A 116,187-nucleotide genomic window follows, 5' to 3' on the forward strand; every position below is an offset into this window, starting at 1 on the left:
CAACAACGATGAGTCAGCCTACAGGGAGGAGGTCCAGCATCTCGTGAAGTGGTGCGCCGATAACAACCTGGCCCTTAACATCAAGAAAACCAAAGAAATCATTGTGGACTTCAGGAAGTCTAAAGGCGGAAGTCACACCCCCATCCACATCCATGGAGCTGTGGTGGAAAGGGTGGACAGCTTTAAGTTCCTCGGAGTCCACATCACGGAAGACCTCTCCTGGTCCCTCAATACCCCCTCTCTGGTGAAGAAGGCCCAGCAGCGCCTATATTTCCTAAGGAGGCTGAAGGGATGTAACCTGTCACCCCTGATCCTCTCAAACTTTTACCGCTGCACAATAGAGAGCATCCTGACGAACTGTATCACAGTATGGTATGGCAGCTGTAGCTACTATGACCGGAAAGCCCTGCAGCGGGTAGTCAAAACTGCCCAACGCATTACCGGCACCCGGCTACCGACCATGGAGCACATATACCAGAAACGCTGTTTACGGAGGTCACGGACCATCATCAAAGACCCTACCCACCCCAGCCACAGTCTGTTCGCCCTCCTGCCATCTGGGAGACGCTACAGATGCATTCGCACCCGTACGACCAGATTTAGGAACAGCTTCTTTCCCAGGGCTGTCATCCTACTGAACTCCACAAATAAACTCTAAAGCCTGCACATCTGCCAATGCACTTTATTATGGTTATGTTTATGTTAATGTATTACAAGCCAAATGAATGTAGAATGTTTAAATGTCTTAATCTATATGTACACTCTCGGGAGCCGCAAGCCTACATTTCGTTGTACTGCACTTGTGCACTAACAATGACCATAAAAGTTGATTATGATTATCATGGAGGGATTTGAAAACAAGGTTGAGAATTTTTAAAGCGAGCCGTTGCTTAACCAGTTTCAACGGATGTTCAATCATCAACTCTCTGGATGAAATCTCCAGAGTTTGTGAATTTCGAACTAGAGTACTCAAAAAGTTGAGGGCAATTTTAACATTGGCGTCAGTGGAAAGTAAAATCGCCATTTACATAGTTAATTTTAATGGGAGGAATATCTTGGGCTTGGCTTAACAATTTTGTGATATACACTCACAACATGTACTGGAGCACAGAGATCGGTTTTCTCCCCAATATTAACATCTAAGAACACTACGTGGAGAATATACCCGTCAGACCTCCTGAAAAATCAGAGCTGAAAATGTCTGTTACATCTGCACCTGACTGACTCCAATATAATTTTCGAAAGGCATTATAATATCGCGAGTGAACAGGTAAAGAACGTACCAATCAACAAGTAATAAACATGAATATTAACGAGTTAACAAACACCTACCAATAAAAATGGAACGAGGGAGCCAGTCAACCAATGAAAATGGTTTTGCGCGCCAGCTTGTTCCCTCACAAACTCTGGATCTTTCTGGAGAAAATAAAGGTTCTGGCCTAATATGGACAAGCAGAGTTACAAAATTCACAAGAAAATGATTAAACTTAGTGGCACAGTTACCTTTTGTGCTGTTGTGTCTTGAACAATATTTTCTGTTGAGGGACCTTCCACTTTCCATGAAGCCTGGGGCTTTGGTTCAAGCAACAGAAACAGGCGCTGCTGGCAAAAGGGCAGCTGCTCAGTTTTGTACTTGTGAATAGAGAATACAGCTCAGTGACTCGTGCTTGAGCTAATGGCTTTTCCTGTCGGGACCACTCTGCCAGTTAAATAGAGAGACTCGAATGAGCATAAGAACATAAGAAATAGGAGCAGGAGTAGGCCAATCGGCCCCTCGAGCCTGCTCCGCCATTCAATAAGATCATGGCTGATCTGATCCTAACCGCCAATCCACTATCACAGAACCATCTCCTGAATCTAACAGAATTAGACACACGAAATAGGAGCAGGATCAGGCTACACGGCCCCTGGGCCCGCTCCGCTACCCACAGGGCCATGACCGATCCGAACCTAGACTCATGTCCAAATTCCTGCCCGCTCCCCGTAACCCTTAATTCCCTTTACTTCTAGGAAACTGTCTATTTCTGTTTTAAATTTATGTAATGATGTAGCTTCTACAGCTTTTTGGGGCAGCATATTCCATGGACCTACCACCCTCTGAGTGAAGTAGTTCCCCCTCATCTCAGTTTTGAAAGAGCAGCCCCTTATTCTAAGACTATGCCCCCTAGTTCTAGTTTCACCCATCATCAGGAACATCCTCCCCGCATCCACCCGATCCAACCCCTTCACAATCTTATATGTTTCAATAAGATCGCCTCTCATTCTTCTGAACTCCAATGAGTAGAGTCCCAATCTACTCAACCTGTCCTCATATGTCCATCCCCTCATCCCCGGGATTAACCGAGTGAACCTTCTTTGTACTGACTCGAGAGCAAGTATGTCTTTTCTTAAGTATGGACACCAAAACTGTATGCAGTATTCCAGGTGCGGTCTCACCAATACCTTGTACAACTGAAGCAATACCTCCCTATTTTTATATTCTATCCCCCTAGCAATGAAAGCCAACATTCCATTGGCCAGACGACTGGGCTGAAATTGGTCTTGGGCGGTAAAAGGAAAGAAAATAAAACTGGGCGGAGTGTAAACTGGGCTACTGATTTACTATCGCCCGATTTGCGTTACTGCCCAAGACCAATTTTCGCCCCTAACACTCCCAGTGTGCATCAATGTTACTCTATTAAAGGACGTCAGTGTTCTCGCTCAGGCCAACATTCCCAGCATCGAAGCTCTGACCGCGCTCGATCAGCTCCGGTGGACGGGTCACATTGTCCGCATGCCCGATACGAGACTCCCAAAACAAGCGCTCTACTCGGAGCTCCGGCGTGGCAAGAGAGCCCCAGGAGGGCAGAGGAAACGCTTCAAGGACACCCTCAAAGCCTCCTTGAAAGAGTACAACATCCCCACCGACACCTGGGAATCCCTGGCCCAAGACCGCACAAAGTGGAGGAGAAGCATCCGGGAAGGCGCCGAACACCTCAAGTCTCTTCGCCGGGAGCAAGCGGAAGCCAAGCGCAGGCAGTGCAAGGAGTGCACGTCAACCCAAGCACCCCACCCACCTGCCCCTTCAATCACCGTCTGCCCCACCTGTGACAGAGACTGTAGGTCCCGCATTGGACTAATCAGTCACCTGCGAGCTCATTTTTAATGTGGAAGCAAGTCATCCTCGGTTCCCGAGGGACTGCCTAAGAAGAAGATTAAAGGACACAGTGGACAAAAGTTTCAGAATGCACCACTTTCGCTCTGTACAAGTGACCTGTGCAATACCCACCTAGGAATGTCACCTACCATTGTCTTCTTTCTGGCTCTAATGAAAAACACCATGGAGGGGGAATTTTCACTTTTACCACCAGCCCAAAAATGGGCCGTACCGGTTTGGTGCCAGGTTTACACACCGCCAGATTTTCCCTTCTATTGACTGCAATATAGAGTAAAATCCGGCGGGGTGCAAGATGGATTTTCGACCTGATCCTCTTAGTTTCTCACTAGGGTCTTGAGAGAAGTGGCGGTAGGGATTGTGGATGCATTGGTGATTATTTTCCAGAACTCCCTGGACTCAGGAAAGGTCCCAGCAGATTGGAAAACTGCTAATGTAACACCCTTATTTAAGAAGGGAAGTAGACAAAAAGCTGGAAACTATAGACCAGTTAGCCTAACATCTGTGGTTGGCAAAATGTTGGAGTCCATTATTAAGGAAACAGTAACAGAGCATTTGGATAAACATAATTTAATAGGACAGAGTCAGCATGGTTTTACGAAGGGGAAGTCATGTTTGACAAATTTGCTCTAATTCTTTGAGGATGTAACATACAGGGTGGATAAAGGGGAACCAGTGGATGTAGTGTATTTGGACTTCCAAAAGGCATTTGACAAGGTTCCACACAAAAGATTACTGATCAAGATAAAAAATCACGGCATGGGTGGAAGATTCGCTATTTAACAGAAAACAAAGGGTTAGGATAAATGGTTCGTTCTCAGGCTGGCAATCAGTAACTAGTGGTGTTCCGCAGGGGTCAGTGCTGGGACCCCAACTCTTTACAATCTATATTAACGATTTGGAGGAAGGGACCGAGTGCAACATATCCAAGTTTGCCGACGATACAAAGATGGGAGGGAAAGCAGTGAGTGAGGAGGACATAAAAAACCTGCAAAAGGACATAGACAGGCTAAGTGAGTGGGCAGAGATTTGGCAGATGCAATATAATGTTGGAAAGTGTGAGGTTATGCACTTTGGCAGAAAAAATCAAAGAGCAAGTTATTATCTAAATGGAGAGAAACTGCAAAGTGCTACAGTACAAAGGGATCTGGGGGTCCTGGTGCATGAAACACAAAAAGTTAGTATGCAGGTGCAGCAGGTGATCAGGAAGGCCAATGGAATCTTGGCTTTTATTGCAAGGGGGATGGAGTATAAAAACAGGGAAGTCTTGCTGCAGTTATACAGGGTATTGGTGAGGCCACACCTGGAATACTGTGTGCAGTTTTGGTTTCCATATTTAAGAAAAGATATACTTGCTCTCGAGGCGGTTCAGAAAAGGTTCACTCGGTTGATTCCAGAGATGAGGGGGTTGACGTATGAGGAAAGGTTGAGTAGGTTGGGATTCTACTCATTGGAGTTCAGAAGAATGAGAGGCGATCTTATCGAAACATATAAGATTGTGAGGGGGCTTGAGCGGGTGGATGCGGTGAGGATGCTTCCACTGATGGGTGAGATTAGAACTAGAGGGCATAATCTTAGAATAAGGGGCTGCCCTTTCAAAACTGAGATGAGGAGAAACTTCTTCACTCAGAGGGTAGTAAATCTATGGAATTTGCTACCCCAGAGAGCTGTGGAAGCTGCAACATTAACTAAATTTAAAATGGAGATAGACATTTTCCTAGCAGATAAGGGAATTAGGGGTTACGGGGAGAGGGCAGGGAAGTGGACGTGAGTCTAGATTCAGATCAGCCATGATCCTATTGAATGGCGGAGCAGGCCCGAGGGGCCGTATGGCCTACTCCTGCTCCTACTTCTTATGTTCTTATGTTCTTATGTAGACGGCTTGACGTAATAAAACTCACTACGCACTTAGTTTGAGAATAAAGCAAGGCTTTAATCAACTTGTTTCAGAACATGGAGGTCTAGTTGTACTTCACTAGTTCCTTGTCTTACAAAATGTCCCTGGAAAGCTGGGCCCACGCCCGAGTATTTATACTCCTTGGACGGCGCCACCAGCTGGCCGTCCAGCGTTATTTCATGAGTAGTTTCTTGATGATGATAAGATTTATAACACGGGTTATGTTAAAATTACCACAAGATAGAACATAAACATTTGAACCTGCCCGAAGTAACTTTGACAGAAGAAAAATGATGCAAGTCACTATAATCAAGGGGTCGATTATTTATGCAACTATATCCACAGATTTAGTTAGTTAAGTGTTGTGTATGTACCTTTAAGAGAGAACTGCTTTTATGCTGTAGTACCGGCAGTGACCACACCTGTATATAAAGCTGTAGCAGGCTTCTGCACTTTCAGTTCCAGCATACTCTCTGTGCAGTAAACATCTCTTATTATCGTTCTCCTGCAGTCCGTGTGTTATTAATGCGCGGACACTACAGTGGCGACGAGCAGGTTCGAACTCACCTGCACTACTGCATCACCTCACGGGGCTCCATCCCTGAGTTAATAAAATTGATGTGCCTCAATGAATCCGAGACGCGACGTTAACGGAGCAAAGCAAGGCTTTTATTAACTCAGAAAGTAATACACATTGGAGAAGTGTCTCTCATCCAGAGATCTGCTGTATTGCTGTGAGACACGCTGGGGCTTGCTTAAGTAGGGGCCAGGTATGGGCGGAGCCCTACACACAATACAATACAGGTAAGGAAATGAAACTGAAACTAAACTAAACACAGGGAATACAGTGCCTGATGAATGGCATATTTCATCACACCTGGGAAGAAGCTTCTTGGAGGTTGAAGCCAGAGCAACGGGCGTCGACCGGGGGCAACCGCCCAGTGATCCATCGGAGTCCAGAGAGTTGCAGGGGAAGCTGTGGAGAGCTGGGCCTGGTTCTCCAATCAAGGTGTCCCAGCAAATCGGGCTGGTAGCAGGTAGTGCGCTGACCCTCCCCGGACTGCGGCGGGCTAGAACTCGGGCAAGCGGCTCTGTAAGGGGCCGAGCAGCGTCGTCGGGAAGACAAAGAGAGAGAGAGGGTGGAGCGCACAGGGCACGGCCGGTGCTCAAGAGTCGGGCAGCATTGAACAAGAGACGCGCAGAAAGCTGCGGGGCACCGCCATTACCTGTTAGAACGCGAGGAGCAGCATTGGCAGCAAGGGGAAGAAGGAAAAGCGCGGGAGGCGCCATTTTAATCCTTTGGGGAAGAAGGAAAAGCGCGGGAGGTGCCATTTTAAACCACCCAAGATGCCAAAGAGTGGCAGCATCACTGTTTTCGATAACGAAATAGAAGACTGGACCATGTATGTGGAAAGAATTGAAGTGTACTGCAGGGCAAATGAGGTGGCCGCTGAAAAGAAGGCGTCGATATTATTAAATTTGATGGGCGTGAGAACGTACGAAATTTAATTACCAATGGAGAAAAATTTTGAAGAGATTGTCAATATCTTACAGGAACATCTAAACCCTACACCACTGCTGATAGCAGAAAGATTCAAGTTCCATAAACGAAATCAGCACAAAGACGCGAGTAATGCTGACTATCTTACGGAACTACGCAAGTTATCGACACACTGCCAGTTCGGAACAGGACTGGCAGATACCTTAAGGGATAAGTTTGTCTGCAGGCTCCAGAGTGAAGGAACCCAGAAATGACTACTTTCAGAAAAGGACCTTACGCTAGAAAAGGCTTTCAGCATTGCAGTATCCTATGAAGCAGCAGCACGGGGAGCTGCGGAAATACAACAGAAACCGCAAGAATATAGCACTAATGAAATGGCATATGGAGCAGAAAAGTGCTATCGCTGCGGCAGAACAACCCATGACCAGAAGGATTGCTGGGCTAAGGACAAAGTGTGCAGGCAATGTGGAAAAATGGGACACATAGCACGAGTCTGCAGGTCGGGAAAGAAAACCAACACTAAAAGAACTACTAAGGAAAAGTACAAGAAAGTAAAAAAGATGACGGACAGTAGTTCAGAAGACCAGAGTAGTGACAATGACTCCGGGAGCAGGGGACTAAGTTGTCTAAAGCTAGACAATGTGATCGCAAAGGAGGATCACCGAACCATTTGGGTCACCCTCGTGATAGCAGGGTCCCAAGTAAAGATGGAATTGGACACAGGATCAGCCCTAACAGTCATGAATCGATGAGACTACGAATGGCTATTCTCACACATTCCTTTGAAGGATACGTCCATTGTCTTGAAGACATATACGGGGCAAAAAGTCTACCCCAGAGGAAAAATAAGGGTGCCCGTTAAATACAACGGCAAGGAAACACAGGAACTGTATCTATATATACTGCAAGATGGAGGACCACCATTATTGGGACGTGAATGGATCCGAAAAATACAATTGGATTGGCATTCCATTCAGGCACTAACTGTGGCTGACAAAAAAGATGACGACGCCACACCTGGACAACTGTCAAAAATTCTAACTGACGTGAAAGAGGTGTTCCAGCAAGGACTTGGGACTCTAAAAGGCGTAACAGCAATGGTAAAAATTGAAGATAACGCAAACCCAAAATTTTTTAAGGCCAGACCGGTACCGTATGCGATCCGCCCAGCCGTTGAAGCAGAGCTGGAGAGTCTGGAGCGTTCGGGTGTGCTGTCCAAGGTGGACTGGAGCGAGTGGGCCACACCCATCATCCCTGTAATGAAGAAATCATTGAGCAGCACACCTGGGGAACCGAAGAAGGTTCGCATCCATGGGGACTTTAAGGTTACTGTGAACCCAGTCCTTCACATGGTACAATATCCACTTCCGCGGATAGAAGATATTTTCACCTCACTATCTGGGGGGAAACACTTTACGAAGATTGATCTGGCCCAAGCGTATCTACAAATGGAGGTAGATGAATCATCTAGAAAATACCTCACGATAAACACTCACAAAGGTCTTTATCAGTACAATCGACTGGTATTCGGGGTAGCATCAGCTCCGGCTATTTGGCAGAGGGCGATGGAACAAGTCCTGCAAGGGATCTCGGGGACCCAGTGTTATTTGGACGACATCCTGGTTACGGGCGGAAATGACAGTGAACACCTTGCCAACCTGGAGCAGGTGCTCACTAGATTACAAGAATATGGACTACGAGCCAACCGCCCCAAATGTGAGTTTTTCAGGAAACAAATCTCGTATTGTGGCCACGTGATTGATGAAGAGGGGTTGCAAAAGTCCCCAGACAAGATTGAGGCAGTAGTCAAGGCTTCAGCACCGGAAAATGTGTCACAACTGAGGTCGTTCCTCGGGTTGGTGAACTACTACCATAAGTTCTTGCCAAATTTGTCTACAATTCTGCACCCGCTGAACGCCCTGCTGCAAACTGGAGTAGCATGGATGTGGAGTGATGAGTGTAAGCATGCCTTTCAGAAATGTAAATGCCTAATCACTTCAAAAGAAGTATTGGCTCACTACAATCCATCACTACCGATTCGGTTGGCATGTGATGCGTCTCCCTACGGCATTGGAGCGGTGCTGTCGCACAAATTCCTTGACGGTTCAGAGAGGCCAATAGCCTTTGCGTCACGCTCGTTAACATCAGCCGAGCGTAACTACGCCCAGATTGACAGGTGATGTATATAGTACAAAGAAAATTGTAATTGTAATTAGTTATTATTCAATTGTTAAATGAATGTTATGTACTGGTTATCTAAAAGGGGAGGAATTGTTGTGTATGTACCTTTAAGAGAGAACTGCTTTTATGCTGTAGTACCGGCAGTGACCACACCTGTATATAAAGCAGTAGCAGGCTTCTGTACTTTCAGTTCCAGTATACTCTCTGTGCAGTAAACATCTCTTATTATCGTTCTCCTGCAGTCCGTGTGTTATTAATGCGCGGACACTCCATTAAGCATCATGTGAAAGGGTGTCAGCTGTGGCTCAGTGGGTAGCACCCTCGCCTCTGAGTCAGAAGGTTGTGAGTTCAAGCGCACTAAATCTAGGCTGACTCTCCCAGTGCAGTACTGAGGGAATGCTGCATTGTCGGTGGTGCTGTTATTTGGATCAGATGTTAAACCGAGGCCCCGTCTGCTCTCTCAGTTGGATGTAAACGATCCCATGGCACTATTTCGAAGAAGAGCAGGGGAGTTCTCCCCGGTGCCCTGGTCAATAATTCTCCCTCAAACAACATCACTAAAAAGAGATGAGCTGGTCATTGTCACATTGCTGTTTGTGGGAGCTTGCTGTGCGCATATTTGCTGTCACGTTTCCCACATTACAACAGTGACTGCACTTCAAAAAGTACTTCATTGGCTGTAAAGCACTTTGGGACGTCCGGTGGTCGTGTAAGGCGCTATATAAATGCAAGGCTTTCTTTCTTTTTTTAAATATATGTCTTTATTTATCACCTACTTATATATGTTTCAGAGACCAATCAACAAATGCTTACTTCACTATCCTCACACATTTTCTCACAGATCCTTTTGTTTCCCATGCCCAGGCATAAAGCGGGCATTGCCGATAGGACATCCATGATTGAAACTGCGCGATTTTCGTTTGAAAATTGGGTGGTTTATATCGGAGGGGAGAGGGCGGATCGGCTATGCCAATTTTACACGCGAACGGCAATTTGAAAATCTACCCCAATGGGTTGAGGGAAGATTAAATATGCTTACTGTTGCCAGGAATATTCATAGGGATTTTCCCCCAACGCCACTGTAACTTCAGCGGAAGATCAGCGAAAACCCCGTTGACAACAGAACATCTTAAACATAAAGGAGAAGATTCTCCACCATCACAGACAGCATTCCTGCCTCTGGTTCAGAAAGTCCATGCCTCATCCTGAGGAGATGACTTTCAAATTGACTGAAATTGCTCGGTTTTGAATTCCATTAACAGTGTCTATAATGGGCGGCAAATCCGCAACGCCAGTTTTATGCTGGGCGGCAACTTGAAAATCTACACCCAGGACTTCAGAACATCTCGGCTAAAACTGCAGTGCAACCCTGAAGAATTGCTGCTTAGTCGAAGGTGATTTCTATTGGACAAGGCCCCTTCTACCTGGTCGTCAGGTGGTTCAGGTGGATATTTAAGATGCAGTTGCATTATGTAATATGAACAAGGAATTTGTCCAGTCTCCTAGTCAACACGTCCTTTTCCAACCAAGACCCAAGCAGATTCATTCATCATTCATCCCATTACTGGATATGGATATTACTGCTGGTAAAACGCTTGCCATATTTACCTACATAACAATTGTCACTCCCCTTTAAAAAGGACCCTGAAGTGCTTAGATACGTTTTGGAGAGACGTGATGCCGTGCAATTGATAATGTTTCTTTCCGCTCTAACGAAATTGTAATGATATTCCTCCGTTATCTGCGGGAGGATGTTCTTGCCATGGAAGGAGTGCAGCGAAGATTCACCAGGCTGACACCTGGGATGGCAGGAATGACGTATGAGGAGAGATTGGGTCAATTGGGCTTGTACTCGCTGGAGTCTAGGAGAATGAGAGGGGATCTCATAAAATTCTAACAGGACTAGACAGACTAGATGTTGGAAGGATGTTCCCGATGGTCGGGGAGTCCAGAACCAGGGGTCACAGTCTAAGGATAAGGGGTAGGCCATTTAGGACAGAGATGAGGAGGAATTTCTTCACCCAGAGAGTGGTGAACCTGTGGAATTCTCTACCACAGAGGGCAGTGGAGGCCAATTCATTAAATATATTCAAGAAGGAGTTGGATATATTTCTTAAGGCTAAAGGGATCAAGGGATATGGGGAGAAAGCAGGGACAGGGTACTGAATTTGGATGATCAGCCATGATCTCATTGAATGGCGGAGCAGGCTCGAGGGGCTGAATGGCCTACTCCTGCTCCTATCTTCTATGTTTCTATTTTTCTATCTCGGGCAGGAAGCCTAAGAAGAGGGTGCTTGTGGCTGCTTAGCGGGAAGTTGCAGGAACTTTCATGGATGTAATTTTAACCCAACCTTCCTGGCGATAAACTGACGATGTCGGATCGACCGCCGGTTTAACAATTGATTTCAATGGCGAGTAAAATCTGGTGAGGTGTAAAACTGCTATTCACAATATATATTAATGATCTAGATGAGGGAACTAATATCTCCAAGTTTGCAGACGACACAAAGCTGGGTGGGCGTGTGTGCTGTGAGGAGGATGCCGTGAAACTCCAGTATGATTAGGACAGGTTAGGTGAATGGGCAAATGCAGTATAACGCGGATAAATGCGAGGTTATCCACTTTGGTGGCAAAAACAGGAAGGCAGGTTATTGTCTGAATGGCAATAGATTGAGAGAAGGGGAAGTGTAACGAGACCTGGGTGTCCTTGTGCACCAGTCGCTGAAGGTAAGCATGCAGGTGCAGCAGGCGGTTAAGAAGGCAAATGGTATGTTGGCCTTTGTAGCGAGAGGGTTCGAGTACAGGAACAAGGATGTGTTGCTGCAGTTGTACAGGGCCTTGGTGAGACCGCACCTTGAGTATTGTGTGCAGTTTTGGTCACCTTATCTGAGGAAGGATGTTCTTGCCATGGAGGGAGTGCAGCGAAGATTCACCAGGCTGATACCTGGGATGGCAAGAATGACGTATGAGGAGAGATTGGGTCGATTGGGCTTATATTCGCTAGAGTTTAGAAGAATGAGAGGGGATCTCATTGAAACTTATAAAATTCTAACAGGACTGGACAGAATAGATGCAGGAAGGATGTTCCCGATGGTCGGGGAGTCCAGAACCAGGGATCACAGTCTAAGGATAAGGGGTAAACCATTTAGGACAGAGATGAGGAGGAATTTCTTCACCCAGAGAGTGGTGAACCTGTGGAATTCTCTACCACAGAAGGCAGTTGAGGCCAATTCATTAAATATATTCAAGAAGGAGTTGGATATATTTCTTAAGGCTAAAGGGATCAAGGGATATGGGGAGAAGGCAGGGACAGGGTACTGATTTTGGATGATCAGCCACGATCACATTGAATGGTGGAGCAGGCTCGAGGGGCCGAATCACAGAATCACAGAAACCCCACAGTGCAGATAGAGGCCATTTCGGCCCATCGAGCCTGCACCGACACATATCCCACCCAATCCCCGTAACCCCTACACCAACACATATCCCACCCTATCCCTGTAACCCCACGTATTTAATCCCCCTAACACTAAGGGTCAATTTATCATAGCCAATCAACCTAACCCGCACATCTTTGGACTGTGGGAGGAAACCGGAGCACCCGGAGAAAACCCACGCAAACACGGGGAGAATGTGCAAACTCCACACAGACAGTCACCCGGGTTTCTGGCGCTGTGAGGCAACAGTGCTAACCACTATGCCACCGTGCCGCCATGGTCTACTCCTGCTCCTATCTTCTATGTTTCTATGCATTGCAGAAGGTTTTTTCACGAAATGCAGAATATCCTGTTTCTTCAAACAGCGGCAATGAATCTGTTTTCCTCAAGGCCCCTCTACTGTCTACATCGAAAAGATCTTCAGACATGGGTTCAGCACCCGTGACACTGCCAGAGGAAGGCTGCTGGAAGCTAGTTCCCCTGAGACGTCCTTCACTGAGAAGAGAGTCACCCCAAACTTTTACGGTTCCAATGGAACTATCCTAACTCCCCACCATCTAAACTCATCTCACTTAGGGAGCACCTCATAGAAGTTGTAGACTAGGATCTAGAGCAATTAACTGAATTGGCACAAGGGATGAACTCGGTGTTACGAAGTAGTTGTAGATAGGGTGAATGGTTGACTTTCCACCTCTGGGTGAATGTTGTTTTTCTAATTAACATGACTTGATCACATAGAGTTATTAGCGCTTTTCCGTGTGTGTTTGCCACCTCTAGCCATTGTATGATGGCAGAAGACTGCAAAATACTGTCTTATGAGGGGGATAGACAGAAATTGTTGACAGTGAGGGATTTCTGCAGATTTGGAGGGAGAGCAGGAAGGTGTGAAGTGACCTTATTGGTGTGTCAACTGTTATTGATTGAAAATCCTGGGCTGAGAGTCTTGTTCTTTCTCCAGGTGCTGACTGTCCTGTTTCGCATCCTTCCCCTTCCTGCAAAGCCTTCTCATGTTGTGGGGATGGATGTCCTCCCTTCCTCCCATCATTAGCACACTTTCATCTTCACGAAGCAGCAAGCCTATCTTCATTGTGGTGTTATGTAGTATCCATCAATCTACAATGGCCCAGAAATTCGGGTCGGGGGCTTCACACGGGTGCAAGCCCCCGACCTGCACTTACCTAGCGCGCCGGCCGTTGAGCTGCGGGCCCCCGTGGAATTCCGATCCTGGGCCTGCTCCAGCTGCCGGCGCGCAGTGCTTGCGTATCCCAGGGGCGCAGTTAGTTCGATGCCTCCCCTGGGATCACGTGGGCCATGGAGAGCCAGGGAATGCTCCATTCATAAGTTTGACAGGAAGAGCTGTCAAAACTTAGAAATACTACGGGCCCCAAAACATCACTAAATCTTCAAGTAAATTTTTTTTTAAATCACATTTTTTAAATAAACTATAAATTACACGAAATAACTATTTTAAACAATAATTTAAATTAACGGGGGTAAAAATAAACTTACCTTTCTTTAAAGTATTTAAAAATAATAAACCTGTGGAAAAAATGTTTTAATTTTAATTAATTCACCACTTACCTTGTAAAAAGCAGGTCTTATGCCTGCTTTTTAAATGTCTAACTTCTGGAGACTTACCCTCCTGGGAAAACCTGCAAAAAAAACGTAAGTTCGATGCGCATGCGCTGCCTCTCCCGTGCACGCGTTCGACCTCTGAACCCCTTCGTTCAGGGGAACGGAAGTGCCGGTTTCCCACACATGCGCAGTGCATGCACGAAACCAACACTTCCATTGGGCCTACGGGTGAGTACCCCGTGCGTACTCACCCGTGGAGACCCGAAGTTCTGGGCCAATATTAATGACTCTGAAGACCTTCTCTGGACTGTCTCTCAGGGCTTTACCAGGAACCTCGAAGGATATTTCAGAATTCCTAAAGCGGCTGAAAACTAAACGATATGTAGGTGAAGTAAAATTAACCCTCTGGTGTAGCAACATTTCCTCTTCAATTCGTTATACATCTATATAGTGACGGTAATAATTTGACTCTGGTTTGGAGTGGGAGTTGAGTAAAATGGAGGGTGGAGGTTAGTGATGCATACTTGATTCATGTGAATGCTATGGGATGGCATAGGAGGAGGAGGAGTTGGATATATTTCTTAAGGCTAAAGGGATCAGGGGGTATGGGGAGAAAGCAGGGACAGGGTACTGAATTTGGATGATCAGCCATGATCGTATTGAATGGCGGAGCAGGCTCAAGGGGCCGAATGGCCTACTCCTGCTCCTATCTTCTATGTTTCTATAGCTGTGTGTGTTAAAGAGGAATAGCAATATTCCTGCCGGATTACGTGTTATAGGTCACGTGTTTATATTGGCTTAGTTTAAGCGGTAGCAAACTACCGCTCCATTGCACCCCAAAACCGCCTGCAAACAGGCGCTGAATCAAAGGAATATTCAGTCGAGTCGGCGTCTAATCTCAGCATTAGTGCTCTCATTTCAAAGGCTGTGTTGCGCCCATTTATTGGTTTAACTGCAAACAATGTGCCGCAGGGCCATCACATGACCGGAAAGAGGCACGCTGGGAACAAATGGTGGTTCTCCCGTCTTTCCGTTTGGGAAGCTGGTGGAAATTCAGCTCGGGATTCAACTTTCACCTTCGGCAGGAGCAGAAACATAGAAACACTCGCTGGAGTTTAGAAGAATGAAAGGGGATCTCATTGAAACTTATAAAATTCTGACAGGACTGGACAGACTAGATGCGGGAAGGATGTTCCCGATGGCGGGGGAGTCCAGAACCAGGGGTCACAGTCTAAGGATAAGGGGTAAGCCATTTAGGACTGAAATGAGGAGGAATTTCTTCACCCAGAGAGTGGTGAACCTGTGGAATTCTCTGCCACAGAGGGCGGTGGAGGCCAATTCATTAAATATATTCAAGAAGGAGTTGGATATATTTCTTAAGGCTAAAGGGATCAAGGGATATGGGGAGAAGGCAGGGACAGGGTACTGAATTTGGATGATCAGCCATGATCGCATTGAATGGCGGAGCAGGCTCGAGGGGCCGAATGGCCTACTCCTGCTCCTATCTTCTATGTTTCTATGTTTAAGCTTTTAATGTTGCCAACATATATAGACCAGAGAAATCTCCCCATCCCTTATCTGTAATATAAGTGGCCAAATACTAATGGCGGCGAGCTACATCTTACACATTGGGGGTTTAATCGGTCTACAGCAATAGGTCAAGATGGGTGATAGCGAATCAGCAGCACGTTTTACACCCCGTGGGGTAGAAGTTCTTCTGGGACGGCAATGCAAAGCGGGCAGTATTGTTTCGGCCAGCTGAACGTGCTGATCAGACTGAGTCCCATTGAAGCCAATGGATGGCCGAATCAATTCCGCCGGTTTTGCACTACTGGTCAATATAAATTTCTACCCCAGCCTTGGCATAAAATGGAAAACAAAATGGTGAGGAGTGCAAAACGGACGGGCGATTTGCTGTGTCCCATGTTGTGCTGTCGCCAATGATCAATTTCACCTCCTAACACTTGTACAATATAATTTATAATGAGCAAAAATGAAACTCGATTATTTTTTATTCGTAGGCTTTTTATTTTATACTTTTCTGTTACAAATTTCATAAATTGTACATAATTCAGTCACCAAGAAAATGCAAACATCAGTTTAAAAGGTTGAAGGGGCGACAGGTAACCCTTCAGTGACGGTCATCATTGTAGCACAAGCCAACCACAGAATCATGCTGGCTACAGGAACTGAAGGCTCAAAGATATTCCATACAACAGTTTACATTACTGATGTAATGGTTACATTGAAAACCAGGACCTCAAACCCAGCACTAAGCTCATGGTCTACAGAGCAGCAGTGATACTCGCCCTGCTGTATGCCTCAGAGACATGGACCATGTACAGCAGGCACCTCAAAGCACTGGAGAGGTACCACCAACGCTGCCTCCGCAAGATCCTGCTAATCCATTGGCCGGATAGGTGCACCAAAGTCAGTGTTCTTGCTCAGGCCAACATCCCCAGCATCGAAGCTTTGACCACGCTCCATCAGCTCCGATGGATGGGTCACATTGTCCGCATGCCCGATACAAGACTCCCAAAACAAGCGCTCTACTCGGAGCTCCGGCACGGCAAGAGAGCCCCAGGTGGTCAGAGGAAACACTTCAAGGACACCCTCAAAGCCTCCTTTAAAAAGTGTAACATCCCCACCGACACCTGGGAATCCCTGGCCCAAGACCGCACAAAGTGGAGGAGAAGCATCCGGGAAGGCGCCGAGCACCTCGAGTCTCTTCGCCGGGAGCAAGCGGAAGCCAAGCGCAGGCAACCCAAGCACCCCACCCACCCGCCCCTTCAACCACCGTCTGCCCCACCTGTGACAGAGACTGTAGGTCCTGCATTGGACTCATCAGTCACCTGCAAACTCATTTTTAATGTGGAAGCAAGTCATCCTCGGTTCCGAGGGACTGCCTAAGAGAGACATTACTGCTAGAAACTTGACTCTGAAGAAGTATTAGTGACTTTCCCCAATGACTCAGTGGTTAACGGCACCAAATGGTGCGTTACTATAGTACCCAGGCCAGCAATAACTCGATTTGTTCTGCACCCAGTAATCTCATCTACAAATGGTCTCCATTTGGAACAAAAAGTTATGGGTCCGAGTTCAGGCTGATTCCTATCCAGTCCCTCCCGCTAGAGAGTACATGTGTGAAGAGAGGATTGCCATTGGCTACAAATCTTCCCATTTCTCATAATCTGCCAAATGCCTGATAAAGAATGGCCACGTGTGCACAGTACTCTGGTGGACATTTGCCCGGTTGCAGAGAATATATACTAGAGCAGCGTTTCCTGGTCCTGCGCCTGGGGTTTTGGACCGATTGGACAGGAAAATCCAGCGCACACCCTTAAACGAACCTGTTCGATTCTCTGTCTGTTCATTTAAATGAAAATAAAATCGTACACTTCACTTATCAGCTTGCACACCTTCCCGTCCGCTTTTCCTGCGTTGAGGATGGTGCCGGAAGGATCCCAATGACACCCGGCGCAGTAAGGGCAAAATCTTGCCCCGTAGCCTGGAATGTTATGCCACCCCCAGGTGCCATCGGCGGGGCCTCGCAAGCAGCGGGCAGTTTATCAGAAAATTCAAGCAATTGCTTCTGCCCATTCTCATTAATCGCCGAAATTGCCACGCAAGGTACCAGCGAAACTCATGCCATCTATCTGCCGCGTGTGTGGCACGGCCCATGTCAAAGCGGTGTCGGAAACTTCCAACCATTGGAAATTGGGAAATTCTAATCCCGCGTGGTCTAAGAGAGGAGTCCTTTTCACACTTTCTTACCGGCCCTATTTCCAGGAAAGCGATTGAATATTGTGAAAATTTTAACAATAGTTTAACCCTAGTGTAAAGCGAATGGAGATGGGGCCTCAGAAACGCTCCCAAGTGCGTTTTTCTGCAGTGAGGTGTCATTCCAAGACTGCTGTGGCATCATCCTGCCCAAACTTATTGCTCATAAATAAGAAGCACCGGATATATACAAACATTCAATCAGTGGGTTAGAATATGGAGTGACAACTGGAAGCTGCCGAACTCGGGAGCTTGATTCTGTGCTGCAGTTAGGCGTCGATTAGAAACTGATTTACAATTGAACATATTTGTTGCTCAGGCGAGAAAAAAAAATAAAGTAGCAAAAGATAATCTGACCCCAAGAACGACAAATCTTGGAGAGAGAAAAAAAAGTTATTTTATTCTTCGTGACATCTGACTGGGAGGATTTTGAGTGGTTCCGAATTTTCCCCGTCGTCATTGATACCGGGGCTGAAGTAAGGGAAGAGTCTCTCGGTGAAAGTGTCAATGAAGGTGTAGAGATGGGACATGTTGTCCACATTGTAAAACGACACCTGTCCGCCCTCATAGTCCAGGTACACCCCGATGGCTTTGGGTTTCATCGTTACGTTCAGGCGGGTACGAGGTACGGTGGTGGCCTTGTACTCGTTCCCATTCCTCAGCCACACAATCCAGTATCCGGAGTCTGGCGTCGCTGTGGTGTGGCCTTTCCTGCTGATGGACTCTTTCACCACGCCCACGTCCCACTCAGTCTTGGTCCCTACTTGCACCTCCCAGTAGTGCTTCCCGGATATGAATGCCTCGGAGCCCAGGACACAGACGCAGGTGTCAAACCTCTCGGGGTTGTCCAGGACATCTTGCTTGACGTCCCCGTATTTCACAACAGTCAGGTCCTCGGAAAGCAAGAGTCGGGGATGAGCTGTTTTGGCATTCAGAGTCAGAAAGGCTGGAACTGACAAAGAGAGAAACAAAAACCAACATCAGAAAGCGTAAATAACAACAGAAAATGCTGGAAAAACTCAGCAGGCCAGGCAACATCCGTGGAGAGAAATTAGTCAACGTTTCGGGTCAAAACCCTTTGTCAAGACTAAAGAGGCACAGGGAATGAAATAGATTAAGAGGCCAGGCTGGGAGAGAACACAAGAGAAGAAGAGACATGAAGAGGTATTCAAAACCAGACGAGATGGTGATAGGACTAGTGGAGACAGATCAGAAAGTGGTCCATTTAATGACTGTACTTTGATTAATGTTTAGGACAGTTTTTTTTGCGGCAAGCGGCGAATTAACTGGAGTGAAAATCCTCCAAGATAAGTTTGAAAAACTATATAGATCCTTGTTATCTGTTCTATTACATTATATTATATCCATATATAATTTATTACATTTTCTTTTATTTTCTTCGGTGCTATTTATAAAGGAGCGTTTCCTTGGCACCTCTTCGCTCGCATCAGTTCGTGGAGTAGAGTTACTGGCTGGGTCAGTGCAGCCTGCATATTTATAATCTATAGAATAACGGAGCAAGAAAATAAAAATAATCATTTTGTTGCAAAGTATAATTCACGTTTCATCATTTTAATATAAGCGTTGCAAACACAACCAATCTTGGTTACAAATCTGATCAACATGGATTTCAAAAGGGAAAGACTTGCTTCACCAACCTTATTGAATGTTTCGAAGAGGGGACAGAGGAGACAATGGTAACGCAGTCGATGTAATTTATCTGTATTTTCAAAAGGCCTTCCATAAGGTAGCCCATAATAGACTGATGAACAAGGTCAGAGAATGCGGAGTCAGGGGAAAAGTAGCAGAATGGATTACTAGCTGGCTTCAAGACAGAAAGCAGAGAGAGTAGTGGTAAAGGGTAACGATTCACAACGGCAGAAGATGGATAGTGGTGTTCCACAAGGATCAGTGCTGGGACCACTGCTGTTTCACAATTTACATTAACGATTTAGACTTTGGAATCAAAAACACTATTTCTAATTTGCGGATGACACCAAATTGGGGTGGGGGGGATAGTCAATACTGAGGAAAAGTGCAACAAGTTACAGGAGGACATCAATAAACTTGCAGAATGGGTATATAATTGGCAAATGAAGTTCAACACAGATAAATGTGAGGTATTGCATTTGGGTAGGAAGAATAGGGAGGTCACTTATTACTTGGAGGGTGTGAGTCTAGGTGGGGTAGAGGAACAAAGGGATCTCGGAGTACAAATACACAAATCACTCAAAGTTGTGACACAAGTTAGCAAGGTCACAAAAAAGCAAACCAAGCACTAGGGTTTATTTCTAGATAATTGAATTCAAAAGTAGAGAAGTTATGCTAAACCTGTATCGAACCTTGGTTAGACCACACTGCGTACAGTTCTGGTCGCCATCTTATAAAAAAGGATATAGAGGCACTGGAGAGGGTGCAGAAAAAATTCACAAGGATGATACTAGATATGTGAGAGTATACATATCAGAAAAGGACAAACAGGCTGGGTCTCTTTTCTCTGGAAAAACGGCTGAGGGGTGACCTAATAGAGGTATTTAACATTATGAAAAAATGTGATGAAGTGGATACAAAGAAAATGTTTCCACTTGTGGGGAAGAGCATAACTAAAGGCCATTAATATATGATGATAGTCACCAAGAAATCCAATAGGGAATTCAGAATGAACATCTCTACCCAAAGAGTGGTGAGAATGTGGAACTCGCTACCAGAGGGACTGGTTGAAGCAAATAGTATAGAAGCATTTAAGGGAAAAGGGAATAGAGGGTTATGCTGATAGATTTAGATGAGGAAGGAGGGGAGGATGCTCGTGTGGAGCATAAACACCGGCATGGACTGGTTGGGCGGAATGGCCTGTTTCTGTGCCGTATATCCTACGTAATCCTGTGATTTTTTTTCTGGAAATGAGGCAAGCGGGTTCGCAGGGGTTTGTAGAGTGCGATGAAAAGTGGTGGACCAGAGTTATACTTCCAAGTGCGCTTCGCAAAAGGAGATGCGTGCTTTTGAATGCATGCTCAGTGCTCAGTCCCTGGAGCATGCTCAGAGCTCAGTCCCTGGAGCATGCTCAGAGCTCAGTCCCTGGAGCATGCTCAGAGCTCAGTCCCTGGGACATGCTCAGAGCTCAGTCCCTGGGACATGCTCAGAGCTCAGTCCCTGGAGCATGCTCAGAGCTCAGTCCCTGGAGCATGCTCAGAGCTCAGTCCCTGGGACATGCTCAGAGCTCAGTCCCTGGAGCATGCTCAGAGCTCAGTCCCTGGGACATGCTCAGAGCTCAGTCCCTGGGACATGCTCAGAGCTCAGTCCCTGGAGCATGCTCAGAGCTCAGTCCCTGGTGCATGCTCAGAGCTCAGTCCCTGGAGCATGCTCAGAGCTCAGTCCCTGGGACATGCTCAGAGCTCAGTCCCTGGAGCATGCTCAGAGCTCAGTACCTGGGACATGCTCAGAGCTCAGTCCCTGGAGCATGCTCAGAGCTCGGTCCCTGGAGCATGCTCAGTGCTCGGTCCCTGGGACATGCTCAGAGCTCAGTCCCTGGAGCATGCTCAGAGCTCAGTCCCTGGGACATGCTCAGAGCTCAGTCCCTGGAGCATGCTCAGAGCTCAGTCCCTGGGACATGCTCAGAGCTCAGTACCTGGGACATGCTCAGAGCTCAGTCCCTGGAGCATGCTCAGAGCTCAGTCCCTGGGACATGCTCAGAGCTCAGTCCCTGGGGCATGCTCAGAGCTCAGTACCTGGGACATGCTCAGAGCTCAGTCCCTGGGACATGCTCAGTGCTCAGTCCCTGGGGCATGCTCAGTGCTCAGTCCCTGGGACATGCTCAGAGCTCAGTCCCTGGGACATGCTCAGAGCTCAGTCCCTGGGACATGCTCAGAGCTCAGTCCCTGGGACATGCTCAGAGCTCAGTCCCTGGGACATGCTCAGAGCTCAGTACCTGGGACATGCTCAGAGCTCAGTCCCTGGAGCATGCTCAGAGCTCAGTCCCTGGGGCATGCTCAGAGCTCAGTCCCTGGAGCATGCTCAGAGCTAAGTCCCTGGGGCATGCTCAGTGCTCAGTCCCTGGGACATGCTCAGAGCTCAGTCCCTGGAGCATGCTCAGAGCTCAGTCCCTGGGACATGCTCAGAGCTCAGTCCCTGGAGCATGCTCAGAGCTCAGTACCAGGAGCATGCTCAGAGCTCAGTCCCTGGAGCATGCTCAGAGCTCAGTCCCTGGGACATGCTCAGAGCTCAGTCCCTGGAGCATGCTCAGAGCTCAGTCCCTGGGACATGCTCAGAGCTCAGTCCCTGGGACATGCTCAGAGCTCAGTCCCTGGGACATGCTCAGAGCTCAGTCCCTGGAGCATGCTCAGAGCTCAGTCCCTGGAGCATGCTCAGAGCTCAGTCCCTGGAGCATGCTCAGAGCTCAGTCCCTGGGACATGCTCAGAGCTCAGTCCCTGGGACATGCTCAGAGCTCAGTCCCTGGGACATGCTCAGAGCTCAGTCCCTGGTGCATTCTCAGAGCTCAGTCCCTGGAGCATGCTCAGAGCTCAGTCCCTGGGACATGCTCAGAGCTCAGTCCCTGGTGCATTCTCAGAGCTCAGTCCCTGGAGCATGCTCAGAGCTCAGTCCCTGGAGCATGCTCAGAGCTCAGTCCCTGGGACATGCTCAGAGCTCAGTCCCTGGAGCATGCTCAGAGCTCAGTACCAGGAGCATGCTCAGAGCTCAGTCCCTGGAGCATGCTCAGAGCTCAGTCCCTGGGGCATGCTCAGAGCTCAGTCCCTGGAGCATGCTCAGAGCTCAGTCCCTGGGACATGCTCAGAGCTCAGTCCCTGGGACATGCTCAGAGCTCAGTCCCTGGAGCATGCTCAGAGCTCAGTCCCTGGGACATGCTCAGAGCTCAGTACCTGGGACATGCTCAGAGCTCAGTCCCTGGGACATGCTCAGAGCTCAGTCCCTGGTGCATTCTCAGAGCTCAGTCCCTGGAGCATGCTCAGAGCTCAGTCCCTGGGACATGCTCAGAGCTCAGTCCCTGGTGCATTCTCAGAGCTCAGTCCCTGGAGCATGCTCAGAGCTCAGTCCCTGGAGCATGCTCAGAGCTCAGTCCCTGGGACATGCTCAGAGCTCAGTCCCTGGAGCATGCTCAGAGCTCAGTACCAGGAGCATGCTCAGAGCTCAGTCCCTGGGACATGCTCAGAGCTCAGTCCCTGGAGCATGCTCAGAGCTCAGTCCCTGGGACATGCTCAGAGCTCAGTCCCTGGAGCATGCTCAGAGCTCAGTCCCTGGGGCATGCTCAGAGCTCAGTCCCTGGAGCATTCTCTGAGCTCACTATCTGGCAGCTACTTTTTAATGCTAAATCGTGACCAGGAGCGCTAGTTTACTCCTAAAGTTTTTTTTTTATGGCTGTTAACTTTCCTGGATAGCCTGGGCACATAGAAACATAAAAAAGAAGATAGGAGCAGGAGTAGGCCATTCGGCCCCTCGAGCCTGCTCCGCCATTCAATGCGATCATGGCTGATCATCCAAATTCAGTACCCTGTCCCTGCCTTCTCCCCATATCCCTTGATCCCTTTAGCCTGAAGAAATATATCTAACTCCTTCTTGAATATATTTAACGAATTGGCCTCAACTGCCTTCTGTGGTAGAGAATTCCACAGGTTCACCACTCTCTGGGTGAAGAAATTCCTCCTCATCTCAGTCCTAAATGGCTTACCCCTTATCCTTAGACTGTGATCCCTGGTTCTGGACTCCCCCGCCATCAGGAATATTCTTCCTGCATCTAGTCTGTCTAGTCCTGTCAGAATTTTATAAGTTTCAATGAGATCCCCTCTCATTCTTCTAAACTCTAGTGAATATAAGCCCAATCGACCCAATCTCTCCTCCCAGGTATCAGTCTGGTGAATCTTCGCTGCACTCCCTCCATGGCAAGAACATCCTTCCTTAGATAAGGCGACCAAAACTGCACACAATACTCAAGGTGTGGTCTCACCAAGGCCCTGTACAACTGCAGCAAGACATCCTTGCTCCTGTACTCGAATCCTCTCGCTATGAAGGCCAACATACCATTTGCCTTCTTAACTGCCTGCTGCACCTGCATGCTTACCTTCAGTGACGGGTGCACAAGGACACCCAGGTCTCGTTGCACTTCCCCTTTTCCCAATCTATTGCCGTTCATTTAATAATCTGCCTTCCTATTTTTGCCACCAAAGTGGATAACCTCACATTTATCCACATTATACTGCATTTGCCATGCATCTGCCCAATCAACCAACCTGTCCAAATCATACTGGAGTTTCTCGGCATCCTCCTCACAGCACACATGCCCACCCAGCTTTGTGTCGTCTGCAAATTTGGAGATATTACATCTAGTTCCCTCGTCTAGATCATTAATATATATTGTGAATAGCTGGGGTCCTAGCACCGATCCCTGCGGTACCCCACTAGTCACTGCCTGCTACTCGGAAAAAGACCCATTTATTCCAACTTTTTGCTTCCTGTCTGCCAACCAGTTCTCTATCCAAGTCAGTACCTTGCCCCCAATCCCAGGTGCCTTAACTTTACACATTAATCTCTTATGCGGGACCTTATCAAAAGCCTTCTGAAAGTTCAAATACACCACATCCACTGCTTCTCCCTTATCTATTCTACCAGTTACATCCTCAAAAAATTCCAGTAGATTAGTCAAGCACGATTTACCTTTTTTAAATCCATGTTGACTTTGTCCGATCATGTCACTGTTTTCCAAGTGCTCTGCTATTACATCCTTTATAATGGACTCTAGCATTTTCCCCACTACCAATGTCAGGCTTACCGGTCTATAATTCCCTGTTTTCTTTCTACCACCTTTTTTGAATAGTGGGATAACATTAGCTACCCTCCAATCCATGGGAAATGTTCTAGAGTCTATAGAATTTTGGAAGATGACCAGCAATGCATCTACTATTTCTAGGGCCACTTCCTTAAGTACCCTAGGATGTAGATTATCAGGCCCTGGGGATTTATCGGCCTTCAATCCCGTCAATTTCCCTAACACCATTTCCCTACAAATACTGATTTCATTCAGTTCCTCCCTCTCATTAGACCCTATGTTCCCCGGCATCTCTGGGAGGTTATTTGTGTCCTCCTTATAAATTATCGGGCTTGTAGTTTTATTGTATAGGCAATGTGAATGGAGAGTGGGGCTGCTGGAGGTCGTAACGTCTCTTGCTTTATTCCCCTGGGGCATTAGATGGTGGACCTGTCGAATTATACAGGTGAAGGAATGTCCATCGGAAAATAGGGCATTGTGAAAGATTTACAACCATAACGACATTTCCTACATCCACAAGTTTCCCAGCACTAACTTGTAAAATGACATTTGCATTGATGTCTCACACTAGAAAAGAAGGGCTTGCATTCCTACAGCGTCAATGCCGACCGCTGGACGTCCCAAAGTGCAGCCAATTTGCACACAGCAAGCTCCCACAAACAGCAACGTGACAATGACCAGATCATCTGTTTTATTGTCATTGGTTGAGGGATAAACATTGGCCCAGGACACCGGGGAAAACTTCCCCTGGTCTTCTTCGAATTAGTGGCCATGGGATCTTTAACGTCCACCTGAGAGAGCAGACGGGGCCTCGGTTTAACGTCTCATCCGAAAGACGGCACCTCCGACAGTGCAGCACTTCCTCAGTACTGCACTGGGAGTGTCAGCCTAGATTTTTGCGCTCAAGTCTCTGGGGTGGGACTTGAACCCACAACCTTCTGACTCGGAAGCGAGGGTGCCGCCCACTGAGCCACGGCTTGACACTAGTACAAGTGTTGGAGCAGAACTGAAGCCTTAGGCTATCTGTGTATTACTTAAAGTAGATAAATAGACACACAGCTCACAACATTCTACATAAGGACGATCAATCTTACTGTGTGGAGGAGTGACAGATATTTCAAGGGTGAGACCATTGGTTCTTGTCACCATTACAGAATCAGGGTTTAGTAGCTTTCCGGAGGATGGGAAGCCAATGTGGAATGACACCCACCAAGGGAGCTGGAACTCAAATGTGAGACATGTGTAAACATATTTTGACACAGTTCTCATCCCTTCCTTTGGAAGTAGCAGCTGATGGACGGCTCCTCGGCCACTTGCGACTCCACCCAAGTTGTTTTTCCTTATCTATGAGCCCACAGCTATGTTCCGGTACTCACACAAACTCCACACTGGCGCTCTTCCATTGGGATCACTGGATAGCAAACAGCTGTGGGGACCCTAACCCTAACCCACCTCCATAGCCCAGTGGTATCAAAACTAATCGCAGCATCCCAAAATGAGCTAATGACCTAGATTCGGATATCCAGCCTGGGACTGCATGATTAATATCACATAGGACAACATATTTACTCACTGAGCCATCGAAAAATCTCTAACATGTTAAAATGGAACCAATTTGCTAATGCAGGTACAGATGACTAACAAAAGGACTTGGAGATCAAGAACTTTCAACATCATCGGGGTTGGAGAACAGGCGGTTTCGGAGCGCCGCACCATTACATCAACTGCAATGGAATTGAAAATCGAGCTGGGTGTAGAATGGGCAGCCTATCCGATACTGCCTGCCAGCAGGCTCGAGGGGCCGAATAGCCTACTCCTGCTCCTATTCTTAAGGCTAAAGGGATCAAGGGATATGGGGAGAAGGCAGGGACAGGGTACTGAATTTGGATGATCAGCCATGATCACATTGAATGGCGGAGCAGGCTCGAGGGGCCGAATGGCCTACTCCTGCTCCTATCTTCTATGTTTCTATGTTTCTGCTCCTGCCGAAGATGAAAGTTGAATCCCGAGCTGAATTTCCACCAGCTTCCCAAACGGAAAGACGGGAGAACCACCATTTGTTCCCAGCGTGCCTCTTTCCGGTCATGTGATGGCCCTGCGGCACATTGTTTGCAGTTAAACCAATAAATGGGCGCAACACAGCCTTTGAAATGAGAGCACTAATGCTGAGATTAGACGCCGACTCGACTGAATATTCCTTTGATTCAGCGCCTGTTTGCAGGCGGTTTTGGGGTGCAATGGAGCGGTAGTTTGCTACCGCTTAAACTAAGCCAATATAAACACGTGACCTATAACACGTAATCCGGCAGGAATATTGCTATTCCTCTTTAACACACACAGCTATAGAAACATAGAAGATAGGAGCAGGAGTAGGCCATTCGGCCCCTCGAGCCTGCTCCGCTATTCAATGCGATCATGGCTGATCATCCAAATTCAGTACCCTGTCCCTGCTTTCTCCCCATACCCCTTGATCCCTTTAGCCTTAAGAAATATATCCAACTCCTCCTCCTCCTATTCCATCCCATAGCATTCACATGAATCAAGTATGCATCACTAACCTCCACCCTCCATTTTACTCAACTCCCACTCCAAACCAGAGTCAAATTATTACCGTCACTATATAGATGTATAACGAATTGAAGAGGAAATGTTGCTACACCAGAGGGTTAATTTTACTTCACCTACATATCGTTTAGTTTTCAGCCGCTTTAGGAATTCTGAAATATCCTTCGAGGTTCCTGGTAAAGCCCTGAGAGACAGTCCAGAGAAGGTCTTCAGAGTCATTAATATTGGCCCAGAACTTCGGGTCTCCACGGGTGAGTACGCACGGGGTACTCACCCGTAGGCCCAATGGAAGTGTTGGTTTCGTGCATGCACTGCGCATGTGTGGGAAACCGGCACTTCCATTCCCCTGATCGAAGGGGTTCAGAGGTCGAACGCGTGCACGGGAGAGGCAGCGCGTGCGCATTGAACTTACGTTTTTTTTGCAGGTTTTCCCAGGAGGGTAAGTCTCCAGAAGTTAGACATTTAAAAAGCAGGCATAAGGCCTGCTTTTTACAAGGTAAGTGGTAAATTAATTAAAATTAAAACATTTTTTCCACAGGTTTATTATTTTTAAATACTTTAAAGAAAGGTAAGTTTATTTTTAGCCCCACTAATTTAAATTATTGTTTAAAATAGTTATTTCATGTAATTTAGTTTACTTAAAAAATGTGATTTAAAAAAAAAATTATTTGAAGATTTAGTGATGTTTTGGGGCCCGTAGTATTTCTAAGTTTTGACAGCTCTTCCTGTCAAACTTATGAATGGAGCATTCCCTGCTACGATTGGCTCTCCATGGCCCACATGATCCCAGGGGAGGCATCGAACTAACTGTGCCCCTGGGATACACAAGCACTGCGCGCCGGCAGCTGGAGCAGGCCCAGGATCGGAATTCCACGCGGGCCCACAGCTCAACGGCCGGCGCGCTAGGTAAGTGCAGGTCGGGGGCTTGCACCCGTGTGAAGCCCCCGACCCGAATTTCTGGGCCATTGTAGATTGATGGATACTACATAACACCACAATGAAGATAGGCTTGCTGCTTCGTGAAGATGAAAGTGTGCTAATGATGGGAGGAAGGGAGGACATCCATCCCCACAACATGAGAAGGCTTTGCAGGAAGGGGAAGGATGCGAAACAGGACAGTCAGCACCTGGAGAAAGAACAAGACTCTCAGCCCAGGATTTTCAATCAATAACAGTTGACACACCAAATAACGTCACTTCACACCTTCCTGCTCTCCCTCCAAATCTGCAGAAATCCCTCACTGTCAACAATTTCTGTCTATCCCCCTCATAAGACAGTATTTTGCAGTCTTCTGCCATCATACAATGGCTAGAGGTGGCAAACACACACGGAAAAGCGCTAATAACTCTATGTGATCAAGTCATGTTAATTAGAAAAACAACATTCACCCAGAGGTGGAAAGTCAACCATTCACCCTATCTACAACTACTTCGTAACACCGAGTTCATCCCTTGTGCCAATTCAGTTAATTGCTCTAGATCCTAGTCTACAACTTCTATGAGGTGCTCCCTAAGTGAGATGAGTTTAGATGGTGGGGAGTTAGGATAGTTCCATTGGAACCGTAAAAGTTTGGGGTGACTCTCTTCTCAGCGAAGGACTTGTCTCAGGGGAACTAGCTTCCAGCAGCCTTCCTCTGGCAGTGTCACGGGTGCTGAACCCATGTCTGAAGATCTTTTCAATGTAGACAGTAGAGGGGCCTTGAGGAAAACAGATTCATTGCCGCTGTTTGAAGAAACAGGATATTCTGCATTTCATGAAAAACCTTCTGCAATACATAGAAACATAGAAGATAGGAGCAGGAGTAGACCATTCGGCCCCTCGAGCCTGCTCCACCATTCAATGCGATCATGGCTGATCATCCAAACTCAGTACCCTGTCCCTGCCTTCTCCCCATATCCCTTGATCCCTTTAGCCTTAAAGAAATATATCCAACTCCTTCTTGAATATATTTAATGAACTGGCCTCCACCGCCCTCTGTGGCAGAGAATTCCACAGGTTTACCACTCTCTGGGTGAAGAAATTCCTCCTCATTTCTGTCCTAAATGGCTTACCCCTTATCCTTAGACTGTGACCCCTGGTTCTGGACTCCCCGACCATCGGGAACATCCTTCCTGCATCTAGTCTGTCCAGTCCTGTTAGAATTTTATAAGTTTCAATGAGATCCCCTCTCATTCTTCTAAACTCCAGCGAGTATAAGCCCAATCGACCCAATCTCTCCTCATATGTCATTCCTGCCATCCCAGGTATCAGCCTGGTGAATCTTCGCTGAACTCCTTCCATGGCAAGAACATCCTTCCTCAGGTAAGGCGACCAAAACTGCACACAATACTCAAGGTGCGGTCTCACCAAGGCCCTGTACAACTGCAGCAAGACATCCTTGTTCCTGTCCTCGAACCCTCTCGCTACGAAGGCCAACATACCATTTGCCTTCTTAACCGCCTGCTGCACCTGCATGCATGTGGTGGTCTCCTCCCACTCATCCATTATCTCATCCATAGGCATGGAAACTGTCTCTATTTCTTTACTGCCTCATATAAGATCTAGGTTTCCTAGTCATAGCTCTCTCCAAGACCGGACTCTTGCGATCTGGGTCCTTAGGCTCTTGAGCTGAGGTCTATATTCCCTTTGCTCTCTGTGAACCAAATTCAATCTGTTTCTCTTCCACGTCGAGGTCCACATTCTCACCAGTGCTCAGTGCTACATGAGTGAAACCCCCTCTGACTCACTAACTGCTTCCTCACAAATGGGGTCCGTGTACTGGTGCTTGCACGGTAAGATGCCATTGTGAGTTTGGTGATGAAGTGGCAGGGATTCTAGCTTTGGAAGTAACAGCAGCTGTAGCTCTGGCACTGCCTGGGTAGTCATTCAAATGGCCGGCCTCTTCTTCCAAGGCACCTCCCGTGACGAGAAACACAGAAGAGCTTGTTTAGATGTACACACAATAGTATTTCATCTTGAAGAACTAATGGTCGCATGTTAGACACTTCAAAACTTTGAGAAAACGTAGGAAGCGGACACTAGTTTTGATGAGCCTTGCCTTGCCTTTTGCTTCTGCTGCAACATCGCCTCCAACCTCAATCTCCCACAACCTCCCTCGTCTGTCTGCCTATCATTTGCAGAACTCCCTGTTCATGTGCACTCGTGTGGTTTTCAGCATTGATGCATCATCCTGATTGCATTGCTCTGTTGGTGGTTGGCCGTTTCCTTTGCGGGGAAAGAAGACAATGATAAAGGAACATGAGAAGGATGGCGACTAGGCCTGTTCCATATGAGTGCGTGCATCTCAATGATGATGATAGGTGCATGTGCCTTGTCGCTTTAAGTGAGATGCTCCTGGTGACTAGTGGTCACCCTTCAGGCAAGGCTGTATGAGTTCAGGTGCTGCTTGCGTGTTTACAGAGGTTGCCTTTTGCATAAGTGAGTTTTTCTGACATCCAGGTTATGACAGTGGAAGAGTATCAGAAGAAGGCCGGCGAGAGAAGCCTCCATCAATGGTACAAGGTATGGCACCAATGGATTGGCACCGCAGTCTAACTTACATTGGCCATCCTTTTGAGGCCATTACTCCTCTCCCTGCACTCTGCGGTAGTTCTTGGAGTGATAGTGGTTGCACTGAAAAGGGTAAGTTTAAAGTAACCGTGCCCCCTCCCCTCCAAATCCCGTGGGAAACTGACGGGATCGGGTCGAATACCATAGAAACATAGAAGATAGGAGCAAGAGTAGGCCATTCGGCCCCTCGAGCCTGCTCCGCCATTCAATGAGATCACGGCTGATCATCCAAATTCAGTACCCTGTCCCTGCCTTCTCCCCATGTCCCTTGATCCCCTTAGCCTTAAGAATAGAAACATAGAAGATAGGAGCAGGAGTAGGCTATTCGGCCCCTCGAGCCTGCTGGCAGGCAGCATCGGATAGGCTGCCCATTCGACACCCCGCTCGATTTTCAATTCCATTGCTGTTGATGTAATGGTGCGGCGCTCCGAAACCGCCTGTTCTCCAACCCCGATGAGGTTGAAAGTTCTTGATCTCCAAGTCCTTTTGTTAGTCAACTGTACCTGCATTAGCAAATTGGTTCCATTTTAACATGTTAGAGATTTTTCGATGGCTCAGTGAGTAAATATGTTGTCCTGTGTGATATTAATCATGCAGTCCCAGGCTGGATATCCGAATCTATGTCGTTAGCTCATTTTGGGATGCTGCGATTAGCTTTGATACCACTGGGCTATGGAGGTGGGTTAGGGTTAGGGTCCCCACAGCTGTTTGCTATCCAGTGATCCCAATGGAAGAGCGCCAGTGTGGAGTTTGTGTGAGTACCGGAACGTAGCTGTGGGCTCATAGATAAGGAAAAACAACTTGGGTGGCGTCCCAAGTGACCGAGGAGCCGTCCATCAGCTGCTACTTCCAAAGAAAGGACTCTGTTCCTGCTTTCTCCCCATATTCCTTGATCCCTTTAGCCTTGAGAAATATATCCAACTCCTTCTTGAATATATTTAATGAATTGGCCTCAACTGCCCTCTGTGGTAGAGAATTCCACAGGTTCACCACTCTCTGGGTGAAGAAATTCCTCCTCATCTCTGTCCTAAATTGCTTACCCCTTATCCTTAGACTGTGACCCCTGGTTCTGGACTCCCCGGCCATCGGGAACATCCTTCCTGCATCTAGTCTGTCTAGGCCTGTTAGAATTTTATACGTTTCAATGAGATCCCCTCTCATTCTTCTAAACTCCAGTACGTATAAGCCCAATCGACCTAATCTCTCCTCATACGTCATTCCTGCCATCCCAGGTATCAGGCTGGTGAATCTTCGCTGCACTCCCTCCATGGCAAGAACATCCTTCCTCAGATAAGGTGACCAAAACTGCACACAATACTCAAGGTGTGGTCTCACCAAGGCCCTGTACAACTGCAGCAAGACATCCTTGTTCCTGTACGCAAACCCTCTCGCTACGAAGGCCAACATACCATTTACCTTCTTAACCGCCTGCCGCACCTGCATGCTTACCTTCAGCAACTGGTGCACAAGGACACCCAGGTCTCGTTGCACTTCCCCTTCTCCCAATCTATTGCCGTTCAGATAATAATCTGCTTTCCTGTTTTTGCCACCAAAGTGGATAACCTCGCATTTATCCACATTATACTGCAGCTGCCATGCATCTGCCAATCACCCAACCTGTCCAAATCATACTGGAGTTTCTCGGCATCCTCCTCACAGCACACACGCCCACCCAGCTTTGTGTCATCTGCAAACTTGGAGATATTACATCTAGTTCCCTCGTCTAGATCATTAATAGATATTGTGAATAGCAGTTTTACACCTCACCAGATTTTACTCGCCATTGAAATCAATTGTTAAACCGGCGGTTGATCCGACATCGTCAGTTTATCGCCAGGAAGGTTGGGTTAAAATTACATCCATGAAAGTTCCTGCAACTTCCTGCTAAGCAGCCACAAGCACTCTCTTCTTAGGCTTCCTGCCCGAGATAGAAACATAGAAGATAGGAGCAGGAGTAGGCCATTCGGCCCCTCGAGCCTGCTCCACCATTCAATGAGATCATGGCTGATCATCCAAATTCAGTACCCTGTTCCTGCCTTCTCCCCATATCCCTTGATCCCTTTAGCCTTAAGAAATATATCCAACTCTTTCTTGAATATATTTAATGAATTGGCCTCTACTGCCTTCTTTGGTAGAGAATTCCACAGGTTCACCAATCTCTGGGTGAAGAAATTCCTCCTCATCTCTGTCCTAAATGGCTTACCCCTTATGCTTAGACTGTGACCCCTGGTTCTGGACTCCCCCGCCATCGTGAACATCCTTCCTGCATCTAGTCTGTCTAGTCCTGTTAGAATTTTATAAGTTTCAATGAGATCCCCTCCCATTCTTCTAAACGCCAGCGAGTACAAGCCCAATCGACCCAATCTCTCCTCATATGTCATTCCTGCCATCCCAGGTATCAGCCTGGTGAATCTTCGCTGCACTCCCTCCATGGCAAGAACATCCCAAGCGGCAACACTTGAACAGATGCTTTCGAGAATCTGGCAGCCTGTCCTGCTGACGACACTCCGCCCCTCCCGAATGCCACCATCCTTTCAATAGATCCTTGCAGTTGCACTTCCTGTCGGTCAGGAAGTGACCTGCCCCTTCAACCAGCTGCAGCCCTTTAAAAGGCTGCAGCAACGACCAATTTCATTCCGCCCCTGCAGCAGTAGCTCCAATGAGGGTGGAAACGAGCGTTCCCTCATCACCCTGCAAGGTTAATGAGGCCCTTGGGATCAAAGTTCAGCAGGTTAGTGGGTGGAGTTATGTGGCCGGGTGCTGGCCCCACCCAGCCGCTAACCTGCCACCGGGAGGAGAATTCAGCCCAGCAGGTCCTTCCGCGTCTGAAAAGAAAAAAAGATAGGTTAAAGTTTTGGTTAGAGACGGGAAGCTCGAAGATAAGTGAACCCCTCTAAGACTGATCAAATGTAACTGAGGAGGTGAGAACAACAGGTAAACATCACGAATCACAGTTCCTAGTTCCAATGGAAGAGGGGATTCCCGGGTTTAATAGCCTGTGAACGGGGTTCTCAGAACACCAGAGAGAGATGAAAAGTGCCACTTTCAAGCACTTCTTCCAGGGGCTTTCCTCACTGGGCTGGACCAGCGGAGGGTGAAATACAACTTCAGCGAGGGCGCAAAATGGCTGGTAGCAGTTCGGCCGCCTGTTATCCCAATTTCTCTGTCCATTGACTTTGTGTAGAACGGCTGGCCGAACTACTATCGCCCATCTTGTGCCCCTGCTGAAGTTGAATTTTACCATTATGGCCCTCTTCACTATTCCATGAGCCCTGTCCTCCGTTAGTCCTGGCACTTTTCAGAATCCCGTCCAATCAGCTCTTCCCACACCAGTATCAAGTGGCAAACAGCAATTTACCTTTACGCCGTCCAGTCTAATATATTGCATTGCCCGGTCATGGTACTGTTCCCTCCATTATACGGGCATGAATTGCAGATTGGAGGGGAAAATCTCAGCTTGCGCCAGCAGAAAATCAGCGGTGATGGGTCGACCAGCCCTTATACACCCGAGCTCTTTTTCCTTTCAATTAAATCAATGGGGTAGATTTTCAATTGCCTGCATGGTCGTAAAACTGATGCCCCGGAATAGAAACCGCTGGGTTTCCCTTTTCAGTAGTTTCAAGCAAAATGATAATCGGGCAGTTTCTGTAACAGGCAGCGACTTGGTAACCCCAGATTCACGACCCAGTGGGAAATTAAAAATGTATCTCAATGAAAAGGAAAATCAGGTTGGATGAATAACGTGCGGCGGGTCGGAAACCGACGCTAACGCTCAAACTGAAAATGGCCACTGATGACTACAGGCGCCTCCTGTGGAACCCAATTGGCTTTTCCTTCCAACATAATCCCAACCAACCTCAATGCAAACTTCATGAACAGTATTTCCCCAATGGCACTACACAGCCTTCTGATTCGCAATTTATCCTAGCAAATTCAGACCCGACTCTCTGCAATTTTCCTGCCCGTTTCTCCCGTGCACGTTTCACTACATTATCTTCCATTTTTTGGAGCTGTGTTCATGTCCTTTTCACCTTCCCTGTACATTTCGCTGTCTGACTCAGACACCAAGGGCGAAACTGGCCACAGGCCATAGCGCAAAATGGGCGACAGCGACTGGAAGTCAATGGAAAAGAAAATCGAGCAGGGTGAGAAACGGGCGGCCGATTCGCTATCGTCCATTTTCTGCTACCGCCAAAGGCCAACTTAACTCAATGGGGGAAAAATTCAGTTGGTTGCACCTCCCGTTAGTGCCTTAAGAGGGCGCTAACGGGACGCAAACCAACTAGCGCCTGGGCGCGGCACTGCCCGTGCCTCCCGCAAAATTCAGCGGGAGGTTAGTGGTGGCGCTAACCGGTAGTGCTGCGCCGCTGGTGATGACATCATTGGCGTGCACAGCGCCCCGCTCACAGTCTTCGGGAGCGCCCCCTGACTTACCGCCGGACGCTATGTCCGACGGGGTCAGGGGGGTGTACCTGCGGCCGGGGAGGCGCAATTTAAAGGCGAGGTGCGGGGCGGCCATTTTTGTTGCTGGCCGCCTGCCAGCACCTGCCTGCGCTCCCGTCCCAGACCTCCTGAAACGACCCCCCCCCAACCCCCGCCGCGGAGTGCCGGCTGCGCTCCAAGAGCCCGGCACTTCTCTTGAGTGCCGGGCTCTTTTGCCTGCACTCCCGATCCCCGGGGGCCCAGCTGGGCCCCAGGCCACGCTGCGCAAGGCCCCTCCCCTTTAAGAAGGGGAGGAAGGCACGGTGGCATAGTGGTTAGCACTGTTGCCTCACAGCGCCAGGGACCCGGGTTCGAATCCGGCCTCGGGTGACTGTCTGTGTGGAGTTTGCACATTCTCCCCGTGTTTGCGTGGGTTTCCTCCGGGTGCTCCGGTTTCCTCCCACAGTCCAAAGATGTGCGGGTTAGGTTGATTGGCTATGATAAATTGACCCTTAGTGTTAGGGGGATTAAATACGTGGGGTTACGGTGATAGGGTGGGATATGTGTTGGTGCAGGGGTTATGGGGATCGGGTGGGATATGTGTCGGTGCAGGCTCGATGGGCAGAAATGGCCTCTATCTGCACTGTGGAGTTTCTGTGATTTCTGTGAAGGCCTGCAATACCGCGGCGCGACGTGCCGCAGCGTGTGGTGCTGCGGCACATAACGCCGCAATATTGACTCACAGTGCCCCAAGAGGGATGCAGGGCGCTTCCAGTAGCGCCCCGCTTCCCTCTTGGGGCGCAACAACTCAATTTCCGGCGCGGGGAACGCTAATTTTTCCGGGGCACTACTTTTAGCGCCCCGGCGAAGTTAGTGCCCCAATGGGGCGCTACTCAATTTTTAGCTCAATAGGTTGTTTTTTTAGCCGACTAGTGCAATTTTCTAACCCGATAGCACTTATGCCACCCATTTTAACTGCCTCTTTGTGATAACTATTGGAAATCTGACTATTGACTTTTACCTATTGTCCCCTCCAATGTCCATGTTGTTCAGTCCTATGAAGGGGATGCTTATCTTCCACATTCCAGTTATGGGAAATGGTCTGTATCCAAAACACTGATCTATCATTTCTCTTTTCAAATACTGTCGTGCATTTGCAGCATTTTCCATTTTAATTGCAAATTTCCAAGACTTCCAACTTAAAAAAAAAACATATTGGTACCATTTTCCTGCTTAGTATAGTTTCCAATCGATCTTTGCCATTTTCGCCAGTTTTTTTGACAACTCTGCTAAAACCAGGGAGTGGCTGATGGCATCCGCTGCTTCACTGAAGAGGCCATTCTTCATGTGTGAACCAAGCCAGTGACTTTCCTGCTGCTTGGAACTAAACAACCAAACCCAGCACAGTCCATAAACGTGCACTGGGGAAGTCACTGGGTAATGGGTAGGAGCGGGAATTCTGATTAGTTCCCTTCTGCTCTCTCTCTCTCCCCCCCCAGAAAAAGAGGTAGAAATTCGCCTTGGTCAGTAGCGCAAAATGAGCGTTATTGCATGGGGCGCTCGTTACACGCCCCGCCCGATATCCTGTTCCATTGGTATAAGATAGAGGAAAAAAGATAAAAAGTGATAGTAACTACAGCTGACGGAGCTGGGAAAGAAGAGTTCAAACACAGAGCAAGAGAGAAAAAAATAGATTGGGATGAAGGGAAGCTAGCTGGGTAACAGTCACAAAGGGGAGAACTTTAATTAACCCGCCCATCAGGAAGCTGACAAGATCACGTGAAGCGCGAGTTTTACACTCCTTCCGATTTTACTCAACATTTGAGTAAATTGAGACCAATATTGGGCGGACTGTAAAATATCCACCCGATCCTGTGGGTTTCCCGCCTGGTATAAAATGGGCAATATCAGGCCAGAAATTTGGGTCCCCATGGGTGACTACGCGCTGGGTACTCATACGTAGGCCCAACAAAAGTGCCGGTTTTGTGCATGCACTGCGCATGCGCGGGAAACCGTAACTTCCGTTCCCTTGAAGGAAGGGGTTCACAGGTCGAACGCGTGCGCCGGAGAGGCAGCGCGTACGCCTGGAACTTCCGATTTTTTTTTTTACAGGTTTCTCCGGGAAGGTAAGTCTCCAGGAGCTACGCTTTTAAAAAGCAGTCGCAAGTCCTGCTTTTAACAAGGTAAGTGGTGAATTAAGTAAAATTTAATCATTTTTTCCACAGGTTTATTATTTTTAAATACTTTAAAGAAAGGTAAGTTTATTTTTAGCCCCGTTAAAAACTGTAATTCATTTTTTTTAAATTTAAATTATTGTTTAAAATAGTTATTTTATGTAATTTATAGTTATTTTAAAAATGTGATTTAAAAAAAAATTATTTGAAGTTTTAGTGATGTTTTGGGGCCGATCTTTATTTCTTCCTGTCAAATCTATGAATGAAGCATTCCCTGCTACGATTGGCTCTCCATGGCCCACGTGATCCCAGGGGACGCTTCGAACTAACTGCGCCCCTGGGATACGCAAGCACTGCGCGCCGGCAGTTAGAGGAAGCCCAGGATCGGAATCCCACGCGGGCCCACAGCTCAATGGCCGGCCCGCTAGGTAAGTGGTTGCATAGAGATAGGAACAGGAGTAGGCCATTCGGCCCTTCGAGCCTGCTCCGCCATTCAATGAGATCATGGCTGATCTTCGTCTGAGATCATAGCTGATCTTACCAGTTCAGTACCCCGTCCCCGCCTTTTCTCCGTAACCCTTAATCCCCTTAGCCTTCAGAAATATATCCAATTCTCTCTTGAAAATATTTATTGAATTAGCCTTCACAGCCCTCTGTGGCAGGGAATTCCACAGGCTCACCACTCTTTGAGTGAAGAAATTCTTCCTCATCTCTGTTTTAAATGATTTGCCCGCTATTTTTAGACTGTGGCCCCTGGTTCTGTGCTCCCTGGCCATTGGAAACATTCTCTCTGAATTCAGCCTGTCCAGGCCTGCCATAATTTTATATGTTTCGATGAGATCCCCTCTCAATCTTCTAAACTCCAGTGAGTACAAGCCCAAACTATTTAATCTCTCTTCGTAGGTCATTCCCGCCATTCCAGGTATCAGCCTGGTGAATCGCCGTTGCACTCTTTCCATGGCAAGAACATCCTTCCGCAGATGGGGCGACCAAAACTGTACACAATACTCCAGATGCGGTCTCACCAGCACCTTGTACAGCTGTAGTAAGGTATCCCTATTCCTATACTCGAACCCCCTTGATATGAAGGCCAACATACCATTTGCCTTCTTAATCGCCTGTTGCACCTGCATGCTCTCCTTCAGTGACTGGTGCACAAGAACACCCAGGTCCCTCTGCACTTCCCCATCTCCCAATCTATTGCCATTTAGATAATAATCTACCCTCCTGTTTTTACCCCCAAAGTGGATAACCTCGCATTTATCCACATTATAGTGCATCTGCCACGTATCCGCCCATTCCCCCAACCTGTCCAAATCGCACTGTAGCCTCCTGACATCCTCATCAGAGCCCACCCCTCCTCCTAGTTTAGTGTCGTCAGCGAATTTGGAAATATTGCATCCAATTCCCTGATCCAGATCATTTATATATATTGTGAACAGCTGGGGTCCCAGGACAGATCCTTGCGGCACCCCGCTGGTCACTGCCTGCCACTCTGAAAACGAGCCGTTTATTCCAACTCTCTGTTTTCTATCCGCCAGCCAGTTCTCTATCCACGTTAATACTTTGCCCCCAATCCCATGAGCCTTAATTTTGCATGACAATCTTTTGTGTGGAACCTTATCGAAGGCTTTCTGGAAGTCAAGGTACACCACATCCACTGGCTCTCCCCCATCTATTTTACCAGTTACTTCCTCAAAAAATTCCAGCAGATTAGTCAAACACGATTTACCCTTTGTAAATCCATGTTGACTCTGTCCGATCCTTTCCCCATTTGTCAAGTGCTCCGCTATTTTATCCTTAATAATGGACTCTAGCATTTTGCCCACAACCGATGTAAGGCTTACTGGTCTATAATTCCCTGCTTTCTCTCTACCCCCCTTTTTAAATATTGGGGTAACATTAGCTACCCTCCAATCCACGGGTACTGTTCCCGAGTCAATGGAGTTCCGGAAGATGATCCTTAGAGCATCTGCTATCTCCAGGGCCACCTCCTTAAGTACCCTAGGATGTAGTTTATCAGGCCCCGGGGATTTGTCGGCCTTCAGTCCCCTCAACTTACCCAACACCATATCCCTAGAGATACTAATTTCTGTCAGCTCCTCCCTCTCATTAGTCCCTATGTTTGCCGATATTCCTGGGAGGTTATTTGTGTCCTCCTTTGTGAATACAGAACCAAAGTATGAGTTTAATTGGTCTGCCATTTCCTTATTCTCCATTATATATTCTCCCGAATCGGACTGCAGGGGACCGACTTGGGATTTTACCAGTCTTTTCCTCCTGATATACCGATAAAAGCTTTTGCAGTCTGTCTTTATTTTTGCTGCAAGTTTACTTTCGTATTCTATTTTCCCCTTCCTGATTAATCCCTTTGTCCTCTTCTGCTGTATCCTGTACTGCCCCCAATCTTCCGGTCTGGTGCTTTTTTTGCCAGTTGATATGCCCTTTTTTTTGATTTTATGCTGTCCCTAATTTCCCTCGTTATCCACGGTTGAGTCACCTTTTTAGGTTTATTTTTATGCCAAACCGGTATAAACATGTTCTGGAATTCTTCCATTCTATCTTTGAATGCTTGCCATTGTCTATCCACTGTCAATCCCCCCAGAAACACCACCCAATCAATCTTACCCAATTCCCGTCTCATACCCTCGTAATTCCCTTTATTTAAGTTCTGGACCTTAGTCTCTGATTCAATTTCCTCACTCTCCATCTCGACTGAGAGCTCGATCATATTATGATCGCTCTGACCCAAGGGGCCTCGTACAAGAAGATTGGTGATAAGTCCCTTCTCATTGCACAATACCCAGTCTAAAATGGCCTGATCTCGAGTCGGCTCCTCGACATATTGGTCCAGATAACCGTCCCGAAAACATTCCAGGAATTCCTCCTCCTCAGTCGGGGGCTTCCTGCGGGTGCAGGTCGGGGGCTTGCACCCGCAGGAAGCCCCCGACCCGAATTTCTGGCCCATCAAATTAAACGCTCATTAACGTCAACAGAAAGGAGAATTGGATGTTGTGCCTGCTGGCATTTAATTCGATATCGCCTGATTGCACCATCGCCCAAACTTAAATTTACCCCGAGGGAGCGGAAGAGTGGCAGAATGAGTATTACTGCTTAACCCTGCTGGTAATAAAGTCATTTTAGGAGAGATGATTTGTTCTCACCGTTCCTTCTCTGTGGCTGCGAATAAAATAGAAAAGTACAATAATCTGGATCTCCCAGAACATCGGCATGAGGCAGGCTTAAGGCCTTTTTAAAGCTGGTTTCCCTTTCCCAGGGGTCTCCCGTTGAGGCTACGATTGGAACAGGGACAATCCTCTTGGAATTTCAAGGCCACAATTTAAGAATATAATAAAAACATAAGTAGGCCATTCGGCCCTTCGAGCCTGCTCCGTCATTTAATAAGATCATGGCTGATCTTCTACCTCATCTCCACTTTCCTGCACTATCCTCATATCCCTTGATTCCCTTAATATTCAAAAATCTATCGATCTCTGTCTTGAATATACTCAACGACTGAGCCTCCACAGCCCTCCGGGGGAGAGAATTCCAAAGATTCACCACCCTCTGAGTGAACATATTTCTCCACATCTCAGCCGACCCCTTATTCTGAGACTGTGACCCCTGGTCCTAGACTCCCGAGCCAGGAACATCCTCCCTGCATCTACCCTGTCAGCCCTGTAAGAATTTTATATGTTTCAATGAGATCACCTCTCATTCTTCTAAACTCTAGAGAATATAGGCCCAGTCTACTCAATCTGTCCTCATAGGACAATCCCCCCATCCCAGGAACCAGTCTGGTGAACCTTCGTTGCACGCCCTCTATGACAAGTATATCTTTCCTTAGGTAAGGAGACCAAAACTGTACACAATACTCCAGGTGTGGTCTCACCAGGGCCCTATATAATTGCAGTAAGTCGTCTTTACTCTTATACTCAAATCCTCTTGTAATAAAGGCCAACATACCATTTGCTTTCTTAATTTCAAACCAGAAATAAGAAACTGATGCTTCAGGCTGTTATTTTTCATTATTTTTTCCCAATGATCAATTCATTACAGCAGAACAAATAAGGTTCAAAGAGCCCACCACACAAATACTTTAACTTGTGCTGGATTGTTGATTGCGGGGTGGGGGGGGCGGGGGGGGGGGCCAGTGACAAACACACATGCTGCGGCCCAGAGGTTTTATCTCAAGGACCTCATGTCCATATCAGACTCGGACTCCTGCCTGATCCCGAACAGGAACCATTGCATGGCCTGTGGGCAGGAGCAGAAATTCATGTGGCAGGAGGCCGCCACTGGGGACCTGGTCCCCCCGGCACTCGGGTAAGCCCTGGTGAGGGGGGAATCTCGATCGAGGGTGGTGGAAGCCCAGGGCAAAGGATGCCCAATGTTTCCTTCTGGGCCTGGAGGAGCAGGAATGGTCCTCCGGACCCACAAGGAAACAGAATAAAATGAACAGATTGGGTGATTGGGCAGAAACATGGCAAATGCACTATAATGTGGATAAATGTGAGGTTATCCACTTTGGTGGCAAAAACAGGAAGGCAGATTATTATTTGAATGGCAATAGATTGGGAGAAGGGGAAGTGCAACGAGACCTGGGTGTCCTTGTGCACCAGTCGCTGAAGGTAAGCATGCAGGTGTAGCAGGCGGTTAAGAAGGCAAATGGTATGTTGGCCTTCGTAGCAAGAGGGTTCGAGTACAGGAACAAGGATGTCTTGCTACAGCTGTACGGGGCCTTGGTGAGACCGCACCTTGAGTATTGTGTGCAGTTTTGGTCGCCTTACCTGAGGAAGGACGTTCTTGCCATGGAAGGAGTGCAGCGAAGATTCACCAGGCTGATACCTGGGATGGCAGGAATGACGTATGAGGAGAGATTGTGTCGATTGGGATTATACTCACTGGCGTTTAGAAGATTGAGAGGGGATCTCATCGAAACCTATAAAATTCTCTCAGGCCTGGACAGACTAGATGCAGGAAGGATGTTTATGATGGCCGGGGGAGTCCAGAACCAGGGGTCATAGTCTAAGGATAAGGGGTAAGCCATTTAGGACTGAAATGAGGAGGAATTTCTTCACCCAGAGAGTGGTGAACCTGTGGAATTCTCTGCCACAGAGGGCGGTGGAGGCCAGTTCATTAAATATATTCAAGAAGGTGTTAGATATATTTCTTAAGGCTAAAGGGATCAAGGGATATGGGGAGAAGGCAGGGGCAGGGTACTGAATTTGGATGATCAGCCATGATCGCATTGAATGGTGGAGCAGGCTCGAAGGGCCGAATGGCCTACTCCTGCTCCTGTCTTCGATGTTTCTATGTTTCTATGAATATAAACTTAGCTTGCTGAGCCTCTTCGGCTCCTTGACTTGGATCCTGGCAGGCTTTGCCTGGCAGAGAAACCACCACTGCTACCCTGCTCAGGCCTTGGACTAAAATCACAGCCCGAGCCCGAGAACGTCACTGGGGCCTGATCTGCATATTTAAGGAGCACATCGCCAGCTTAGGACAGTTTTCCTTGGCACCTGCAATTTAAAATTGCAGTCGGTCAGAGTGGAGCGGAGAATAGTGAGTAAGTCCCCCACTCAGGGCGAGGGAGGGAGGAGGGGTTAAAATTTAAATTAAAGATCGGCGCTGACGTAAGAAAACAACTAGGCACTTAGTCTGAGTATTAAACAAGGCTTTAATCAACTGTTTTTCAACATGGAGATCTAGTTGTGTCCTTCACTAGTTCCTGTTAAAGAATGTCCTGAGCAAGCTGGGCCCATGCCCGAGTATTGATACTCTCCCTGGACAGCGCCACCAGCAGGCCGCCCAGTATCATTTCATAAGTCATTTCCACATGAATGACTAGATTCATGTCAGGCACGAACGCCTGTGAAACCACACAAACGATTTCTCCAGAGTTCTAACAGATATTTCGTCGAAGTTTCCGCAATACATTGGAAGAACCCTTGTAGGAAATTCCAGGTGCACGGAGCTGAAATTGGAACTCACACCAAGCAAACGCTTGCATGTTGTACAATCTTCACGAATGTGGCCTAGCATAACGACAGTGACCACTTGTGCATCGAATCATAGAAAGTTACAGCACGGAAGGAGGCCATTTCGGCCCATCGTGTCGACGCCGGCCGACAAGGAGCTATCCAGCTTAATCCCACTTCCCAGCTCTTGGTCCGTAGCCCTTTAGGTTACGGCACTTCAAGCGCACATCCAAGTAGTTTTTAAATGTGGTGAGGGTTCCTGCCTCTCCCACCCTTTCAGGCAGTGAGTTCCAGACCCCCACCACCCTCTGGGTGAAGAAATTTCCCCTCAAATCTGCTCTAAATCTCCAACCAATTACTTTAAATCTGTGCCCCCTGGTTTTTGACCCCTCTGCTAAGGGAAAGAGGTCCTCCCTCTCCACTCTATCTAGGCCCCTCATAATTTTATACACCTCAATTAGGTCTCCCCTCAGCCTCCTCTGTTCCAAAGAAAACAAACACAGCCTATCCAATCTTTCCTCATAGCTAAAATTCCCCAGCCCAGGCAACATCCTCGTAAATCTCCTCTGCACCCTCTCTAGTGCAATCACATCCTTCCTGTAATGTGGTGACCAGAACTGCACGCAGTACTCTAGCTGAGGCCTAACTAGTGTTTTATACAATTCAAGAATAACCTCCCTGCTCTTATATTCTATGCCTCAGCTAATAAAGGCAAGTATCCCGTACGCCTTCTTAACCACCTTATCTCCCTGTCCTGCTACCTTCAGGGATCTGTGGACCTGCACTCCAAAGTCCCTTTGTTCCTCTACACTTCTCAGTGTCCTACCATCTAATGATTAACGAATTCAAACCTATAAAAATGATCGTACAAGATAACGATTTTCACGCATGTCTTTGTATAGAGAATCTGGGGTCAAGAGTAAAGCTCCAGGGCTCAGAACATTATCAAGTTTGAAAAGAATAGGAGAGAGGAACAGGTAAATCACGAAGTGGTTCGTTTGTCCAATCTAGGAAGAAACATACATTTATTCTCATAGATGAGCAAACTGAACTTGCTTCATTACACTTACCCTGCCTACAGTTAGAATTACAGATGATCATAACCGCATCTGTTCTTCCAGTGTTCAACAATGTGATAAAAATAACAATCATGGGAAATCGCCCCACTATGATATTGTTGACAGAAGGCTTGCCTCCAAATGGCTTTTCGGGACAATTTATTGCGATTAACTTTTTGTGTAATGCATTACATGGTCTATGCTAAGGTTACGCTGGTAAATCAAATTTTAAAAGACAACGCTGATTTAAGAAACTACCTAGCAGACAATCATCACCCTTGTCTTCACTGCAAAGTTAAAAAGAAAAGGCTGCCCCAGAACTGTGGCATGTGCTTTGAGCCTCGAAGGCAAGAAGCAACATCTTCAGCACATTGTAGTCATTCCATTTGTGTCACAGTGTATCAAAGGAATCTGCTTTCAATCTGCAACCCAGCCAGGCCACATCTGAGGAGAAATTCCCTCACCCCCTATTTTATACATTCACTCGTCTCCCTTTCCTTCTACAGCGAGGCGGTTAAAATCTCAAGGTTGATGGCTTCTAGCCATTACTTCTTAAGTTACCTGCTCTTCTCTCGAACTTCAGGTCTCCACGGGTGAGTCCGCACGGGGTACTCACCCGTAAGCCCAATGGAAGTGCTGGGTTCCTGCATGCACTGCGGATGTGCAGGAAACCGGCACTTCCGTTCAGAAAGGGTTCAGAGATCGAACGCGCGCGCAGGAGAGGCTGCGCGTGCGCATCGAACTTCGTTTTTTTTTGCAGGTTTTCCCGGGAGGGTAAGTCTCCAGAATTTACACATTTAAAAAGCAGGCGTAAGGCCTGCTTTTTACAAGGTAAGTGGTGAATTAATTAAAATTAAAACATTTTTTCCACAGGTTTATTATTTTTAAATACTTTAAAGCAAGGTAAGTTTATTTGTAGCCCCGTTAGAAAATAAAATTATTTTTTTCAAAAATTTAAATTATTGTTTAAAATAGTTATTTCATGTAATTTATAGCTTATTTTAAAAATGCGATTTAAAAAAAAATTTATTTGAATATTTCGTGATTTTTGGGGCCCGCAGTATTTCTAAGTCTTGACAGCTCTTCCTGTCAAACTTATGAATGGAGCATTCCCTGCTCCGATTGGCTCCCCATGGCCCACGTGATCCCAGGGGACGCATCGAACTAACTGCGCCCCTGGGATACGCAAGCACTGCGTGCCGGCAGTTGGAGGAGGCCCAGGATGGGAATTCCACGCGGGCCCACAGCTCAACGGCCGGCGCGCTAGGTAAGTGCAGGTCGGGGGCTTGCACCCGCGGGAAGCTCCCGACCCGAATTTCTGGGCCACTCTTTACAATGTAAGTGGCTCTCTGCACTATTGGTCTCGACCTTTCATTTCGACATGTGCCAATTAAAAATTAAAGTCTGAACATTCTGGTCCTGAGCTCACCAAGTGCCTCCCACTGTAGCTTCAGTGTCAGACTGGCATAAACCCAAGAGAAACGGCCAAAATGACAGTTTTCGACCCTTTATGCCGTTTGTCTGGGGGTTTCAGCTGGTTTCCCGCGGATGTTAGGGTGGGAGACTGGTGGTAGGCCTACGGAATTTCAAAGCATGTTGAAAGTTTAGTGTCTCATATTGCTCAGATGATTATACTTACTCAGGATCCTTTGGGTATAAAAAGACTTCCTTACCAGGATTTATTATGTCTATTACTTGTTTCCAAACTCTATATTGGACGGGTCCTTGGAATATTCCGACAGGCAGATTGCCTTCTGCTATTGTAGGTTGATAATCGTCTTCACTAATGATGTAAATATAAAACAATTATTATAACATGAAAACAAGCATTTAAATGTGTTACTTAATTATTCTATGTTGCGTTTCTGTGAAGAAGGTTTCATACCTCTTGTCATCGAGCGGAGGGTCCTAAAACCAAACAAAAAAATGGAATTTGAGCTCACAGAAAATGGGTAAAGAGTTACAACAGACTGAAGAACACACACTAATATAATAGCAAAATACTGCGGATGCTGGAAATCGGAAATAACAACAGAAAATGCTGGAAATACTCAGCAGGCCAGGCAGCATCCGTGGAGAGGGAAACAGAGTTAACGTTTCAGGTCTGGGACCCTTCATCAGAAGAACACACAACCGTACAGCACATTCGAGCATCGAAGTCGATAGAAAAATGGCAAATACTCGCTAATCTCATTTAAAAAGCCCAGATATTTTGAAAGATCGGTATGTAAAATCTTATTTGTTTCTGTCCCTACACACTGGCCCAAACTCAGTCCCACTCTAAAAAAAAAGTCGCAATCATTCCCACGCCCACTTTACCTTGCACACACATTCAAAAGCCTGTAGAAATGGAACTAACTTGATGGCGTGCTGCATTAAAGGGGAATCATAATTGTTTGTCGAAGCTGGGGTTGTTTTCTTTGGAACAGAGGAGGCTGAGGGGGAGACTTGATTGAGGTGTATAAAATTATGAGGGGCCTAGATAGAGTGGAGAGGAAGGATCTATTTCCCTTAGCAGAGGGGTCGATAACCAGAGGGTACAGATTTAAAGTAATTGGTCAGAGGTTTAGAGGGGATTTGAGGGGAAATGTTTTCACTGAGGGTGGTGGGGGCCTGGAACTCACTGCCTGAAAGGGTGGGAGAGGCAGAAACTCTCACCACATTTAAAAAGTACTTGGATATGCACCTGAAGTGCCGTAACCTACAAGGTTAGGGAGCAAGAGCTGGAAAGTGGGATTAGGCTGGAGAGCTCTTTGTGGGCTGGCACAGACACGATGGGCCGAATGGCCTCCTTCTGTGCTGTAACTTTCTATGGTTCTATGCACAGATTCTAAACAATGGCCCAGAACTTGGTGTCGGGGGCTTGCCGCGCGTGCAAGCCCCCGATGTGCGCTCACCTGGCGCGCCGACATCTGAAACCTGGCCCGCAGTGGATTTCCTGTCAGTGGCCCGGTTCTGATGTCGGCGCGCTGTGCTAACCTGACCCAGCGGCGTAGTTAGTGCGATGTGCCGGCTGGGATCAAGTGAGCACTGTTCAGCCAATCAGGGGAGGGGAAACTTCATTCATAAGTTTGAAAGTAAGAACTGTCAAACTCATGAGAAGTACTGCACCCCAAAACACTACTTAAACTTTAAATAAAATTTTAAAAAAACATCCCAATCATTAAATTAAGTATAAATAAGTTTAAAAAAAAATTTAAACAATAATTTTTTTTTTGAAAAAAATAAATTTTTAATAAAAAGGGTCTAAAACTAAACTTACCTTATTGTAGATTCTTTAAAATAATAAAACTGTGGAAAAAAAAATTCTAATTTGCACTAAAACACCACTTACCTGTAAAAATAAATACTTACGTGTGCTTTTTACAAGCGTAAAGACCGGAGGCCTTTACACATGCACAAATCCCCCAAAACAGAGGAAATCCAAGATGCACGCGCTGCCCCCTACAGCGCACGTGCTAGCCTCTTCACCTCTTGGGTTAGAGGAGAGGAAATGCCGTTTTTCAGTGCATGCGCTGTGCATGCTGAAAACCGGCATTTCCTCCGGCCAGACGCGTGGGTACCCCTTCCGTACTCACACGTTTGGGGAGGAATTACTGCTCCATTTAAAAACTAAATGCCAGGGTGTTCCCACGTGAGTTGTAACAGTGTCTACGCATTGAGATATCCCGCAGAGGTTGGGACGAGATCAGACTTGCAATGAGTGATAGCATCATTCCCACAACCACAAGCACAATAAGGAATAAAGCCAGCGGACAGAAAAGAAATGGATGCAGACAATTCTCGGAACGATTCAACAGAGCCGTCAGCATTTGTAAGTGGAAAAGATAGGCGTGTTGCTTTTTCCCCAGTTTAGGCGGTTGGGTAGAACCGACTAACTTTCAGCTCTCTTCCAGATTCTGACTAACCTATTGTGTAGGTGCAGCGTGGGGCTGGAATTGACACACAACAAGCGGGATCACACTTGCCGGCCGTTATACGACACGCCCGATATTCAGTTGCACGTAGAACTGAATATCGGGCGTGTCGTCTTACCGTCCTTAAATGTGAACTGCTTGCTGTGTGTCCCTGTCCTTGTCTACCCCCACCCCCCCCACATGTTTAACACAGAAACATAGAAGATAGGAGCAGGAGTAGGCCATTCGGCCCCTCGAGCCTACTCCGCCATTCAGTGTGATCATGGCTGATCATCCAAATTCAGTACCCTGTCCCTGCCTTCTCCCCATATCTCTTGATCCCTTTAGCCTTAAGAAATATATCCAACTCCTTCTTGAATATATTTAATGAATTGGCCTCTACTGCCTTTTATGGTAGAGAATTCCACAGGCCCACCACTCTCTGGGTGAAGAAATTCCTCCTCATCTCAGTCCTAAATGGCTTACCCCTTATCCTTAGACTGTGACCCCTGGTTCTGGACTCCCCTGCCATCGGGAACATCCTTCCTGCATCTAGTCTGTCTAGTCCTGTTAGAATTTTATAAGTTTCAATGAGATCCCCTCTCATTCTTCTAAACTCCAGCGAGTATAAGCCCAATCGACTCAATCTCTCTTCATACGTCATTCCTGCCATCCCAGGTATCAGTCTGGTGAATCTTCACTGCACTCCCTTCATGGCAAGAACATCCTTCCTCAGATAAGGCGACCAAAACTGCACACAATACTCAAGGTGCAGTCTCACCAAGGCCCTGTACAACTGCAGCAAGACTTCCTTGTTCCTGTACTCGAACCCTCTCGCTACGAAGGCCAACATACCATTTGCCTTCTTAACCGCCTGCTGCACCTGCATGCTTACCTTCAGCGACTGGTGCGCAAGGACACCCAGGTCTCGTTGCACTTCCCCTTCTCCCAATCTATGTTCAGATAATAATCTACCTTCCTGTTTTTGCCACCAAAGTGGATAACCTCACATTTATCCACGTTATACTGCATCTGCCATGTTTCTGCCCAATCACCCAACCTGCCCAAATCCACAAATTTCTCCAAATTAAAAAAAAAACCTGTTTCTTCTTCACATGCTAAGAACGTTACTTTGCATTTGCCTTGTGTCTTATAATGAACGGATTTAATCGCCTTTACAAAAGTAAAGAAGTTAGCCTGGAAATTCCGCCCGGGTTCTTCCGGTCTGCCGAAGTTGTGGCGAGAGACCAGAAGAAATCCGGTGGAGTTAGCGGCCCCGCTGTGGGCAATGGTATCCCTGGGGTTGCTGGCGAATAACTGGCCGTAAAACAGGCCGAAGCAATCGGCTCACCTTCAACATGGAGTACACGTCTTGATGGTCTAATCGTTTCTGCACGCTTGCGAGCATTTGCTGAGTGCGATTTAAATTGTCTTGAATTTTTCGAAGGTTGGTCTCCATCCGGCTTAAAACGTCGGTTTCCTGCGAGGTGAGGTCGGCAAATAAATTGTGTTGCTTTTCGTCAAGGACGCTGCGCATTTTGGAAAACTGGGATGTGATGTGGGTCTGCAATTTGTTCGACTGGTCCTACAAAACACAAAACAATGCTCAATGTCACCCAATTCAAAGGATCCGACCTTAAGGACTGGACAGACTAGATGCAGGAAGGATGTTCCCGATGGTCGGGGAGTCCAGAACCAGGGGTCACAGTCTAAGGATAAGGGGTAAGCCATTTAGGACAGAGATGAGGAGGAATTTCTTCACCCAGAGAGTGGTGAACCTGTGGAATTCTCTACCACAGAAGGCAGTTGAGGCCAATTCATTAAATGTATTCAAGAAGGAGTTGGATATATTTCTTAAGGCTAAAGGGATCAAGGGGTATGGGGAGAAAGCAGGGACAGGGTACTGAATTTAGATGATCAGCCATGATCGCATTGAATGGCGGAGCAGGCTCAAGGGGCCGAATGGCCTACTCCTGCTCCTATCTTCTATGTTTCTATGTTTCTAACAGGACTAGACAGACTAGATGCAGGAAGGATGTTCCCGATGGTCGGGGGAGTCCAGAACCAGGGGTCACAGTCTAAGGATAAGGGGTAAGCCATTTAGGACAGAGATGAGGAGGAATTTCTTCACCCAGAGAGTGGTGAACCTGTGGAATTCTCTGCCACAGAGGGCGGTGGAGGCCAATTCATTAAATGTATTCAAGAAGGAGTTGGATATATTTCTTAAGGCTAAAGGGATCAAGGGATATGGGGAGAAAGCAGGGACAGGGTACTGAGTTTGGATGATCAGCCATGATCGCATTGAATGGCGGAGCGGGCTCGAGGGGCCGAATGGCCTACTCCTGCTCCTATCTTCTATGTTTCTATGTTTAAACCGACCCAGAGTCAAGCGACTCGACAAGTGAGAAGTTACCTTGATTTCTGTGATTTTTTCCTGTTGTTTAAGTTCGAACTCTTGGTAATAGGATTTCTTCTGCTTCAGCGAATTGAGGCTCATCTTCATTTTGCCCTGTAATTGAAGTCGAAAGTCAGAGCGGATTTTATGTTTTAAGTGATGCAACCTAAAAGTCAACCCCTGCCCCAAAGTTCGCGCGTTGCCGCCTCACCTTGTAGATCTCAACCGCTTCGTTAATCAGCATGAAGTTGTGGGCTTTGTGGCTCCGTCCGTCTCTCCTGTCCAGACACATCACACAGATCAGTTTCTTGTCGGTCTCACAGAACAGCTTCAGCTCTTCCTGGTGCTCCTCGCAATAAGGTTTGTTCCCCCTCACTTTGGGGCTGAGAGGGACATTTCGGGTCTTTTTAACCAGTTTTCCTAAGGCTCGGTTGGACTTAAAGGTTCTGTCCGGAAAGACCTGGCCACATTCCGGACAGAGGGCTTTGGTCGCATTGTCCCAGTGCTGGGTGATGCAATCCCGGCAGAAATCGTGGCCGCAGTCCAGTATAACTGGATCGGCGAAGAGCTGATGGCAAAGGGGACAGTTCAATTCATCTTCCAAACGCAGGGTGGAATGCCCCGAAGCCATCATCGGCGTCAACGATTCCTGCTCCCAGCTGCAGCCACTTCCACTGTTGCTGTGCAACTCTACCTCCGCAGTTCCCCTTGGCGGTATCGGAGTGGATTGTGGCTTGTGGCTCTCAATGTGATTGCCAGGGCAAGAATTGCACTTTATCGCGCGGCTGTCCCTAGTGTGTGGAGAGAATACAACAGTTGTTATTCCTTAAGCAACCAGCGACTTTCCTTCTGTCTATATATGGAATGAAAATAGTCTCGCCAATGCCAGTATCACGGGGCGTAGCGATACATATAGCCGATACATATAGCTACCTGGACTACACTTCCTCCCACCCCGTCTCCTGTAAGGACTCTATTCCATTCTCCCAGTTTCTCCGTCTCCGCCGCATCTGCTCTGACGATGCCACCTTCCCCATAATCATAATCATGATAATAATGAACTTTATTGTCATTGTTAGTGCACAAGTGCAGTACAGCGAAATGTAGGCTTGCGGCTCCCGAGAGTGTACATTTAGATTAAGACATTTAAACATTCAACATTCATTTGGCTTGTAATACATTAACATAAACATAATAAAGTGCATTGGCAGATGTGCAGGCTTTAGAGTTTATTTGTGGAGTTCAGTAGGATGACAGCCCTGGGAAAGAAGCTGTTCCTAAATCTGGTCGTTCGGGTGCGAATGCATCTGTAGCGTCTCCCAGATGGCAGGGGGGCAAACAGAACTGTGGCTGGGGTGGATAGGGTCTTTGATGATGGTCCGTGACCTCCGTAAACAGCGTTTCTGGTATATGTCTTCCTTTTTCCTCAACCGAGGAATCCCCTCTACCGTGGTTGACATGGCCCTCGACCGTGTCCGTTCTATCTCCCGCACTTCTGCCCTCACCCCTGCCCCACCAGGGAATTTTGGTATATTGTAACCAATGCATCCACTATCTCTGCAGCCACTTCTTTTAAGACCCTGGGATGCAGGCCATCTGGTCCAGGGGACTTGTCATCTTTTAGTCCCATTTATTTACCAAGTACTTTTTCCTTAGTGATAGTGATTGTCTTTAGTTCCCCCCTCCCTGTGGCCCCTTGATTATCCATTATTGGGATGTTGTTAGTGTCTTCTACTGTGAAGACAGATACAAAATATTTGTTCAGGGTCTCTGCCATTTCCCCGTTCCCCATTATTAATTCCCCAGTCTCATCCTCTAAGGGACCAACGTTTACTTTAGCTACTCTCTTCCTTTTTATATACCTGTAGAAGCTCTTACTAGCTGTTTTAATATTTCTTGCCAGTTTACTCGCATAATTCACCTCTATTATTTTTTAGTCATCCTTTGCTGGTTTTTAAAAATTTTCCAATCCTCTGGCCTCCCACCAATCTTGGCAACATTGTATGCCTTCCTTTTCAATTTGATACCATTTTATAGAATGGTAGAATCTTACAGCACAGAAGGAGGCCAGTTGGTCCATCTTGCCTGTGACGGCTCTTTGAAAGAGCTGTCCAGATAGACCAACACCCCTGCTCGTCCCTCTAGCCTGACAATTTTCTTCAAGGATTTACCCAATTCCCTTTGTGAAAGTTAATATTGAATCTGCTTCCACCGCCCTTTCAGGCAGCGCATTCCAGATCATCATAAGTCGCAGAGTAAAAATAAAAAATTCTCATCTCCGCTCTGGTTCTTTTGCCAATTACCTTAAATCTGTCTCTTCTGGTTACCGCTTCTCCTGCAGATGACACAAAGCTGGGTGGGTGTGTGTGCTGTGAGGAGGATGCCGAGAAACTCCAGTATGATTTGGACAGGTTGGGTGATTGGGCAGAAGCATGGCAGATGCAGTGTAACGTGGATAAATGCGAGGTTATCCACTTTGGTGTCAAAAACAAGAAGGCAGATTATTATCTGAATGGCAATAGATTGGGAGAAGGGGAAGTGCAACGAGACCTGGGTGTCCTTGTGCACCAGTCGCTGAAGGTAAGCATGCAGGTGCAGCAGGCAGTTAAGAAGGCAAATGGTATGTTGGCCTTCGTAGCGAGAGGGTTTGAGTACAGCGACAAGGATGTCTTGCTGCAGTTGTACAGGGCCTTGGTGAGACCACATCTTGAGTATTGTGTGCAGTTTTGGTCACCTTATCTGAGGAAGGATGTTCTTGCCATGGAAGGAGTGCAGCGAAGATTCACCAGGCTGATACCTGGGATGGCAGGAATGACGTATGAGGGGAGATTGGGTCGATTGGGCTTGTACTCGCTGGAGTTTGGAAGAATGAGAGGGGATCTCATTGAAACTTATAAAATTCTAACAGGACTAGACAGACTAGATGCAGGAAGGATGTTCCCGATGGTCGGGGAGTCCAGAACCAGGGGTCACAGTCTAAAGATAAGGGGTAAGCCATTTAGGACAGAGATGAGGAGGAATTTCTTCACCCAGAGAGTGGTGAACCTGTGGAATTCTCTACCACAGAAGACAGTAGAGGCCAATTCATTAAATATATTCAAGAAGGAGTTGGATATATTTCTTAAGGCTAAAGGGATCAAGGGATATGGGGAGAAGGCAGGGACAGGGTACTGAATTTGGATGATCAGCCGTGATCTCATTGAATGGCGGAGCAGGCTCGAGGGGCCGAATGGCCTACTCCTGCTCCTATCTTCTATGTTTCTATGCCAGTGGAAAGAGCGTTTCCTTATTTACTCTAGCAAAACCCTTCATGATTTTGAATGCCTTTATTAAATCTCCCCTTAACCTTCTCTGCTCTGAGGAGAATAATCCCAGCATCTTTACCTGTTGAAATTAAATGTAAATGAGTTGCTTTAAGGAAAGAAGCATAAGTAGCTTGAACCCTCCGTTAGACCAGCACAGAGAGGTGCCATTCTACTGATCAGATCTGTGTTGGCTCCTTGCTGGAGAAGGTCGCTTTTATTCCCAGTGCCCTCTCCCAATAGCCCGGTATCTTCCAGTGCCTCAGACTTTGTCCAGTTGCCCCTTCACGATGCAATGGTCTCTGCCTCAGCCAATCACTCGGGCAAAGGGTTCCATGGTTTAGCAACTCTCTGAGTGAAGGCATTCCTGTTAACATCCGTGAGAATGTTAAATTGAGCAACCAAGTCTTTGAATCAGCAGCCTGAGGAAATGGGGGTTCTCTATTCACAATTTCAAATCCTTCATTTAGGAAATAAACTCCATTAAATCTCCATCAGCCTTCCCTGCTTCCGGGGAAATAGTCCCAGTAGCTCAAGCCTTTCCTTTGAACTGGTTAGCTAACCTGGTGAATCCAGGCTGTACACTCTCTATGGCTATAATGTCTTTTCTATAATGGGATACCGAAAACTGCACACACTACTTTAGCTGTAGTGCCTCGTACAAGTGCCTCTTTGTTTTTAAATTATACAACCCTATTTATAAAACCTAAAATGCGATTAGCTTTTTTAATGGTTTTAGCCATCTGAATTCACACTTTCAACTAATTATGTACTTGAACCTCCAGGTCTGTTTCTTTATGTACACGTGTCTACATCTTGCCATTGAGTGTATGCATACATTGCTCGGTTTTCTTCCCAAACTTTATCACTTCACACATCTCCCCATTAAATTGCATCTGCCATTCGTCTCTCTATCCCACTCATGTGCCTGTGTCGTCCGAAGGTTATTTTTTAACCAGCCCCCTCATTGTTTTCTTAACTCCTTTACTTTTCAGTGGTCTGTTAATTGAGGAAAAGTTAGGCAATGGGATTGGGTTTCGATTGTTCCAGACAGGAGCTGGCCCGAATGGTCTCCTTCTATGTTGTAAACATCGGAGTTTCGATTACACCCAAGTCTCAATCACCTACATATATCGAGAGCAAAAATGGACCCAGCAGTGACTTCTTCCCCTTCTCATAGAAGATAGGAGCAGAAGTAGGCCATTCGGCCCCTCGAGCCTGCTCCGCCATTCAATGAGATCATGGCTCATCATCCAAATTCAGTACCCTGTCCCTGCTTTCTCCCCATACCCCTTGATCCCTTTAGCCTTAAGAAATATATCCAACTCCTTCTTGAATATATTTAATGAATTGGCCTCTACTGCCTTCTGTGGTAGAGAATTCCACAGGTTCACCACTCTCTGGGTGAAGAAATTCCTCCTCATTTCTGTCCTAAATGGCTTACCCCTTATCCTTAGACCCCTGGTTCTGGACTCCCCGACCATCGGGAACATCCTTCCTGCATCTAGTCTGTCCAGTCCTGTCAGAATTTTATAAGTTTCAATGAGATCCCCTCTCATTCTTCTAAACTCCAGCTAGTATAAGCCCAATCGACCCAATCTCTCCTCATACGTCATTCCTGCCATCCCAGGTATCAGCCTGGTGACTCTTCGCTGAACTCCTTCCATGGCAAGAACATCCTTCCTCAGATAAGGTGACCAAAACTGCACACAATACTCAAGATGTGGTCTCACCAAGGCCCTGTACAACTGCAGCAAGACATCCTTGTTCCTGTACTCAAACCCTCTCGCTACGAAGGCCAACATACCATTTGCCTTCTTAACCGCCTGCTGCACCTGCATGCTTACCTTCAGCGACTGGTGCACAAGTCTCCAAATACAGCACAGCCCAGTGGGACTAACCCTTTACTCTGTACCCCTCAACCACCTTTAAACCGACGCTGCCACATTTCCACTTAGGTCATTGATTGATCGCTTCAGTAAGTGACACTGCAAGATTGTACACCCCAACGATTAACCTGTCTTTCTGTATGCAAAGTGCTGACATGTCTTCTGGGTATCTCCAGTGTTTCTTGTTTGATTTAAATGTCCAGCGTTCGCTGTTTCCTTCTCTCTTTTTATTTGGCACGTTGGCGGAGTTTGTTCGCTACTTGTTTTAACACGAATTAGATGTGCTTATTATATCAAGTATTTGTTTCAGGGAAATTGACTACTTTGAAGGTTACTCGATTTTAAGAAAAGCATGTTGAAACATCGCAGTGAAGTTACTGTACAAGAAATCTATGGAACTTTCTGTGAATACCCAGGAGGTAAATGAACTTGTTCTGTACAATTCAAATTTAATTCTAAATCACAGCTCTGTTTTCCATTTGCTGACTGCGTGTTTTCTCCAACTCTATTGAAACATGGTTTCCAATCTGAGGTCAAGTGAAAGTTGTCATTTCCCTTAACTGTCCTTGTGAATTTCTAAGTAACTGTTCTAGCACGTAATGGGAATCTGAAATATGCGGTTCACGGTGACACTCTTGTTACTTTATGTCGACCCTGAACTCTCTCAACAAGCTAACTGGCTCAATGAGCCAACCTCTTTCAGAGTACATGTCAAAATCAAATCAAATCAACTTTTATTGTCATTGTTAGTGCACAAGTGCAGTACAACGAAATGTAGGCTTGCGGCTCCCGAGAGTGTACATTTAGATTAAGACATTTAAACATTCAACATACATTTGGCTTGTAATACATTAACATAAACATAACCATAATAAAGTGCATTGGCAGATGTGCAGGCTTTAGAGTTTATTTGTGGAGTTCAGTAGGATGACAGCCCTGGGAAAGAAGCTGTTCCTAAATCTGGTCGTACGGGTGCGAATGCATCTGTAGCGTCTCCCAGATGGCAGGAGGGCGAACAGACTGTGGCTGGGGTGGTTAGGGTCTTTGATGATGGACCGTGACCTCCGTAAACAGTGTTTCTGGTATATGTGCTCCATGGTCGGTAGCCGGGTGCCGGTAATGCGTTGGGCAGTTTTGACTACCCGCTGCAGGGCTTTCCGGTCATAGTAGCTACAGCTGCCATACCATACTGTGATACAGTTCGTCAGGATGCTCTCTATTGTGCAGCGGTAAAAGTTAGAGAGGATCAAAGTTAGAGAGGATCAGGGGTGACAGGTTACATCCCTTCAGCCTCCTTAGGAAATATAGGCGCTGCTGGGCCTTCTTCACCAGAGAGGAGGTATTGAGGGACCAGGAGAGGTCTTCTGTGATGTGGACTCCGAGGAACTGCAGAGAGCTAAGCATATGCCTTTTCAAACAACACTGAATCTGAGCTCCCCAGTTGCTAGCTTCGTAAATGTGAAATTGGCCATATTGAGCAGCAAAGCCGGGGTGTGGGGGCGGGTGAAATTGGACATGGATAGGAACGCAAAACAGGCGGTTTCACATGGGTCGTCTGTTAATAGGCTCAATGGAACTAAATGCCTGTAGTACGGTAGACCGCTCGGCAAATGAGATTTCTCCTGTTTTGCGCCTCTGTCAGTGGCCGATTTCTAGGCGTGGTCTGTGCTAGGTTAGTTGATTTCAAGCGAGGCAACAGTTAAGACTACAAATTGCCCCGGAGATGCTGTGGGTGGAAGGGTTTCCCACTTCCATTCATTGACTCTACAGTCGATCTAGGCTGTGCTTCCTGCCCTCTTCTCTCATGGGCACACCACCTCCTGAAAGGTTGGCCAGACTCGATTCGCAGTCTCATACACAAAGCGCGGTTACTTGGGTCGGGGCGGGGGTTGGGGGGGATGAGTCTTAACATAGAAACATAGAAGATAGGAACAGGATTAGGCCATTCAGCCCCTCAAGCCTGCTCCACCATTCAATGAGATCATGGCTGATCATCCAAATTCAGTACCCTGTCCCTGCTTTCTCCCCATATCCCTTGATCCCTTTAGCCTTAAGAAATATATCTAACTCCTTCTTGAATATATTTAATGAATTGGCCTCCACTGCCTTCTGTGGTAGAGAATTCCACAGGTTCACCACTCTCTGGGTGAAGAAATTCCTCCTCATCTCAGTCCTAAATGGCTTACCCCTTATCCTTAGACTGTGACCCCTGGTTCTGGACTCCCCGGCCATCGGGAACATCCTTCCTGCATCTAGTCTGTCTAGCCCTGTTAGAATTTTATAAGTTTCAATGAGATCTCCTCTCATTCTTCTAAACTCCAGCGAGTATAAGCCCAATCGACTCAATCTCTCCTCATACGTCATTCCTGCCATCCCAGGTATCAGTCTGGTGAATCTTCGCTGCACTCCCTCCATGGCAAGAACATCCGTTCTCAGATAAGGCGACCAAAACTGCACACAATACTCAAGATGTGGTCTCACCAAGGCCCTGTACAACTGTAGCAAGACATCCTTGTTCCTGTACTCAAACCCTCTTGCTACGAAGGCCAACATACCATTTGCCTTCTTAACCGCCTGCTGCACCTGCATGCTTACCTTCAGCGACTGATGCACAAGGATACCCAGGTCTCGTTGCACTTCCCCTTCTCCCAATCTATTGCCATTCAGATAATAATCTGCCTTCCTGTTTTTGCCACCAAAGTGGATAACCTCGCATTTATCCACATTATACTGCATCTGCCCAATCACCCAACCTGTCCAAATCATACTGGATTTTCGTGACATCCTCCTCACAGCACACACGCCCACCCAGCTTTGTGTCGTCTGCAAACTTGGAGATATTACATCTAGTTCCCTCGTCTAGATCATCAATAATTATTGTGAATAGCTGGGGTCCAAGGACCGATCCCTGCGGTACCCCACTAGTCACTGCCTGCCACTCGGAAAACGACCCATTTATTCCAACTCTTTGCTTCTTGTCTGCCAACCAGTTCTCTATCCAAGTCAATACCTTGCCCCCAATCCCATGTGCCTTAACTTTACACGCTAATCTCTTATGCGGGACCTTATCGAAAGCCTTTTGAAAGTCCAAATACACCACATCTACTGGTTCTCCCTTATCTATTCTACCAGTTACATCCTCTTCTGTGGAACCACCTTGTGAGATGAGTCCGCACCTTCAGCAGAAGAGGAGAGAAGACAGGGAGGAGGTGAAAAGGGGTGGGATCTTCTCAAGTAACTAATCCGAGCAACCAGAACAGCTTCCTTCAGCTGAAAACAGATTCCAGGTTGAATAGAATCCTTAGGTTTCATGCGCACTTTCTAAAGAACTCAAACCTTTTAAGGAACTTTGTGCTTGGCTGATATTGTTGTCACTGAAGTTGATAGTTTGCATCCTTCATTAACATCTATTGAGAGGAGGTTGTTGCTGAGCACCTGGGAGCCAGCACAAAGTTCCAGAGATTCCATTCAGTCACATCATAAAATGAGGTGGCTGGCCTTGTCACCACGACGTTTTATAAATGCACGGGGGTATGGTCAGCTTTACCGCCTTTACCGTTGAATATTGCTTGGGTGGAGCGCGGAAAGGAAGCTCTGGCGGGGACGTTGGCACTGCCCTTACAGAATGTGCCTGATGTACCATGCGTTAAGGTGGCTTCTGCTGCTGGCGTGGGGTCTTCCCTGCAAGATTTCCACTCTGCCCAGGCGATGCTTAATGCCCAGGCAGCAAAAACCAAAACCGTTAACCACAAGTGTTGGTGGCATCTTATTTTTGCGGTCAACGTTCGGTGAACTGACCCTTCGCTTTTTTCGACTTTACTGAAAGCTGACGGAAAGTTTGAAATGAGCCAGCAATCAATTCCTCACACCTCGGCCATGTTCACCCCTCTTGGAAAAGCTGATTTATGCCACAGGATGGTTTAATAGGCCCGCTGTGCTCGGTTACCTCGGTCAAGTGAATGCACATCACATGCGAGAGCAGTGCGATGGAATACTCTCCACTTGCCTGGATGAGAGCAGCTCCAACAACACTCAAGAAGCTCGACACCATCCAGGACAAAGCAGCCCACTTGATTGGCACCCCATCCACCACCTTAAACATTCACTCCCTCCACCACCGGCGTACTGTGGCTGCAGTGTGTACCATCTACAAGATGCACTGCAGCAACTCGCCAAGGCTTCTTCAACAGCACCTCCCAAACCCGCGACCTCTTCCACCTAGAAGGACAAAGGCAGCAGGAGCATGGGAACACCACCACCTCCAAGTTCCCCTCCAAGTCACACACCATCCTGACCTGGAAGTATATCACCGACCCTTCATCGTCGCTGGGTCAAAATCCTGGAACTCCCTCCCTGACTGCACTGTGGGAGTACCTTCATCACATGAACTGCAGTGGTTCAAAAGGCAGCTCACCGCCACCTTCTTGAGGCCAATTACAAATGGGCAATAAATGCCGGCCTTGTCAGCAACGCCCACATCTCAGGAATGAATTTTAAAAATGCACTAACTATCAGTCAGGTTAATGGAACAGGAAGTCATTCAGGCCAAGCCCCAACTAATCGTTCGCCGACTTCCACATGTACATTTTCCAGCATCTATCATTGGACAGAAGTCCGAAGTGGCAAGTTTACACTTGTGGGGAAGAGCAAAACTAGAGGCCATCAATATAAGATAGTCACCAAGAAATCCAATAGGGAATTCAGAAGGAATTTTTTTACCCAGAGAGTGGTTAGAATGTGGAACTCGCTGCCACAGGGAGTGGTTGAAGCGAATGGTATAGATGCATTTAAGAGGAGGCTAGATAAGCATATGAGGGAGAAGGGAATAGAGGATTCCGCTGATAGAGTTAGATGAGGAAAGACGGGAGGAGGCTCGAGTGGAGCATAATCGCCGGCATTATATATCCTATGTAATCCTATCTCAGAGTCTTTGAGGTCAATTGTAGCATCTCTGCTGTTTTTCCGGCCAATGGTCACCTATCGCAACAAAAATCAGAGATCGAATTCCCTCCACCACCAGTGTGTACCATCTACAAGATGCACTGCAGCAACATGCCAAGGCTTCATCGGCAGCACCTCCCAAACCCATCACAAGAAGGCAGATTATTATCTGAATGGCAATAGATTGGGAGAAGGGGAAGTGCAACGAGACCTGGGCGTCCTTGTGCACCAGTCGCTGAAGGTAAGCATGCAGGTGCAGCAGGTGGTTAAGAAGGCAAATGGTATGTTGGCCTTCGTAGTGAGAGGGTTTGAGTACAGGAACAAGGATGTCTTGCTGCAGTTGTACAGGGCCTTGGTGAGACCACATCTTGAGTATTGTGTGCAGTTTTGGTCGTCTTATCTGAGGAAGGATGTTCTTGCCATGGAAGGAGTGCAGCGAAGATTCACCAGGCTGATACCTGGGATGGCAGGAATGACGTATGAGGAGAGATTGGGTCGATTGGGCTTGTACTCGCTGGAGATTAGAAGAATGGGCAGCACGGTGGCATAGTGGTTAGCACTGCTGCCTCACAGCGCCAGGGACCCGGGTTCAAATCCGGCCTCGGGTGACTGTCTGTGTGGAGTTTGCACATTCTCCCCGTGTTTGCGTGGGTTTCCTCCGGGTGCTCCGGTTTCCTCCCACAGTCCAAAGATGTGCGGGTTAGGTTGATTGGCGATGATAAAAATTGACCCTTAGTGTTAGGGGGGATTAAATATGTGGGGTTACAGGGTTACGGGTATAGGGCTTGGGTGGGATGGCTGTTGGTGTAGGGACAGGGTGCTAGGGTTTGGATGATCCGCCATGATCTCGTTGAATGGCGGAGCAGGCTCGAAGGGCCGAATGGCCTACTCCTGCTCCTTGAAACTTATAAAATTCTAACAGAACTGGACAGACTAGATGTTGGAAGGAAGTTCCCAATGGTCGGGGAGTCCAGAACCAGGGGTCACAGTCTAAGGATAAGGGATAAGCCATTTAGGACTGAGATGAGGAGGAATTTCTTCACCCAGAGAGTGGTGAACCTGTGGAATTCTCTACCACACAAGGCAGTTGAGGCCAATTCATTATATTCAAGAAGGAGTTAGATATATTTCTTAAGGCTAAAGGGATCAAGGGATATGGGGAGAAGGCAGGGACAGGGTACTGAATTTGGTTGATCAGCCATGATCTCATTAAATGGCAGAGCAGGCTCAAGGGGCCGAATGGCCTACTCCTGCTCCTATCTTCTATGTTTCTACCACCTAGAAGGACAAGGGCAGCAGGTGCATGGGAACAGTGCCACCTCCAAGTTCCAGTCCGAGTCACACACCATCCCAACTTGGAAATATATCGCCGTTCCTTCCTCGTAACTAGGTCAAATCCTGGAACTCCCTCCCTAACAGCACTGTGGGAGTACCTTCACCACGGGGACTGCAGCGGTTCGAGAAGAAGTCCCCCACCACCTTCTCAAGGGCACTTAGGGATGGGCAATAAAGGCCGACCTTGCCAGTGACGCCCACACCCGAAAGAATGATAACAGAATCTAAGAGAAAGGTTAAAGGTTATAATCTGGCCATAGTTCAGTTGGAGTGGAGGAGTCTTGGGACTGATGCATATAGATCTCCCATTCTGCCAAACTCCACCATTGGGAATTTCCTGGGAGGTTATTACCTTCGCTGACAAATCAACAGAAAAACCGTGTTTACTCGGTCGAGCAGGGTTCTCCGCCCATGTTACGCCGGTTGACCGGGAAAATCCCCGAGGATATTCCCGGCATGGGCGCATTTACACTGTATCTCAACCCATCTCCGTTCATTTCAAATGGGTTAGCGCCCCAATGTCCATAGTGCAAATGGAACTGTTGCGTTAAACTTTGCCTCTAATGTAGACCAAGATAATTTCTAGAATTATGTGTAGGCCCAGCAAAATTTGCTGGGTGATTTCTCAGCTGCCCTTTTTGTAACCCGGTTGTAAAAGCATTTTCGTAGATCAGGGTTGCCAATTGGCCACAAATACGTGTCGGTTTGTGTGGGGTTCTTCCGCTTGTCTGCCGTAATTTCGTCGGAAGAGCGCGGAAACCCGTAAAACGTCGTTGACAATTTCCCCTGGGATCCTGCCGTTCATCCGACGAAGATACGGCGAAAAAGCAGGGGAAACCCTGTGGAAATTCACCCATTAATGACTGGCAGCACGGTGGCATAGTGGTTAGCACTGTTGCCTCACAGCGCCAGGGACCCGGGTTCAAATCCGGCCTGGGGTGACTGTCTGTGTGGAGTTTGCACATTCTCCCCGTGTTTGCGTAGGTTTCCTCCGGGTGCTCCGGTTTCCTCCCACAGTCCAAAGATGTGCGGGTTAGGTTGATTGGCCATGATAAAAATTGGCCCTTAGTGTTAGGGGGGATTAAATATGTGGGGTTACGGGGATAGGGCTTGGGTGGGATGGCTGTCGGTGTAGGGACCGGGTGCTAGGGTTTGGATGATCAGCCATGATCTCGTTGAATGGTGGAGCAGGCTCGAAGGGCCGAATGGCCTACTCCTGCTCCTATCTTCTATGTTTCTATGTCCCATAATCGACGGGAAAGAATATGGGGGAAAAATTCAGTTGGTTTGCGCCTCCTGTTAGCGCCTTAAGAGGGCGCAAAGCAACTAGCGCTCGGGCGCGGCGATGTTTGCGCCACTCACGAAATTAACTAGACATTTTGCGGCAGCGCTAAACACTACCGCCACGATCTCCTGCACCGGCAGATCGTGACGTCAGTTGAGTGCGCAATGCCCCGGTAGCGCCCGGGACCAGATATTGAGTGGTGCCCCCTGCCTTACCGCCTGCCGCCAGCAACGACAGGTTGAGGGGAGCGTTTTGCAGTCAGGAAGCGACTGGGGGGGCGCTATTTAAAGGTGGCCGCTTCCTGCCTTTTTTTGTTGGTGACATTTTTGCACCACGCATTCTGAGAGAGAGAGAGAGACTTCTGGAGAGATTCAACGCTGTGTGAAGGAGTTTTGAGTACTGAGCAGCACTTTGCAGGTTCATTTTGATTTGCCCTTCCTGGTATCGATTTAGAAGAGACTGTGGGGGCTGCACTCTGAGCTCTTTCCCTGGGCCTCTCCATTGTTTTTTCCAGCAGGTTTGATGTACAGGTCTCTCCAAGCCAAGATTCAAGGCTGCAATGAGCAGGATGTGGATGCAGAGCAAGATCGACCCTCCCCTTTAAGATAAAAACAGAAAATGCTGGCGAAACTCAGCAGGTCAAGCAGCATCTGTGAAGAGAGAAACAGAGTTAACGTTTCAGGTCGATGACCATTCGTCAGAACTCCAGTGCCGGCGCCAGTGTGTCTGTGTTCCATTGCTGACTGACAGCACATGAGCTTCGCCAGCGCTGTGAGTTAGCGCCTCGCTCCTCGGCCTTTGTGCCTTAAGACACATGTGAAGCGCCTGATTTAGCGCTCCAATCACCTCCAGGGGCGATAAAAGCCAAGTTTGCTGTCGGAGGCGATAATTAGCGTCAGGCGCTAAACTTTGCGCACGGCCGATAATGGCACCCCACACGGGGCGATACCGAATTTTTTCCCCTATGTTCCTGATGGTCTGGCAGTCAGGTAAGTCTGCCCTCTCCTACACTTATGTCATTTATCCGGTGTAACCAATAATAATTACACCCAGTGATTTTCTTTGAACATTGAAGTTTTATTTAACATTTCCCGTCAGTAAATTTACCGTCTGGGAATAATGCAATCACAAAGAAAGCACCGATCCCATAAGGGATTCTTGGCGATTCAATGCAAGCACGCACCTGCGATCTAGCGATGGTGCTGCCATTTCCCCCCACGGGTCAATGATATTATGGGCAAGGGGGAGATTGTTACGCGGCAGGTGGTTCTACTCTCTGCGATGTAAAAGATGAAACTATTAAAATAATTTGTTTTGCAGAGCTGAAAGCCTGTCCTCTAGGGATGTTAGCAAGACCCTATCTCAATGCCGGAGGAGCTAAAACTAACACAATAAAGAAGAATATATAGACCAGCTTATTATTTTGTGAATATCAAAAATGAAACTCTCGGACCTACAATTAAGATTGTTATTAAAAAAAACTATATTTGTTAATTGAACTTCAGGACAGTAACACAATTGGCGGCTGCCGCTGGGCTATGGTGAGAAGGTGTCTCCCTGGCCAGGGAACTCCTTGGGTCTTCGGTGCAGTTTTGTTTACCTTATCTGAGGAAGGATGTTCTTGCCATGGAGGGAGTGCAGTGAAGATTCACCAGACTGATACCTGGGATGGCAGGAATGACGTATGAGAAGAGATTAGGTCGATTGGGCTTATACTCGCTGGAGTTTAGAAGAATGAGAGGGGATCTCATTGAAACTTATAAAATTCTAACAGGACTAGATGCAGGAAGGATGTTCCCGATGGCCGGGGAGTCCAGAACCAGGGGTCACAGTCTAAGGATAAGGGGTAAGCCATTTAGGACAGAGATAAAGAGGAATTTCTTCACCCAGAGAGTGGCGAACCTGTGGAATTCTCTACCACAGAAGGCAGTAGAAGCCAATTCACTAAATATATTCAAGAAGGAGTTGGATATATTTCTTAAGGCTAAAGGGATCAAGGGATATGGGGAAAAGGCAGGGACAGGGTACTGAATTGGAGGAGCAAAGAGTGTGAGCAGGGACACAGGGTTGGAGAAAACTGCGCTGATGGGTTCGGCGAGTTGGCGGGGAGGCAGCAGAAGCAGCGATGGAGGCCACGACGACCCGCTGTAGCATGGCGGCCGGCAGCTCCTCGGCGGGAGGCTCAGAGGTCGAACCGGTAGGAGGGGAGGCGGCCAGTGGACCAAGGGCGGGAAAAGCAGGCCCTGGAAGGTCGGACACCGCGGGAGGCTCGGAGGTCATACCGGGTGGAAGGAGAGCCAGGGAGAAGCAGGCCCCGGGACGTCGGTACCACGGCGGCTGAAGACTGTCGGGCAGGAGTGCGGGAAAGGCAGAGCGAGGCGAGAGCGGACCCTATTGTGATGGCGCCGATGAAGATGGCTGCCGTCCTTGCGGGCTCCGTGCGTACCAGGCAGCTAAGTGTCCTTTGCTGCTTGGTGCGCTCGGCTTGTTAAGAAAAAAGCATTTCACTGCCTGGATTTCACTTGTTGTATTTGGTTATGTGACAAATAAAAATTGAAATTGAATTGAATTGAATCAGCCATGATCTCATTGAATGGCGGAGCAGGCTCGAGTGGCTGAATGGCCTACTCCTGCTATCTTCTATGTTTCTATGTCTACCACCGCTCACCCGCAATGAGAGGAGTCTTCGGAACCGGCGTGGCGGCCGTATTCCGCCGTTTCACAGCTGGTTCCGCCGTGCTCGGGAGGCTGAGTCCTTCCTTCCGATCTACTATTTAATGTCTGTGTTAACACACGCCGTTGTTTGGTCGGGCGCGCTATGTTTAGGGGATGCCTGGTGGGAGTGATGGTGAGTGGGAGGGCTTGCCCAGTGGTCGAGAATTACAGAGATCACAAAGGAGGGGAGGTGGATACCAACCGGACTGGTCAGCGATTGAAGATGCGGACTGCAACAGCATAGTAGCGCTGAATCTCCGCAGGTTTAGCGCTGGTCGCCCGCTCCAGCTCAGAGGTCATGGCGGGATATCATTCAAAATTGGCGGGATTTTCATGCCCTAGGACTTGCTTTACAATTGGAGTTATAACACGCGGAAATCAGGGAGCAAAGAGCATCTGAACGGAGATCTCAAGAAATAAGAATGAAAACAGGCACTTTACGGTTAATGATCTTTAAACCGGCAGACTGTCAGTGGCTCTGGATCTCTTTCCCCATCACTCACACCGGTACAGTTTCTCAGTGAAGGTGTGGAGATGAGACATGTTGTCCGCATTGTAAAATGAGACCTGTCCGCCCTCATAGTCCAGGTAAACCCCGATCAACCAGAGGTTTAGTCTTGGCGGGTGGAAGGTGAGGGACGAGAGAGAAACTCATTTCCGGTTGTCAGTATGGACAGTCCAGTTTCCGGTCCAGGGAGTCAGTTCAATGGTCTCTTTCCGGGTTGACTGACTCTGAGGCCACACTTCAGGTCCCACTCAAGTCTTGATCGCCGCCTCCACCGCCCAGTAGTGCTTCCCTGATCTGATTCCCAAGGAACCCAAGATATTGACACATTCATAAAACCTCTCCGGGTTACCCGGAAGTTTCTGCCATGTGTCACCACATCTCACACTGGTCAGGTCCCACGCCAAGAGCAGCAGATTGCGCCGTGTCGGCGTCCAGGGTCAGCGAGGCTACTGCTGGAGGAAAGTTGGAGAAAATAATGACTTGACTTATTGCTGTGATGTACTTAAGCACCAGGTGATATAATTATTTGTATGCCTGTCTATCGTTATCATCTATCGATCAGTCTGTCTGTCTGTATCTGTCGTTATCACCTATCGATCAGTCTGTTTGTCTCTGTCTGTCTCTCTCTATCTGTCGGTATCATCTATCGATCAGTCTGTCTGTCTCTCTCTATCTGTCATTATCATCTATCGATCAGTCTGTCTCTCTCTATCTGTCGTTATCATCTATCGATCAGTCTGTCTCTCTCTATCTGTCGTTATCATCTATCGATCAGTCTGTCTGTCTCTCTCTGTCTCTCTCTATCTGTCGTTATCATCTATCGATCAGTCTGTCTGTCTCTGTCTGTCTCTCTCTATCTGTCATTATCATCTATCGATCAGTCTGTCTGTCTCTGTCTGTCTCTCTCTATCTGTCATTATCATCTATCGATCAGTCTGTCTCTGTCTGTCATTATCATCTATCGATCAGTCTGTCTCTGTCTGTCATTATCATCTATCGATCAGTCTGTCTCTGTCTGTCGTTATCATCTATCGATCAGTCTGTCTCTGTCTGTCGTTATCATCTATCGATCAGTCTGTCTCTGTCTGTCATTATCATCTATTGATCAGTCTGTCTCTGTCTGTCGTTATCATCTATCGATCAGTCTGTCTCTGTCTGTCATTATCATCTATCGATCAGTCTGTCTCTGTCTGTCATTATCATCTATCGATCAGTCTGTCTCTGTCTGTCATTATCATCTATCGATCAGTCTGTCTCTGTCTGTCGTTATCATCTATCGATCAGTCTGTCTGTCTCTCTCTGTCTCTCTCTATCTGTCATTATCATCTATCGATCAGTCTGTCTGTCTCTCTATCTGTCGTTATCATCTATCGATCAGCCTGTCTCTGTCTGTCTGTCTCTCTCTATCTGTCGTTATCATCTATCGATCAGTCTGTCTCTGTCTGTCGTTATCATCTATCGATCAGTCTGTCTCTGTCTGTCGTTATCATCTATCGATCAGTCTGTCTCTGTCTGTCGTTATCATCTATCGATCAGTCTGTCTCTGTCTGTCGTTATCATCTATCGATCAGTCTGTCTCTGTCTGTCGTTATCATCTATCGATCAGTCTGTCTCTGTCTGTCGTTATCATCTATCGATCAGTCTGTCTCTGTCTGTCGTTATCATCTATCGATCAGCCTGTCTCTGTCTGTCTCTCGCTATCTGTCGTTATCATCTATCGATCAGTCTGTCTGTCTCTGTCTGTCGTTATCATCTATCGATCAGTCTGTCTGTCTCTGTCTGTCGTTATCATCTATCGATCAGTCTGTCTCTCTCTATCTGTCGTTATCATCTATCGATCAGTCTGTCTGTCTCTCTCTCTCTGTCATTATCATCTATCGATCAGTCTGTCTGTCTCTCTATCTGTCATTATCATCTATCGATCAGTCTGTCTGTCTCTCTATCTGTCATTATCATCTATCGATCAGTCTGTCTGTCTCTCTGTCTGTCATTATCAACTATCGATCAGTCTGTCTGTCTCTCTCTATCTGTCGTTACCATCTGTCGATCAGTCTGTCTGTCTCTATCTGTCGCTATCGTCTATCGATCAGTCTGTCTGTCTCTCTCTGTCTGTCGTTATCATCTATCGATCAGTCTGTCTGTCTCTCTATCTGTCATTATCATCTATCGATCAGTCTGTCTGTCTCTCTATCTGTCGTTATCTTCTATCGATCAGTCTGTCTGTCTCTCTATCTGTCGCAAACATCTATCGATCAGTCTGTCTGTCTCTCTATCTGTCATTATCATCTATCGATCAGTCTGTCTGTCTCTCTATCTGTCATTATCATCTATCGATCAGTCTGTCTGTCTCTCTATCTGTCATTATCATCTATCGATCAGTCTGTCTGTCTCTCTCTCTCTGTCGTTATCATCTATCGATCAGTCTGTCTGTCTCTCTATCTGTCGCTAACATCTATCGATCAGTCTGTCTGTCTCTCTATCTGTCATTATCATCTATCGATCAGTCTGTCTCTCTCTACCTGTCGTTATCATCTATCGATCAGTCTGTCTGTCTCTCTATCTGTCATTATCATCTAGCGATCAATCTGTCTGTCTCTCTCTCTGTCGTTATCATCTATCGATCAGTCTGTCTCTCTCTCTCTCTCGTTATCATCTATCGATCAGTCTGTCTCTCTCTATCTGTCGTTATCATCTATCGATCAGTCTGTCTGTCTCTCTATCTGTCGTTATCATCTATCGATCAGTCTGTCTCTCTCTATCTGTCATTATCATCTATTGATCAGTCTGTCTGTCGCTATCTGTCGCTATCATCTATCGATCAGTCTGTCTCTCTATCTGTCATTATCATCTATCGATCAGTCTGTCTGTGTCTGTCTGTCTCTCTCTATCTGTCGTTATCATCTATCGATCAGTCTGTCTGTCTCTATCTGTCGTTATCATCTATCAATCAGTCTGTCTGTCTGTCTCTATCTGTCGTTATCATCTATCGATAAGTCTCTCTGTGTCTGTCTGTCTCTCTCTATCTGTCATTATCATCTATCGATCAGTCTGTCTCTCTCTACCTGTCGCTATCATCTATCGATCAGTCTGTCTCGCTATCTGTCATTATCATCTATCGATCAGTCTGTCTGTGTCTGTCTGTCTCTCACTATCTGTCATTATCATCTATCGATCAGTCTCTCTGTGTCTGTCTGTCTCTCTCTATCTGTCATTATCATCTATCGATCAGTCTGTCTGTCTCTATCTGTCGCTATCATCTATCGATCAGTCTGTCTGTGTCTGTCTGTCTCTCTCTATCTGTCATTATCATCTATCGATCAGTCTCTCTGTGTCTGTCTGTCTCTCTCTATGTCATTATCATCTATCGATCAGTCTGTCTCTCTCTACCTGTCGCTATCATCTATCGATCAGTCTGTCTCGCTATCTGTCATTATCATCTATCGATCAGTCTGTCTGTCTCTCTATCTGTCATTATCATCTAGCGATCAGTCTGTCTGTGTCTGTCTGTCTCTCTCTATCTGTCGTTATCATCTATCGATCAGTCTGTCTGTGTCTGTCTGTCTCTACCTGTCATTATCATCTATCGATCAGTCTGTCTGTCTCTCTCTATCTGTCGTTATCATCTATCGATCAGTCTGTCTGTCTCTCTCTCTCTCTGTCGTTATCATCTATCGATCAGTCTGTCTCGCTATCTGTCATTATCATCTATCGATCAGTCTGTCTGTCTCTCTATCTGTCATTATCATCTATCGATCAGTCTGTCTGTCTCTCTATCTGTCATTATCATTTATCGATCAGTCTGTCTGTCTCTGTCTGTCTCTCTCTATCTGTCGTTATCATCTATCAATCAGTCTGTCTGTCTCTCTATCTGTCGTTATCATCTATCGATCAGTCTGTCTGTCTCTCTATCTGTCATTATCATCTATCGATCAGTCTGTCTGTCTCTCTATCTGTCATTATCATTTATCGATCAGTCTGTCTGTCTCTGTCTGTCTCTCTCTATCTGTCGTTATCATCTATCGATCAGTCTGTCTGTCTCTATCTGTCGTTATCATTTATCGATCAGTCTGTCTGTCTCTATCTGTCGTTATCATCTATCGATCAGTCTGTCTGTCTCTCTATCTGTCGTTATCATCTATCGATCAGTCTGTCTGTCTCTCTCTGTCGTTATCATCTATCGATCAGTCTGTCTGTCTCTCTATCTGTCGTTATCATCTCTTGATCTGTCTGTCTGTCTCTATCTGTCATTATCATCTATCAATCAGTCTGTCTGTCTCTCTCTCTCTGTCATTATCATCTATCGATCAGTCTGTCTCTCTATCTGTCATTATCATCTATCGATCAGTCTGTCTGTCTCTCTATCTGTCATTATCATCTATCGATCAGTCTGTCTGTCTCTCTATCTGTCATTATCATCTATCGATCAGTCTGTCTGTCTCTCTCTATCTGTCGCTATCATCTATCGATCAGTCTGTCTGTGTCTGTCTGTCTCTCTCTATCTCTCATTATCATCTATCGATCAGCCTGTCTGTGTCTGTCTGTCTCTATCTGTCATTATCATCTATCGATCAGTCTGTCTCTCTCTACCTGTCGCTATCATCTATCGATCAGTCTGTCTCTGTCTGTCATTATCATCTATCGATCAGTCTGTCTCTGTCTGTCGTTATCATCTATCGATCAGTCTGTCTCTGTCTGTCGTTATCATCTATCGATCAGTCTGTCTCTGTCTGTCGTTATCATCTATCGATCAGTCTGTCTCTATCTGTCGTTATCATCTATCGATCAGTCTGTCTCTGTCTATCGTTACCATCTATCGATCAGTCTGTCTCTGTCTGTCGTTATCATCTATCGATCAGCCTGTCTCTGTCTGTCTCTCGCTATCTGTCGTTATCATCTATCGATCAGTCTGTCTGTCTCTGTCTGTCGTTATCATCTATCGATCAGTCTGTCTCTCTCTATCTGTCGTTATCATCTATCGATCAGTCTGTCTGTCTCTCTCTCTCTGTCATTATCATCTATCGATCAGTCTGTCTGTCTCTCTATCTGTCATTATCATCTATCGATCAGTCTGTCTGTCTCTCTATCTGTCATTATCATCGATCGATCAGTCTGTCTGTCTCTCTGTCTGTCATTATCAACTATCGATCAGTCTGTCTGTCTCTCTCTATCTGTCGTTACCATCTATCGATCAGTCTGTCTGTCTCTATCTGTCGCTATCGTCTATCGATCAGTCTGTCTGTCTCTCTCTATCTGTCGTTATCATCTATCGATCAGTCTGTCTGTCTCTCTATCTGTCATTATCATCTATCGATCAGTCTGTCTGTCTCTCTATCTGTCGTTATCATCTATCGATCAGTCTGTCTGTCTCTTTATCTGTCGCTAACATCTATCGATCAGTCTGTCTGTCTCTCTATCTGTCATTATCATCTATCGATCAGTCTGTCTGTCTCTCTATCTGTCATTATCATCTATCGATCAGTCTGTCTGTCTCTCTCTCTCTGTCGTTATCATCTATCGATCAGTCTGTCTGTCTCTCTATCTGTCGCTAACATCTATCGATCAGTCTGTCTGTCTCTCTATCTGTCATTATCATCTATCGATCAGTCCGTCTGTCTCTCTCTCTCTGTCGTTATCATCTATCGATCAGTCTGTCTGTCTCTCTATCTGTCATTATCATCTATCGATCAGTCTGTCTCTCTCTACCTGTCGTTATCATCTATCGATCAGTCTGTCTGTCTCTCTATCTGTCATTATCATCTAGCGATCAATCTGTCTGTCTCTCTCTCTGTCGTTATCATCTATCGATCAGTCTGTCTGTCTCTATCTGTCGTTATCATCTATCGATCAGTCTGTCTCTCTCTCTCTCTCGTTATCATCTATCGATCAGTCTGTCTGTCTCTCTATCTGTCGTTATCATCTATCGATCAGTCTGTCTCTCTCTATCTGTCATTATCATCTATTGATCAGTCTGTCTGTCTCTATCTGTCGCTATCATCTATCGATCAGTCTGTCTCTCTATCTGTCATTATCATCTATCGATCAGTCTGTCTGTGTCTGTCTGTCTCTCTCTATCTGTCGTTATCATCTATCGATCAGTCTGTCTGTCTCTATCTGTCGTTATCATCTATCAATCAGTCTGTCTGTGTCTGTCTGTCTGTCTCTATCTGTCGTTATCATCTATCGATAAGTCTCTCTGTGTCTGTCTGTCTCTCTCTATCTGTCATTATCATCTATCGATCAGTCTGTCTCATTCTACCTGTCGCTATCATCTATCGATCAGTCTGTCTCGCTATCTGTCATTATCATCTATCGATCAGTCTGTCTGTGTCTGTCTGTCTCTCTCTATCTGTCATTATCATCTATCGATCAGTCTCTCTGTGTCTGTCTGTCTCTCTCTATCTGTCATTATCATCTATCGATCAGTCTGTCTGTCTCTATCTGTCGCTATCATCTATCGATCAGTCTGTCTGTGTCTGTCTGTCTCTCTCTATCTGTCATTATCATCTATCGATCAGTCTCTCTGTGTCTGTCTGTCTCTCTCTATCTGTCATTATCATCTATCGATCAGTCTGTCTCTCTCTACCTGTCGCTATCATCTATCGATCAGTCTGTCTGTCTCTCTATCTGTCATTATCATCTAGCGATCAGTCTGTCTGTGTCTGTCTGTCTCTCTCTATCTGTCGTTATCATCTATCGATCAGTCTGTCTGTGTCTGTCTGTCTCTACCTGTCATTATCATCTATCGATCAGTCTGTCTGTCTCTCTCTATCTGTCGTTATCATCTATCGATCAGTCTGTCTGTCTCTCTCTCTCTCTGTCGTTATCATCTATCGATCAGTCTGTCTCGCTATCTGTCATTATCATCTATCGATCAGTCTGTCTGTCTCTCTATCTGTCATTATCATCTATCGATCAGTCTGTCTGTCTCTCTATCTGTAATTATCATCTATCGATCAGTCTGTCTGTCTCTCTATCTGTCATTATCATTTATCGATCAGTCTGTCTGTCTCTGTCTGTCTCTCTCTATCTGTCGTTATCATCTATCAATCAGTCTGTCTGTCTCTCTATCTGTCGTTATCATCTATCGATCAGTCTGTCTGTCTCTCTATCTGTCATTATCATCTATCGATCAGTCTGTCTGTCTCTCTATCTGTCATTATCATTTATCGATCAGTCTGTCTGTCTCTGTCTGTCTCTCTCTATCTGTCGTTATCATCTATCGATCAGTCTGTCTGTCTCTGTCTGTCTCTCTCTATCTGTCGTTATCATCTATCGATCAGTCTGTCTGTCTCTCTATCTGTCGTTATCATCTATCGATCAGTCTGTCTGTCTCTCTCTGTCGTTATCATCTATCGATCAGTCTGTCTGTCTCTCTATCTGTCGTTATCATCTCTTGATCTGTCTGTCTGTCTCTATCTGTCATTATCATCTATCAATCAGTCTGTCTGTCTCTCTCTCTCTGTCATTATCATCTATCGATCAGTCTGTCTCTCTATCTGTCATTATCATCTATCGATCAGTCTGTCTGTCTCTCTATCTGTCATTATCATCTATCGATCAGTCTGTCTGTCTCTCTATCTGTCATTATCATCTATCGATCAGTCTGTCTGTCTCTCTCTATCTGTCGCTATCATCTATCGATCAGTCTGTCTGTGTCTGTCTGTCTCTCTCTATCTGTCATTATCATCTATCGATCAGCCTGTCTGTGTCTGTCTGTCTCTATCTGTCATTATCATCTATCGATCAGTCTGTCTCTCTCTACCTGTCGCTATCATCTATCGATCAGTCTGTCTGTGTCTGTCTGTCTCGATCTGTCGTTATCATCTATCGATCAGTCTGTCTGTCTCTCTGTCTGTCGTTATCATCTATCGATCAGTCTGTCTGTCTCTCTATCTGTCGCTATCATCTATCGATCAGTCTGTCTCTCTCTATCTGTCATTATCATCTATCGATCAGTCTGTCTGTCTCTCTCTATCTGTCATTATCATCTATCGATCAGTCTGTCTGTGTCTGTCTGTCTCTACCTGTCATTATCATCTATCGATCAGTCTGTCTGTCTCTCTATCTGTCGTTATCATCTATCGATCAGTCTGTCTGTGTCTGTCTGTCTCTACCTGTCATTATCATCTATAGATCAGTCTGTCTCTATCTGTCGTTATCATCTATCGATCAGTCTGTCTGTGTCTGTCTGTCTGTCTCTATCTGTCGTTATCATCTATCGATCAGTCTGTCTGTCTCTCTCTATCTGTCGTTATCATCTATCTGTCTGTGTCTGTCTGTCCCCCTGATGAATAATGCAGGCAGGGTCGCGATATTAAATAAGGGTCAGCAAACAGTAGGAGATCAGTGTGCAGTGCAACAAATGCAAAAGCTGCACTTCAAATGAAATTTCAAATTAGGGGCTTGGGAGCTGTTCAAAGGTTGGAAACATATGGTGCATAGAATCTTCTACAGGCAGAAAACAAATCAGGGCGAGACACATATACAAACCAACCCGTTTCCCATTAGAGACCAGTTAAGACTCAGTCTTGGCCCAGTACCTTTGGCAAGGGGCAGATGAGAGACAGGAAGGTGCGAGTCCTCTGTCAGGCCCACCATGCATTAAAGTTTGTGACAAGACCCGGCCTACTTTTACCGATGAGAACGCAGCAGGAGTGGCCACTCCAATCACTTGAACACCGAATCCCAAACCTCACCTTTCCCACTGCCTGCTAGCCTTGGCAAGCCCAACAACTCCCTTTCTGAAAACAGTGAGAGAGGGAGGGATAGCGAAGCTCTCCAGCGGAGAGAGGGAGTTCCAACTAAAGTTGGAGCATCCAGTCGCCCGTAAGCAAAAAGAATCAAGCGTCACGGGTTAGAAAGAGTAACATAAAGGCCAAGAATTTCTTGGGCACTGCCTTAACTTCGCCAGAAGTGCAGCTGAAACCCCGTTTACATGCCTAGGGTTCCGCCGCACATCCCGTGAAGTTACGACGGGCGAGTGGGAGTAGCTCTAAGGAAATTCCAATCGAAAATTGTTGTCTATCATTTCATTCCACGCCGTATACTGTAAAAGTCCCTTGAAGACAGCCTACTTCCACCTCCGTAATATCACCCATCTCCGCCTCTGTCTCAGCCCATCCGATGCTGACACCCGAGTCCGGTTATACCTCTGTTGCTGCCAGAACTTCAGCTCATCCAACACTGCAGGTATACGAACTCGCACCAAGTCCTGTTCACACATTGGCTCCTGGTCTGATTTTTAAATTCTCGAATGTTCAAATCTATCCATAGCCTCGACCCTCCGTCTCTGCAACATCCTAAAAACCTACAACCCTCCGTAACTCTGTAACCTCCCCCAGTCCTACAACCCTCCCTATCTCTGTAACCTCCTCCAGCCCCTACAACACTCCCTATCTCTGTAACCTCCTGCAGCCCTACAACCCTCCCTATCTCTGTAACCTCCTCCAACCCTACAACCCTCCCTATCTCTGTAACCTCCCCCAGCCCTACACCTCTCCATATCTCTGTAACATCCTAAAACCCTACAACCCTCCGTCTCTGTAACCTCCTCCAGCCCCACAACCGTCCCTATCTCTGTAACCTCCTCCAACCCTACAACTCTCCCTATCTCTGTAATTTCCTCCAGCCCTACAACCCTCCCTATCTCTGTAACCTCCTCCAGCCCTACACCCCTCCCTATCCCTGTAACCTCGCCCAGCCCTACAACCCTCCCTATCTCTGTAACCTCCTCCAGCCCTACACCCCTCCGTAAATCTGTAACCTCCCCCAGCCCTACACCTCTCCATATCTCTGTAACTTCCTCCAGCCCGACACCTCTCCGTAACTCTGTAACCTCCTCCAGCCCTACAACTCTCCCTATCTCTGTAACTTCCTCCAGCCCTACACCTCTCCGTAACTCTGTAACCTCCTCCAGCCCTACAACTCTCCCTATCTCTGTAACTTCCTCCAGCCCTACACCTCTCCGTAACTCTGTAACCACCTCCAGCCCTACAACCCTCCCTATCTCTGTAACATCTTAAAACCCTACAACCCTCCGTAACTCGAACATCCCCCAGCCCTACACCCCTCCATATCTCTGTAACCTCCTCCAGCCCTACAACCCTCCATATCTCTGTAACATCCTAAAACACTACAACCCTCCGTAACTCTGTAACCTCCCCCAGCCCTACACCCCTCCATATCTCTGTAACCTCCTCCAGCCCTACACCCCTCCATATCTCTGTAACCTCCTCCAGCCCTACAACCCTCCATATCTCTAACATCCTAAAACCCTACAACCCTCCGTAACTCTGTAACCTCCCCCAGCCCTACACCCCTCCATATCTCTGTCACCTCCTCCAGCCCTAAAACCCTCCATATCTCTGTAACCTCCTCCAGCCCTACAACCCTCCCTATCTCTGTAACCTCCTCCAGCCCGACAACCCTCCTTATCTCTGTAACATCCTAAAACCCTACAACCCTCTGTAACTCTGTAATCTCTTCCAGCCCTACAACCCTCCCTATCTCTGTAATCTACCCCAGCCCTACACCCCGCCCTGTCTCTGCAACATCCTAAAACCCTACAACCCTCCGTAACTCTGTAACCTCCCCCAGCCCTACACCTCTCCCTGTCTCTGTAACATCCTAAAACCCTACAACCCTCCCTGTCTCTGTGACATCCTAAAACCCTACAACCCTCCGTAACTCTGTAACCTCCCCCAGCCCTACACCTCTCCCTATCTCTGTAACCTCCCCCAGCCCTACACCTCTCCCTATCTCTGTAACCTCCCCCAGCCCTACAACCCTCCCTGTCTCTGTAACATCCTAAAACCCTACAACCCTCCGTAACTCTGTAACCTCCCCCAGCCCTACACCTCTCCATAACTCTGTAACCTCCTCCAGCCCTACAACCCTCCCTATCTCTGTACCCTCCTCCAGCCCTACAACCCTCCCTATCTCTGTAACCTCCTCCAGCCCTACAACCCTCCCTATCTCTGTACACTCCTCCAGCCCTACACCCCTCCCTATCTGTGTAACCTCCTCCAGCCCTACAGCCCTCCCTATCTCTGTAACATCCTAAAACCCTACAACTCTCCGTAACTCTGTGACCTCCCCCAGCCCTACAACCCTCGCTATCTCTGTACCCTCCTCCAGCCCTACACCACTCCCTATCTCTGTAACCACCTCCAGCCCTACAACCCTCCCTATCTCTGTAACCACCTCCAGCCCTACAACCCTCCCTATCACTGTAACATCCTCCAGCCGTACAACCCTCCGTAACTCTGTAACCTCCCCCAGCCCTACACCTCTCCATATCTCTGTAACCTCCTCCAACCCTACAACCCTCCCTGTCTCTGTAACCTCCTCCAGCCCTACAACCCTCCCTATCTCTGTAACCTCCCCCAGCCCTACACCTCTCCATATCTCTGTAACCTCCTCCAACCCTACAACCCTCCCTGTCTCTGTAACCTCCTCCAGCCCTACAACCCTCCCTATCTCTGTAACCTCCCCCAGTCCTACAACCCTCCATATCTCTGTAACCTCCTCCAACCCTACAACCCTCCCTATCTCTGTAACCTCCTCCAGCCCCACAACCCTCCCTATTTCTGTAACCTCCTCCAGCCCTACAACTCTCCCTCTCTCTGTAACCTCCTCCAGCCCCACAACCGTCCCTATCTCTGTAACCTCCTCCAGCCCTACCTATCTCTGTAAACTCCTCCAGCCCTACAACCCTCCCTATCTCTGTAACCTCCTCCAGCCCTACACCCCTCCATATCTCTGTAACCTTCAGTGCTACAACCCTCCCTATCTCTGTAACCTCCTCCAGCACTATAACCTTCCCTATCTCTGTAACCTCCTCCAGCCCTACAACCCTCCCTATCTCTCTAACCTCCTCCAGCCCTACAACCCTCCCTATCTCTGTAACCTCCTCCAGCCCTACAACCCTCTGTAACTCTGTAACCTCCTCCAGCCCTACACCCCTCCATATCTCTGTAACCTTCAGTGCTACAACCCTCCCTATCTCTGTACCCTCCTCCACCACTAGAACCATCCCTATCTCTGTAAACTCCACCAGCCCTACAACCCTCCCTATCTCTGTAACCACCTCCAGCCCTACAACCCTCCCTATCTCTGTAACCTCCTCCAGCCCTACAACCCTCCCTATCTCTGTACCCTCCTCCAGCCATACACCCCTCCCTATCTGTGTAACCTCCTCCAGCTCTACAACCCTCCCTATCTGTGTAACCTCCTCCAGCTCTACAACCCTCGCTATCTCTCTAACCTCCTCCAGCTCTACAACCCTCGCTATCTCTGTAACCTCCTCCAGCCCTACAACCCTCCCTATCTCTGTAATCTCCACCAGCCCTACAACCCTGCCTATCTCTGTAACCTCCTCCAGCCCTACAACCCTCCCTATCTCTGTAACCTCCTCCAGCCCTACAACCCTCCCTATCTCTCTACCCTCCTCCAGCCCTACACCCCTCCCTATCTGTGTAACCTCCTCCAGCTCTACAACCCTCCCTATCTCTGTAACCTCCTGCAGCACTACAACCCTCCCTATCTCTGTAACCTCCTCCAGCCCTACAACCCTCCCTATAGCTGTAACCTTCTCCAGCCCTACAACCCTTCCTATCTCTGTAACCTCCTCCAGCCCTACAACCCTCCCTATCTCGAACCTCCTCCAGCCCTACAACCCTCCGTATAGCTGTAATCTCCTCCAGCTCTACAACCCTCCCTATCTCTGTAACCTCCTCCAGTCCTACAACCCTCCCTATCTCTGTAACCTCCTCCAGCCCTACAACCCTCCCTATCTCTGTACCCTCCTCCAGCCCTACACCCCTCCCTATCTGTGTAACCTCCTCCAGCTCTACAACCCTCCCTATCTCTGTAACCTCCTCCAGCAGTACAACCCTCCCTATCTCTGTAACCTCCTCCAGCCCTACAACCCTCCCTATAGCTGTACCCTCCTCCAGCCCTACACCCCTCCCTATCTCTGTAACCTCCTCCAGCTCTACAACCCTCCCAATCTCTGTACCCTCCTCCAGCCCTACAACTCTCCCTATCTCTGTAACCTCTTTCAGCTCTACAACCCTCCCTATCTGTGTAACCTCCTCCAGCTCTACAACCCTCCCTATCTCTGTACCCTCCTCCAGCCCTACAACCCTCCCTATCTCTGTAACCTCCTCCAGCCCTACAACCCTCCCTATCTCTGTAACCTCCTCCAGCCCTACAACCCTCCCTATCTCTGTAACCTCCTCCAGCCCTACAATCCTCCCTATCTCTGTAACCTCCTCCAGCCCTACAACCCTCCCTATCTCTGTAACCTCCTCCAGCCCTACAAGCCTCCCTATATCTGTACCCTCCTCCAACCCTACACCCCTATCTGTGTAACCTCCTCCAGCTCTACAACCCTCCCTATCTCTGTAACCTCCTCCAGCACTACAACCCTCCCTATCTCTGTAACCTCCTCCAGCCCTACAACCCTCCCTATAGCTGTAACCTCCTGCAGCCCTACAACCCTCCCTATCTCTGTAACCTCCTCCAGCCCTACAACCCTCCCTATCTCGAACCTCTTCCAGCCCTACAACCCTCCCTATAGCTGTAACCTCCTCCAGCTCTACAACCCTCCCTATCTCTGTAACCTCCTCCAGCCCTACAACCCTCCCTATCTCTGTAACCTCTTTCAGCTCTACAACCCTCCCAATCTCTGTACCCTCCTCCAGCCCTACAACTCTCCCTATCTCTGTAACCTCTTTCAGCTCTACAACCCTCCCTATCTGTGTAACCTCCTCCAGCTCTACAACCCTCCCTATCTCTGCAACCTCCTCCAGCCCTACAACCCTCCCTATCTCTGTAACCTCCTCCAGCTCTACAACCCTCCCTATCTGTGTAACCTCCTCCAGCCCTACAACCCTCCCTATCTCTGTAACCTCCTCCAGCCCTACAACCCTCCCTATCTCTGTAACCTCCTCCAGCTCTACAACCCTCCCAATCTCTGTAACCTCCTCCAGCCCTACAACCCTCCCAATCTCTGTAACCTCCTCCAGCTCTACAACCCTCCCTATCTCTGTAACCTCCTCCAGCTCTACAACCCTGCCTATCTCTGTAACCTCCTCCAGCCCTACAACCCTCCCTATCTCTGTAAACTCCTCCAGCACTACAACCCTCCCTATCTGTGTAACCTCCTCCAGCCCTACAACCCTCCCTATCTCTGTAACCTCCTCCAGCTCTACAACGCTCCGAGGTCCCTGTGCAGCCGCGCCAACAGCTGCCTAAACCCTAAGCTCAGGAATTCCCTCCCTAACCCTCTCTACCTCTCTTTCCTCCTTTATAAAGCTCCTTAAAATCTACCTCTGACCAAACGTTTGTTCACCTGTCCTAATATCTCCTTAAGTAACAACAGAAAATGATGGAAACACTCCGCAGGCCAGGCAGCATCCGTGGAGAGAGAAACAGAGTTAACGTTTCAGGTCTGGGACCCTTCATCAGAACTGGGAAAAGCTGGAGATGTAACAGATACTAAGCAGGTGCAGAGACGGGGGGGGGGGGGGGGGTGCGGTTTAGGAGGGGAGGAAGGAATTGAAAGAATATACTGTGAAAATGTTGCAAATGGGAACGGCAAAATCATACAGCATGAAAAATGAAGGCAGGGATTATTATCTGAAATTGTTGAACTCTATGTTGAGTCCAGAAGGCTGTAAAGTGCCTAATCGAAAGATGAGGTGCTGTTCCTCGAGTTTACGTTGAGCAAATTTTTACAGCCTTCTGGACTCAGTATCGAGTTCAACAATGTCAGATAATAATCCCTGCCCCCATGTTTCATGCTGTCTTCTTAGGCAGGCAGTCCCTCGGAACCGAGGATGAATTGCTTCCACATTAAAAATGAGTTCTCAGGTGACTGATGAGTCCAATGCGGGACCTACAGTCTCTGTCACAGGTGGGGCAGACGGTGGTTGAAGGGGCGGGTGGGTGGGGTGCTTGGGTTGACGTGCGCTCCTTGCGCTGCCTGCGCTTGGCTTCCGCTTGCTACCTGCCCCCATTTTTCATGCTGTATGATTTTGCCATTCCCATTTAGGTGCTCCTTCAGTACTGCCCCTCCGACAGTGCTGTGCTCCCTCAGTGCTGCCCCTCCGACAGTGCAGCGCTCCCTCAGTACTGCCCCTCCGACAGTGCAGTGCTCCCTCAGTACTGCCCCTCCGACAGTGCGGTTCTCCCTCAGTACTGCCCCTCCGACAGTGCAGCACTCCCTCAGTACTACCCCTCCGACATTGCAGCGCCCACTCAGTACTACCCCTCCGACAGTGCAGCACTCCCTCAGTACTGCCCCTCTGACAGTGCAGCACTCCCTCAGTACTACCCCTCCGACAGCGCAGCGCTCCCTCAGTACTGCCCCTCTGACAGTGCAGCACTCCCTCAGTACTGCCCCTCCGACAGTGCAGCACTCCCTCAGTACTGCCCCTCCGACAGTGCAGCGCTCCCTCAGTACTGCCCCTCCGACAGTGCAGCGCTCCCTCAGTACTGCCCCTCCGACAGTGCAGCGCTCCCTCAGTACTGACCCTCCGACAGTGCGGCGCTCCCTCAGTACTGCTCCTCCAACAGTACGGTTCTCCCTCAGTACTGCCCCTCCGGCAGTGCGGTGCTCCCTCAGTACTGCCCCTCCGACAGTGCACGCTCCCTCAGTACTGCCCCTCCGACAGTGCGCACTCCCTCAGTACTGCCCCTCCGACAGTGCAGCACTCCCTCAGTACTGCCCCTCCGACAGTGCAGCGCTCCCTCAGTACTGCCCCTCCGACAGTGCGGTTCCCCCTCAGTACTGCCCCTCCGACAGTGCAGCACTCCCTCAGTACTACCCCTCCGACAGTGCAGCGCTCCCTCAGTACTGCCCCTCCGACAGTGCAGCACTCCCTCAGTACTACCCCTCCGACATTGCAGCGCCCACTCAGTACTACCCCTCCGACAGTGCGGCGCTCCCTCAGTACTGACCCTCTGACAGTGCAGCACTCCCTCAGTGCTGCCCCTCCGACAGTGCGGCGCTCCCTCAGTACTGACCCTCTGACAGTGCAGCACTCCCTCAGTGCTGCCCCTCCGACAGTGCGGCGCTCCCTCAGTACTGACCCTCTGACAGTGCAGCACTCCCTCAGTACTGCCCCTCCGACAGTGCGGCGCTCCCTCAGTACTGACCCTCTGACAGTGCAGCACTCCCTCAGTGCTGCCCCTCCGACAGTGCGGCGCTCCCTCAGTAGTGACCCTCTGACAGTGCAGCACTCCCTCAGTGCTGCCCGTCCGACAGTGCGGCGCTCCCTCAGTACTGACCCTCTGACAGTGCAGCACTCCCTCAGTGCTGCCCGTCCGACAGTGCGGCGCTCCCTCAGTACTGACCCTCTGACAGTGCAGCACTCCCTCAGTAGTGCCCCTCCGACAGTGCGCACTCCCTCAGTACTGCCCCTCCGACAGTGCAGCGCTCCCTCAGTACTGCCCCTCCGACAGTGCGGCGCTCCCTCAGTACTGCCCCTCCGACAGTGCGGCGCTCCCTCAGTACTGACCCTCTGACAGTGCAGCACTCCCTCAGTACTGCCCCTCCGACAGTGCAGCGCTCCCTCAGTACTGCCCCTCCGACAGTGCAGCGCTCCCTCAGTACTGCCCCTCCGACAGTGCGGCGCTCCCTCAGTACTGACCCTCTGACAGTGCAGCACTCCCTCAGTGCTGCCCCTCCGACAGTGCGGCGCTCCCTCAGTACTGCCCCTCCGACAGTGCGGCGCTCCCTCAGTACTGACCCTCTGACAGTGCAGCACTCCCTCAGTGCTGCCCCTCCGACAGTGCGGCGCTCCCTCAGTACTGCCCCTCCGACAGTGCGGCGCTCCCTCAGTACTGACCCTCTGACAGTGCAGCACTCCCTCAGTGCTGCCCCTCCGACAGTGCGGCGCTCCCTCAGTACTGACCCTCTGACAGTGCAGCACTCCCTCAGTGCTGCCCCTCCGACAGTGCGGCGCTCCCTCAGTACTGACCCTCTGACAGTGCAGCACTCCCTCAGTGCTGCCCGTCCGACAGTGCGGCGCTCCCTCAGTACTGACCCTCTGACAGTGCAGCACTCCCTCAGTGCTGCCCGTCCGACAGTGCGGCGCTCCCTCAGTACTGACCCTCTGACAGTGCAGCACTCCCTCAGTGCTGCCCCTCCGACAGTGCGGCGCTCCCTCAGTACTGACCCTCTGACAGTGCAGCACTCCCTCAGTGCTGCCCGTCCGACAGTGCAGCACTCCCTCAGTGCTGCCCGTCCGACAGTGCGGCGCTCCCTCAGTAGTGCCCTGGAGTGTCAGCTTAGATTTTTGTGCTCAAGTCCCTGGAGTGGGGCTTGAACCCACAACCTTCTGACTCAGAGGTGAGAGTGCCGCCCACTGAGCCACGACTGACACCTAATAATCAGGGATAAGTTAGAATGCACACCTGAGCAGAATGAGCGATGGCAGATTGCAGACAACCTCGACCCTGACCCAGAGCAGTTCGACAGAGAGCGACACAACGAGAAGACTGCTTAGACTGTATCGCGGTTTCTCTTTTGTTTTGGATGAGCGATGGGAGAGTTGTACAAAAAAGTTGAGTTTTATGCAATCAATACATCTCCTATCTGACAGAAAGGATTATGTGTGGTTTCATTCATTTATGGCCTCAGATTGATATTATAGTGAAATTGAGCAGCCTCGTGCTCAGCTTTGGTTTTTTTGGGGAGGCCAATGGACGAATTCATCTTTTAAATCGGTGTTTCTTGCTGTCAGATGCATCTACACCTAAGTAATCGATGCATCTTTACTGATCATATAACTCTACTTTATTCTGAAATTGCATTGGAGGTGGTGGCTGTCAGTTCCTCAAAGCCTTTCAACTGAATCTGGAAGATTCCAGAGACCTACATCAGAATGCTGTTCATAGACTATAGCTCAGCATTCAACACTATCGTCCCCAACAAGCTGGCCACCAACTCCACACTCTTGGCCTGAACACTTCCCTCTGCAACTGGACCCTGGACTTCCTAACAAACAGATCCCAGTCTGTCAAATTAGGTAACCACACCTCCCCCCCCTGACCCTGAACACGGGGGCCCCACAAGGATGTGTGCTGAGCCCCCTCCTCTACTCCCTCTTCACCCACGACTGTGTGGCTGTTCATGGTTCCAACACCATTATCAAGTTTGCGGTAGTAGGCCAGACCACCAACAACGATGAGTCAGCCTACAGGGAGGAGGTCCAGCATCTCGTGAAGTGGTGCGCCGATAACAACCTGGCCCTTAACATCAAGAAAACCAAAGAAATCATTGTGGACTTCAGGAAGTCTAAAGGCGGAAGTCACACCCCCATTCACATCAATGGGGCTGTGGTGGAAAGGGTGGACAGCTTTAAGTTCCTCGGAGTCCACATCACAGAAGACCTCTCCTGGTCCCTCAATACCTCCTCTCTGGTGAAGAAGGCCCAGCAGCGCCTATATTTCCTAAGGAGGCTGAAGGGATGTAACCTGTCACCCCTGATCCTCTCTAACTTTTACCACTACACAATAGAGAGCATCCTGACAAACTGTATCACAGTATGGTATGGCAGCTGTAGCTACTATGACCAGAAAGCCCTGCAGCGGGTAGTCAAAACTGCCCAACGCATTACCGGCACCCGGCTACCGACCATAGAGCACATATACCAGAAACGCTGTTTACGGAGGTCACGGTCCATCATCAAAGACCCTACCCACCCCAGCCACAGTCTGTTCGCCCTCCTGCCATCTGGGAGACGCTACAGATGCATTCGCACCCGTACGACCAGATTTAGGAACAGCTTCTTTCCCAGGGCTGTCATCCTACTGAACTCCACAAATAAACTCTAAAGCCTGCACATCTGCCAATGCACTTTATTATGTTTATGTTAATGTATTACAAGCCAAATGAATGTTGAATGTTTAAATGTCTTAATCTAAATGTACACTCTCGGGAGCCGCAAGCCTACATTTCGTTGTACTGCACTTGTGCACTAACAATGACACTAAAGCTGATTATGATTATGAATATGAGGAAGCTTATTATGTGCACATAACTGACACAGAAGAGCAACAAAAGCAATAGTTTTGTGCGGTAACTCGGGTTAGATCCAACCCGTAAACAAACACTGAAACTGAAAGCGGTTTGAATCAGGAAGTGCCGAGTGTGAACACGGCTTCCAGACAACAGGCCGGGAGTTGGACCTGGGGAATGTCTGGGCATTAATGGAGCGATATCCTGTGATTCTGACCCAGAACAAGGTTTTCACCCTTCGGACTGAGAGATGATTCTGCAGCACCCAATAAATACCCAGATTGCAGTTTTTTGCTATTCTATTACATCATCGCTTCATTCTTAATATAAAATATGAAATCAATCATACAACATCAGTTTCGGGTTAATAAAATTATTGATTTGAGACACTTTTCAACTCTCACCTATAAGCCTGAATTTGGCCTCGCGGCCTATATAAACATTCAATTCCACCGAGGTTCCTTTTATACCATTCACAAGGTGGAGTTATAACTGATTTTCCCAACCCTAGCCCTGTGACCCTGAGGAAGAGAGTCGTGGTGAATGGATATTTTTTGAACTTGAGAGAAGTATTAAGTGGGGTCCCCCAGGGATCAGTATTAAGACCATTGCTTTTCTTGTTATAAATAAATGACCTAGACATTCATGTGGGAGTGTACAATTTAGAAGTTTGTGGATGATACAAAACTTGGCAATGTAATAAATAATGAGGAAGATCATAGCAGACTTCAGGAGGCCATAGACAGACTGGTGAAATGGGCAGACACATGGCAGATGCAATTTAATGCGGATAAGTATGAAGTGATGCACTTTGGGAGGAACAACATGGAGAGGCAGTATAATCGAAATGGTTCTATTTTGAGGGGGATGCAAAAGCAGAGGGTCCTGAGGGGGAATATTCACAAATCTTTGAAGGTGACAAGGCAAGTTGATAAGGCGGTTAAGAAAGTGTATGGGATACTCGGCTTTGTAAATAAGGGCATTGAATACAAAAACAAGGAAGTCATGCTAAACCTTTACAAAACACTGGATAGCTGGAGTATTGTGTACAATTCTGAGCACCACACTTTAGGAAGAATGTCATGGCCTTGGTGTGGGTACAGGGGAGTTCAGAAGAATGAGAGGCGATCTTATTGAAACATATAAGATTGTGAAGGGGTTGGATCGGGTGGATGCGGGGAGGATGTTCCCGAAGATGGGTGAAACTAGAACTAGGGGGCATAGTCTTAGAATAAGGGGCTGCTCTTTCAAAACTGAGATGAGGAGGAACTACTTCACTCAGAGGGTGGTAGGTCCATGGAATATGCTGCCCCAAAAAGCTGTCGAAGCTACATCATTACATAAATTTAAAACAGAAATAGACAGTTTCCTAGAAGTAAAGGGAATTAAGGGTTACGGGGAGCGGGCAGGAATTTGGACATGAGTCTAGGTTCGGATCGGTCATGGCCCTGTGGGTAGCGGAGCGGGCCCAGGGGCCGTGTAGCCTGATCCTGCTCCTATTTCATGTGTCTAATTCTGTTAGATTCAGGAGATGGTTCGGTGATAGTGGATTGGCGGTTAGGATCAGATCAGCCATGATCTTATTGAATGGCGGAGCAGGCTCGAGGGGCCGATTGGCCTACTCCTGCTCCTATTTCTTATGTTCTTATGTTACCAGGATGATACCAGGGATGAGGGACTTCAGTTTTGTGGAGAGATTGGAGACACTGGGATTGTTCTCCTTAAGGGAATCCAAAGGTCTTCTAAATGGTACTATTAACAGCAAAAGGATTGGCAGAGGAACGGTGTGGCCGATTAGGGACCAAAATGGTGATCTATTGGTGGAGGCAGAAGGCATGGCCGAGGTACTAAATGAGTACTTTGCATTGGCGTTTACCAAGGAAGAGGACTTTGCCAAAGCCAAGGTAAACAAGGAGGTTGCTGGGATACTGGATGAGATAAAAATAGATAAAGAGGAGGCACGAGGAAGGCTAGCAGTAATTAAAGTAGAAAAGTCACACAGTCCGGGTGGGATACATCCTAGGTTGTTGAGCAAAGTAAGGGTAAAAATTGTGGCCACAATCTTCCAATCCTCCTTAAATACAGGGGTGGTGCCAGAGGACTGGAGGATTGCAAATGTTACACCTTTGTTCAAAAAAAGGGAGAAGGATAAACCTGACAATTACAGGCCAGTCTGTTTAACGGTGGTGATGCGGAAGCTTTTAGAAACAATAATCCGGGAGAAAATTAACAGCCACTTGGACAAGCATGGACTAATAAGAGAGAGCCGGCACGGATCCATTCGGGGCAAATCGGGTTTGACTAACTTGATTGCGTTTTTTGATGACGTAACAGGGAGGGTGGATGAGGGCAGTGCAGTTGATGTTGTGTATATGGACTTTCATAAGGCATTTGATAAAGTACCACATATTAGGCTTGTTAGCAAAATTGAAACCCATGGGATAAAAGGGGCAGTAGCAGCGGCGAGAGCGGACCTGGGTGAGGCGACGGCGGCAGAGGAGCGGCAGTGATAAAAAGCGCGGCAGAGACTAGGTAGGCCTCAGAGTAGCGAGAGCGGACCTGGGTGAGGCGGTGGCAGCAGAGGAGCGGCGGTGATAAAAAGCGCGGCAGAGACTAGGTAGGCCTCAGAGCGGCGAGAGTGGACCTGGGTGAGGCGGCGGCGGCAGAGGAGCGGCGGTGATAAAAAGCGCGGCAGAGACCAGGTAGGCCTCAGAGCGGCGAGAGCGGACCTGGGTGAGGCGGGGGCGGCAGAGGAGCGGCGGTGATAAAAAGCGCGGCAGAGACTAGGTAGGCCTCAGAGCGGCGAGAGCAGACCTGGGTGAGGCGGCGGCGGCAGAGGAGCGGCGGTGATAAAAAGCGCGGCAGAGACTAGGTAGGCCTCAGAGCGGCGAGAGCGGACCTGGGTGAGGCGGCGGCGGCAGAGGAGCGGCGGTGATAAAAAGCGCGGCAGAGACCAGGTAGGCCTCAGAGCTTACTAATCTCCAATCTCCGAGCTCAGAGGGAGGGATAGAAGTAAAAAGTAATCGAAGTGTGATGTCACCAGAAAGCAGGTAAGTGATTGATTGGTGAGTATTTCTCTCTTTTTAACAGTAACTCTGTGCTTTATAGTTTTTAAGCTCTCTGCGGGGACTGTTGGTAAACCAAGGCCCTTAAACATACCATTTAACTGTAGTGTAATTGGTGGGATTGATTTGATTTAATTTAATTTCAATTAATTAAAGGGTAAGTCATGACAGGAGAGCCCGGTGCTGTGGCATGCTCCTCCTGTGCTATGTGGGAACTCAGGGACACTTTCTGTGTCCCTGGCAACCATGTGTGCAGGAAGTGTGTCCAGCTGCAGCTACTGGCAGACCGCATTGCGGCGCTGGAGCTGCGATTGGATACATACTGGACCATTCGCAATGCTGAGGACGTCGTGGATATCACGTTTGATCAGTTGGTCACACCGCAGGCAAAGGTTGGACAGGCAGAAAGGGAAGGGGTGACCAACAGACAGAGTACTAGGCGCAGGCAGGTACTGCAGGGGTCCCCTGTGGACATCCCCCTCTCAAACAGATACACCACTTTGAGAACTGTTGGGGGGGGATGGCTTATCAGAGGAAGGCAGCAGCAGCCAACTTCCTGGCACAAGGGGTGGCTCTGCTGCACAGGACAGGAGGAAAAAGAGTGGAAGAGCTATAGTAATAGGGGATTCTATTGTAAGGGGAATAGATAGGCATTTCTGCGGCCTCAAACGAGACTCCAGGATGGCGTGTTGCCTCCCTGGTGCAAGGGTCAAGGATGTCTCAGAGCGACTGCAGAACATTTTGGAAGGGGAGGGTGAACAGCCAGTTGTCGTGGTGCATATAGGTACCAACGATATAGGTAAAAAACGGGATGAGGTCCTAAAAGCTGAATATAGGGAGTTAGGAGGTAAATTAAAAAATAGGACCTCAAAGGTAGTAATCTCAGGATTGCTACCAGTGCCACGTGCTAATCAGAGTAGAAATAGAAGGATATTTCAGATGAATACATGGCTAGAGGAATGGTGCGAGGGGGAGGGATTCAAATTCCTGGGACATTGGAACCGGTTCTGGGGGAGGTGGGACCAGTTCAAACCGGATGGTTTGCACCTGGGCAGGGCCGGGACCGATGTCCTAGAGGGAATGTTTGCTGGTGCTCTGGGGGAGGGTTTAAACTAAAATGGCAGGGGGTTGGGAACCTGAGCAGGGGGACAGAGGAAAGGGAAACAAGGATAAAAACAAAAGATAGGAAGGAGAAAAACAAAAGTGGCAGTCAGAGAAATCAATGGTTTAAATCAAACATGGCCACAGTAAATAATAATTCTAATAGGTCTAAGAGCATTAAAAAAACAAGCCTGAAGGCTTTGTGTCTTAATGCGAGGAGCATTCGTAATAAGGTGGATGAATTAACTGCGCAAATAGAGGTAAACGAATATGATTTGATTGGGATTACGGAAACATGGCTCCAGGGTGGCCAAGGCTGGGAACTCAAAATCCAGGGATATTCAATATTCAGGAAAGATAGGCAAAAAGGAAAGGGAGGTGGGGTAGCATTGCTGGTTAAAGAGGGGATTAACACAATTGTAAGGAAGGATATTAGCTCTGATGATGTGGAATCTGCATGGGTAGAACTGAGAAATACTAAGGGGCAGAAAACATTAGTGGGAGTGGTATATAGACCTCCAAACAGTAATGCGGAGGTTGGGGATGGCATTAAAAGGGAAATTAGAGAAGCGTGCAATAAGGGCACAGCAGTCATCATGGGTGACTTTAATCTACATATAGATTGGGCTAACCAAATTAGTAACAATACTGTGGAGGAGGAATTCCTGGAGTGTTTACGGGATGGTTTCCTGGACCAATATGCAGAGGAACCAACCAGCGATCAGGCCATCTTAGACTGGGTATTATGTAACGAGAAAGGATTAATTAGCAATCTTGTTGTACGAGGCCCCTTGGGTCGGAGTGATCATAATATGATAGAATTCTTCATTAAGATGGAGAATGAAGTAGTTGACTCAGAGACTAGGGTCCTAAATTTAAATAAAGGAAACTACGATGGTCTGAGGCACGAGTTGGGTAGGATTGATTGGGGAATGTCACTCAAAGGGTTGATGGTGGATAGGCAATGGCAAACATTCAAAAACTGCATGGATGAACTACAGAATTTGTTCATCCCAGTTTGGCATAAAAATAAAACAAAAAAGATGACTCAACCGTGGCTAACAAGGGAAATTAGGGATAGCATAAGATCCAAGGAGAGGACATATAAATTGGCCAGAAAAAGCAGTAAACCTGAGGATTGGGAGCAGTTTAGGATTCAATAAAGGAGGACAAAGGGATTAATTAAGAAGGGGAAAATAGAATATGAGAGTAAGCTTGCAGGGAACATAAAAACTGACTGTTAAAGCTTCTATAGATATGTGAAGAGAAAAAGATTGGTGAAGTCAAGTGTAGGTCCCTTGCAGTCAGAATCAGGGGAATTTATAATGGGGAACAAAGAAATTGCAGACCAATTAAATACATATTTTGGTTCTGTCTTCACAAAGGAGGACACAAATAACCTCCCAGAGATGTCGGGGAACATAGGGTCTGATGAAAGGGAGGAACTGAAAGAAATCAGTATTTGTAGGGAAATGGTGTTAGGGAAATTGATGGGATTGAAGACCGATAAATCCCCAGGGCCTGATAATCTACATCCTAGGGTACTTAAGGAAGTGGCCCTAGAAATAGTAGATGCTTTGCTGATCATCTTCCAACATTCGATGGAATCTGGAACAGTACCCATGGATTGGAGGGTAGCTAATGTTACCTCACTATTCAAAAAAGGTGGTAGAGAGAAAACGGGGAATTAAAGACCGGTAAGCCTGACATCGGTAGTGGGGAAAATGCTAGAGTCCATTATAAAAGATGTAATAGCAGAGCACTTGGAAAACAGTGACAGGATCGGACAAAGTCAACATGGATTTACAAAAGGTAAATCGTGCTTGACTAATCTACTGGAATTTTTTGAGGATGTAACTGGTAAAATAGATAAGGGAGAACCAGTGGATGTGGTGTATTTGGACTTTCAGAAGGCTTTCGATAAGGTCCCGCATAAGAGATTAGCGTGCAAAATTAAGGCACATGGGATTGGGGGCAAGGTATTGACTTGGATAGAGAACTGGTTGGTGGACAGAAAGCAAAGAGTTAGAATAAACGGGTCTTTTTCCGAGTGGCAGGCAGTGACTAGTGGGGTACTGCAGGGATCGGTCCTTGGACCCCAGCTATTCACAATATATATTAATGATCTAGATAAGGGAACTAGATGTAATATCTCCAAATTTGCAGACGACACAAAGCTGGGTGGGCGTGTGTGCTGTGGGAGGATGCCGAGAAACTCCAGTATGATTTGGACAGGTTGGGTGATTGGGCAGAAGCATGGCAGATGCAATATAACGTGGATAAATGTGAGGTTATCCACTTTGGTGGCAAAAACAGGAAGGCAGATTATTATCTGAATGGCAATAGATTGGGAGAAGGGGAAGTGCAACGAGACCTGGGTGTCCTTGTGCACCAGTCGCTGAAGGTAAGCATGCAGGTGCAGCAGGCGGTTAAGAAGGCAAATGGTATGTTGGCCTTCGTAGCGAGAGGGTTTGAGTACAGGAACAAGGATGTCTTGCTGCAGTTGTACAGGGCCTTGGTGAGACCACGTCTTGAGTATTGTGTGCAGTTCTGGTCGCCTTAGCTGAGGAAGGATGTTCTTGCATGGAAGGAGTGCAGTGAAGATTCACCAGGCTGATACCTAGGATGGCAGGAATGACGTATGAGGAGAGATTGGGTCGTTGGGCTTGTACTCGCTGGAGCTTAGAAGGATGAGAGGGGATCTCATTGAAACTTATAAAATTCTGACAGGACTGGACAGACTAGATGCAGGAAGGATGTTCCCGATGGTGGGGGAGTCCAGAACCAGGGGTCACAGTCTAAGGATAAGGGGTAAGCCATTTAGGACAGAGATGAGGAGGAATTTCTTCACCCAGAGAGTGGTGAACCTGTGGAATTCTCTACCACAGAATGCAGTAGAGGCCAATTCATTAAATATATTCAAGAAGGAGTTGGATATATTTCTTAAGGCTAAAGGGATCAAGGGATATGGGGAGAAAGCAGGGACGGGGTACTGGATTTGGATGATCAGCCATGATCTCATTGAATGGCGGAGCAGGCTCGAGGGGCCGAATGGCCTACTCCTGCTCCTATCTTCGATGTTTCTGTTTCTATGCAGCATGGATACAAAATTGACTAAGGGATAGAAAAGAGAAAGTTGTGGTGAATGGTTGTTTTTCAGACTGGAGGGAGGTATAGAGTGGTGTTCCCCAGGATTCAGTACTAGGACCACTGCTGTTTTTGATATACATTAATGACTTGGACCTCGAAGTACAGGGCACAATTTTGAAATCTGCAGATGATATGAAACTTGGAAGTGTAGTAAACAGTGAGGAGGATAGTGATAGACCTGAAGAGGACATAGACAGGCTGGTGGAATGGGCGGACACATAGCAGATGAAATTCAATGCATAAAAGTGCAAGGTGAGAACAGGAAGAATGAGGAGACACAATACATGCTAAATGGTACAATTATAAAGGGCGTGCAAGAAGAGAGAGACCTGGGAGTGTGTGCACAAATCTCTGAAGGTGCACGTTAACAAAGCAATTAATAAAGCATATGGGATGCTGGGCTTTATAAAGAGACATGGGGCAAAAAATTCAGTTGGTTGCGCCTCCAGTTAGCGCCTTAAGAGGGCGCTAACGGGATGCAACGCAACTAGCGCCCGGGCACGGCACTGCCCACGCCTCCCGCAAAATTCAGCGGGAGGTTAGTGGTGGCGCTAACCGGTAGCGCCCTGCGGAGCTGCGCCGCTGGCAATGACATCATTGGTGTGCGCAGCGCTCCGCTCACGCCTCGGCCACGATCTTCGGGAGCGCCCCCTGACTTACCGCCGGACGCTTTGTCCGACGGGGTCAGGGGGGCGTACCTGCGGCCGGGGAGGCGCAATTTAAGGCGAGGTGCGGGGTGGCCAGTTTTTGTTGCTGGCCACCTGCCAGCACCTGCCTGCGCTCCCATCCCAGACCTCCTGAAACGCCCCACCCCCGCGGAGTGCCGGCCACGCTCCAAGAGCCCGGCACTTCTCTTGAGTGCCGGGCTCTTTTGCCTGCACTCCCGATCCCCGGGGGCCCAGCTGGGCCCCAGCTCGCACTACAAAAGGCCCTCCCCTGTAAGAAGGGGAGGAAGGCCTGCAATACCACGGCGCAACGTGCCACAGCGTGTGGTGCTGCGGCATAAAACCCCGCAATATTGACTCACAGCGCCCCAAGAGGGATGCCGGGCGCTTCCAGTAGTGCCCCGCTTCCCTATTGGGGCGCAACAACTCAATTTCCGGTGCGGGGATGCTAATTTTTCCGGGAAGTCAGTGAGTTATGCTAAGCCTATATAAAACAGTAGTTTGGCCTCAGCTGGAGTATTGTGTCCAATTCTGGGCACCACAATTTAGAAAGGACAAGGCGGCTTTGGAGAGAGTGCAGACGAGATTTACTAGAATGGTTCCAGGAATGCGGGATTACAGTTACGTGGGTAGATTAGAGAAGCTGGGGTTGTTCTCCTTAGAGCAGAGAAGGCCAAGAGGAGATTTGAAAGAGGCATTTAAAATCATGAATGGTTCAGATAGAGTAAATAAAGAGAGACTTTTCCCATTGGCTGAAGGGTCGCTAACCAGAGGGCACAGATTTAAGATAGTGGTTAGCACTGTTGCCTCACAGCGCCAGGGACCCGGGTTCGAATCTGGCCTCGGGTGACTGTCTGTGTGGAGTTTGCACATTCTCCCCGTGTTTGCGTGGGTTTTCTCCGGGTGCTCCGGTTTCCTCCCACAGTCCAAAGATGTGCGGGTTAGGTTGATTGGCTATGATAAATTGACCCTTAGTGTTAGGGGGATTAAATACATGGGGTTACGGGGATAGGGTGGGATATGTGTTGGTGCAGGCTCGATGGGCTGAAATGGCCTCTATCTGCACTGTGGGGTTTCTGTGATTCTGTGATAATCCCTTTAAAAGAAACAGAGGCGATATGAGCGAAAACATTTTTATGCACTGAGTGGTTAGGATTTTGAATGCACTGCCTGATAGGGTGGTGGATGCAGATTCAATAGTAATCTTCAAAAGGGAATTGGATAAATTGAGTCATAGAGTCATAGAGTTATACAGCACAGAAAGAGGCCCTTCGGCCCATCGTGTCCACGCCGGCCATCAAGCCCTGTCTAATCTAAACCCATTTTCCAGCACTTGGTCCGTAGCTTTGTATGCTATGGCATTTCAAGTGCTCATCTAAATGCTTCTTGAATGTTGTGAGGGTTCCTGCCTCTACCACCCTTTCAGGCAGTGAGTTCCAGATTCCAACCACCCTCTGGGTGAAAAAGTTTTTCCTCCAATCCCCTCTAAACCTCCTGCCCCTTACCTTGAATCTATTCCCCCTGGTTATTGACCCCTCTACTAAGGGGAAAAGTTCATTTCTATCTACCCTATCTATGCCCCTCGGAATTTTGTACACCTCAATCAGGTCCCCCCTCAGCCTTCTCTGCGCTAAGGAAAACAACCCCAGCCTGTCCAGTCTCTCTTCATAGCTGAAGCGCTCCAGCCCAGGTAACATCCTGGTGAATCTCCTCTGCACCCTCTCCAATGCAATCATATCCTTCCTATATAGTGTGGCAACCAGAACTGCACACAGTATTCCAGCTGTGGCCTAACTAGCGTTTTGTACAGCTCCATCATAACCTCCCTGCTCTTATATTCTATGCCTCGGCTAATGAAGGCAAGTATCCCATATGCCTTTTTAACCACCTTATCTACCTGTCCTGCTGCCTTCAGGGATCTATGTACATGCACACCAAGGTCCCTCTAATCCTCTGTACTTCCTAGGGTCCTACCATTCATTGTGTATTCCCTTGCCTTGTTAGTCCTCCCAAAATGCATCACCTCATACTTTTCAGGGTTAAATTCCATTTGCCACTGTTCTGTCCATCTGACCAACCCGTCTATATCGTCCTGTAGCCTGAGGCTTCCCTCCTCGCTATTTACCAGTCCACCAATTTTCGTGTCATCTGCGAACTTACTGATCATACCTCCTACATTCATATCTAAATCATTAATGTACACTACAAACAGCAAAGGACCCAGCATCGACCCCTGCAGTACACCACTGGACACAGGCTTCCAGTCACAAAAACAACCTTCGACCATCGCCCTCTGCTTCCTGCCACTGAGCCAATTTTGGATCCAATGTGCCAAATTGCCCTGGATCCCATGGGCTCTTACTTTCTTGACCAATCTCCCATGCAGGACTTTGTCAAAAGCCTTACTGTAGTCCATGTAGACTACAACAACTGCACTATCCTCATCCACACACCTAGTCACCCCCTCGAAAAATTCAATCAAATTGGTTAGACATGATTTCCCCCTGACAAAGCCATGCTGACTATCCTTGCCTCTCCAAGTGGAGACTAATTCTGTCCCTCAGAATTTTTTCCAATAATTTCCCTACCACAGATGTTAGGCTCACTGGCCTGTAATTCCCTGGTTTATCCCTACTACCCTTCTTGAATAATGGTACAGGAAACTCTTTATTATCTGGCACCGACAGGACCGGTGTGGTGCCGGTTTATCAAAAAGTCCGGATTACAGAGGGGTATAGTAAAAGGTACGAGAGCCCCGTACACGGCCACAGATCCAGGAACGGCCACTAATATGAAGTAAAACTTACCTGAACCTACTCCTGAATTTTGCCGGTTAACAGAGATTTCCGGTTATTTGGGTGCTGGTAAATTGAGAGTTTCCTGTACTACGTTAGCTGTCCTCCAGTCCTCTGGCACCTCCTCTGTGGCCAGAGAGGTTCTGAAAATTTGTGTCAGAGCCCCTGCAATCTCTTCCCTTGCCTCACACAGCAGCCTGGGATACATCTCGTCTGGGTCTGGGGATTTATCCACTTTTAAGCCCGTTAAAACCGCTAGTACCTCCTCCCTCTCAATGCTAATTTGTTCAAGTATATCACAATCCCCCTGCAGGTTTTCTATGCCTACATCGTTCTTCAAATACTTGAAGGAGAAAAAAATTCAGGGTTGTGAGGGAAGAGCAGGAGATTGGGACTAACAGGATTGCTTTTCAAAATGGCAGCGCAGACTCAATGGGCCAAATGGCCTCGTTCTGAGCTACAAGATTGCATAATGTAACCGGTCTGGAACATGTTCCCTGCAGCCTCTTCCCTCTGACCCTCCAGTCCCAGAGCATCATCAAGTTATACAGCAGGACGGGGATTTATAAAGGTAATTCAGAATTTGAATAAATCACAGCAAGAAACTAAATCACTGACTGTGTTATTTTAACTTTCCCCCAGCTCCAGCCTCTCTGACTCTGGATCCGAACACAGCGAATCCCCGGCTCATCCTGTCTGAGGACCGGACCAATGTGAGACTCGGAGACAAACGGCAGCCGCTCCCTGACACCCCGGAGAGGTTTAATTTCTGGCTCTGTGTCCTGGGATCAGAGGGATTCACATCAGGGAGACATTACTGGGAGGTGGAGGTGGAGAGCAAGGCTGAGTGGGAGATCGGAGTAGTCACAGAGTCTGTTAACAGGAAAGGGGTAAACAAACTGAGACCTGGGACCGGATACTGGACTGTGGGGCTGATCACCGGAAGTGTCTATGTTGCCCTCACCTCCCCCTCTCACCCCGAGTGTGAAGCCCCGGAAGATCGGGGTGTACCTGGACTATGAGGGCGGACAGGTGTCATTTTACAATGCGGACAACATGTCCCATCTCCACACTTTCACCCACACTTTCACTGAGAGAATCTTTCCCTTCTTCAATCCGGGACCGAATGACGGCGGGAAAAACTCCGCCCCGCTGACAATCTGCTGGGGTGGAGGCCAGGGCCTGTATCTATAATTTTAGATCTAGTGTCTGCATAAGCAACATTGCCATTTCCTACCTCTCCTTTCTCCTTGGTATCCGTGTGAGGAACATTTCCAGGTACTGATTCTCTTTGTTACCTGGTGCCTGATTAAGGAACATTGATCATCTGATAATATTTACTCGTGGACGTCTATATAATAAATATTCGCAGTTTCCGAATCTTTTCATTCCCACGTATTTCTGTGTAACTCACTTTCTAAGCAGTGTATAATTGTAACTGTAGCCCACACCGGACAGCAGGGCCGCTTCCAGTAACAGATCATTCCCGATCAACCTATTCGGGATTAGACCCTCTCTGGGATATTACCGGACCAGCATTCAGATGGAGCACGTCAAGATATTTCTACCAACCCGATGAAGGAGACTGTATACAGAGGGGTTGATAATAAAAGGATCAACCTTGTTATTCATTGATGTCAATGTAAATAATCTGAGTTGATGTTACATAGAAACATAGAAGATAGGAGCAGGAGTAGGCCATTCGGCCCTTCGAGCCTGCTCCGCCATTCAATGCGATCATGGCTGATCATCCAAATTCAGTACCCTGTCCCTGCCTTCTCCCCATATCCCTTGATCCCTTTAGCCTCAAGAAATATATCCAACCCTTTCTTGAATATTTTTAATGAACTGGCCTCCACCGCCCTCTGTGGCAGAGAATTCCACAGGTTCACCACTCTCTGGGTGAAGAAATTCCTCCTCATTTCAGTCCTAAATGTCCTACCCCTTATCCTTAGACTATGACCCCTGGTTCTGGACTCCCCGACCATCGGAAACATCCTTCCAGCATCTAGTCTGTCCAGGCCTGACAGAATTTTATAGGTTTCGATGAGATCCCCTCTCAATCTTCTAAACTCCAGTGAGTATAAGACCAATCGACACAATCTCTCCTCATACGTCATTCCTGCCATCCCAGGTATCAGCCTGGTGAATCTTCGCTGCACTCCTTCCATGGCAAGAACGTCCTTCCTCAGATAAGGCGACCAAAACGGCACACAATACTCAAGGTGCGGTCTCACCAAGGCCCTGTACAACTGTAGCAAGACATCCTTGTTCCTGTACTCGAACCCTCTTGCTACGAAGGCCAACATACCATTTGCCTTCTTAACCGCCTGCTGCACCTGCATGCTTACCTTCAGCGACTGGTGCACAAGAACACCCAGGTCTCTTTGCACTGCCCCTTCTCCCAATCTATTGCCATTCAAATAATAATGTACCTTCCTGTTTTTGCCACCAAAGTGGATAACCTCACATTTATCCACATTATAGTGCATTTGCCATGTTTCTGCCCAATCACCTAACCTGTCCAAATCGTACTGGAGTTTCACGACATCCTCCTCACAGCTTACCCTCCCGCCCAGCTTTGTGTCGTCTGCAAATTTGGAGATATTACATCCAATTCCCTCGTCCAGATCATTAATATATATTGTGAACAGCTGGGGTCCTAGGACCGATCCTTGCGGTACCCCACTAGTCACTGCCTGCCACTCGGAAAACGACCCGTTTATTCCAACTCTTTGCTTTCTGTCCGCCAACCAGTTCTCTATCCAAGTCAATACCTTGCCCCCAATCCCATGTGCCTTAATTTTGCACGCTAATCTCTTATGCGGGACCTTATCGAAAGCCTTCTGAAAGTCCAAATACACCACATCCACTGGTTCTCCCTTATCTATTTTACCAGTTACATCCTCAAAAAATTCCAGTAGATTAGTCAAGCACGATTTACCTTTTGTAAATCTATGTTGACTTTGTCCGATCCTGTCACTGCTTTCCAAGTGCTCTGCTATTACATCTTTTATAATGGACTCTAGCATTTTCCCCACTACCGATGTCAGGCTTACCGGTCTATAATTCCCCGCTTTTCCTCTACCACCTTTTTCTCTGCCACCTTTAATCAGACAATGATCTTGTGCACAAGTTGAAGTTTATATTTCATAGAGTAAAACTCAGCTGGAGTTCAGGGATTGCGATACATTTAATCAGCAGTTGTATCCAGGGGTGCTTAATGTTGTCTGTTAATGCTGGTTTACATCTAAACCATTATTGTTCTGTACTCCTTTAATGTTTAATCTTGTGATGGTATTATGGATATATATTAATAATAAAGGAATGATTATGGATTTCTGTGTCAGACTGCATACTTGCTGACTGTAGCAAGGAGTTGTTAACTAGTTTACTCAATCATATACAGCAGCCCCTAAGCAGTTACTGACAATACACGTTGACTGGTTAATTGGAGATGAGTCACGATTCCAGGCCTGTATTGACCTTTTCACGTTGATGGTAAACTTTCAGCCAGTGCTCTTCGGTGGACTGGGGTGAAAAAAGAGTAAAGGTTAGACTGCACATTGAACCTGTGTCAGTCCCCGATATACTTGTCTTTTTGCAGATATGTGGAACACTCCTGGTTCTAATCCTACTCAGACCCATTCCTTAGATCCTCCAACAACAACAACTTGTACAGGGAACTTTCGATTTACCGGCACCTAAATAACCGGAAATCTCGGTTAACCGGCAAAATTCAGGAGTAGGTTCAGGTAAGTTTTATTACTTGCCTTCCTCGATCTGTTGCTGTGCAAGGGTGTGGCTGCAGCTGTTGCTAAGCTACAGAGACGCTTGGAACTTGTGGCCATTGTTCTGAACCTGTTGCTAAGCAACAGGGTTTGTTGCTTTATACGGAGCTCTCAGCTCCGTATCTTTTACTATAGCTTTCGGTTATCCGGAATTTTTGATGAACCGGCACCACGTCGGTCCCGTCGGTGCCGGATAAAAAAAAGTTTCCTGTATTTATATCGCACCTTTAACGTAGTAAAATTGTCCCAAGGCGCTTCACAGGAGCGTTATCAAACAAAATTTGACACCGAACCACATGAGATATTAGGGCAGATGATCAAAAAACTTGGTCAAAGAGGTAGATTTCAAGGAGCGTCTTTAAAGGAGAAAAGAGAGGTAGAGAGGCGGAGAGGTTTAGGGAGTGAATTCCAGAGCCTAGCGCCCTGGCAGCTGAAGGCGGCCGCCAATAGTGCAGCGACTAAAATTGGGGATGCTCAAGAGGCCAGAATGAGAAGAGCACAGATATCTCGGAGGGTTTTTGGGCTGAAGGAGATTACAGAGATAGGGAGGGGGGGGGGCGAGGCCATGGAGGGATTTGAAAACAAGGATGAAAATTTTATAAATCGGGACGATGCTTAACCGGGAGCCAATGTAGGTCAGCAAGGACATTGAAGATCGTGTCGGTGCTGCTTCACGTTCTCAGTCTAATCCAGAGATGTCCTTTGATATGCTTCGCACCTCCACCCATCTCTCATAACTTCCTGGTTCATTTCTAACTCATCCATGCATTTCCGGCACTTCTCTCCATCTGTCTAATGGACTTTCCTTTAATATCTATTTCTTTCACATTCATTCTCAAGATATGGGCGTGGATAGCAAGGCCAGCTTTACTGGCACATTTCTAGTTAACCGTGAGATGGTGATGATGAGCCACCTTCTTGAACCACTGCTGTGTGGTGAAGGCGCTCCCACGGTGTTGTTAAGTAGGGAGTTGCAGGATTTGACCTTATAAACTTGAAGTGGAGTATTTGAAATAAACACTCGACACCAGGTCTGTGATCGAAGATTCAAGCGGTCTTTATTCGTACCGGTGGGGAGACAACCTGCTATCTGGCTAGCCAGGCTTCTCACTGCTGATACAAAGTTTTAAGCAGTCTTTATACAAAATATAGGTGCATGATTAACCTCGTGCATGATCCATCTTAGCAATTTGATTGGGTTTCGCCCTGGTGCGCATTTACTGATTGGTTATCTATATATATAAATCGGTCCATCTGTCTGTCTGTCTGTCATTCTGTCTGTCATCGCCTGTGCGTCTGTCGGGCTATGCGCTCGAAAGTTACAGGGCGTACCTACGCGCGCGTTACCTCCAAAGAAAGCTTACGCTTCCGAGACGGTTTTAAGCGTATTTACGTTTCGGCCGGGGCTAAAATCGCGCCCGCGGTATCTGAAAAAACCTTCAACGTTCCGCTCATTAGCATCTCATTATCCGCTCATTAGCGACAGAGTGACCTCGAGGTCAACCAATCGTACGGCGGCTTGCTGCCGCGTGCGGCCGGGCCCTCCTACGGTCGAGTGACGGGACGATTGACCAATTCCTACGCTTTGGTGACCTGACGGTCGACCAATCGGTGCGTGTGTGGGCGGGCCTTATCGTTCTGAACCGAGGTGAGTCGCCGCCATCTTGCTTCCATTCTTTTTCTGCTTTCTGCGTCTTTCTTTTCAAATATACATTTCCAGCAAAATAAAATTCAATTTATTAAATTCTTTTAAAATAAATCACTCATTTGTAAATATTTTATCTAACCTGAACATTCTTTTTCCTACCTTTGCCCGTTTTTTTCTTAGGCCTGAAAACCTGGGCCTTTCTTGCCCAGCCAGGCCCGAGCTAGGTAACTGGGCTGCTGCTAAGCTCCTCACCACCTCCCCCCCCCCACCCGTGTCACGTTACCCGGGGCAACGGCGTCAGCCACGAGGGTCAGGGGTGCGCGCGCAGCAGGAGCAGGTGAGACTCTGTTCCGCGCTTGGCTCGGGCGGGGGGGGGCGGGGCTCTCGAGAGTGCAGATCGGGTTACCCCGGCAACGGGAGTGCGGGCCGGCTGGGGCTTGGAGAGCGCGGCTCTCGGCGCGGGGGGGGGGGGGGGGGGCTTGGAGAGCGCGGCTCTCGGCCGGGGGGGGGCGGGGCTTGGAGAGCGCGGCTCTCGGCCGGGGGGGGGCGGGGCTTGGAGAGCGCGGCTCTCGGCCGGGGGGGGCGGGGCTTGGAGAGCGCGGCTCTCGGCCGGGGGGGCGGGGCTTGGAGAGCGCGGCTCTCGGCCGGGGGGGGGCGGGGCTCGGAGAGCGCGGCTCTCGGCCGGGGGGGGGCGGGGCTCGGAGAGCGCGGCTCTCGGCCGGGGCTCGGAGAGCGCGGCTCTCGGCCGGGGGGGGGGGCGGGGCTCGGAGAGCTGGGCTCTCGGCAGTGCGGGGCGGCGCGGCAGGGTTACCCGCGGCAACCGGGCGTGGCCGTGCCTGTCTCTCAGCCTCAAGCCCTCCCTTCCTCCCTCCCCCCCCCGCCCTCCCTCCCCCTTCCTTCCCCCCCTCCCTTCCCCCCCCGCCCCCCTTCCCTTCCCCCCGCCCTCCCTTCCCCCCCGCCCCCCCCTTCCCCCCCGCCCTCCCCTTCCCCCCCTCCCTTCCCCCCCTTCCCTCCCTCCCTTCCCCCCCGCCCTCCCTTCCCCCCCCGCCGTCCCTTCCCCCCACCGCCCTCCCTTCCCCCCACCCGTGCCTCTCTCTCTACCCCCCAGTCGCTCTCTCTCTACCCCCCAGTCGCTCTCTCTCTTCCCCCCCCAGTCACGCTCTCTCTCTCTCTCTCTCTCCCCCCCCCCAAGTCGCTCTCTCTCTCTCTCTTCCAACAACAACATGCCCTCGAAAAAGCCTCGGCACCGCCGGGCACTTCAGCTAGTATAAAATAAAGCAGAGCTTACATTAACGCCGCCTACCAACGCATGACATCAAGATACCGCCTTCATTACCGGACAAGCATATGACCATTATCACCGCAAGCTGTTGCTGCAGCTATGACATTGTGCTTATGCCAGGTGGGATTTCACCAACATTGTACACTCTTCTAAGAAGACGACTCCTGACTCATCGTTCTGCTTATCTGCCCCTCTCGGCCTCTTGTGGTTTCAACGGTTCGACTAGTTGCAATTATCTCCAAATTACACAGCTGCTGCAGATAATCATTCGAACACGACTACAAAATCAACATGTCATTCTTAGCTGTCAGTTCAGCAACTTAAGACAGCTTACTTCTGCAAAAGGCGTACTCCTGCAAAAAGACTTATTAGCTCATTTAGTTCCCGAGACCCATTCTTCACCCTCTAATCATAGTAGAGCTCTAAAGCCCCACTTCAGACTCTACAACTACTTTGGACTGTGAATCTTCCCACTCTGCTTCCAGTTCACAGAATCATAGAATAATACAGCACAGGAGGCCATTCGACCCATTGAGTCTGCGCCGGCTCCTTCAAAGAGCAATCCACTTAGTCCCACTCCCCGGCTCTTTCCCCATATCCCTGCAATTTTTTCTCTTTTAAGTATTTATCCAATTCCCTTTTGAAGGCTACTATGGAATCTGCATCCACCACCCTATTAGACAGTGTATTCCAAACACTAACCACTCATTACGTGAAAAAGTTTTTCCTCATGTCATCTCTGGTTCTTTTGCCAATCACCTTAGGTTTCTGTCCTCTGCTATTCGACCCTTCAGCCATTGTAAACAGTTTCTCTTTATTTACTCTATCTAAACCCTTCATAATTTTAAACACCTATCAATTCTCCTCTTAGCCTTCTCTGCTCTAAGGAGAACAACGCCAACTTCTCTAGTCTATCCACGGAACTGTAATCCCTCATCCCGGAGACCATTCTAAAAAGTCTCTTCTGTACTCTCTCCAAAGCCTTCACATCCTTCCGAAAGTGTGGTGCCCAGAATTGGACACAATACTCCAGCTGGGGCCGAACTAGTGTTTTATATATGGTTTAGCATAACTTCCTGGCTTTTGTACTCTATGCCTCTACTTATAAAGCCCAAGATCACATAACTTTGTTTCTCTCAGTTACTCCATTGCATCCATTCCTGCTTTGCTGACTATATTTTTCACATCAGGCCCTACAAGGATGTCTTGCTGCAGTTGTACAGGGCCTTGGTGAGACCACACCTTGAGTATTGTGTGCAATTTTGGTCACCTTATCTGAGGAAGGATGTTCTTGCCATGGAGGGAGTGCAGTGAAGATTCACCAGACTGATACCTGGGATGGCAGGAATGACGTATGAAGAGAGATTGGGTCGATTAGACTTATATTCGCTAGAGTTTAGAAGAATGAGAGGGGATCTCATTGAAACTTATAAAATTCTAACAGGACTGGACAGACTAGATGCAGGAAGGATGTTCCCGATGGCCGGGGAGTCCAGAACCAGGGTCACAGTCTAAGGATAAGGGGTAAGCCATTTACATAAATACATAGAAGATAGGAGCAGGAGTAGGCCATTCGGCCCCTTGAGCCTGCTCCGCCATTCAATGAGATCATGGCTGATCATTTAGGACAGAGATGAGGAGGAATTTCTTCACCCAGAGAGTGGTGAACCTGTGGAATTCTCTGCCACAGAAGGCAGTGGAGGCCAATTCATTAAATATATTCAAGAAGGAGTTAGATATATTTCTTGAGGCTAAAGGGATCAAGGTATATGGGGAGAAGGCAGGGACAGGGTACTGAATTTGGATGATCAGCCATGATCTCATTGAATGGCGGGGCAGGCTCGAGGGGCCGAATGGCCTACTCCTGCTCCTATCTTCCATGTTTCTATGTTTCCACAAGGCAGCTGTGCAGGTGAAAGTGTGGGCAGTGGGATTTCCACTTACCCCACATGGCCGCCACAGACCCCAATCCCTGGTGATGGGCGGGCTGCACCCATTGAAACACCTGCAATTGGCCTAACATGGTGTGGGTGGGGATGTATGAAATTCCTTATGCTGCTGCAGCATTTAAGGCTGGCATTTTCTGGTGCTGATGTATCTCCAGCTGAGTTGCTTCTCCTGCAAACCCGTCTGTTTTTCCAGTTTCGTGTTCATTTGATGTGGAAGGCACACTCCCCAGCCTCCAATCTGTAAGTAGCGTCAGACGAGTGCCGGATGTTGGCTATGAGTTGGAGGGCTATGTTAAAAATTCCTGCTGATACCAATGGACCATGTGCAATTGCACAGGTCCATCTCCCTGGAAATCTGGGAGTCGCCCCCTGCTGATTTTATAACACTGGTGGTGGGCCAATCCTGGCTGAACTTTTCTCAGGCATGTCCAGCCAGCAATGAATGGACCGTGTGTAGCAACGGATTTGAGCTAGTTTCCACCCGAGCTCTCCCCAGCTCCACTGGAAAATCACTGGAGCATGAGCAAAACATCTCGGCCTGAAAGTCCTGCAGCAGTTTAAAGGAGCAGACTTCACGGGCAACGTACTGGAGATTAAGGATGGCAGTGAGGTCGCATTCTGGTAGCAGCTCCTGGAAGTATGGAACAGCAGGCACGGACATACCAGCTTGGGAGGATAGAAATCGCTGAGGTTGGCATCAGCAGCACAGTGGAAGGAGGTGGCACTGGTGTTTTTTTTTGAATGGCAATAGATTGGGAGAAGGGGAAGTGCAACGAGACCTGGGTGTCCTTGTGCACCAGTCGCTGAAGGTAAGCATGCAGGTGCAGCAGGCGGTTAAGAAGGCAAATGGTATGTTGGCCTTCGTAGCGAGAGGATTCGAGTACAGGAACAAGGATGTCTTGCTGCAGTTGTACAGGGCCTTGGTGAGACCGCACCTTGAGTATTGTGTGCAGTTTTGGTCACCTTACCTGAGGAAGGACGTTCTTGCCATGGAGGGAGTGCAGCGAAGATTCACCAGGCTGATACCTGGGATGGCAGGAATGACGTATGAGGAGAGATTGGGTCGATTGGGCTTATACTCACTGGAGTTTAGAAGATTGAGAGGGGATCTCATCGAAACCTATAAAATTCTGTCAGGCCTGGACAGACTAGATGCTGGAAGGATGTTTCTGATGGCCGGGGAGTCCAGAACCAGGGGTCATAGTCTAAGGATAAGGAGTAAGCCATTTAGGACTGAAATGAGGAGGAATTTCTTCACCCAGAGAGTGGTGAACCTGTGGAATTCTCTGCCACAGAGGGCGGCGGAGGCCAGTTCATTAAATATATTCAAGAAAGAGTTGGATATAGTTCTTAAGGCTAAAGGGATCAAGGGATATGGGGAGAAGGCAGGGACAGGGTGCTGAACTTGGATGATCAGCCATGATCTCATTGAATGGCGGAGCAGGCTCGAAGGGCCGAATGGCCTACTCCTGCTCCTATCTTCTATGTTTCTATGTTTAATGCCACCACCACAAGCTGCTGACAATTCAATGAGTTGACGAGGCTGTGCAAGGTAAAGGGAAGGACTCAGATAGCTCCCCGGATTATCACCTGCACTATCTCACCATGGCTGTTATGTCCTCAAACACCTGAACCTACGTGTGCTGCCCTGTTGCCAACCCTCCAAAGATTGGCGGTAAATGCGCAGCGGCACCTCACAACCTCACCAGCATGTGGGCCCCTTGAAAGTCGGCCGTGGCATGTTCTGCTTGGGTCCTCGCCACGAACGCCATACCCTAGCCACAACTCCATTCCATTCCCTGGCCATTGTCTGAGGCTGAACCAGACCTTTCACAACAGTGGCATTTTATTTGCGAAGATTCACCAGGCTGATACCTGGGATGGCAGGAATGACGTATGAGGAGAGATTGGGTCGATTGGGCTTGTACTCGCTGGAGTTCAGAAGAATGAGAGGGATCTCATTGAAACTTATAAAATTCTAACAGGACTAGACAGACTAGATGCAGGAAGGATGTTCCCGATGGCCGGGGAGTCCAGAACCAGGGGTCACAGTCTAAGGATAAGGGGTAAGCCATTTAGGACAGAGATGAGGAGGAATTTCTTCACCCAGAGATTGGTGAACCTGTGGAATTCTCTACCACAGAAGGCAGTAGAGGCCAATTCATTAAATATATTCAAGAAGGAGTTAGATATATTTCTTAAGGCTAAAGGGATCAAGGGATATGGGGAGAAGGCAGGGACAGGGTACTGAATTTGGATGATCAGCCATGATCTCATTGAATGGCGGAGCAGGCTCGAGGGGCCGAATGGCCTACTCCTGCTCCTATCTTCTATGTTTCTATGATTCCGACCCCACATCCATTCCATCACCAAGACCGCCTACTTCCACCTCTGTAACATTGCCCATCTCCGCCCTTGCCTCAGCTTATCTACTGCTGAAACCCTCATCTATGCCTGTGTTACCTCTAGACCTGACCATTCTAGTGCTCTTCTCACATTGTACCCTCCATAAACTTGAGCTCATACAAAACTCAGCTCCCCGTATCCAAACTCACACCAAGTCCCGTTTACCCATCACCCCTGTGCTCGCTGCCCTACATCTGTTCCTGGTTCAGCAATGCCTCAGTTTTAAAATTCTCATCCTTCTTTTCAAAACCCTCCCTGGTCTCTGTAACCTCCTCCAGCCTTACAACCCTCCAAGATATCTGCACTCCTCCAATTCTGGTCTCTTGCGCATAACAACATAAGAAGTAGGAGCAGGAGTAGGCCATACGGCCCCTCGGGCCTGCTCCGCCATTCAATAGGATCATGGCTGATCTGAATCTAGACTCACGTCCACTTCCCTGCCCTCTCCCTGTAACCCCTAATTCCCTTATCTGCTAGGACAATGTCTATCTCCATTTTAAATTTATTTAATGTTGCAGCTTCCACAGCTCTCTGGGGTAGCAAATTCCATAGATTTACTACCCTCTGAGTGAAGAAGTTTCTCCTCATCTCAGTTTTGAAAGGGCAGCCCCTTATTCTAAGATTATGCCCCCTAGTTCTAGTCTCACCCATCAGTGGAAACATCCTCACCGCATCCACCCGATCAAGCCCCCTCACAATCTTATATGTTTCGATAAGATCGCCTCTCATTCTTCTGAACTCCAATGAGTAGAGTCCCAACCTACTCAACCTTTCCTCATACGTCAACCCCCTCATCTCTGGAATCAACCGAGTGAACCTTCTCTGAACCACCTCGAGAGCAAGTATATCTTTTCTTAAATATGGAAACCAAAACTGCACGCAGTATTCCAGGTGTGGCCTCACCAATACCCTGTATAACTGCAGCAAGACTTCCCTGTTTTTATACTCCATCCCCCTTGCAATAAAAGCCAAGATTCCATTGGCCTTCCTGAGCACCTGCTGCACCGGCATACTAACTTTTTGTGTTTCATGCACCAGGACCCCCAGATCCCTTTGAACTGTAGCACTTTGCAGTTTCTCTCCATTTAGATAATAACTTGCTCTTTGATTTTTTCTGCCAAAGTGCATAACCTCACACTTTCCAACATTGTATTCCATCTGCCAAATCTCTGCCCACTCACTTAGCCTGTCTATGTCCTTTTGCAGGTTTTTTATGTCCTCCTCACTCACTGCTTTCCCTCCCATCTTTGTATTGTCGGCAAACTTGGATATGTTGCACTCGGTCCCTTCCTCCAAATCGTTAATATAGATTGTAAAGAGTTGGGGTCCCAGCACTGACCCCTGCGGAACACCACTAGTTACTGATTGCCAGCCCGAGAACGAACCATTTATCCCAACTCTTTGTTTTCTGTTAGATAGCCAATCTTCCACCCATGCCAGTATATTACCCCCAATCCCGTGATTTTTTATCTTGATCAGTAATCTTTTGTGTGGGACCTTGTCAAATGCCTTTTGGAAGTCCAAATACACTACATCCACTGGTTCCCCTTTATCCACCCTGTATGTTACATCCTCAAAGAATGCAAGCAAATTTGTCAAACATGACATCCCCGATTTTCATCGCTGCACCATTGGTGGCTGCGCCTTCAGCTGCCTGGGCCCTCAGCTCTGGAATTCCCTCCCTAAACCTTTCCACCTCTCTACCTCCCTCTCCTCCTTTAAATCACTTCTTACAACCGACCTCTTTGACCAAGCTTTTGGTCACCTGTCCTAATATCTCATGTGGCTCGGTGTCAAATGTTGTTGGATAACGCTCCTGTGAAGCGCCTTGGGATGTTGTACAATGTTAAAGGCGCTATATAAATGCACGTTGCTGTTGTGTACTGACCCACTGATAATCCATTCACACTACCCTTTCACACCGAGGGCGTTAGGGAAGCTGTCGTCAGTTTTCTGATGCAGTGACGTCGGCCATTTTGCGGAACACCTCCGTTCAGTCCGTAAGGGTGACCCCGAGCTTCCGGTCGCCTGTCATTTTAATTCACCGCCCCATTCCCACTCGGACCTCACCGTCCTTGGCCTCTTGCATTGTTCCACGGAAGCTCAACGTAAACTCGAGGAACAGCACCTCATCTTCCGATTAGGCACTTTACAGCCTTCCGGACTCAATATCGAGTTCAACAATTTCAGATCATAACCTCGGCCCCTATTTCATTTTTTCTTGTAATTTTTCCACTCCTTTCCCCCGCCCCCCCTTTCCTTTTGATTCTCTCACACCTGGCAGCTATCTCTTGCCCTGCCAGTACACTTCACACCCAATCTCAGCCTATTACCATCTCGTCTAGCTTATAATACCTTTTATTGTCTCTTTTTTACTTCTTTTGTTTCTTTTATTCTTTTGTCCGATCGCAGCCCTGCCTCCGATCTATCTTTTCTTTCCAGTTTTGAAGAAGGGTTCGACCCGAAACGTCAACTCAAATTTCTGTCCATGGATGTTGCCTGACCTGCTGAGTTTTTCCAGCATTTTCTGTTGTTATTTAGGAATTCTTCATCTCCCTTTTCTCCAAAGGTAATTAAAGGTGAGGAGTAGTTTCCTACCATGGTGGCTCTGAGTCTGTCCTGCATGATTCTCGCTGCCTTGTGGCATCCTCATTTTATCCTTAAACCCTTCAACATATTTTGCCCACACAGTAGCTGCGACAGTGGGCGCTGATCCAGCCGTTCGATTAATCATTAACTTTACTGTCCTTCTAAATGGTGACACTGCGTAGGATTCAGGGCCAGCAATTTGATTGGGCCCGAGCCCGAGTCTGCGCCTGAGTCCTAAACTAGGTTTCCTCTTAGATCTCGGAGCAGGAGAGGGAAGGAATCGCTAATGTTGGGTGCCCATCTCCTTTCACGGTGCAGCAATTCCTACTTCTGCAGTTTTATTTCACAGAATCGTAGCATGAAACGGCACAGAAGGAGGTAATTTAGCCCATTGTACTACTCTGAGCTATCCAATTAGTCCCATTCCCTTGCCCTGTCCCCAAAGCCCTGCAAGTTTACCCACTTCAGGTATTTATCCAATTCACTTTTGAAAGTTAGTATTGAATCTACTTCCTCCACACTTTCAGGCAGTGCATTCCACATCATAACAACTGTCTAAAAATAAATCTCGTCATCTTCCCTCTCGTTCTTTTGCCAATTACCTTAAAATTTTGCGCTCTGTTTGCCGACCCTTCTGTAACTGGAGACAGTTTCTCTTCATTTATTTAATCAAAACCCTTCATGATCATGAACCTTCTCTGCACTAATATAGCAACATAGAAGATAGGAGCAGGAGTAGGCCATTCGGCCCCTCGAGCCTGCTCCGCCATTCAATGCGATCATGGCTGATCATCCAAATTCAGTACCCGGTCCCTGCCTTCTCCCCATATCCCTTGATCCCTTTAGCCTTAAGAAATATATCCACCTTCTTGAATAAATTTAATGAATTGGCCTCAACTGTCTTCTGTGGTAGAGAATTCCACAGGTTCACCACTCTCTGGGTGAAGAAATTCCTCCTCATCTCCGTCCTAAATGGCTTACCCCTTATCCTTAGACTGTGACCCCTGGTTCTGGACTCCCCCACCATCGGGAACATCCTTCCTGCATCTAGTCTGTCTAGTCCTGTTAGAATTTTATAAGTTTCAATGAACAACCCCAGCTTCTCTCGTCTCGCCAAAATAAATTTCAGATGTTTTTACATTACAGTGGAGGGAAATTGTACAAGTACCTGTGCCTGCACGGAATCTAGTTTGCCTTCGGAACAATTTGGAAAATCACGGCTGGATTGCCTGCAATTTTCACTCCAGTGATTGCAGCTCGGACAGCGAACACTAGCCCCAGTATCAGCAGACAATTCGGCCTCCAAACAATGCAAGCCCAGGCTGATCCTGTCCCCACCCAATGATGGAACGGGCTCCCTTTCCAGCAGCAGTCACAGTGCAGTTATCAAGATAGATGTTCCCCTTTCATTTTTGCTCTTCTGAGCTCAGGGACTCAGCCAATGAGAATATTGCAGCTGTTCACAGTTGATATCGGTTAACACAGCACGGACCAGGAATGTAATAACTTCAGTAAATATATTTGGACTCGAAGGGACTTTTCACTTACGCAATGGCCCGGATTTTACGGGGCCTATGACCGTGTGCCGGAACAAGGCCCGCTCTATCATCCAGGACCCCAATCACCCTGGGCACAAACTGTTCTCCCTCCTGCGGTCCGGACGTCGGTACCGCAGCATCCGAACCAGGACCAGCAGGTTTAAGAACAGTTTCTATCCACAGGCAGTGCGCCTACTGAACTGCTAACCGCACTGCCCCACATATTATAGTCATATGTTTATGTAAATATATATATTATACTTATATTACCATATATTTATCATATTACATTACTATTACTTCCAGTGGTAATTGAGGCTTTTTTGCACTATTCATCATATCCTGCAACTCGGACTGTTATTGTTATACTTTCTGCTTATTTGCTTATTGTTTTTATGTATACTTGTTTTTACTTTTTGCTTTTATATTTATATGCTTGTATTGTGGGAGTGGGGAGTAAGCATTCCATTGTACTAGTTACATATGGCAATAAAATGATCTTGAATCTTGAATCTTGAGTCTTGAATCTTGAATCTTGTATGCAGTGCGGACGAGGCCGTAAGTGCCTCGCAGGTTCCAGGTTTCCGCGTGCGCTGCGCATGCGTGAAAACCCGAAACTTGCGATCTGTCAAATTTCAGCTCGACAGATCATCCGCATATGCAGGAAATGAACATTCACTGATGGAGAGTTGGGCTATTTGCCCATCTACTGCCCAGCGAATGCCCACGAAACGATTACACCTGGTAAAAGCAGGAATAGGGCCTTCTTTTTACCAGCATAAGAGTTTAAATAAATATTAAAATAGCATTTTTTAAATCATTCAAAATCTTTCAAATTAGTTTAGGTTATTTTTGGCCCCTTTAAAAATGTTTACATTTATTTTTCAAAAAATTAAATTTTTGTTTAAAATTTTAATTAGATTATATATTTATTAATTTTAAACATGTGATTTATTTTTATTTAGGTTGTGTGAAAGTGTGTTTTATGGGGATTCCTGTTATACGTAAGTGGAATCCCATAAGCATAATGGGAATCCCCCTTTTTGATTGGTTGGGCCAGCCCATGTGATTCCAGGGATGCTTGCGAACCGCATGTGCCCCTGGAGTACGTGGGCCTTTACCCAGGTGTACGCCTGCAGGACCAGGACTGCAAGAGTCTGACGATACTGAGGCACCAGGTAGATGCGGATCGGAGGCATTCGCCCGCAGGAAGCCTCCGACTACAATTTCAGGTCCAACGTGTTTTTCTCGTAAAGGAAGATTCAGCCTTATTGGGATTAATTCCCAAGGGCCGATCATCCTTTCTATTACCTTAACAGAGGGAGAGAGGCTGAAACCATTGGGTCAAATGTGAGGAAAGACCATTAACAAGCCAATGTTAATGCCAATTTTGGAGAATTCGAGAAGCATACTTAGGACAGTACAAGATTAAAGTACCCGGTTCATATTGCAACAGCACTGGATATTGCAAAGGCTATGGGCCCTGACAACAATCCGGCAATAGTACTGAAGACTTGTGCTCCAGGACTAGCTGCGCCCCTAGCCAAGCTGTTCCAGTACAGCTACAACACTGGCATCTACCCGGCAATGTGGAAAATTGCCCAAGTATGTCCTGTCTACAAAAAGCAGGACAAATCCGACCCGGCCAATTACCGTCCTATCAGTCTACTCTCAATCATCAGCAAAGTGATGGAAGGTGTCGTCGACAGTGCTATCAAGCGGCACTTACTCAGCAATAACCTGCTAACTGACGCCCAGTTTGGGTTCCGCCAGGGCCACTCAGCTCCTGACCTCATTACAGCCTTGGTCCAAACATGGACAAAAGAGCTGATCTCAAGAGGTGAGGTGAGAGTGACTGCCCTTGACATCAAGGCAGCATTTGATCGAGTGTGGCATCAAGGAGCCCTAGCAAAACTGAAGTCAATGGGAATCAAGGGGAAAACTCTCCATTGGTTGGAATCATACCTAGCACAAAGGAAGTTGGCTGTGGTTGTTGGAGGTCATTCAGCTCAATCACATGACATCACTGCAGGAGTTCCTCATGGTAGTGTCCTAGGCCCAACCATCTTCAGCTGTTTCATCAATGACCTTCCCTCCATCATAAGGTCAGAAGTGGGGATGTTCGCTGATGATTGCACACTGTTCAGCACCATTCGAGACTCGTCAGATACTGACGCAGTCCGTGTCCATATGCAGCAAGACCTGGACAACATTCAGACTTGGGCTGACAAGTGGCAAGTAACATTTGCACCACACAAGTGCCAGGCAATGACCATCTCCAACAAGCGAGACTCTAACCATCTCCCCTTGACATTCAATGGTATTACCATCACTGAATCCCCCACTATCAACATCCTGGGGGTTACCATTGATCAGAAACTGAACTGGACCAGCCATATAAATACTGTGGCTACAAGAGCAGGCCAGAGGCTGGGAATTCTGTGGCGAGTGTCTCACCTCCTGACTCCCCAAAGCCTTTCCACCATCTACAAGGCACAAGTCAGGAGTGTGATGGAATACTCTCCACTTGCCTGGATGAGTGCAGCTCCAACAACACTCAAGAAGCTCGACACCATTCAGGATAAAGCAGCCCGCTTGATTGGCACTCCATCCACCACCTTCAACATTCACTCCCTCCACCACCGGCGCACTGTGGCTGCAGTGTGTACCATCTACAAGATGCACTGCAGCAACTCGCCAAGGCTCCTTCAACAGCACCTTCCAAACCCGCGACCTCTACCACTTAGAAGGACAAGGGCAGCAGACGCATGGGAACATCACCACCTACAAGTTCCCCTCCAAGCCACACACCATCCTGACTTGGACCTGTATCGCCGTTCCTTCACTGTCGCTGGGCAAAAATCCTGGAACTCCCTTCCTAACAGCATTGTGGGTGTACCTACACCATATGGACTGCAGCGGTTCAAGAAGGCGGCTCGCCACCATCTTCTCAAGGGCAATTAGGGATGGGCACTAAATGCAGGCCTAGCCAGCCAGCGACGCCCACATCCCATCAATGAATTAAAAAAAAGCCCTTGTGTCACGCTATGCTATGACTCGATATCAGGCAGCAAAGGTAAACTTCTAATTGTAAAGGATGTGGGACCCACTTATCGGAGAGTCCATGGATGCAGAATGAATATCTAGAGCAGACTCCACATTTATAGCAATCTGTTATGTAATTTTACAGTTCCATTTGAATAATAAAGCTGAAAAAGAGAGTTGTTTTCATACATCACCTTATCACCTCACCCAAAAAGACAGGATATGCTTCACTGATAATTACTTGGAAGGACATAGACAGTAATTATTTTGATGACAGCGCATCTCACAAACAGCAGCAAATAAATGTCTATCTAGCTGGTGTTTGCTAATGAAGGAATGTTGGTCACCACATCAGTAGGTACATCCCTGCCCTTCTTCCACTAGCTGTATGTGATCTTTAGTCTCTACTTGATTTGTAAGGATAAGGGGTAAGCCATTTAGGACAGAGATGCGGAGGAATTTCTTCACCCAGAGAGTGGTGAACCTGTGGAATTCTCTACCACAGAAGACAGTTGAGGCCAATTCATTAAATATATTCAAGAAGGAGTTGGATATATTTCTTAAGGCTAAAGGGATCACGGGATATGGGGAGAAGGCAGGGACAGGGTACTGAATTTGGATGATCAGCCATGATCGCATTGAATGGCGGAGCAGGCTCGAGGGGCCGAATGGCCTACTCCTGCTCCTATCTTCTATGTTTCTATGTTACAGAGCAAGACTCCATGCTCCAAATCTTCCTTTTCCACTGGCGCTGGTAGACCCATCACAATTTTGGGTAAAAGATGCCCATAATTTACTGGGTCACTGATGCGCTCTTGAGTTTTTAAACCTCTGACCTTGCTAATATGCGGAGTGTTTCATTAAATATTCTTTCTCAGCCAGTTTGCAGTGTATTAAACATAGAAACATAGAAGATAGGAGCAGGAGTAGGCCATTCGGCCCCTCGAGCCTGCTCCGCCGTTCTTTGAGATCATGGCTGATCATCCATAGGAGCAGGAGTAGGCCATTCGGCCCCTCGAGCCTGCTCCGCCATTCAATGAGATCATGGCTGATCATCCATAGGAGCAGGAGTAGGCCATTCGGCCCCTCGAGCCTGCTCTGCCATTCAATGAGATCATGGCTGATCATCCAAACTCAGTACCCAGTCCCTGCCTTCTCCCCATATCCCTTTAGCCTTAAGAAATATATCCAACTCCTTCTTGAATATATTTAATAAATTGGCCTCAACTGCCTTCTGTGGTAGAGAATTCCACAGGTTCACCACTCTCTGGGTGAAGAAATTCCTCCTCATTTCTGTCCTAAATGGCCTACCCCTTATCCTTAGACTGTGACCCCTGGTTCTGGACTCCCCGACCATCGGGAACACCCTTCCTGCATCTAGTCTGTCCAGTCCTGTCAGAATGTTATAAGTTTCAATGAGATCCCCTCTCATTCTTCTAAACTCCAGCGAGTACAAGCCCAATCGTCCCAATCTCTCCTCATACGTCATTCCTGCCATCCCAGGTATCAGTCTGGTGAATCTTCGCTGCACTCCCGCCATGGCAAGAACGTCCTTCCTCAGATAAGGCGACCAAAACTGCACACAATACTCAAGGTGTGGTCTCACCAAGGTCCTGTACAACTGCAGCAAGACATGCTTGTTGCTTTATCGAACCCTCTCGCTACGAAGGCCAACATACCATTTGCCTTATTACGAGGCCTTTTCTCACTGCTTTTGTTAAACGAAAATGGACAAGGATGAACAACTGTGAGCTACTGGCAATCTCATTCCCTGAAATTTTACACTGGGTGATCCAGTGCTCAGACCAGTGTAAGTA

General features: G+C 47.8%; 1 protein-coding gene and 1 pseudogene across 1 annotated transcript; one reads left to right on the plus strand and one right to left on the minus strand.

Annotated features, from left to right (window-relative positions):
• Window positions 1–16,533: 16,533 nt before the first annotated feature.
• Window positions 16,534–51,124, minus strand: LOC147096429 (zinc-binding protein A33-like). The gene is made up of 7 exons (XM_085975191.1): window positions 50,553–51,124; window positions 50,360–50,455; window positions 49,298–49,531; window positions 45,936–45,958; window positions 45,724–45,833; window positions 18,908–19,027; window positions 16,534–18,477 (listed from the first exon to the last, which is right to left on the minus strand). Exons 1-7 carry the CDS (start codon window positions 50,973–50,975, stop codon window positions 17,924–17,926), a joined length of 1,560 nt encoding a protein of 519 aa, XP_085831317.1. The 5' UTR covers window positions 50,976–51,124; the 3' UTR covers window positions 16,534–17,923.
• Window positions 51,125–55,884: 4,760 nt separating this feature from the next.
• Window positions 55,885–97,634, plus strand: LOC147096430 (E3 ubiquitin-protein ligase TRIM39-like; annotated as a pseudogene).
• Window positions 97,635–116,187: the final 18,553 nt, after the last annotated feature.

Source organism: Somniosus microcephalus, unplaced genomic scaffold (assembly GCF_052327205.1).
Source record: "Somniosus microcephalus isolate GS21.2 unplaced genomic scaffold, FLI_Smic_1.0 unresolved_chr1, whole genome shotgun sequence".
Taxonomy (NCBI): Eukaryota; Metazoa; Chordata; class Chondrichthyes; order Squaliformes; family Somniosidae; genus Somniosus; species Somniosus microcephalus.

What these genes read in the sequence shown, in the direction of transcription:
- LOC147096429 (XM_085975191.1), bottom strand. Translation starts at nt 50,975, where the DNA reads ATGATGGCTTCGGGGCATTCCACCCTGCGTTTGGAAGATGAATTGAAC. An exon ending in AAGCGGTTGAGATCTACAAG is followed by an intron (nt 50,456 to 50,552) that starts GTGAGGCGGCAA and finishes CTTCAATTACAG; the next exon opens with GGCAAAATGAAGATGAGCCT. An exon ending in AATAGACATAATAAATCCTG is followed by an intron (nt 19,028 to 45,723) that starts GTAAGGAAGTCT and finishes GTTATTCTATAG; the next exon opens with ATTATAAATATGCAGGCTGC.